The following is a 104,425-nucleotide window of genomic DNA, read 5'->3' on the forward strand; positions in this document are numbered from 1 at the left end:
TGCATCGCCTCGGACGCCTCTGGTGGGTGAGTGTTTGAGTGAGATATTTGCGTTAGCCGTTATGGTTCGGGTTGTTTTTTTTCTCTTCTCAAGTGATGACTTATATTTTTATTGACTCGCGTAAAAGCAGCAAATGAGGGCATAATGTGTGTGTGGTGCTTTTTGAATATTAAAAACACTGGTAAACTGTTGGTGAACTGGTAAAAAAAATGTTTATAATATGTGGGATGCTTACCAAACATGTGTTTTTTTTTTATAGATAGCATCATAAAGATATTATTTTGTGCAAAAAAAGGTTAAAAAACCACAACCCATCATGACCTACCAAGCGTCTCCGTTGTCAATGAAGTACCAGGCGTCTCCATCGACAGTGTAGTACCAGACGTCTCCATTGAAAAAGCTGTTACCAAACACATGGCGCTGCTGTAAAAATATAAAATATGCTATAAAAGACTCAAACAATATTTTTGAATGAAGTTTAATAGCATAATAAAATGAAACACCCGCATGTGTACATCAAAACCACATTTATTTACTGTTTTTGTGTTTTCCATAGGCAACAGATGCTTCTCCACCGTGTATTTTTTTTTACTGTGTAAGTCAATCAATATCAGTTTTCCGTATACAAACGCTAGAACAGTGTTCGGGAGTATAATAACTATTACGTTTAACAATTTTCCACGTTTGACGCTACGGTCGATGCTTCCCGCCGTGTGTGTGCGCTTTTCGGGCTTTGTTCTTTTCCACCACTAAACTAATTGCCCTACGTACTTGTGCAGAGCTGGAAAATGGAGTCTACTCTACGATAGGTAACACGTTTCGGGGCAGTTTAAAATACGCAACAAAATAAAATCTAAAAGTGTTAAAAATGAGTCCAATTTGGTGGGGTGGATTTTCTTTCTTTTTCCTCTTCTTGATAGCTTCAAGTTTCCAGCTCTGCGTCTCGGTGTGTGTGTGTGTGCATGGGGCATTCACTAATCCACTACTCAACTGCATGACCACACGCAAACGTTTCGCCCTGTCCGAAAAGCTCGTAACAAACAACATATACTTGAAGCTCCTCTGTGTTGGCTACGCTCGGGGCAGTTAATTTGATTTTCCACTCGACATCGGGGGATCGGGTTTTTTTTCTCCAAGCTCAGCACCCATTTTTCTTGGACTCAAATAGTTTTTGGGCTACCGGGGGGGTTCGATATTTTTCTCTCTTTTTCTGTAGTACACTTTCAAATAAATAGACATTCAGCTACACTTTCTCGTTTCAGTTTTCCGATAAAGTTTCTCTTTGTTTATTTGCGTGTTATGGATTTGTGTGCAGTATTTGAGCGCCACCCGAGGCGAACGAGTTTCTGTTATTGATCGGGATTCGGATCGTGTTTGGTAGTGTAACGTGCAGCTGCTCGCTCTCTCCCTGTTTCTAATAGACCGTGTGTGTATGTGTGAAAGCTCATTCAATGCATATTTTCTAGAGTGTTTCTAGTGATAGACAGCAGACTATGGTAACTGACGGTCCAACCCATTAACCGGGCGTAAATAAACGCTTTCTGTTGCCTTTTTCCCGTAGCCCTTTTGATCAATTCTTTTATTCCTTCGTTGAACTTTACTTAAGCTGCTGTAAATATCTTTTCCTACTACCTCGGAAATCAGCGTACCGGTGTGACATCGAAACGGAAGTAGTTATTAAACGTTCCCCATTGGCCGCAGGGCCAAACTAAGGAACGAAGAAGGCAGGTGTGCACATTCCTATACAGTAGAAGCTAACGGTTTGTTAAATCGTTTCCTTTTTTCCCCCTTTTACGCTATACACTACTTATCACTACGAAGAAACGATGACTGTGAAGCCCAAAACCCAAAGGTAAAGAATACAAATCAAACTAACACTCACTTGTACGTGTACATCGAGTTTACTTTAACGATCTCCTTCTAATCAATTCCCACGCACACCTCACATTTTAGCCAATGCCATCAAACGTCACTGGCAAGCGGCGCGTCGACATCATGTGATTATATCCTTATTTTTACTTTTCCCGAATTCTCCCCAAAACATGTCGGTTAGGCGTGTGTGTTCTTCGCACTTCGGTTGCGTTGTGTGGGTTTGGAGGATTGTTTTTCCGTTTTACCAGGAAACCACCAGAACTCGGGATACTTTTCCTAACCCAAAAAAGTGTGTGGGTTAGTTTATGCCCGAGCCAATTTGCACACACGCTCGACCCATATGAAAGTTTTCGCTTTGTTTTGGCTTACTTTCTCGCTTGCCGCAAGTTTTTCTTTGAAACTTTTTCTGGGTTTTTCGTGGAAGTTTTCTTTTTGGCGTCCGGAGTCTTCTTTCTTGGAAACCCGCATTTGACATTGGCTTGCGATTGACCTCCCCACCAGGGTTTCGTTCCTGGTCCTGTTTCGTTTCGTGGTGTTTATTTCGCCTCCTTTCTTTCTGTTTTGCTGCTTGAGCGTAAACATTCGTTAGATATTGAGTTTAGCGCTGGTTTTTTGGTGGTCGTTTTTTTCACTTCTCTTACTTCATTGTGGAGCTGTTGTCGGGTTCGATCCCACGGTACAAATTCAACCGTAGCCAGCTTGGCTAGAGATACCAATTTCGATTACACTTCATGCTGGTGCGGTTTTACCCAATCGTATCGGTTGTGGCTCGATAGCTTTGAAGTGAAATTTCGTGCTGGGTGGCATTGTTTCGTTTTTCAGATGGTTAGTGAGAGCGCTGGTGTAAAGGAACGATGCGGTTTTGCATAACACTTGATACCTAGGTTAGAAATTTAGAAAAAAGCACGCTGGTGCTAGTGCGAAGTGATGGGTTTTTTTTTGCTTCAAATAATTGACTTTGGTGAGTGCTCCTTTGGGAAAATGGAATTTAGATTCGACCCAAGGAAGGAAAAAATTATTCAAATAATAGCTAGAGAAAAAATAACTAAAATAACTCTTTTTCCTACAATCATCTAAACCGAAACGAGAGATTGAATTTCTAGTTTTTGCACTGAAATATGATAGCTAAGCATCAGTCCCTCAGGACAAGCAAACGATGATGGGTAGCTCTTCTGCTAACCACACAAATTAACTCACTTACCAAATGGGTGACCTCGGTGGTTTGAAAGTTTGACAAAAGCTACTACGTCGTATAACCCAACTGGACGGGAAAGTTCACGCACGAGTGATCTGTCCCAACGGAACATATTAAAACTTTTGCCTAGGAGCTTTGTTTGAGCGAGAGAATGAGAGCGAAAGGCAGTCGCTATCATTATTTCCATCTGCCGGGAAATATTTTTTATCATCCTTTGGTCGTTAGTTAGAAGAAGCTTTAGGGACAAAAAAAAACCCTTAACGGTAGCAAAAGCTTGACCTCGATTTGACCAAACACCGTGAAACTATTGTATGCTTTCGATACGAACCGGTAGATATGGTGGTTGTAAGTTAGTTAGTTGTTTCCCGCCCATAAATCTTGACCAAAATCGCTTCACATCCGTACCGGCATTCATGGTCAGCATTTCAAACTGTCTTGAACAAATCGGGAAGATTTTCCTTTTGCTTCACCTTCGGACCACGATAAGACCGTCGCACATGATGGATGATTCATGACGAACAAAGAAAAGCGTTCGAAACTTTACCAAAAGCTTCTGTCGCTGTTATCACAAAGCACTTTCGTCATTGGCACTATGTCAAGCGTGATGCTGGTGATTGGAATAGCACAACTGTTTGGTGGTTGTGATGAGATGGTGCATTTGCGGGGTTCGGTTTGAGTTATAGCAGATGGAGAAGTTTTTGTCGGTAACGTTAGTGTCATTATGAGCTTGAACTAGTTAGTCAGAACCGGTTTCATATCATTCCAAAATATCTTGTTGTTTCTTTGGATTGAACTACAATCTTTAACTCAATTCTTTGACTAGGTGTTACCCGTAGCTGTACAATGAGCCAGGTATAGCTCTGCTAGAAATCAAACCATTTGCCAAACCGGGGCTCAAACGTGAGGGTATGTGGCACTCATCAAAAGCATACTTGAGTTCACTATATGTTCTACAGTGCTCCGTTTTTCTGGGACCGATAGTCCTTGTCATGATCGTCCATCTCATTCCTTGGCAAATTGACCACCTTGGAAACGCTTCTTCGAATGGAAGTTGAGGATTCGTACCACGTTAAATATACTGACCAGAGGAGTGCTCATTCAGGTTTAAAATTCAGGACATCATACATTAAATTGTAGTGAATAGCTTCTAGTAAACAAAAGACCCAGTTTACAACTGCATCTTTGGGCACATAATAGAAGCATAAATAATATCTACTTTTACCAGTACCTCCTAACAGATCATTACAACTGCCATCGTTGAGCAAAAAAAAAGTCATTTTACAAGAAAGTTTAAATCGATTTTACGCTCCAAGCTAACACAGCGAACCCGTTTGATGTGTCTCTAATCGCGAAAAATGGGTTCCCGGGGCACCAGCACCACCAAATTGAAATTCCAGGCACATCCTTTTACGTGTAATGGAAAAATGCACCACCAAAACGGCATCACTGTCAGCACAAGCATTCCATGTGTCACGAGAAAAAAGAAACCACGCTGCAGCACACAACCCTTGTAACTATCGACCAAAATAGGAAAACTGCTCCCGGCAACGAATCCATGATCTTGCTGGTTTCATTTTCTTACCTAACAACCCACCTCTAGGGAGTGCGCTCAGAAACATCCTGCTATGATGCAATTGACTCTATCGGGCACCCGACCCGACGGGACATCATCAGGGCTCCCTGTACTCCGCAGAGGGAGTAACTGCATTCGACAGAAATGAACGTTTTCCTTTTTTACTGACCTACCTCTTTAAGGTCTTTGGCTTCAGCGAACCGGATAAGGTAGCGTAAAGGCTGCTAACTGACGTTGAAAGCTACTTTTCAACACTTCGATCGAGTTCCGTTCGAAGGGGCAACCACTCGAACTCCCCGACCCCCGGTCAACCGCAATGCCGAGCCATTGGCTTTATTGTAAGTCTTTGCTCGTCGAGTCCTTTAGCGCAGCATCTTCCAAATCGTCGGCTATCGTCGAGTGGCTGTTAGTCACCATTTGTTCCCCTTCCACCGACCGCTCGTTGGTGTTTGTAATGGGGTTTTCTTCACCGGCACACTCATCCTGTTTTTCTGGTGCGTCCTTAATGTCGGACTCCTGCTGCGACGGTGCTTCCACTGCAGCACTATTGCTTACGGGCGCCGGCGATATATCCGCCACGACGCTAATCACGTTCGAGCCCATCTTCCGGTATTCACCCTCAATCGAGCCGGACGTTGCGAGATATGGCGTACCGTCGCTACCCTCGCCCGTCCCGTCCTGCGCTCCCGTTGGGCTGGTGGAAAATTTGCTAAAGTTTTTGCTGCGCCGCTCGTGTATGACCTCGATCGAATCGTAATGGTCGTCGTCGGCCGGACGCGTCCGATGCTGGAAATTGGGATAACGATTGTTTCCGGTCGCATTTCCGATGGCCGCACCGGACGCACCCGCACTAATTACATAGATCTGGTCGTACTCGTTGCTAAGCTTTTTACTCGCCACCTTTGGCTTTGGTTTGCGGAAGCTTTTGCTCGAGTTGCTCCGGTACAGGGGCTGCTGTCGGTTCGATTGTTGGCGCGTTGCCGCTGCCGGTTGTTCTCCTGGCGCATCCGAATCTTTCGAGCCGAGCACGAGCGTATCCGGCCGTAGGGGTGGATTTGCAACGGAAAGTGGTTCGGTGGATGTTGTTGGGGTGGGCTGATTTTTCTTACTCCCTTCTTCGTTGCCCTCTTCCCCGGGTTGCTCGTACTCGGGTGAACTTTCCTCCTCGGGTACGCACGGTTCCAGGCTCGATTGACAGGAAAGATTGCGCTGACTGATCGCCGCCGGTTCGGAGCAAATTGACAGTTGACTCCTGGTGAAAATGGAAAATCAAACGAAACAGAAGATGATTATTCACTTGCTCCACCATTCTGTTGGGGTCAGTCAAATAAAGGGGAAATGCTAAAGGACGCGAGTGAAACAAAGAGCACCCAAGAGTAGCTGGGAGAGTAATAATAATTCGGTCATTAGCATCGTTGCGTGACGGAACGGAATTTAGCGTGTCGTGTCGTGTGGACGAAGTGGAAATAGGAAGAAAAAAAAACATACAAAACCAAGACCACCATTGGTCAGTCGAAAAAAACAAAACCAACCGCCATTATTCAACGCAATCGAAAGCACGAGAGTACAAATGGACTTCACCGCTGTCAATCCTGTTGCGCGTCGCTTTTGAAGGGCTTCGTTGCGATCCTTTCGTTGCTATGGTGACCTCACGCTGGTGTTGGTCGGCAGGAAGCAATATAAATCTGAAAGTGATTTTGCTACCACTCTACAATGTGTTGGCAAGTTTCGGAGAGCCCCAAAGGTGCCGACGAAGACCACACAAAGCACACCAGAGCGAAAAAGGCAAAAAATGCCGGGTCAGTCAACTACGAAACTTGATTTCGGGCTCTGTTTGTCTTTTGCCCGAGCGCTGGAATGTTTTCCACGGTACGCATCTGGTGCGCTCGAGGGAGAGACGGGGGAAAGATGCGTGCCGAACAAAAACCAAACAAACCAAAACACATTGGGAACAAACCTAAATGTCAGGCTTGTAATCGATATGCCTGGAAAGAAAAATGCTAACCACAGTTTCGAAGACATTGAACTTAGCTGGAACCTGTTTTTGGGGCATGTGGCACGGGTAGAAAATCGAAAGCAAGGACTCTTTGTTTCGAAGGAAAAGGAGTAAGAGTAGGAAAAAGGAATTCGAAACAACGCAAGGTGGTTTCTATTTAAATGTTGGTGGTGCTGTTCAACAGATGATGACGGTGTGGTTGTTCTTTTAGATCCGTTGATAGCGATGACCTATGATTAGTACCATGCATGGTTGATGGGTTCACGTTCTATTAATTTTAGTACCCGGTTGCTGCGTTCATTGCTGTGAGGAAAATGGCCCCTCAAAAAAAAAAACTTTTTCTTCAAATTGATATTTTGATTACAGTTATTATAGCGGCAGTCAACTCACGAATTTGAAATTCTTCTCTCAAGTAATTGTGGTTAGATTACAAATTCACGTCAGTAAGCAGCCTCAAAAAGACTCGTTTCATTAGTTCAACAGTTTTTCTTGGACGTTTTCATGCCCTCAATTTCAAACGTAAAAGATGTTGATCATTTTTTTTACCTTTTTCACGGTTTTTTTTTTGTTCTGCTAAGAAAAAAATACTGTAGGAAAGTTAAGCACATAAAAGTACAGCAGCATCTGTTGATTGCAGATTGTATTCGCATTCTTAACAAAAATCTCAGACGAAAAATTTTAGAACAAAAAATGCAGGTAAGTATATGGTTAGTTAAGTACTGCCCTCAAACTGCTGCACCGACCGTATGAAATGATGTGCTACATTTGTAATATCATCTGGTAAAGTTGTCTCAAATGAGATATAGTTTGGAAATAAATTGATGATGGGATTTTGTTACGTGCTGCCGTTGAATAGAATTTTATTCCTCTTGTGACATCATCCTTGCTACTTTTTATGCATAGTCCAATATTTCTGGATTTTAATATTTTCAGAAATATAAGTACGATAATATTTATGATCGGGACGTGTTTAAGCACTGTTCCAGATGAAGTAAATCCTTTACAAGTAGAACTGGATTTTGTCTCACTTTCTCGCAACCGGCCCAGAATGAACTAGACGTTTTGTTTGTAAATTTAACAATGTTTGAAACATTTCCAGACAGTAGTATCAGTGATGATATTACTGAATTATTTCTTTGTAGTTATATCTATAAATTGCTCAGTTTATTGTAAGAGGTGTCAAATTCGACATAGTTCATTCATATAGGTTAATTTTCAATCAAAAGTGTCCAGAAATTTTTCAAACATAAGGTAGTTCTTGTCAGATTCTTTTAAATCCAAAAAATATTTATGAACGTATTCTATTTTCAAGAAGAACAGTCTTGCTGATTTTGTGCATTAATAAGTATTTAAAAATTAGTCAACACAATACTAAAATAATACAAAGTGAAAACACAAACAGAAACATATAAACAGGCACTCCGAAACTACCGAAACTATTGAACCCACATCCATTGGCGTCTATGGGCGGTAAAAATAAACTTCAACTAGCCAGCAAAAAAGCAATATCGAGCAAAATGGGACCACCGCACGAATGACACGTGCTACAGCTATATAAATAATACTACCACCACCACTACTTCCACCTACCTGCACTCCTTCTCGACCGACGGTGTCGAAATGGGTCCGAACGCTGTCTCCGTCGTGCCCTTGCGCGGTGGCGTCAGACCAAGCAGCAGCGATCGGTCCGGACTGTTGATTTCGATGGTGGATGCTGCCCCACGCGAATCGACACTTGGTGTTTTGGAGATGGTGGAGGCACGTCGGCTGCCACGGTTCAGCTTCGACGACACGGACGTGTTCGACACGGTCGAGGCACGTCGGCTGATGTGGCCATGTTTGGGGCTGCCCAGCGATTCGTCCTTCTCGATTTTGGTCTGGCGCGACAGAACGTGCCGGCGGGCGGTATCCGAACGCTTGTTGCGATCGCGCAGCTTGTGCACCGGGACGATCTCACCCCCGTACCCGTACTGCACTGAACCGTGCGAACCGGCTTGATTGAGTGTCCTAGCAATCGTCGTCATCGTCGTCGTCGAGTGACCAAAAAGAGAGAAACAAAACGAGAGACAGTAAGTTGATTGCATTTTTAATGACGAGTCAGCAGTTTTGCAAGCTTACAATAAGCCGTGAGTAATTGCAGAGTCTGATTGAATTTTGCAAACTTCCATTAGTTCTTTCTCAACTCGATTCGTATTCAAATTCGAATCGGTGAAGATTAGGCTCTTAAACAATTTTTTTTTTAAATGAATTTTGTTATTTTTTTGCAACGTTCATTGACACATTTCAATATTGAAGGTATTTTTTGAAATATTTGTATTCAGCACTCAGTCAGTCCCTAACAAAACAAGACGACCGTCTGTATCAATCAATTTTGGAAAAAATACAACCTATTGTATTCGCCTCCCAGTAGCTCAATTATGACTGCGCAGATCATCCTAATTAGGGTAGAACTACCTTATGGGGGCAGATCTTTAAAATGAAGGAAGAGTTACTTTGAGAAGACCGAGCTTCGAACTGGAGACAAAGCTGCTTTGTGAGGGCATGGCTTCAAAAGCAGGGAAGGGCTTCAAACAGGGGGCATAGTTTGAATGTAATGACTGAGATATCTAGTGAGAACTTACTTTTATTATTTAAGGAAAATCTACAAAGAGAGATACATTTTAAAAACAGAAGAGTGCACTGACACCTCTCATTTTATTGATGTGATCTCTCAGTGTAGTTCATGTGGTTACTGCCCTAGACAGACTGCACTTTAGTTATTATAATATTTTCCACAAATGCTATCATTTAAAATAATTAATTTGTTCTCACACTTCCTCTGTGGTCCAGTGAAAAAACGTAAACAATATTCCGGATGCCCTCTATATGTCAATGTACAAAACACTAAAGCACATCGAAGAGATTCTCAACAAGACATCAAAGATGATTGATTTAATAAAATAAAAAGGTTAGCAAATTCAATATATTTATATTTTTCATTGACTTTAAGGCCTAATAACATTATTTAAACGACCGAAAAGACATAACACAGACTTTTGGCTAATTATATTATTTCCTTACCGTCTGAAAGCTCCATCTAATTCAATATTTACTTCACAAGAGGCACGACACTGTAACTGCCTTTCTTATAAAACACTGCCACATCCTTCATTCTTAGTGTGTCCACCCCTATATCTACATACCTTGCCAACGGTTCCGGTTCATCGACCGACAGGGCGTGTCGGTGAAACTGTAGCATCCCCGGATGCAACAGCCCACTGGCAGCTGGGTCTCGCGTCGACCGCTGTACCATGCTGCTCACCCGCGTACCCCGATGGTGCCGATGATGGTGGCCACCGCCGGCCTCGGACCGAATGTTGGCGGGCGAGCCGGACGCAAGCAACGGTACGCTCAGCTTTTCGGCGTACAAATTGGGTACCGAACCGCTTCGCGATACACGCCGACTTTGGCTTTCGCTCGGTCGCCGATGGGGTGACGTTTTCGGTGTCCTGCCGAGAGAGAGAGAGTAAAAGTGTGACGGAAAAAGGAAAGAAAAGAGCGAAAGAAATGTTGATGATACAAAGTGTGAACCATGTAAGAAGCGCCGCACTAGTGTACGGGGCTTGGCGTAACGGCGAGTGAAACGATTCATCATAACGGCTCAACGGATAGTATATCCTTTCACGGGGTTTATTGGCCCGTGTTTCTGCGGTTCGTCCATATCTGTCTAGTGCCACCGTTTGGTGATGGCGTCGATGGGACCACCGCTCGAGTGTTTTATGATAAATGGTTACAGTAATTTTGTCGTTTTTTTTCCCTTCCCAAGCAGTTTTCTGACTCTAGTGACGGTTACGCGAGAACTTGAGCTGGTGGCTCGGGTGGCTTAGGGATGCTTATTTTGTTATTGCAGCCCGCATTATTATTATCATTATGATTAGCTGACATAAATTCACCTTTATTAGTCGACAGCTGGCGTTGAGGAGGAAAAGCTTTCTATTTGGTTAGGAACTAGTTTACTTAACGCTAAAATAAATAAATCAAACAGTTTTTATTATGAAGGCGTTTGCTGGAGTAGTTTTAAGTGGTTCTCACATGAATATAAATTATATTTATTTATGAGAGTACTTTATTGCCTTATTAAAGCATAAATTCGGTTCATATAATTTTTAGCAATTTATAACAACAATAGAACAATTTGCTACATCATTATAACCTTGAAAAGGTTCGACCCTTTCCCTGTCTGCTTCCACAAAGATTTTCTTGATTACAGCACATCGGCCGGTGCTTAATCAATGCAATCAAAAACTGTACCTTGCCCAATTTGCTTCATCCACTTAACACATGTGTGCGTTCGCTTGAAAGCAACTGACCGGAAATGGACAAACAAACCTCACCGGTTTGCATCATGGTCGGATGCTCACATGCTGCCGACGTTTATTGTGCAGTTTAATTGATGTTGAAAGAAAAACGAGGCTGCTGGGAAAATGTAGCTTTGTGTTGATTGTTCTGAAGCTATTCAGTGTAGGAATGCAGCAAGGAAACGATTTCTACCGGAAACTCCATCTTGCGAAATCATCATCCGGATCTCAAGCTTTGGGAATTGTTTGCTGCTGTGGTAATGAATATAAGCACACATACGCGCACACACACACACTAACCATCCTTTCTTCATCATCCTTCCGCACGTCGGAATGCCAGATGTAAGTCGAAGAAATTTAATTAACACCAAAAACCGGAAGCAACTGTCGCCAGTTGGCATTACAGTCCGGAGAGTCAACGTCATGTACGCAGAGATTGGGTTTAATTTCTTGCAACAGTGTAACGTGATTGTGCTTTCTTACACACTATACATTGCATTAAAAATAAATTGCATCCCAGGGAAATGTAGCGTTTATGGAGAACATGATTTCTTGGGTTTTCTTGTCACAATTTTCCAAACTGTATTCGAGGAGCTAGAAAAGTCATAAATACTCTTGAAAATATTTTAGTAAAAATAAAAAATCTGTTACTTAAATTAAATAACAAAATTTAGATTCTTTTCTACGATCTTTTGTATTCAAAAATATACAAAGAACTAAGAAGAAAGATTAAAAAAAACAAAATCGTTAGACAAAGTGTGCAATACAACAAATAGATAACCAAACAATAAAATAAACAAATGAAAAAGCGATAAAAATCTCTGGCTATCATTAAACTTCTTCAAAGTGTATCATCAAACAAATCAGAAAGAACAAACATCTTCCTTAAAAGACTTGCGATACAAAACCCCTCTCATCAAATGAAAGAAACATTAGCCCAACAACAGTCGAGACGACAAAACAGTATCACACGCCTGCTGCTAAACTGCTTCGCCAACATCCCCTTTTTGATTGGCTTTCCAGTAATCCAGCTTCGCATAACACGAAACAAAGTTTCCCTTCACGAGCAAACTGACGGCGAATGGTCCGGTTGGTCCATTCTTTGCCACCCAAGGAAAAGTGGCCCGGTAACCTGATTTCATTGTCGCCGCCATTGTCTTCGTTAGGGAGGAAGTCACAGCAGGGCAAGTTGGCACAGCAGTAAGGTGAAATAGCCAACCCTAGCAAAGCGTTAAGAAACACAGGGAAATTACTAGTTGGCGAGTACGGCAAAGCGGACCGTACCGTGTCTGGTACCCTCGGTTCTTGAAGCCCCTTGAACGAGAGCACAAATTACATTGCATGGCATCGTTCCGTGGAGCGTCGGTTGAAATCGGACCCAGCTCAACTCCAATAGGTGTATTGCATTCTCCCATAGAAAAGAACATGGAACACCGATTCTGCACTCAGTTTGTCCATTAACTGCTGAACGGTGAAATCGGTAAGCGTAGTTGAACCTGGCGCGAAATGTTGTGATTTCTTGTCATTTGTACTGGACTTTGGGCGATGGACGATAGGATCCGGATAAGGGACAGGAAAAGCAAGTGATGAAGGATAAGAACTGTGTGAGTGTGTGTTGTGGTCGATAGACATATAACAAATGATTTTCATGCTTGCACGCTATAACACCACGAAGCATCTAGCCATGTAAGATGTCTCTCTGGGGAGCGTTGAAAGTAGGACATTCGACGTTGGGGGTTTGTTAACGGTTTTTGATGATAATGCATTAGATAATCGCGTTGATGACTGTGTAGCGATTATGATGAGTTTTTCCGTCGAACCTTCTAGGTCGATAGGGGAAAGAAAACTTTTTCCGGAGAAAAATATCTTTTCTTTGCCTTTAATCATCCATCATCTGTCGGCTGACTTGTGCAATTTTCCCGAACATGAATTACGCTTCCCTTGAATAGCTCAGTATAAAGTCAGCTACGAACGATTCAGGTAAGGCCAAATAATCGAGATCCTTTTTCTTTTCCGAAAAAAACCTCTTTTGTCTTATGCTTGAAACGCTTCATTTTGCGTATTGGAAACGCAATTTGGTTATTTGGTTACGCGCGGCTTTTTCTCTCTCTCTCTCTTTGTCTTCTCTCGTTAAGTAGCAAGACACTTGCATCAGTCTTCACGCGGGAGCGGATGAAAGTAATATCGATTTGCGTCCAAAAATAGCCAAAACCCATCTTTCGTACGGCATTGAGTGAAGTTTATCTTACGGTTGGGTAAGTTTTTTTGTGTCTTTGTGGTAAATTCATCCACATCGAAGGCAATTCGGCGGGCTACAGAACGGCCGCAGACGTAGCCGAAATGTGAGTTGTGTGGTTGAGAGGTTTCATTTGGAAGAAGCCTTATTTTTTCGCATAATTCCTGGAAAAAAACGGTTAAAGGGAAGGTGAATTCATAAGAAGAAACATATTTTATGTCACGGTTTCTCTGAAAGGCTTCGTTCTTTGTTGGTAAATCGATTATATTCTGGATGAAAACAGATAAAGAGATTAAATATGATGTACTTGAAGGATTATTTGTCCAAAAGTATATGAGGTATGGATTAAGAACAAAATTGAAAAAATACCCTTCACAAACAAGCTTTTTTGAAGATTTTGAAACTCCTTTCACATAAAAGAACTTAAAGAAATAAAATAAAATACAGCTGTAACTCAACATTTACGTAGACAAAAAAGCACTGAGCTCAGATGCAAATGACAACTCGCCACAAAGCAGCTTCTTCCTTCTCTAATGCTGCCAAATACCAGAATGTCCCAATCAGTCGTGACTTCGTAGGGTGAAGCTGGTCTGATCCTTCGTGACCCTAGCCATTGCATTTCGAGCGCAGATGCAACTATCTTCGCTATTTGCATCCTGTAGGACCGAGTCAACCGCACTGGAATTCGTGAGCTAGCATGATGGGATTGAGTTACTTGCATATTATGCGCATCCAATTCGCATAAATGTGTGTCACTGCGGACATGGGTTGACTTTTTGATGAGGATCACCAACAAGTACTAGAGTATGCAAATTGCTATACATCTCAGCAGATGGTCATGCAGAGTTTGAGAGAAGGCCCAATTTTTCTTCGCTTGAAGTGAACTAATATTTTGACTCTTTGATAATTTATGCGAATAATAGAACCTTGCCATTTCTTATCTAATACTTGCAATTAACATTCATTAACATTTCTGTTACACTACAAACGTTCCAGAATGATGTATGCAGCAAGGACTGCAGAAGTATACTTATCAGTACGAACGGCAAACAGCGCTGGCTACCTACCCTAAGGCTTTGGAGAAGTGTACGAGAGCTGCCGTAAGTGCTTTGCGGTCTGGGACCTGTTCCGTGGCGGGCGAAGTTCGAAACACGCCCAAGTGCTGCTCCCAGCGGGCAGTCTGCGAGCCCATGATTGCTGTCGGACCGTTCGAGACACCTGCAATGGAAGAGGTCGGGAAAGAAAACATTAGAAGCGGTGGCTAGAGAAAAGTTTACTGCGAACTTCTGCTTGAAGGTTACTTCTCTTGACAGCTTAAGAGCAACAAGTTGTGAAGCTGTCCTCAAACATATAAACATAGCTTAGGCTTTCAACACAATACACTTGGTGGCGGTCGCCAGTAAGAGTGAACATGTAATCACTCGATAGCTCAATTACATTTATCATTTGTAAGAATGGAATTTAAATATTCAAAAAGGAAAGGGAACATACAAGCTGCAGGCAAAGGACCAGTCAAAGTTTCGTTACAACTCGCAGCAAAAGTCTTCATGCAAATCGATGTCTAGAAGTCGTACCCAGAACTACACTGGATAGCAAACCCGCTTGGGAACTTGTATTGCCCAACTTTTGCGTTAAGTGTGTACATACTGTGCACGTACCAGTGCCTCTCCGTGGGCAGCTACGCCTGAAGATGAGAACATCCACAGAAAGTTTTAAGGACGCACCATGCTCGTCTTATCCGAGGATGCAACCAAACCGTATTGCGCTTTATTTCTTACTGGCGTGAGACGACGGTGCAAACCAACCTCAGCGCGGAACGAGAATGCCTTTTTATCTCATTTTCGGTTAATGTGGGATGGAAGTTTTGGGTGCCTCAAGTCGGGTAACTGCACCACCAAACAAGAAAACTTTAATTGAGAAAATATGGTGTGTTGGGAAGTGTTGGAGCGGTGTTGAATAGATGGTTTTGCGTCGTAATGTGGTGTTGAAGTTGCATTGGCATTATGAATCCAACTCAAATAGATTGGATGCGTTTATCTTTAAGTTGAAGTGAAGTTTGCAAAAGTTATTGTATTGCCTTGGGCGAGTATAAAGAACAGATGGATATTTTGATATGATGGCATATTTGTAACAATTCTAACCATTTTATAGGAGATTTTCTTCGCTTAATGACTTGAATCTTATTCACTGTTGATGTGCAGCAAGAATAATACATAATTCTCCTCACATTCTTGAAAATGTTCTTGTTTGGCCACTATAATTCATTTTGGAATGCAAATAATAAAAAAATTAAGCAGAGACTGAAAAAAAAGTAACCTAAAGCAAGGCCTATCAACAGGATGACAATAACTCTTTCCTGGAATGCAACAACCCTTTCCATAGCTTGAGGTATGTTTTGCCCCATCCAGAATACCCTTCATTTGCTGCATGTTGCTCGCCAGCTGTCATGTTACGAGCCATTTTTTTTAGTCAGCACTTACGACCTACGTTATGAGCTCTAGTTTACCATTCTCACTGGAATACCCGATGGCAGAATGTTTCACAAAGGGAAGCCTGTGATTTTTAGAAGGAATTCACTACCGCAAGCTCTAGATGGATGATATCCATTAGCGTAAAAGAAAATCTGTGCCAAAAACAGTTTCATTATCGATTATCGAATATTTTCCCCATAGTTTGGGGAGGAAAGAAAGCGGTAAACTGTCATTTTTTATAAAGCAATTTTTTTCTAAGAACTCATTCCTTAAAAAACGAAGTTCTTCAAGGTAAAAAGTGATCAAACTATAGCTCTATTATTTCGAAAACTTTGGATAGTGGTGCTTACATAATTTACGGTGATCTTTTATATTGATTTTCTATTCATGCATGTTGGCTAAAACACAATAGAATCAGCAAAAATAAATTAGTTTTTGAAAGAAAACATGCATGAAATGTATCGCTTTTTAGATTTGAATATAATTTGCGCCTCAAGTACTGGGCGCCTCCATTTCATGGAAATTGTCTTTGTCTACTTTAAAAGTCTATGAAAACCTTTATCGTATTTTGTCAGCTGCTGTGTAATATTCAAGCATTTGAGCAATACAAAAATAAGTATATTCTTTTCAAAACGAATGACTTAAGATCTTTTCACAAAGAGGTCGTTGAACAAATTACAAACAGGCAACAACTTTTGAAGATTGGATGTGCTAAACCGTAAACGAATAAATGGCGAACGCTTATAACTGCGTCAAAAACATGTTGTGGAGATAGAAACTTATTAAGGCGATAATTTAAAAAAACCAATAAAGTTTGAGAAAGGTTCCAAAAATAGCTGAATAACTATTAAATGCTTTCATCGGGAGTTTATTCCGCCTTTCTATTGGCGTCTATTGAGTGATTCACTACAGTATTTGGATCCTATTTGGATTTATTTAAGAATCTCTTTAAGAAATGGTTGTACGTAAGATATGAATAAGGTTACTTTTCTTTACGTGGACATCTTATATTAAATTAAACACTATACAGAAACGATTTTATTTTAAGTGTATTTTGATCTAAACATAAAGTACTGGGCGTCTCCATCGCAATACATTTCCTTCATTGATGAAACTTGTACATTCCTTATAAGTGTTATTTTGTTGTTGTAATGAAACTTGAAGAGATAAATCAGAACGATGTTTGAGTAATGTTTAATCGTCCATGAGCTACAGAACTACTAGCAAACGAAATACGAAAAACAATCGTATTCAGGCTCTAAAAAGGGCAAGTCAATTGTTCATGTGAAAATCAAATAGTTTAAAACTCATCGTCATTTGCGTGTGTTTGAAAATATATTTCTCATAAGAGATAAGAAAACGGATCGTCATCTTTCTATCGCACCACTTGCAACGCTAGCCAAGAAAATAGGATAAGAATAATTTGCATAAACAAAGCTAAATCACATCGTTAAGGTGATCCCTGCCCACCTTAACGTTTGTGTCTTGCCAGATAAGAACAGCTCCTTCCATCATAGCTAAACAAACACACCTGCTCACCCGAAAGGTTAACCTTTCCGATGACGATTGATTTGTTTCTTTAAACCCTTCTCAAGATGACGAGGATAGTGGGCCCTCGTCATAATCTCACCCCTGCTTAAGATGATACATTTCGCGATTTTTCGACAGCGGCAAATTAAGCAATCGTTTCTAGGGCCTCCCCTGACCATCCCCTGGCTTACCTGTGGATCGTCTCGAGTTATTGTTGCGGCCAGGGTTCCGGGCCGATCCTTGTGCATTCAGCTTAAACCGTGCCGGGACCACTTTTGCCGCTGAGTCGCGCGCTTCGAACGTCATCACGCATGAGGCCACCACGATGAAACCTAGAAGAAATGCCGCAAATGATGTTACAATAAGACAAAGACATATTTTAAGTAAAATGGTGAATTACGAAGAAACCCTTCTGTCTAGCACTTTACATGAGAAAGCACCAAGACATGAAAGAAACCAAGCCACGTTTTCTGCATTTCGCGCATTAACAATTCAATTCTGTCTAAATGTCTGACACATCTTTTCCATTTGTCAGTCAGTATTTTCTTCCCAGCGTGTTTGGGTTTTCTCTTTTCATCCCTTTACTTTTGTGCCAAAACACTCCCTTCTTGCTAAGGATTTGTTTTGGAAGGGATTTCGTGCGAGGTCATGGTCGACTAAGTTTTTTTTTTGCCAGCACAAAAAGTCTTTTCACTCAAAAACTGTTAGAAATTTCACAAGAACGAAACGCGAAAAAGCTTCCATATTATAGCGAACCAGGGTATAACACCGTCATTTAAACCCCATCCCGGTTCTTGCTTTACCCATCGTTAGGATGGTGGAAAAATGTTACACGCAAAATGACAACAAAATCGCCGAGATGTAAAAAGAACGCGTAATTAGTAAACGTAAACAGACAAGCAGAATGTGAAACCGGATGGGGAGGGGGAAAGAAACATGGAACATGAAACAAGCCTTTTTTCTCCCCATTTTGTGTGTGTTTTTTTTTCCTGCAACATGCAGGCTTACCGAGATGAACGTATCATTTAGATAAGCGTTGGACTGTTTGCCAGCCAGTGAACAGACATGAGTGACATGATGTTCGCTCCGAAAACAAGAACAGCTTATGGAATTAAATTTTAAAAGTTTCAATCGCACATACTGAGCGATGCTGGGCTCTCTTATCTATCTGTGCAACCTGTTTTCTGATGTGATTTGTAAAAGGTATGAATACAAGTTAATTATGGAAGATTGTGTTTTTGGCCTTTGATTTCAATGTTATCTTTGTCATGAAATTTAATTTATACATTAATTCTATATTTATACGCACTTATAATAAAGTGCTCTATTCGTCCTTTAAAATACTACAATGCCGCTAGAAGCATAGAATAAGCCAAAGAAAATGGTTTTTCTACAGTTGGTAATTGTTGGCGAAACAAAAATACACCTTTTACATTTTTTAAATCAATTTAATCTTTAAAGACATGCTAAGTAATTTGGCCATGGAAAATCGATTTCTGTAAGTCCTGGAGACTTATTTTATCCTGGGTCCAGGTCCAGGGTTTTTATTTTATTTATTTTAACCCTCCTATGAGTCGACATCTGCTTGATTGCCGATTGGAAAATAAACATGCAACCTAACATGTCACGTACGAGTGCTAAACAAAGCAGCAAAATTTGACAACAAGAGAGCATAATTTTTCCCGCATCGATGAATTTATCACATCCCGAGAATACAATTGTCGATCGTTCACAAATTTGCATTCCGATGGAGCTTTAGCCCTTCGCCAGATTGACAGATGCAGATGACAAGTGGAACCAATTTGCATACGTATGTCACGCTAGGAGGAGTGGTTTTTTTGCGGTGTGTGTTACGCTTTTCGTCCTGTACGCTTCCTCAAAAAATGGATCAAATGGATCCTTCACCGTACGAAAACATTCCCGGATACGCTAAACAGTGTACGTTATCGCAACTCTCTCCCGATTTTTTCTTTGCACTGGACGAGACAGCACACAGCCAGCATCTTCTCACCCAAAAGCCGGATATTTTCAATTCAAATATATTATTTTCCATTCAATGCCGTGCGTTTCATGTTTTTCTCGGCAAACGAAAAAAAAATCTCCAGTCTCCATCTTTCGTTCGTTTTTTTTTTTCTGTGGCGCTTACTCTCCTTTCATTTTGGGCAAATGGTAACCTTCCCGCTGTGATGAAAAACGGATCGTGAAGTGGAATTTTCATCTCATCCTAAATGGTGTGAGAATGCCTGCTGGCAGTCCCGGGGTTCGGATTTGCCGTCGGTATCGTTATCTTGTTTGAGGCCAAAACTTGAAATAACACCAAACCAACGGGACAGCTCTTTTGTACGTAAGAATGTGTTTGTGTGTGTGTGTGTTTGAAATATGCTTCCCGCTGTGGTGAAGTGGATCAGATGGAATCGTTTTTCCGGTAAAGCTTTTAACGATGATTCGATGAAATTTTCGGGGAACGGGATGTGAAAAGGGAACGCTGAAAAATGAACCGGACTGGATTTTGGGGCACATGTGCAAATACTACCTTTAATTGGTGATGATTATTCATTGCGCTGTAAGGGTGGACCATTTGTTAAATGATAAGCATAACTGGGTGGAAATGGGTTGAAAATCGTTTGGAAATCGGTTTAATGTAAGCTTCCATGCGTTTGGGAGCAGAAGATTTTTGATGTTCCAAGCTCAACAAGGAGTACTGAGCTTCATCCGAAGCCTAATTCACCGATCAAGTTGAACAGAATAAGAGAAAAAACGAAGGCAAGGAAGAAATAATATATTCTTCTCTTTTCCTTTAGCACAGCAGCAAAACGTCTAGGATTACCAATACTGGTGTCCTTGATTTGATTAAGCCAATAAAATAACCACCTTAAGATGGCATTCATCTGCAAAGTTTTATCATATGTAGGAGCGAGAGTTGAATGTGTTCTGAACATGTCTTACATACTATACAGCGTTAGTAAATGGTCTAGAACTCTCCAGAATATGGTTTTCTGGTTTTACGCCTTTTTCTGGTTTTCTTGACTTTAGCTTAGCTGTTGGTAAATATACTGATATAAGAGCCAGTATTGCCACTATCACCGTAGCCTACAGATCCTCAGAAATTACTTATCCATATGAGATAGTTCACATAAAGTCTAATAAATAGCAGAGCTTTGAGCACAGCCGAAAAAACAATATCTAGAAAGAGTTTATCATTAACCTCGATTTTATTTTGAATCACGCCTAATAATCTCTGAATTACTTTTAGAATTCTAATGTCCTAGATCAAGCTAGGTCTCCACGTTTTTATCAGATTTTTTTTGGGTTGTGACGGTTACAATGTCACTCAATCCTGTTATAGGGTGCCATTTTGATCCTCATAAATGTTGGCCTTCGCCAGTCTTCGCACGGCCAGACAGGGGTTCAAATCCCATCCAGACCGCCTTCCGGTACTTAGAGCTGACTACTCTGCTACGGATAAAATCTATTCAAAAAAAGCCAGAAATGACAGGCCGAGACCTCTCGAGGTTGTAGTGCCAAGGAAAAAGCTCATGATCCCTTTTAAAAATCGCTACAAATACTTCAATATTCATTTAACAACAGCATCAATACAAAACAAACGCCATTATAACACTGTTGAAGGACTCCAAGGAAATCCTCTTGATACTAGACTTCAAACATCCACTTCCCCTTCTTCCACTTCCTTTGGTTTGGTCTCAATCATCACCAACTTTGTCTCGTGGTATGAAGAGAAGTGTGCAACTATTGGTGACACCATCGATATTGAACAACTTTTCGTCGAAAAACAGGATTTTCATTTTTTTGCCCCCCAAAAATCTAAGTCCCTTCTTCGAAAGAGACAGGGGCTGTTCTTTCACACGTTCTTGAATCATGTGACTCTTCAGTTCAACCCTGGAAGTTCCGTTTAAGTCTGTTTTCCAATCCTCCGTCAATATTGTTAGAGAATATACCCCAGGCTTCCTTAGCAAATTTCTTGATCAAACGTACCGGGTCTGCTTTCGAAAGTTTAAGACCTTTAAAAATGACAACATACACGTATGGATGTGTTCTGGGCTAGCAGCTTACTCTTAACCACTTTTTCAGAGAAAAAATAGGAAATTTTTTCTATGGAATCATTAAAATCATCTAGTCCTAACAAGTATACTTACAAAATAAGCTGTCAAGCATATAAATTTGCATTTAAAGAATCAACCTACTTAAATACAAATTTGAACAAATTTAAACATTCAACTCATCCATCTTCTACCACACACAGGCGTCCTTACAGCGCCTTAATGCATGTTTACCAAACGGAACGTTTCACACCCGGGTGCAAAGTAACAAACGATGACTAGCTCCTATATCCGGCTGTCCAAACCAACCTGCACCACGAACACCGAAAATGTATGTTTTCCTTTGATAAAACCGTCATGGAAAGCTTCCCACCAGCCGCACTTGCCATGAAGGCGAGGTCTACAAAGCATGGTCGTTCGCGTTGGTTCGCAAAGGAAGGATGCAAAAGTATGTGATTCTTCTTCATGTAAACCTCATCAACACGATGCTTTCCCTGCTACTGGACTGCGAGACAGTAGCAGCGCGAATCGGACACAAGACACAGACACAGTACCGGTCCTGTTCAGTCATCACTTCATTAAACATGAATATTTCTTACCGTTTCGCGCATCGCTCGTGCGGGGCTCGTTTTGCATTGAGAAATTATGAAGATGGAACATGCGACTGGGGCGAACCGTGAACCGTTCTTCTTGCCGCTTGGTGTATCCCCAAATGACATTAATCATCGAAAAGATGTGTTGTGATGAAGTCGCAATCGTTTGAAAGCAAACGGACTTTACCTCGGACGTGCTTAGAGGGACGGGAGGACAGAACGGAATTACTGCTGAGTGGAATTTTAATGCAAATGGGATGGTGTTCATAAAATAAGATGTAGCTAAGATGGTCTTCTTTGAAGGTTGAGAATACAATTCGAAAAGTCCTGCATTTTAAGTCTCTCTGCCTTAACTTGAAGTAATATGTTTAAAACTCGCAATACCCTTATAAATACAATAACTCTAACATATATTTTAACCATCGCTACATCATGATCGCTTGTTTCAGGTCATAATCCAACGATGGTTCCAAAAACTTAAGCTTTCCAGCCACGACTTACCGCCAACGCCCATTATGATGGGTCCGACATAGGATAGATTGTTCAGGTGTAATCCTCGGTGCTCGTTCTTAACGCGTATCGTCGATGTGCTGTTGCTCCGCACGTCCGACAGCGATGGGAAGTTGTTTGCGTAATATCCTGTCGGATAGAGGTGAACACGGCGATAAAGGATCAAGATGGACTGTTAGTACCAATCCAATACTTACCTACAGTGGCCATCCCACCGCCGACGAACATCAGCACCATGCCGAGCACGAGGGCGCGACAGGCGTGCCACAGACAGCGGGAAGTCATTTTCCCCCGCACCACCTGCACGTTCCATGTCGCACCGGATGCCGGATGGGCCCGTCGGAGCGGTCCGAGCGATGCTTTGCGACGGCTCTGCCATTGCGAACCGCCACGAGCGTGCATAGCATAGCCAAGGCCAAGGTGGCGCCGGAGTTTCTGTCGCGCTAATTCCGTCCGCTTACCAACACGCGCACCACCGCCATTGGAAACGTGCCACAGACGGTCGGGTGGCGTACATTCGGCCGCGCTCTGTCATTCACCGGGTTGGCAAGGAAACGGAAACTGTAATCTACGGGGCGATGATTTATCACTGGATGCTGCGAACGAGAACGAGAGTGTGTGTAGATCATTAGCTATTGAAACGTAAAACTTCGCTTCCTGCTCCAGCTAGCTAGCTGGAGTACATGAAGCAGAATAATGATGGTGCAAATGCGTTAAACAGTGTGACAAAAGACAGAATGCATTAAGTTGGGAGTTAATAATGAGTGAGTTCGATTGTTACGTTCGCTCGAAGAAGGTTCGCTCTCTTCAATTGATTGCTTTTTACAAGAAAATTGATAAAAATGTAGCGCTGACTACTGTAATAGTCTGATAAAGTGTTCATTGTACATAATTCGTCAATTATTATAGTAAATGAAAAACACAGTGTACTGGACTTTTTGATAGGCTTTTTACCCCTTTCAAAGCTTCTTCTACAACTAGTAACTTAAGAGTAGTACGAGTAAAACGATTTTCTCAAATATTGCTCTGGGACGTTAGATCATTTACAGTAACGGACAAAAGAATAATACACCTTTTAAATCAACATATTGTCATCAGGATGACAAACAAAATAGGATAAAAACGCTATTATGATTGATATAATGATATGAAAGATTTGCTAGAAAGAGAAAAAAAACAAAGATGCTTAGTCAATATGGCGTTGAGCCGTCGTACTAGAAATATAAATAACATAAAAAAGTTGAAAATCGGCATTAAAGATTTTAAAAAAGATGTGCTCTCGTACAGATAGGTGACCGCACCTTCGAAGTCGTTCAAAACTTCACCTATCTGGGGTCAAAAGTCAGCACCGGCAACAATATTGATGTTGAGTTACTCATACGACGGTCATACTACAGCCTGAGAAATCTTTTCCATTCTAAATACCTGTCGCGACGGAAGAAGCTGGGACTGTACAGACCACTTATAGACCAAGTACTCACATACGCCTCTGTTACATGGACTCTGTCCAAAAGTGACGAAGCCCTCTTAGCCGCGTTCGAGAGGAAAATGCTCAGAAGGATTTTTGGCCCTGTTTTTTTGGAAGGACAATGGAGAAGCCACTGCAATGACGAGCTCTACGAGCTGTTCGATGATCTCACCATCGTGCAGCGAATTAGACTCGCCAGGCTCCGCTAGGCTGGTCTCGTCATGAGAATGACACCGGAAAACCCAGCCCGTAAAGTTTTTTTAGGCCGTCCACACGGACAGAGGAGGCGTGGTAGGCGGTTTTAGTATTCGTTAGTATTCGTTAGTTCTATGTGAATATTAATTTTCAATCAATTTATAAAAAAGATTAAATTTTGTACTTATGTTGGTAAATGTGTAAAAATCTTGGTTGAAACACGATAATTCTAAACCTTAAGATAAGACTTAACCGAATCGAATAAAAAACATTACATTTTAGTTTGTTAGTAATGCAAACTCCTGTAGCCTTCCTTAATAGTCACATGTTGTCTTTCTTCTCAAATGGTAATAAAATAAAATTATTTAATGATGAAGGATACAGCTGGAAAAAACGGTCTCAAAATATCTGGCAGCACCAGATATCAACAACACAATGGCAGCCACCAGTCAAAACTGAATTTTCTTTTTTCTTTTTAAGCCTCCTTTTTACTCGATATTTTACTATTTAGACGCCTGTGATGCAAACGCTTGTAGCATTTATTGTTGAAAGACACGAGTTTCTAGAGTCACAAGGTTATCGTTAGAAAATTCAAAACAAAAACTTAATATAGTTTGGTATAACATCATACCTAGGCATAAAAAAGTTTGTTCCATCCATGGGTTTTAATCAAAAGATTTATATACAATTTTAACCGGGCGGATGGCAAAGTTAATGTGATTTCGACTGTTGAAAGGGCAAGTCTTCGAGTCTGGACCATCTTCTCGTACGCAGGATTTTCTAGTAACGGATCTACCAACTGACAAACTAGAATTGGCAGGTTAAAACCTCACGACTTTGTTGTGCAAAAGAAAAAAGAAGGAAGAAACTGTCAAAAAGCGGGAAGAACAGTCTAAATAGAATAATATTGAGGAAAAACCCAACAATGGAGCGTGTTCTGTATCCATTTGTTTTACTCAACTTTTAATGCAGTTAAAGGGATATAACGCAAACTTTTACGAATTGAAACCATGGTTCTCTATCAGCATAGCAAGCCGCACATAACTATCCTCAAACTTTGCTCCTTATAGACTGGACCTTCCATGGCTCCATGGAGGATAAAGTTTTCCACACCGAACATCCAGAATCACTTTCAAAATCAGTATATTGTTTAAAATGCTGTCACCAAATAATGTTTGCGAAACTGAACAAAATGTTTACTCGGAAACTGATTCAAATACACATGACCCCTCACAAAAAGGGGATTTTATGACACATATGTGACACATATGTGATCATTTTCATTTGTAACAAAGCCAATTACAATGGCAGAATATGTAATACAGAGAGTAAGTGTCAAACAAGTCAACAGTAAACGACAAGATATATCTTAAGTCATTTTCCCAGTGAATAACAATCATAAAAAAATAAATTAATTTTAAATATGATGAGCAGAAAAAATATTCCTCTAGGACGGACATTTTGTTAAAAAAGGGTTATTAAGCTCACAGTTTGCTCCGAAAATAAGGATAAATGGTTAATGTTTTGATTTTGATATGGAAAAGGGGTCATATAGAATAATAAAGAGAGCTGAAATAAAAGAGCACAAAAAAAACTCATTGCCAAACACAAAAAGCAAGAATGGGCCCTGAGTAAGAACTTCAACATGTAATAAAAAAAAAACAAGAAACTACATAATTAGAATCAATTACTGTAACAAACAAAACAACGACTGCACCGAACTGTAACCGACCCCAAGCACAATCGAAACCACCAATAAGCTGTGGCTTTGTGGAACGCATCCAAAAGCTGCCTTTCATGAATATTCTGCGGAAAATGGGAAAAGTTTATCACTTTGACCGCTGTGGAAGCAAGCACATTCCACCACAAGCAAGCCAATCCACGGTGCCTTTTTCTCCCACCGTTTGTTACGGTTGTGACTGTGGCTCGGCACGCTGGTCATACGATGGTGCTGGTGCCACATCAATTGAAAACCCCTGGACCATAAAAATCCCTATCGCTCATAACCCACTGAGCGGCCGAGTTGTGAATGTGCGGTTGGTGTTGTTTTTTTTTTTTTGGGTGGTGTTGTGGTTCGTCCGAACGATCAGGGACGAGATTTAGATGTTTTACAATCATCGTACCGCTATCGGATGGCAGAGATTTTTGACACCCGAACGCTTAATCGGGCAGCGTGGCTGAGCGGGGTGTGAGTGTGATTTATATAAATGATATGGCTGAAGAGAAAACTAATTGGATTGCTTATTTTATTGAAAAGAATTGCCTTGGATTGATTTTGAACGATTTTAAAAAATAATTTTCTAGCCTTAAAAATCGTTTCAGACAATTTATTAAGGTAGCACCCGTAATGTTTAACCTCAACGAGGGCAGAGACAGTCCAGGGAAGTTTATGGTGGACCGTTTTGTTTTCGAGGTAAAAAACACATCGGACTTTTCCAGTTTTGCGATCCTTCGCAGAATGGGTTTCCCCAGGTTGTTGGTTTTGTGACAGTTGGTGGCCGGGCTCGAAAGAAATTTGAATGTTAATACAAATGCTATGATTGGTGTGGGACCACCAAAAGGGAAATAAGTTGTGAAATGTATTCGTTGTTTTTCCTTGCTGTATTTTTCATCTCAGCACCGATACGATACACAACATTGATCTTTATTTCCACGGGGAATAGAATTTTCAGAACCGATGGTATGGTAAATGGTGGATCAAATTTGTAACCCTGACGCTGTATTTTAAATGTGTTGAGTTATTTTGTTTGTTGTAGTTGTGGGTGAAACAAATATTAAATGAAATTCCAACTACATCTACTTATAATCATTGCCAACAGCTTTATCGGCTGTTGACACAAGCTGTTGAACGTGTCTTTGGGTACCAGAATCAGAACCAGAATCTGAGAAATGCGAAAAAGCGTTTGTAATCTGCAAGCTCTTCTACTTAAATATTCCTGGCACGCAAACAAACCGCGTGAGACAGCGATGCGTGCTTGCGGGGAGGGATGAGAAGCACCACTTAAGAGACCGTAGTGCCCTATCGTCTCAAAAGATGCTCTTAAAAGTCAATGATTTCAAGATGAAATTGGTACGCTATTCGAATACCGAAAAACCACAATGCTTGACCTGGTAAGAGAAGTCCTGGAGGAGCTCAAGTCCAGCCGTCGTCCTTACAACTAAATGGGATATTCCGATTTTTCTCTGGTATCGCTTTTTATAGCAATATTATAGATTCTCCCTCACAATGAACAGCCAACAGTATGTAGCAAGAGATTAAATCCCAAAAATCCCGCAAATAAATTGATGGGAATCACTGGCGTGTTTTGATCACTGTCGGACGGTGCGGCCGAATTAATTAAACTATAACAGTTTTTAAAGTTGCAAGATGCTTTCGCCTGTGTGCGCCGGTACGACGGCTTTTGCATGAACGGTATAAAATATTAATTGCAACTAAATGTGGTTGGCTCCTTCGTTCCCGAACCCTCTCGCTCTGTGAAAGTTTTACCAGCCGAGGATTAGATGGTACAGTCGAAACGATGAAAATTAGCCCACCGAGCGGTGGTACGCTAATAGAGCAATAGAGATAATGGGGCGATAATGAGCACAATGGTTGGAAGAGGACCGAACAGCACAAAGGGCCCGATGGGTCCGGGATGGGTGTCGAGCCGCGCCACCTTTTCATTACTGCCACGAATGTGATCCTGTGTGGGACTGTGGAAGCGAGAGCGGGAGTGGGTTGTTGTAGATAAATCTGTACGTCGCCTGGTGGGCGTGAAAAAGGTGATGGTGGTTTGGTGTTATGGATGAATTTGAAATGTGTTACAGGGGGATGATTTAATCGCTGCAAACGGAAGACATCTTCCCTGGATACTAATAGAACTAGCTGAATTTATGTATCATATAGAAGCATATAAATTTGATGATTTAAAATAAAAATTAAAAAAACATCTACCAGCCTAATTTTCATCCATATCACATATAAAGCAACTGAACCATCAAAGTCCAAAAGCTTTAAAATTCAGCTTAATGGTAATGATTTAACATCTTCTCAGGTCAATAAGCAAGAGTCCTCATGTTTAAACTAATTAGCTGTTTGAATAATTCAATTCGGTTATACAGTCAAGGGCAGACTTAAGCCAAAGAAACCAGAAATGATAGGTTCACGTCTGGAGGTTCTATAGCCAAAAATGGATAAGAGGATTTACCTGCACAAAGAACTATTTTGCATTCAGTTTAATCTTGCAATTAATCCTCTGATATATGATTCAGAAGATGCATTCAATTTGAGTCCTGGGTGCCCTAGACATGGAGAAGATAATTACACTGACAATCAGACTAATTATGGCAAATAAACAGCCTAGCAAAAGCGTGGATATCCTCATGCAGTTGTCATGCATTGATTGAATCGACCTGAATGTACCAAATATCGTTTTATCTTGTGATGAGAGCCTTTAGAAAAGCGATAAAGAGGTAAATTGCTGCGAGATCTCTCGTCTTTGGGGCAGTCTGGTGGTCGATGCGATAACGACGCTGGTCTTCACACGACAGGACTGGGGTTCAAATCCTATTCAGACCGCCTCCCCCCTCGTACATAGGCCTGACTACTTTACTACGGGTAAAATTAAGTTACAGAAAGCCAGAAATGACAGGCCGAGACCTCTCTAGGTTGTGTAGTGCCTAGGAAGAAGAAGAAGAAGAAGATCTATCGTCCTACCGAAAGCTTCATGTTATTTCTACTACAATAACGAATTTTACTTATGTTGGGCATGTGCATATAACTTATCACTTAAGGACTCTTCCTCAAGAAGAACGCTCGTTTTTACTCTTTTGCTATATACCACGTGTATGGGTCTGTCATCGGGACATCTTGCTCTGAGGAATTTAGAAAGATACACTCAGACCCTACATCGCACACCTTTGGGACAATCCTCTTTAAATCAATCCAAATCCAGTGGCGAAAAGACATTCAGCCACAAAATGGATTTCAGCTGCCAGGATTCGATCGACGCGGCACTCACTTTTAACCCACGTACCTTCGGTACGGACAGACATCTCTGACCGTAGTGCTGATTTACCTCGGCGTGAGACAAAACTATACATTAAATTTTGTCCGATGAAGAAGGGATGGTAGAAAAACTGATTTTGTGGTGAACATGCTTCGTATTCCTTGGTGTGAAATAATTTGTAAACGGATCCGGGTACCTTATTATACGAACGTTACTGTTAGTAGAGATAGTCCCACAGTCGCTGATTTACTCATTTTTTTATTCTTTTAACCTCGGAAAATTCTCAGTCTGCCATTGCTGGCTTTCTGTGACCAGCAAAGTAGTCAGTTTCGGATGCTGGGAGGTAGTCCGAATATGATTTGAGCTCCGGTTCCGCTATCGCTTCGGCCAACGGACCGTCCGCCCCCACGCCTTAGTAAGCTACAAATAAATTATTTTATCTTCCAGTCCGAACATAACATTTCCTATCAGAGGCTTTCCTATCAGAAGAAGAATTCATAGTTCAAGATCTCACACGTCTTTCCAAAAGAAGGAGTCTATCGAAGAATAGTGATTGAGAAGAGGATCGGCAAAGACGAGTTCTATGATATATTTGTTGATCTCGCTTTTATTCAGTCAATAGGATTTGTTAGGCTCGCTGTAGATAGTTCAATAGCAATGAAATGGATAAAGTATCAATTTTCTTAATATTGCTTCTGCTTCATGTTTCTGGATATTGCAGACCGTAGAAGAACATATTTGGACTTGAAGATGTCTGAAACTTTATTATACTATTCACCAGTTTTGCTGCAGAATCATGAAATTTATAGTAAAAATATTGTTTTGAAACATAATTTAAATAGCTCTTCATATGCTTGACTATACGGCGTCTAGCCGTCATACTTTGATTATAAATAAATAAGCTCTCGATTTACATAAAATCGTATAACTTTAATCCCCTTTCTAAACATTCATATTTTGTGTACAGTTTTTTGTTTCAAACCTCATTCAACGTCCCGCTTTAATGCATTAATAGCGAATCCTAACGAATGCAAAATTACTCCCTAGCCAAATTAAACGACCCAGCCACACCCCCACCACTAGGTTGTAGCAAAACAAAATTTAATGCAATGCGATAAAAATGGAAATAAATTACCCTCGCCGGTAGCAAATTTGTGAGCGTCTTTTTTTTTAAAGCATTCGCCTAACGAATTTCGCTCCGAGGATAGATATGTTGTTCTCGAGGCACCACGTGGCCTGTGTTCGTACCGTACAGAAAATCAAATGCTAGATTCGTTACCTTTCGACTGCTCTCGGCGGAACCGGGAGTTCGAGTTCACGGAATGTCACCACAGAATCGCAGAAAAGGTCATCCCTGGAAGATAAAATGGTACGCTCCTTCCCGAGCCGGATGGGCTCGATGACAATCTCAAGAGGGATAGGATGGTTGGATACGCGACGATTGTCGTAAAGCATTTGTCGCGCAAACACACAAACAAGCGAGGTTCACCATGACCGTTCAATTAGTCCGAATGGTGTCGTCTCCCTCCGTTGGGTGGGACATGCATTGATTTGATCAGTTTCTTAGCCTTAAGTGGGATGGGAGTTACGCCCCAATATTCTCCCACAAACATTTTATGGACACACGTTTTTTGGACATAAAATCAAATTGACAGATAAACGGTAATTGAGTTAGTACGGGAGAGTTTGAGAAATTTTTATATTGAGTTGTTCCCCAAAAAAATCTTTTTATTACAACATTGAAGCACGTATTTTTGTTAGTAAAAATACAAACAAAATTGTTATTTGCCTTATGTTTTAATTAGATCTCAACTTCGAAACAACTTCATAAATAGCTTGTTTGACGATGGGACAAATGGCACACAACAAACCAAAAACTTCCCGGTTTAATCATACCGCACCCAAGGAAAGAGACCTATCCTGGGCTCAGGAAAGGGACAGGAATTGTAGTCGAAGAGAAGCTGAAGCTGATGAGCAAAGTTAAGCGCAAAAGGTGAAACCAACCAACAACAAAAAAACAGCCAAACAAAACATAACCCACTTTCACAGTACTCCAACAGGCACAGAACCGTCAGGTGTCATTTTCAGGGATCCCGTTGCCAGCCTGCCAGCCAGCCAGCCAGCCACCCAGAAACTCCTCAGACTGCTGATGAAGAGCATCAGAGCACCCCCCGGGGCGGTCGGTTGGTCTGTAACGGATTTTTCATCTTTTCCCTTTTCCCCTTCCCACCTCTCGACTTCCTCGCGCTTTGGCGGGACTCCATGATTTCCCTTAAGCGCTAGAGCCGTTTCGGCCGTGTATGCGTGTAGCGCGTGTCGTTAATGTTTTCCCAGGGTTTTTTTTCCTTTTGCGAGAGAGATCTCTCTTTGGTGAAGCTAAAAATTGCACCCACCTGAACAAAGTTAACATTTTCCGATGAACTTAAATGTGTGTGTGTGCCTGGACTGAAATTACTTGAGCGCAAAATGCGCGACATAATGAACCTCGGGAGCCGTGAGCATGATGGATGCTGGAAATGTCTTAAATTTATTTTTGCTCCCTTGGAATAGGAATTTAAGAAGGTGTAAGTGTTAATGTACGGGATGCCAACAGCAGGAGTGAACTCGTGACGAAGCGCCATAAAATTGAACAGGGAAATGGGTTTGCGGTTCGAGTGGTTTCCGATTTACGTTTGATGTGTGAAGTTTTATGTTGGTTCGGTATAATTAAAGCTAGTGTGAGGAGTTCGGATTTACCTATCGGTATGGGATGATTTTTTGACTCAGTTTTCACCAATTTTTGCCACTGATATAAGTACTCACTCTGCTTTCTAATTATTTAAGCCATCACTTGTTTCTTATTTAAATTCTTCCAATACGCATTGCTTCACATTTTTCTGCACATCCTTCAGGCACACATTCGACTGAAAATCACGATGTTTAATGCTTCAATAATCGCACTAAATAAAACATAAATTATACACTCCATTAACTCGCCAAACAACGGCCATTAGCTTAACTTTAAAAGCTATTATATGTTAACGAGAATTTCACATGAAACAGGAACCACATGCCTCTCCTTCTTGAGATCCTTTTGGGCGGTTATTCACTTCACTTCACTGGGAAATCAAATTGATATTTATTTGCTACTTAATCTATTTATTTAGCCCCAAACCTATCACTTTTCTGGAAATTCTCACTCCAACAAATTCACACAGCACATTTAACTATTTCTTTGAATATTATTTAACGGAATTTACTCTAGCAAATTTTTATATCACAAAAAAGAACATTTACGCATCACTTACACACACCCGCTTCAGAAGCACAAAGAAAAGCTTCCCTTTTTTGCTCCATTTGCATCACGCTCCATGGTGAGTGATTAGAGGATAGAAAGCTCGAAGCATTACACCTATTAATAGCGATAAATCACCCCCGGGGATTGTTGATGTGGGCTGCTGCTATCGCTGCTGAAAAACCAATTTTCACTTATCCTGAAGTCACCAACCCATTCACCATTCGGCATGCTATTATACAAACGATCCAGAAACTATGTCACATTTTCTTACTCCCCCACAAAAAAAAACCCACACAAACCTCACAAACTCCTTCAATGTGTATAAATTTCCCTTTTTTGTGTCGAAAAACAGATGAACAACGGATGAGCGTCTCACAGCTCGCAGCAACCGTTCGCGACCGTCGGAGATTGATAACTGAATATGGGAACTGATAACTTCCAGTGCTCCAGCACAACTTTTCAGGTATTGGCGAGTTAGGTGTTGCTCAAGAGCGGAGCGTGCATTGCATCCTGATAACGTGATGAAGCACGAAAGAGCGAGCGTGCACGTACAGCATCCCTGTCCAGCGCCTAAATGTATGCTCTCCGGTGCTCTCCGGCGTTCTCCCGCAGGTTGTGGTGAGAAGCTGTAGTAAGTATTTTGTTTTGATAAACCACTTGTAACCAGTGCGATGGGAATAGCTTGGAGCTGATGCAAACGTACAAAAAAAGGGCGCCTTTTTGTATTTATTTCACTTGCATAACTTGTGCAAGTTTAGATGGACCGATTATCTATTGCAGTTTTCATTTAAGCGATCAAAGAGCGTCTTCCTTATTTTAGTAGTGTAATGTGGAAAAATTCTATAATATGTGACGATATAATTAGAAAAGTTTATAAACAGCTTCTTTTATTGCAATTTCATCTCCTTGCCATGATAAATACTAAATTAATTAAATGCTTATTCAAAACAACCCATCCGATTCTCGAACATGACATTTAACTTTTGGCAACATCTTTATTGGCCCCGACCGAATAAATCACCCAGAATCCTTCTAGATGTTTGAGACGTACATCATCTCTCATCCTGTATCAACTCTGCGGTGAACGGAGAGCATCAAAAGAGAGAGAGAGAGCAACGCAACGCAGCTCAACTCTTTATCAGCGAAAGGAAAAGTTTATCCGTTAACAGGTTTCCGTCGCTCGCAACAGGTGCCATGCGCGCATCCTGTCCGGACATCGCACTCGCTTCGACTGACGCTGTTTTGCCATTCTTCGTTCTTGCTGGGGCTTTCATTTTTATTTTTTGCTTTCTGTTTTATTTTTTACGCCCAACGGAATCTCCATTGTTAATGTTGTTGCTACGGCTCTCGCGGCTTGGTGGATAGTGCGCCACCGACAGCTTCCACCGTTCCACTAGCAACATCCGTTGATATCAACAGTCGTATCCTGTGTGTGTGTGTGTTGGGAGATCCGGTCCATCTGGGACGACAGGCGACGACTGTTTTGTATTTGTTTTGTGGAGCAAATTCGGGAAACGGGGGCCATTGGGATGGTGCGTGGGCAGGTATTGGGAACCGACGCACCTGATGCTCGAAGGAGGAGGGCGTCACGTTGGGGATGCAGAGGGAGGGGGGAGGGAGGGGGGTAGGAGAGCAGGAAGAACAAAAGCTTCGGTATACAATCCAAAACGGCACAAACAGTGGCATTCGGTGGATGTTGCTTTCCCTATCACAGAGCGATAGGGAAATGTTGAAGATGAGATAGCTCGCGGCTGGCTAGGGTGTAGCTCACGCGGTTTTAACCCTTCAGTGATGATGGAAAACATGTTAAGCTATTATCAAGCACAACGCAGCAATTGTTAGGGAGGAGATTATTTTATGCACTTTCATTTCAAAACATTACATTTATTAAAACAAAAAAAAACGAACAAAGCGATTCAAATGAGTAGGTTACAAATCACACTCTGGAGATGTAATTTAATTAGTTGCTTCTTTTTTCGATTAATTAAAGAGTTATTTATTAAGCAAACAAGCTCAAGAAGATTTGGTTTTCCGTTACAGACTGGTGATTGAGACCAACATGCAACAACCCTTTCTGTCAAAAAAATCAAATCTATTGCATACTTTTAGGCGCTTCCAAAACTTAGTTAGGACCAATAATGCCTTAATCTAGTCCAACATTTTATTCGTGCACGTTTGTTACTATTTTATAATAATTCACGACATATTGATGTGTCTAAAGTAGGATTGCTAGATAATTGTGGGTAAATCGGTGACTTTAAACGTTAATTGCATACTAGCAGGCGCACTCAAATTGCCCTTAAACAATACCCTTGCACAAAGGACTTCAACTGCATGAATCTCTCTCTCTCTCTCTCTAACCCGACAAAAAGTTGGCCGGTCCACACCACTTTTCAATGAAATCGATCACACCGGGAATGTCCGTCTGGGGAGCCATCCGCGCCGCAACCGTCAGTTTGCTCCATGCATCCCGATTAGCCAACCGATGCGTACGCTGAAAGACAACTGGCTGACGTCCCATCACCGGGTAGCCGCTCACCAGACACGGCTGATCCGACAACCCAAGGCTAGCTTCGTACAGGTTCCGATCGTCCGTCGGCAGCGCTTGATCAACCTTCTGATCCATACTGACTGCGAGCACCCACTCACGGATCTCCTCGTGCAGCTGTAGCTCATTCTTCAGATGCAGTTCGGCAGGTATCGGTACCGAGCTGGGGAAGTCAGTGGACGACAGGTCCGAATGGTCAACCAAATTGCCCGAACCTTCCTCAATCGCCTCGCATACATCCAGATAGTGGTTGAGAATAACAAACGCTTCCGATTCACGACTCAATCCACGCAGATCCATGCCTGCCTCGTAGTAGCCCTTGTCGCACGGGATCAAATCCGTGTAGCGCAACAGTGCCACGGATATCTTCACAGCGATTGACTGTAAAGCGGGAGCCTGACGGCAAGCGGCCCTTGTTGCGTAGTAGTGTGCGATCACTAGCAGCTGCTCGAAACGATCGATAACTTCTGCTTCGCCCTGATCCGAGCCACGCAACGCTTGCACTAGGTTGAGCAGAAAGGTACGAACGTTCTTCCACACGGCAACTGCATCAGGTTCGCGCAGCGCGAAACACTCTAACGCGATACGATTGTAGATGTTAAAGTTGGCGCTAACCGGAGGAACACCATGCTCGAGATAAAGGTTCAGCGCAGCCACACAATCCCCATCCCGGATCAGTTGGGCCGCATACTGTGCCATGTACTTCTGCAGCACCGGTACACTGTGCTGTTTGGCCTTCTCGATGCAGCGCATCCATTGGCCCTGTTCGGCGAGTAGATCAAGCGCACCTACCATATCGATATCGGCCAGCTGCTCCACGTTGCCTTGATTCCGGAGGCGTGCCTTCTGTTGGGCCTCCACATACACCACCAGCTGTGGATCAATTTCTTTCGCAAGACGTCGTGCCTTGGCCCAGTTGTCGGTACGTATAAACACATCGACCGCTTCCTGAGGAAGCTCCGCGGCTAGGTACAGTTGAGCCGCCGGCCCTACCTGACTGATGTCGATCAGACGTGGTCCCAGTTCGCGAGCTATTTCCATCGCTTCCGGCCCTTCGAGGAATTGGTTGCATATCTCAGCTGCACGTAGCAGTGCCCGTGCCACCGTCGGTTCATCCGCATTTCCTTCGTTTATCTGCAGCAGACACTCGGTCGCTCGACGGAACTCTTCATTCCTGGCGTGCTCTGAGGCTTTCTGTAAAAGATATCGCGAATCGGTCGATTCCCCAGTGCCTCGATTCATGCGGGCGTACAGCTTCTGCAACTCAGCCACCGCCCCTGGCACGTATTCCTTAGCGATACGCAACGCATCCGCCACCATGTTGTATTCTTTGTAGTGCTCCAGAATCAGATCAGGTCGATCGGCACGAATCATAAGTGCTTCGTACTCCGGATAGTTGCGACTTTCGAGCGCACTGTTTGCCTGACTCAGTAACACCTCGTGCACCGCTTCGGGGAGATACTTTTCCGCCACACGAAGAGCCGACTTCCAGTCACCACCGTGCGTGTGCATCATGATCGCTTCCCGAGGTTTGTTTGCCAGCAGAAACTCAGCTTCCGCTTCGGTAAATTTGCCATCATCCTCCAGGGCCATCGCAATTTTAAGGTGCACATCATCAGCCGAACGCCCGCTCACCTTGCACAGTTCGAGTGCAACATCAAACTGGCCCGCCTCGCAGGCGTACGCTATGCAGCTATCGAGCAGATTCATCTTGGTGAGCAACCGAGCGGCTCCTTCGATGGGAAGTGATTTGGCCCACATAAACGCCACCTGTTCCGAAGCTGGTTGACCACCTTTTTGCTTGGCCACCCGATGAGCTTCCTCCCATTTGCTAGCTGTACAGTACATGTGGACAGCAGCCTTCCAATCACCGGCCGCCAGGAAATGGACCTCAGCATTCTTAAACCGTCCTTTCGATTCTAGCTGACGGCCCAGGTTCAGGTGCGTCTGTTCCAGGAGACTCTTGTGATAGCGCTCCACCAGCCGAATCATCGAGTCGTACAGCTCCAGCTCTTTGTACATGTTGATGGCTAGGTCCGGTTCATTAACCGTAAGCAGGACCCGTTCCGCATCCCTATACTTTCCTTCCTGCTCGAGCCCTTTCGCCAGCTCGACAAACATCTCCCGTACGTCCGCACCGGGCAGGAATCGGTCCGCAATGTCGAACGCTTTCTCCCATTGGCCATGCTTGTTCAGTAGCTGCACCGCTTCACGGTAGAGTTCGGCACGCACCAACAGCTCTTCGGCCGTCTTAACGTCTCCTATCTGGCACAGATGTTCAGCTAGCTCGACCGCGTACTTTTGGATTTCTTCCGCATCATCGACGACTTTCGCGATTTGCACCGCTTTGCGCCACTGCTTAGCACCGACTGCCGCTTCCAGTGCTTTCACTGTGCAGCCAGCCTCGATGTAGTGACTGATGGAGGCATCCAGCTGCCGTTTACCCACCAACCAATCACCCCATTCTTCCTCCAGGCTGGTGACATCATCCGGCGTAACGTACCGGGCAAGTTCGATCGCTCTCGCGTAGGCACCACCCTTCCGGTACAGGGCAATGGCGGTTTGCTGTTGTCCGGTGCGGTTCGCCAGTTCTGCCGCGAGCTCAAAAAGTTCTTAAAGCGAAAGAGTTAATCATTATAGAGTTAGTGACATTTCAAATATAATATGGCCAGCTTCATCTAACCTGCTTTGATCAACGATGCAGACACTCTTGTGACAAGATTCTCGTTCGAAAGTAAATGAGGCGTTTTCAGTGCCAGCTTTGCCGCTTTGACCGGTTTGTTGGCCTTCATGTACAGTGTCATGGCTTTATCCTTTTCGCCACGCTCCTCGAGCACTTCGCCCGCTTTCTCCTCCTGGCTGGTGGACAGCAGAAACTCCATCTGTGCTTCCTTTAGCTCAACGAGCCCATGGTATCCGCGACGTTCTGCCAGTTTGATGGCGTCGTCCCAGCGACGCAGCTTGGTGTACATGGCCAGGGCAGCCTCAATATCGCCTTGCTCGATGTAGATACGTTCCGCAGTTCTGGTGGCAGTTTCAAAGGCATCATTACTTAGACTTCTTTCCCCGAATACGATTCCAGAAATGCTCACCTTAAATCCCCACCAAGAAGAGCCATCATGGCACGCACCTCCGGGCACGTCATGCCGGGTCCCGTTGTTTCCTCGTACCGTTCCGCAATCTTGATCATCTCCCCTATGTAGAACGTTTTCGAGGCATTCCCCAGCGCAGCAAAGCAACGCTGTGCAACTCGCAAGTTTTGCTGCGCCAGTGCTATGTTGGCCAGATTGTGCCACATAGCTTTAGCCGCCGGTCGATCACCAAGAGATTCGAGATAAAATATGGCACGCCCGAAGTCACTATCATTCACAGCGGTGCCGAACTCTACCAAACCTTCGTCCAGTGGATACACGTGCTCCGATGCGGCCTCACGTGTGATGATCTCCGTTCGACCGTCCTCTCGCAGCACGTCCACCACGTCGCCCCGTACCGGCATCATCGTCACATGTTCCGGCAGATCAATGTTGTACCAAACGGCCAGATTGGTATCGCTCTGGGCAACGGCCACATCACTCGAAGGGACCCACTGTACGAAAGCGACCTTCGCGAGCAAGGTTTGCTTCTGCCCAGTACCCACATCAACCAGCACGAGACGCATCTTGCGATCGCGAAACAGCAGCTTGTGCCCAGTTTCGCTCAGCTCCAACCAATCGATCTTGGAATCGTGGGAAATCTGTGCGATCGTCGACTGGAGCATCAGATCCACCACGCAAACCGTCTTCATGTCGAGCAGATAGGCCAGCTTTTTGTTGTTCCGCGTGTTGCCTCGCTCGTTCAACCGTACCGAGATTACGTGCGGGTTTACGAATTCCGTCCTTACCGAGCCTAGGATGTAGTGCTCGCCGTACTCCACAAGCGACAGTTCGCCCGCGTTGAAGATCAGTGCGACGGTTGGATTTTCGAAGTAAAACCGTTCGTGACGGCCTGTAGCTATCCAAGGAATTTCACTCGTCAGCGAGCGGGTAAGATCACACAAGATCAGTGAATCCTCGGTCCGGCCGACCAGATAGCTATCCTTTCCCATGATCCTTATGTCGTCGATTTCGAGCCCCAGCTGCGATTCAACCAACATCGTAGTGATCGGTTCGTGCAGCGATCGCAACAACACCTGACTCGGTGCCACAAACGTTAGCTCAAACTTGTCCTGCCAGATGGTGCGTCTCAGCACCGATTCGTATGCCAGCACGGCTCCACACAACGATCCAACGGCCAGCCGTGAGCCATCCTTTCGCCAGCAAATCGCCGTTACGCTGTAAAGGTTAGGGATCGTCTTGCACAGGGACTCCGTCCAGGCATTCTGTCGTGGGCTCCAGCTGAAGATGCGTAGCCGATCGAAACTTCCCACCGCAACGGCTTGTCCATTCGGGCTGGCGGCGGCTACGGTAAACTCCCGCTCCACTTCATCCCGTCCATAATCGAACGTACGCATAGCACGACCCTGAAGATCGTAGAAGCAGATCTTCTTATCACATCCAGCCACAACGATTCCGCCCTGCGGCCAGGCTAGTGCTACCGGAGCAACCGGATGTTGCAACAATCGTCCCGTTGGTTCACCGGGTTCTTCCACCAACAGAAAGCGCACAACTGAGCCATCTTCGTGGCCGGACAGGACACCGGTTCCTTTAGTGTTTTGTGCCAGCGTTACCACCATACTGTCCGTACCGTACAGTGTTTTTGATTTGTTGTTTTTGCAGTACAGAGAACGGACCTTGCCATCCTCCAGGCCGGCCACGATTAAACCACCGACAAGCCAGGAGATACAGGTGACGGCCGAACCTTGCGGGAATTTGTTGCAAATCACCTTCTTCTCGTTCCACTGCTCGCCGAGCTTGTACACGTACACGATACTGTCGCTCTGAGCTACCGCCAGCCGACTCGAATCCGGACTGAACGTGATGCCACGAATTACGTAGGAATTCTTCATGGCATTCGGATCGGCCGCTTTGGTGGAAAACTTATCCCGGCGTTCGCCATTTTCGTCGAACAGTAGAATGACTCGGTCGGCTGTGGCTACCGCTAGCTTCTGGTTGTTTGCTGACCAGCACAAACCAGCCACACGGTACAGGTGGTCCTGGGGATACGAACTGGTGTGGAATATTTCTCAAACTGAGGACTCCAACGGACGGGACCTTACCTGTGCTTCGACGATAGTTTTCATAAACTTTAACTGCATTTTCTTGCACTCCGAAGATGGACAGTGTTATAGAAGTAAACCAGCGAGCATTCTGCTCGTGCAATACGTTTGTAAGTGAATCAATCGATTTTGCACCGTAGCGGTGTTTGTTTGTTGTTTTCGGTTGCCTAGAAACGGGCGTCCTTGGAAACTGTTGAAGGGTTTTTTGAAAAAGCAACACGTGGTTGAGGTCCGCCATCACCAACGCATGAAGTTGCATCCCCGCAACAGGTTGCTATCGGTAGGAGCGCATGTGCTTTTGATTTAATAAATTGTTGCCTGTTTGTGCGCATGTTTGTTGCCGTTTTTGTTTGTTTAACGATAATTAACATTATTTAATAATAAGTTAACATTTTAGAAATCACTTGAAAAGCAGCAATTGTTAAATGCTAAAAATATGATATTCTTGCCAATTACTTAAAAGATTTAAATATATTTAACTTTTGACTAAAACAGTCGTATATTTGCATTTGTTTTTCGACTTCCGGGACAAACACACACATATCCCGCACAAAGGATACAATTGCAACAACGCATTACAAAGCAAACTGTTTGTCGCAGTGCGTTTCGATTCTTCAGCGGGACACCATTCGATTCGGCTACATATTATTATTTGGTCTGTTGAGTGTTGTTCTTATGTTCAATATTTTGCGCCGAGCCCATCCCGATCAGGGGGTAGGATAACTTCCGGTACGAGAGGTAAAGAATTGCTTATTCGGGGGCATTTGAAAATTCGAAAGCTTATGCTGTTCTTCAGACACTCGCGTACGACCGTACGTACCACACGCGGGAGCTTTAGTGGTTAAAGGTACGCATTTTACGTCCATTACGTGCGTTCCTGTTTGCGTAGAATTTTCCCTTTACCGCACAATGCTCCCGGTGGCTTCAGAACGTAGTGTAAAATTGTCAGATCATCGAATATTCGCTGTCCTAGTGATGGTGTGCGTTGAACAGATCGCCGGCCGATGGCAGCGGTGCCAAACCGCCGGTCACATCCGGCAGCGAGGTCAAGTCGGGTAGATTGTTCATATGGTTTCGCACTTCCTTTTGTACTTCTTTGATTTTTGATAATTTGTTCTGATACTCCTAAAACCAAGCAAGCAGTGGGTCGTATCGGTTAGTATGATGTTTGCATTCAATTTGTTTTTGAAGACAATACTTACCACTAGACGGTTTTCCACTTGTTGTTGAAGTTCCTGCTGCTCGCGCAGGAAATCTCGCAGCATCGTCGTCAGCTTCTTACGGTCATCCATCTCCACCGCCAACCGTGCGTTGTAATCGTTTAGAATCTTTATGGCATCGTTCACCTGAAATGAAGGGAAATCGGTTTTAGCACTTTTAATCCTACAACAGCTAACTTACATATAAAACCTTACATCTGCGGCCAGTTTCATAGCTGCCTCCTTGTCTTCCAGCTTGTCCAGTGCAGCTAGTTCGGATACTTCCGGCTTAAGGCTGGCTATTCTTTCCCGTACCACCGCATCACTCGACGCAGAGTTCTCCAGCTCCAGAATAACCTTAATCAGATCCTCCGGCTCGGGAGGATCACCGTCCGGCTGATGGGGACTGAGCGTAATGTGCGTTTCTACCTTTCCATTCACCTCGACCACTTCACTCTTGGCTGCCTTCTTTTCCGTACTAGCCGTCGTGCGCGGCTTTTTCGCCGGTTCACCTTCGCTGGCATTCGTCTCCACTTTCCGCTTCTTCTCACTCCCGCCATTCACCTCCACCCGGGGGATAGTTTCGGTACCGTTCAGGGCGGTTGAGAATTCCTTTATCTTCGGTTCCTCGTACACGGCCCGATCGCACCAGATGCCGAGAATCCTGTTCAGGCTGTTGATTGTTTTCGGTTCCGGTGTTGATTGGGCCACGTTTTTGAACGCTTTCACAAGCACGTGCTCAAACTCGCGCCCAAACTCGGGGCCCTTCTTCTTGCTGTTCTGTATCACATCGTTCGCCAGGTACATGAAGGTAAGCTTCTTCGCTGATGGTGCTGCAACAGAGAGAACGGATGCATCGAATGGGCAACTTGCGACCCGGTGACACCCACGGCCCTTTGCTTACCTCGCTGCAGTTCTTTCAGCCATGTTTTAACGATTATTGAGTGATGCTTTCGGTGATGGATCAGCCACAGCGAGAGGGTTTGTATGCTTTGCTGACTTTGGTTGAGATCGAACAGTTTCTTCACCAACCCCGTTTCGGTGAACGAGGACATTCTTACGAAATACCTGCACTTTACGCTGCGTCCAGGCCTTTATACACCAAACGGGATCGGATTTTACCGTACTGCCGCTTTGCTTTGGCTGGTGTGCACGGGTAATGGTCAAGAATTTAGTTTAAAGCTAACTGAATCGGCGAAATACGTGAAATTAGTCGAGCGTCGCACGGTATCGTTCTTTCCAGACTTTTTTTTATCAAAACAAACGCACTGTGTTATTCCCCGAATAATCGGGACGGAAGATGACGGGCGGTGTTTATACGCCCGGGTTCAGCGGTTCGTTTGAAGTGCCAGAAGGGGGAATTTGACAACCGGCGAAAATAGCGGCAAAGCATGCGTACAGTGCACGGCATTTAAGTATGTATAAATTCTTTAATGAAATAAATTATCTGAATTTGGACTTAATCATGTTGCAAAATATCGCAAAAGGTGTATGAACACTGAAATGCGAAGCTCATGGGATTGGATTGAGGATCAATGAGGCGAAGACAAAGTGCCTTCTTGCAGGGTGCTCAGTTGACGGTGACGATATCGAGGTAGTCAGAGGAGATCTGATACCTTAGCATAATCGTAATTTCAGAAAATAACGCATAAGACTATCTTTGGCGGTGTGTGCGAGCAGGGTATGTGAAGAAGAAGAATGAACCACGAGGTAGGAAAGCCGTTTTGCGGTGCTAACAACCTGACGTTGGTCAAAGCCGGAAGAATTCGATTTCTGGGGTACGTGATAAAGATGCCGGACTCATGCCCCACCAGGAAGATGCTCGTCAGCAATCCGTTCATCACGAGGCGTAGAGCAGCACAGCGAGCTCGTGTGGTGGAGTTTCGAGTGTCGCAGATCAGATGTAGCCGTGGTTGAAGGAGTGTAGCCCAAGACCGATTTTCCTGTAAACGGTCTGGCGACCTGATCTGTCTCATACACGTGCACTAGTAGATTTATTCTAAACTGTAACTGTGGCAGCGCATGTCTAATATATGGCAGGCGCGGATATCATGATTGTCTGAATAAAATATAATATATTAACTGCGTGTAAAATCATGATAAAAAGGCCAGAAAACGCAGGCAAAGATCTATAGAGTATCAGAGCTATATAAAAAGTTACTGCACATCAATCCTTAATTTGAATCACCAACGATTTTTGCAATTCTTGAACATGCTTATTTATACTTCTTCTGCTTGATTTCTTTTTTTATTTTCTCCTTCTTCTTCTTTATTTTCCTCTCACTTTGTAATTTCAGGCGATCCCATTTCTGGCTTCCCTGAATTGATTTTACCCATAGCTTTTTTAAGTAAGGCACGATTTGTATGAGTTCCTATACTTAGTCCTGTCAAGAAATGTTAATTATCGCTCAAAATTGAAAATTGTTCCAAGCCATGATTTTATGGAGTCAATGCTTTCCATTCTTGCATTCGCTTAAACAAAGACTTCCCAAATTAAATGGTATGATCCAGAAAATGGATTACATACGGTTGCCACCTGATCTGCCACACGTGTAGGCGTCTCTCGGTACCGGAACACTCGTCTAGCTCTTTTCTTAAGCATCCCGTTTCCCGCTATTGAAAGGTTTAAGTGTGTGTGTATGAGGGTGCGTTTGAATTTCATTCACATTCACAACGATCTCAGCTTCCCAGTGACACTAGGGGTTGAAAGCTAAAGCTGCCTGCTGTTGAGCTGAAGTAGACAAAAAGCAACAACAGCAACGGCAGTTTCAACCTTAAAAAAACTGGTAAAACAAGCCTCCCCGAGCCAATGTGGCGAACAACTTCTGCTGCTGCTGCTGCTGCACGTGAAGCGTAACGGACGGGGTGTGCGCACGGAACACCACGGCGTCTCCTTCAGTCGGTCTTTCGCGATCAACGGGCGCTGGATCACTGCAAGCAGCCTCCCAACAATCCTCATTTATCTCACACGCGCGGTCGTACATGTACGAGCAACGTGTGTGTTTGTGGTTGAAAAATCGAAAGTGATTCAAATCACCGGTCGCTATCCAGCAGTCTCGATTCGACCTTCTTCAGTGCAGCATCGCACGCGACTTACTGGAGCCCAGCTTGAAGGAGGTTCGTGTGGTCTCGTACATGTGTGTGCCAAGATCCTGACCGTCGTCGGTGCAACGGTTTGGTGGTGATGCCGGCGTGTGTGTGTGTCGTTGTGCAACGGTGTGCCCGGTTTGACAGAAGGCAATGGCTGGCAAGATGCAAACAGCACCAGCATCCGATCGCTCGGGTGTGGGGTGGTGGGTGGTGCCAGTCTTGGGGGTTACTTCACCGAAAACCGGTGCACACACCACCCCCCCCAGACACAATCGCCACCCTCGTGTTTCGATCGTGTCGGCTCTGTGTGTGGTAGTGCGGGATTGTTTCTGGGCGCTCGAACGTTCGACAGATCGATCTCCGTGTGCCGAACGCTCGTGCTCATAGTTGCTCGCTAGCGCCGTCGAGAAGCTGTTGTGTGTGGAGTGTGTGTGGCGAGATCCGTGTTCGTGATTCGGGGTGAATTTTACACAAATTTAAATGCACCGTCGTTTCCGGTGCACGTGTCGCGTCAACCGCCCTGCAAGGACATGCACGCGTCGAATTTAGGGCAAGGGTTTTGGGCCGGAGTGATTATCCTTCGAAAGCTTCTCTCCATGAACTTGACAGGTTTCAAACCGTTGGAAGCGTTTTGATTAGCTTTGCTCGATTAATTAGTAGCAGCAGTTAATTTTTTTTACGGCAAATCTCTTCCGTTTTCGTGAAAAAACAGGTCTTATTAGCATCAAATTCATAATTTAAATTAAATAGCATAATGTGCTAGATCACGACCGTGATCGTGCCTGCCGTTAATGAATCGGCAATCGAAAGTGGTCTGCTTGGGCTGGTTTAACGTTGGGATTTTCCAGTGCGAGCCCGAGGGGCATTAAGTGTAGAAGCGAACCTTCAGTAACATTCAATTGAAAACTTACCATAATGCAACACAATCTTGGCAGTGATGTCTAGGTGTTATTAAGTGATCGTACAGTGTGATTTCTTTGAATAATTTTTGGTCAAATTTTCTCAGAAATTGGTGGACTAAAGTGTTCTCTTTCTTTGCTTGTATTATTCCCCTATGTAGGCCTTAAAAACGAGTTCTTTAGCTTCCGATTGCAAGTGTACTCCGTTCTGCTTTAGAGCTTAGTATAGATTCCAACGTGATTCAAAGGACCAAAAAAGCGTGTAACTCGTGAAGAAACGAATACAAACATAGTTAACCAAAACAACATGGTACGTTTAGTGGTTCTTTTGCTGTGCGTGTCGATGGCGACAACGCAAAAACCGGGCAATTTTAACTTCAAAGAGAAAGGTGAGTGCTCGGTTTTTGTATTCCACCTTCACCCCCATTTTACCGCCCTCCCAACCCTGCCTAGCCCTCCCCTCGCTAGCTCAGGGAGGCCAAAGTCTTATTTACATCCAGCTTTGCACAGAATACGTCCCGCTGGCTCTAACTTGCCTTCTGGCTTTAGCTTAGTACCCTGTCTGTAGTGGTCTGTACGGTGCGCATTTAGTGCTTCCCCCTTGCGACTAGCGCCCAAGTTCCCCCCCCCCCCCCCTTCCCCTATTCGTAATGCATTGCATAATGTTTGTCCTCGTTCGGTAGATCCAGCTGGTTGACTAGGGTTAGTTGGGGCACTTCTTGTCGGTGCGTGGCTTTGTCTGTAGTAACTACACGCACTAATGGATATAGGAAAGAAGATAAATTAAATTATCGTTTTGTAGACGTAGATATTGATTTGTGGTAGAAATTGGAGTACGGAAAAAGTAGATAATACATCCTTAATCTTAAAGGGCGGCTTGTTGTGTCCCTGTAGTCGATGTCAATGCTTCTGCTAATCGCTGTCCCATTAACCATGAAACAACAGCCAAAATAAAATCCTTTTCCTCGCCCAAAAGCCACGACCCTGCCACACGAAACCAAAAAAAAAAAACCGAAAGCAACGGCTAAAATAGCACCACCACAGCATAAGCCTTCGATGACCCCAATCATATGGCAAGGTGGTCGGCGGGTGCGATTTCTCGCGCACCCGTTATGCATCCCGGGGCACCGGAGCACCTACCCGGTCCTGTGGTTTTTAGTTCTTCTTGACGCTCTTGCCCGCTCGGCTCTGTTTACATAATCGTGTCTGCGGAGACAGCGGTGCCACCCTCTTTGGGGACACGAGCTTCGTAGGACGATGCAGAAAATGTGATGACGACGGCAAGCGGTGATAATTGGAACCGAAAGGAAACGGTACTACGATATAATTCCATCATCAGGAATATTCACATCATCACTCTCACTCTGTTTGACCTTCCCGATTTTTGTTGTTGTTGTTGTTGTCCGCTGATCGTCCTCCCTGTTTTTTTTTCTGCACACGTTCGCACAAATAATACATTTCATAATACACCATCACCGATCAGGCTTGGAGGTTGATTTGGTGATTCGTTCCAGTCAAAGTTGAAAGGTTCCCCCGAAAGCTGGTGAAAACAAGTCGCAAAAAAATCCATTTTTCATCCGCACCGAATGGCGTAGGTCGGGGTTCGCGTGTTGTTTGGTGGTATGCAAATTTTATTGGCCCATTTCTGCCGCCCAACTCGCCCCGGCTCCCGGCTGGCCGGTCGTTAGACAGTGTGGTTGGCACGCTTCAAACGAGCATTATCACGGCATGGGACAGTTTAATTGCTGCAAATTGATGATTAAGTTAATTTTAATCGCATTTGCGGAGAATTCCTCGGAGGCTGTATTGCGTGGAACGATAAGGACAGGCGTGACAACTCAATCGGTGTATAAAGAGATGTTTAAGTGCGGTGTTCCGTGTAGTGAAAAAACCCAAGAAATCGAAGTTTTGAAGTATTTTACGTCTAGATTCACTGTTTTGCAAGCGGAGTTTCAGTGACGTAGTCAAAAACCCCAAAGCAGAGCGGTCCTGAAATGTCAATGTCAAACGCTAAACTCCGTTATACGGCACCAGTTCCAATATTAGAATGAAAAAACCATTTATTCGTGCAAAAATTATGCTGTTATGGAAATCAAGTTTGTTTGGAAGCGATTTGTTTCACAACAAGCAGCAAAGAAATACGATTTTTTTAGAGTATTCAAACTCATCTAAAATTAGTCCAAACGAGGATTAGTTCCACGCTATCTTTTAATCTGCTTTCTAGAAATTTAATCAGTCTGTGCTACCTCGTTGCTTAACACACAGCCTCTCGTCAATTTGTCAACCAGGAATGTTTCTATGTTTGGGAAGCATAAACATCGATCGTAACACCTTTACCGTTATGGACACAAGAATTAACAGCACGCATGATCGATAAGGTGATCTTCCATTCGGTGTTACGATCCAGATGCAGCAGCGTTATCTAAACGCGGTGCGCTCTGCATATGCGCAATCACACCTTTCATCACACCCTTTTTTTATTCGCACCATCTCTCACCAACTATCTCTCACCCTGTGTGGGGAGCACATTCTATTGGTTCGATGCATCGACTGCATGCGTGCGTGTTCGTGGCGTCATCAGAAATGCCCCGCGAGAGTTCCAGCTGTTCCAGCTATCAGTGGCGATGGCGCAATACGGTTAAGGGGGCAAAAAAAAGGGAAACCGGTTGCCCGTTGTTTGTGTGCTTTGATAGGGTAAAGAGAGGTGTAATTTAAAGTGGGAACGTTATTGTTTAACATACGCTCTCTTTGATTTGATTAAACACGTACACACATCGACAGTTTCAGATCAGAAATGTGCTCGTCTTTTGCTCGCAGCGCTCGCACCCAAAACGAAAGACTTGAGCCCTAACCGTAAAGGCGACGAACCCCATCTTGACGTAATCGATTTTATATAAAACACACAATACGCACATACCGAACGCACGCGGTAGGTGACCTAAATACTCCGAGCGGGGGGTTCGGATTGAATGTGGAGTACCCCTATTGGGGGAGCTATGGCTAATGGAGGGTCGCTGGAGGGTCTGGTCGCGACCTACCAGCGGGATGCAAGCGTGATCAGGTGAGAGTGATGAACCGGTTTTTTGGACCATTGGGGATGATGATGATGACGATGGTGACGATCGTCTTGCTATCTGCATGGGTGCTACTTTCCCTTGGTAGAGTGATTTGACCGGTTCGTAGTGAAATGGAATAAAAGCGAAAGGAGTTGATATGAGACTCTACGGGCTAACCATAACAGGGAACGTAACCTTGAGTGCGATGTTGTGATATTTTTGTAGAAAAATAAAATACTTTTCTTAGAACTTTAATTATATTAATTATATGTAAGAGTCAAATGAACCTTCCTCAACTTTACGATAGGATAGGGTTCTCATGTATACCTCCACCAAAATCTAACTGTAAAATGTTGCCAAAGAATGTGCCACATTGTCCCCTTATCAGACTCCACCGATCGGAGATGCAATCTCAACAATCACTGAGAATGCTTTGTACCCCTTTCGGCAAACCAACGAGACATTCTTTTCTAAGCATAATAAGGAAGCAAAATCTTTCATTATAAACTCTTTGGGATCCGCCCACACGGGTATTCTATTATTAGCCCATCCGAGATCGCTACCGTCGGTGGCCGTTTTGAACCCGCGAGCTTTTATCATTAGCATAACACACCATTGTTCTCTGTAGCGAAGCGGTTCGAAGAGCCACAGCTCTTGTTTCTATCATCGGCTCCCGGGAGGGGGAGGCCAAAAGAATGTGGTTGTTGATCCGAGAAGCATCCGACAGTGTTTCGTCATCGAGTAACATATCGCCCGAAGAATCGCACGCGCCCACTGAAGCTGAAGCTGGTGCCGTCCACTAGCCATGAGGGTTCATGGTACATTCGAGACCTTTTCACGGAAACCTGATCGCGCCGCTCGTCGGTAGTCGGCGTGAAAAGTAGGCAAAAAAAGGCGCACACATTTTTCTTCACGGCAAACATCCGCCACCGCAGGCTTCATGTTGCGGGAGAATTTTGAATATCAATTAATTCATTCCGGGTGATTAATTGCACCGTCGTTCGTTTCGACTGACTCGGCATCGAAGCAGTACGACCGGTGGTCATCATTGGAAGATGGGGTCAGATAGGATGGGGTGTCTGCGTCACCCCGATAGAACGATGTGGCGGGGTAGAAAAGCAGATTCTACGGAGGCCATCCAACCACAAGCAGCAACGGTCTGTCGCGTTTTTAAGATTTTTTTTTGTTGCTGTGCTGATCGTTCCCTGTCCAGTCGAGTGTTTAACACGGCAGCAGAATTCCACGATCTGCGTCTGTGATCCTGTGCGATTCGTGGCGTAACGCCGCGCACAGCATGAATCGAAACGAAACATGATCGTGCTGACCGTGCAGCCGGCCAAAAAAAACCTTCGGAGGTAGCCAAAAGCGTTGAGCAACCGTTTGAGCGCGGCTGACGGTCGATCCGCATTTTATGCATTGAGAAGATGCTTCGGTTGGTTGACGAAATGCATTGGGGAGGAGGGGTTGTTTTCTTGTTGGAAAACGCGAGACATCAACATTCACGAATGCTGTTTGAGTGCGAATTTGGTGCATGTTCGACAACGGTGAAGAATGTGACTTCCCAAGAGCAATAGCGACGGTCGATTAATCAAATCGGAAACCAATTCGAATGAAGGCAATGAAGGTGAATCTGATGATCACGAATGTTTATATGTTTTATTATGTTTTATACTTATGTTTAAACATTATTTGACTGCGAATTATATGACGAAAACGCATGAAGTATACAGCCATCTTATGGGCTTAAAGCACACTAGTATAACACTACCTAATTTCAAAATTACTCTACGGTAAAGTTACTTGCTTGGAGTACTGTTATGTCCAACAATTACCCAATTCCTTTGAAACAAATTTAAACTACATAAATTATTATTGGCCTAACGACCCCTTTAAAGGTCATGCCTGCTAAATCAGGCTTACTAGACTTAATGATACCACGTAGTTGAATAGTCGTAGTCGTCACTACGGGGTACTGCCGTATGAATACGGGCACAGATGTCGCCTCTTCCACCGGGCCGACAGTTAATCATTGTAAAAGTTAGTGGTAGTTAAAAATAAATAATCGGCAAAGATAAACATTCTACAGATTTTTTTACATTTTATTTAATCTAATGTTCAGCATTTACATAAGAAACTGGCCACACAAGGAAAATTGTTATGAAAATCAAATAAAGCATTAAAAAATTAAATTTTTAATTAAATCAAAACCATTGAATATTGTTGATTATCATTCGCTGAGTAAAGTCATTCTATGAGCCATTCTTTATGCTTCGGTTATACAGTGTTAGCAATTGATACCACAAATGACTTCATATTATAAGCAATAAGAGCTGTTGACAAAAAATAAAATCTGATCGAATATACTGTGACGGACATTAGAATATGATCGCTTTTATATCCGCTTTCTAAACCGCTACCGAAACCTCTATTTTTGGACACTAGTGTAGTAGTGTATTTTGTAAATTATTTTCACGATTGCTCAATGGAACTATTACTTAATAACTTTATGGTTTGCCCATATTTAAAATTGTCAGCCCTGCATATGGCGCTCTGAATGGGATTTGAGTCCCAGTTCTGCCTTGTGAAAACAGATGCGCTTATCACCTCGTCTATTGGACAGCTCCAATGCGTCCAGGTCGTTTTTTTTTTTTTGAGTAAAAAAAATCTAACTTAAACTTATCAAAAGTTTTCTCAACACCTTCAATCAATTTTTTTTCGAAAAAAATAGCAATTAGCAATACGGACTAAATTAATAAAAATAGCAAATTATTGAGAAAGAATAAAGAACGTAAATAAAGATGTAGATAATTATTACAACAAAATCTAACTTTTTACAATACGGCGTCAAGCCGTAATCCTAAAAATATAAATAAATAAAATCTAACTTTTTGAATATTAAAGCTAGGCTGTAATAAAGTTGAAAAAAGAACGAGGCGATGACCAACACTATACACAAAACCAAACATGGAAATTGTAATTTTATTATAAAATATGTGATATAATTTCAAAGGAAAAAATCGTTCGTTTAAAAATCTGTCGTTCCATGTTTACAGCAAAACGGCCAAGCCGTCCTACATGAATGAATAATCATAAAAAACACATTTTTATGCTTTTAAAACCATAGACTGTCTTATTCTATTGTCCGTCACTGTACATCTTAGGTTGTTTTTTTTTAGTCCTCTAGTTATATATTATTTTAGGCATGTAAACAATTGTTTACTATTTAACTAACAGCTCTCTTAATTATTTTGAAATTATAGAAAAAGAGTTTTTTCAATGTTTGTTATCTGCTCGGTTACTGAAAATTTGTCACACAATATTTTTGATTAATTAGTTTATGTATTTTTTACCTTTCATTGGAACAAACAAAGAAAAATTATCTAAAATTGATAGTAAAAAAACAAATGTGTCAAAGGCAATATTTTTATCACTAGCACACTTCACCTGTCCTTTAGCTTGTCTAAGCTTAACTTGTCGATTAAACATATGAGATCGCATCCAGTGTGTGGGAGGATACCCAAGCAAAGAACACTGCTGTGCCCTTAATTCTGCAACCGTTTGTCTTAATCTGCAGAAGCACATGAACACCTTTTAACTGCACTTTATAGTGGCAGTCTTGCAAAACGTCGATCAAAGCTGGTGGTTGGTTGGCGTTTGCAAAACACATCAACACAGTCTGCCAGCTGGTCCACAACAATGCTTAGCCTGGCCGGTTCAAGGTTCCCAATAATTATCGTCACGTTTCGCGAGCATTTCGAAGCTCAGCTGCCTTCCACGACCCCGTCGGTGGAAGGAAGAAAAGCTTCCATCTCACACCGTCAACAATCACGGCACGGTTCATCAATTAGCTACCAGACCAAGCATCCGAGCATGCTACGGGTCGGTAGACGCGTTGAAACCCGTTCTCTACCGAAAACTTTGACAATTACCACTTACACAATTTGACAACAGACGTCGACAGCGGGTCGTACTCGAAGATGAAACCATTTATGCTACCGACCAGCTGACTGGATGAATGCAGGTGCATTTGTTTGCCGGATTGTTTGCCAGATTTGTGGTACGAACATCCATTGCTCGTTCCTTTTTTGCCAGTGCTTTATTGGCGTATTGTTGTGGTACGAAACAAGCACACATACGGCGCTAAGCAGAAGCTTGTTGCTTAAAGAAAACGCGCTGTACGAAACCCACACACGCTCTTGTGAACATGAATTTGCGATTGGCAACTAATTTGTGCGAAGTAACGAGAAGCCGTCTGTTCGATTGGTGGTGGGTAAGGCAGCAAATTGACTGCGGCAGACTCTACCGTGTTGGGTAAATAACGTTTTTCACACGTGAATCAATTCAGCATAGATCCGCCACACTTTAAGCACATTAATTCCGTCGCATACCCTCTTACTTGCACGCTCGCCACCTTGAACATCGCGTGCCGTCGGTAACGTCAGGCGGAATAAGATTTTGATAGTGCTAATGGTTGCGACTGCGCATCGTACAGCAATTACAGTGTTACGGTGTGCGCTTCACAGCGTGGCATAAACGACTGAGCATTAATGATCGTAGATAAGTTATTGATTTGAGACATTGGGGGATTGGAAGAGGTTAACATCTTCTAATGTTTTTTTTTTCCTGTGTAGATTAAACGCATGGGAAATGAATGTTGATTGTATGACATTTAAAGATAGGAATGTGATTTGTCTTAATCATAGACATTGAGCTGTTCAGGTTCAAATTAAGAGTTGTGTCTATTGCTCCAGTTGACTAGAATTATTATCAAACATTTAAATTAACTGCTCGACTTTAGGTCTTAAATATCGCGATACAGCAGCTTTATAGAATTATTATCATGCTTTAGAAAATTATAATTACCCTACGTTACTTCAACGGTCTAAAGGTTACCCTAGGTCTTAACACGAGAGAACTTCATAGGAATTGAATGCTCTGAATGCATTCTTCAAAACATTTCAACTACTTTTATCTTACAATTATCTTACCATGTGCTCTTGTAGTTATATCAAACACATACTGTTAGAGTGTGCTAAGCTTTTAGCTTAAATAAACATGAATAACAATCTTTTGGTGGCCATCCAGTGACCATGCTGCTAGTGTCGTCGATCTTCCTCGACATTAACGGATTTCAAATTCCATTCAGAGCACGTGTGAGTGACTTAACAGACCCGGGAATAATCGTGTAAAGGAAGCCAGGAATGGCTAGCCAAAGACTTTTCATGGTTGTACATCAGTCTAAATTTTGGAACTCAATAAAACACTTGTGGTTAGGTCGGTAATAGATTATCGTGTGACCTCTTATTTTCTTTGTCCCGGGAGTACAAGGGATGGTGTGCTCATTAATGCAAGGGATGGCAGAACACTACGGCTGTTCACTTACTATGCTCACTAAACAGATGGAGACATTATTGATCCTGATCAGATTTAGTGCCTATCGCTTAGACAACATAATTTTTCACCAATATTTTAGAGTTCGTGAGTTGAAATTTACTGAAATAGATTCTTTCTTTTAAGCGATTAAATGATTGATTGAACCTATATTGAAAGCTAATATACACCGGAGACTTCTCCATTTTAGTTCCACTCATCAACTTGGGCCTTCGTCTTCTTTGGGCTAACGACCTCTTGGGTCATGCCTGCTATTTTTGACTTACTAAACTAAATGATACCACGTAGTAGGATAGTCGGTCCAGATAGGATTTGAACTCCAGTCCTGTCGTATAAATACCGGAGCCGTTGTCGCCTCATCACTGGGCCGTCCCAACCGGAGACTATTATTTGCTATAATATCTACCCTTATCATTAGGACTTGATACGTGGTGATTTATTTTATAAATTGTCCCCTTAGGAGCACCCAGGACTCACACACCATGGGCTTCCGTATCGTAAAGTAATTATTTTGAAATACATAAAACAATCTAAGATTCAAAATTCAGAGAGGTTCAGGACTAAATAAGCTGCCGATTTTTGATAAAAATCCCTATCAAGGATTTTACTCTAATTTCTGCAAAGATTAAAGCACATAAGAAAGATATAATTTATCGTAAATAGCGACGATTTGCAAGCCTATCCAAAGCTCCAATTTAGCTTAGATGACTAAAACCGGTGATGATATTACTGGTGCTGGCTTCAGTTTCAAGAAATAAAGCTAGACATGATCCACGTAACAGACCTAGCTCAAAGCTGTAGAGCTAACTATCATCAGGAATGTCTGTAATGTCGATTAAAACATGACAAACAGCTTGAAACGGCAACGTGTTACGCGAACGACGCAATGTATAGGACGACGAAACGTACCAAGATCATAAGGATCGTTAAACGCGCGTCGTTTAAAAGATGTCGAATTAGATAATAGATCCATAAACAATGATCGCCCCGGGGTAGAAGTAGATCTCATTTCCGGCTGGTCACGAAAAGGGTATTAGAATCACTTTTACAAAAGCATTCCCCGATAACCTGCTTACAAGATCTCCCGGTCAGCAATTACTCTCAGCGCCATTATCTACGTCATCGTTATTCCGTACTCTACAATAAGACAAGCTCCGCCAAAATCGGACTATCGCATTGGAAGTGCAATGAGCTGATACTTACGGTACGCGTTAAAACTGAAACAATAGTGAAAGGAAGGTAACACAAATTTTACCCCCTTGTTGGGCACTGAAGCTCACCGAAGAACAGTTTGGCATGTTTCGCGTGGTGCAAAATCCTGTCTCGCATCACCTGGAACAACCTGGAGCCCGGGTCGGTGTTCGTTAAGTAACCGATCGTTTAATTCCGGCAAAACAGCGTTGTGCAATGGTGCCGGTTTTATGGTCGTATTTGGCGGCGCAATACAAAGGCAGCTCTGTATGCAGCTTGGAACGATCAGGACCGCCAGCGGGTGGTATAGTTTTAGATTTGCTAGATCCAGCGTTAAGCGAGAGCTATGCCGAAAGAAAGCGCTACCAGCCGGTTTCCCTCTGGGTGTAAGGATCGAGCAGTCTTTCCTTGGAACCCCTAAAAATCATACCAGCTGACAAAAGACGCTTTCCGTACACTTTCCCACTGCAGCCGATGGAATGTGAGTCGTGCGAAATGTGTTCCAGGGCACCACAAAAAGTGAAGGTACTTCACCGAGAAACAGAGAGAGTCCAAATCTGCGCACGATGCAATTGCACCTTTTTTACACTGGCCGTCGTGGAGGCTAGCATTGGGTTGGAGGAATGTCTTGGGGGACCGATCCTCAACTTGCCAGGTTTCGAGTAGCTGACATCGAGACACCTCGATGGTAGCGGTGAAAGTAAAAACGAAAAATTGGAATTGGCTTTGTAGTTGCATTGAAGTGCAGCAAGAAGGAAACACAACCCGAAAGAGGATTTATTTTAATATGTTGAACTGGAAAGGAAATATTAATCAAATGATCATCAATGTTCATATCATGTTTCTTGGGGATAAAACATTTTCCATTCATCATTGTTGTGCGATCTTTACATCCGTGTATCAACGTACAAAAACCTAGACTCTGCAGGAGCTTCTATAGTCACGGAAATTGAAAAAAATGTCTTTTTAAATTTATTTTCCCATCTCGCGTACAATCTCGAACTCCACAAAGAAGCTCGCTATTCACTACCATCTGAGGCTAGGCGATCACTATACCGCCCAATGTTTCGATGCGAAAGGATCATCATCGTCGACCCGCTCCTTTGGGTCTCTGCTGGCGGCAAAAGAATGTTGCTCTGACCGGTGTCCGTTTTTGTCCGGAAGACCGGTCGACCTTCTACGCCTCGAAGCCGGTCCTTCTGGCCTTTCGTTCCAATCAACCTGCGTTCCAACCATCAACTGCGCCGCGCCATTCGGGCTTGTGCTCGGATAGTCCCGAAAATAAAGCAAAACAGAAGGCAGTGAACGGAAAGATGACTTACCTGTTTCTGTTCAGAGAGGTTGATGACGCGGCCAGTTTTTTTGCAAACAAATTCCAGCTTCCAGCCTGGACAAAGAAGTATCCTGCTTGCTGGTCTAGCTCTAGGGCTAGAGAAGCCAGCGACTGGCTAGATCCGGAGCTGGAATTGATTTACAAATCGCGATCGCCGCGGTACTTGATCCACAGGCAGATCGGTCCGTTACGACAGCTCAATGACCATCGGGACTGCTAGGCATGGTGGCAAAAGATCGATGCAAGGTCAACATGATCAACCGCTGAAAGGAGGCATGTTATAGTTATAGTCTCTCTCTGTGAATGTTTTTGCACCGAACTGCCTGATTTAACGTCGCAGTCAACGACGGTGTTGGAATGCTTTTTTTTGTGCTCCACTCACACACCTTAAAACCGAACTGTGGCCAGCATGTGGGCAGCAAAGTTCGTTCGCTGTGCGCGGAAAAACTCGTTCCCTCGCTTTGCCGAGCGACGTTAGAGCGAATGTGCAAGCATTCAAGCACTCAAGCGTCCCACACGCCCGCTATGTAATGGCCGACACATAGCCGGTCGGTGAAAAAGAAATTTGAGTCTAACCCAACCGGACAACTGACCGAACTGCGGAAGGATTTTCTTACACACAACTTTTCCACCCACTTGCCCACCCAATCCGACCCACCGTCGACCGTCCGTCTTTTGCTTGGAGGGACAAATTTTGAGGAGAAAGTGTGTTGCACCTACGTTGCACCATTTCATCGAAACGGCTGCACGCTTGGTGCAACAATGGTCGGGTGAAAATCGGTCGCTACGATCGGTCGCTCTATGATCCGGAAATCATGTCGTCCGCTACTCGTGGGGGGGGGGGGGAAATAAAATCTGGTCGTAAAGAAAGCGATATTATTTATCTCGCTTTATAGGGACGGGGGCGAACTGTTTAGCAAAATGAACTTTCTTGCATCTAGAGGAGGGATTTATAAACGGTTATTAGTGGACGATCCGAAAAGGCGGAAGTTGATGCAGGTCTGGCTGCATGTTGCGTTGGAATTGTGCACTCCCGAGGGAAAGCTTACGTGCGCTTGGATATTGCTTGGTTCCGCAAGCTTTGCTACTACTTCTGTCGGGAGAAAGTGACCAACTAACGAAAGAATCAAAAAGTTTTATGAGCAATAGCCATGCAAGCATACTGTTCCGTAGTTCAATTACAGTTCAAGGTTTTAGGCAATTCAAATTGTTAAATTGAAGCTGTTGCTCTCTTTTAAAAACGGTTTTTAATCGACTGTAGATACAAATATTGTATTGGAAGGATTTGTGGATAGAACAACCGATATTCCTATCTATAATTAGGAAACACTTATTCAAAATCCGTTAATTGTTGGGGGTTATCTCCTTCTTCTTGGCTTAATGATTTGCTAGGTCAAGCTTCTCTAGTCAGGCTTCACTGTAAGGGAAGTGCTTTCGGTCCTATCATGTGAAGACTGACTTATCGATCACCAGTACCACGGGATGGCCCTTTATTGGTTGAAAGTCAGTTAATAAATATGCTAAAATCATTTAGAAAATAAAACTAGAGAAGGATAAGTTGATAGGAGCTGGTCGCGGAATATTGCTAGAAAGAAATATCTCTGCCGTGTGAAGATCGGCGCCGTTATCACCTCGGCCACCGGACCGCCCCAGAAATAGTTCCATGATTCGCTAAAAAGCTGCAAGGGTCTTCAGCAGGATAAGGTCCCAGCACTTGACGATATGCTGGCACAACAACTGCTCAACCGGATCATCTCCCTCGGATTATCCGTCAAAGTTTACCAGACCACCATCGAAGCTGTGACGTTTGTGTGATGGTTCGAAAAGCTCTGGGTGGAATAAACGGAGCACGTACACAAATACGTGTTCTTCAGTGCTCCTCATCTCAATCTCAGTGCTACTGTTTTTTTTCTTCTTATTAGGAAGGATTAGAGGAAGACTCGTGGAAGCTTGAGGAACTCTTCTGTAAGAAGCTGATGCGAACAAATACTGGAGCTATCAAAGCTCATCAAGACTAATTGCCTGATGCAGATCATCGATGTGCTACAGTCGATCAAATCATCAAAGATCACATCACTAGCGAGAGTGTACAGAAGCCTCTCTTGCAGTTGAGATCGAACTACTCAGATTAATCATCCTAAACAAGCAGGACAAGAAATGTTTTGGGTGTTTGACCATTGACCATTGACTCAAAGTGGCTGTATTCTGGACTTTGTGTCCATAACAATCAATTACATTTACATCAAATTAGGAAAAGTTGAGAAGGACAAATAGTCTAGTATGTCAGGTATGAGGATATAAGCTACTGCTACTTATGATTTTCTTTCAAATTTTCTCTTTGATATCGTTAGATAAAAGCTATAAAATCAATCATTTATGAAGGCTTCACCATGATTAAGATATTCTATATAAATATAAATATAAAACATTAAAATATTTTTTTAACTCATTTTTTTTTAATTAAAAATGCCTTACGGAGGTTAATTAAATAAAATCCAAAATCGATTTTTAACAACAAGCTGTGCGATTGCAAGAGACACACAACGAGAAAAATGACATTGTGCATTGTACAAAAAAAGAGCCCCCGGTGTGTCAATAAACATGTTCTCGAAATGTTTGCCATCAAATACTATTGCAACAAACCTGCAACAGGCACTCACGATCATCACATACATGCTCCGTATGTCTGCGATTGCACAATCTCAAGGTCAATGCCAAACATCTTCCCCCATATCGCCATCCTCCATGCATGCATGCTTCATTCCCCCCCAAACGGTAGTCAAATAGCAAATAATTTTCTTGTCATTATCGCACACGGTTGCGGCGTAACTTTTAACACCAACGCGAACCACCTGACCATGTCCCACAAAAATTGAAATCTTAATAGCGAAAAAAAACACACACACACAACGCGCCATCGGACCGACCGCGGGGTGAAATTATTGGCAACTTGACCCGCAAATCAAGCTCTTCGGCTTTGACTGGACGTGAGCACGCGCGACCGCTTGGTGTTGGTGTTTGGGTGGGGCCGCTTCTTGTCTGTGCCGTAAAAACTGTGAGGCTGTAAGCTTTTACCATTACTGTTGCTGGCGAAAGAATGCGTTTCGTCATTTTCCGCCTGCTTGTTGTTTGTTTTTTTTCTCTCTCGCTTCTGCTAACCACCGCCCGAAATATGCTTTTAATGCCGCGCCCCGTGCATGCGGATTTGAACTGGATGGTAATGAAAATCTCGTTGTCTTGTTTCGTTGTTTGCAGGTTTCAAAAGCAGCCAAAGCTACGGTGAGTTATAATTGTTTTGTGTATCGCGGAGCAGCAACAAGCATGCGCTCTTATGTGCGGGATTCGTATGAAATCGAAGCCTTACGGTGGCTGTAGATGATGAAACAATTCCTTGACATTGTTTGACTTGTGTTGGATGTGAAGACTTATTATTTTAGGTATTTTTGGGAATACTATACAGGGTGGATATAGATTTTTGGCAAGATTTTTATATAGTTCAAACTATGGTTTGCTCATCGAGAGACCATAAGGAAAGCTCTCGTAACGACACATGTAACATGACCGAAGGCGTGATCAGTTTTGGGGCTTGGCTCGAACACCGTTTCCTTTTAATAGGAAACACATGCTCACCATTAACCTCATTGTTGCGCTCAGGAAATCTTCCCTTGAACCAACAAAATCCCACCGGCAAGCGCGTATCCAAACAATAATCAATTCATTCATCGCTTATTTATGAAACCATCTCACTCTCCATTTGCATCCCTAAAAACCGACGTTCGATCTCGCCTTGGTTTGTGCAATGTTACGCAGATCAGTCGTATCTCGAGAGGAAGCGCCACCATCGCAACACCGATCGAGGGCCACTCCTAACACCCATTCAATAGGCGTTAGATAAACCACCCTTAAACGCAGGCAGGAATCCATATTTAGGATGTAAACGTTGGGAGGTCGTTTGCCTAGTGCCTAGTGGCCTAGTCGTTACACAACGCTAGTGATTCCAGAGCTCTCACACACCATCTCTCTCTCTCTCTTTTTCCCTCTATTTCCGTATGTTTTCTCTGTCTCTCTTTATTTCTCGTTTTTGTCTCTTTTTTCTTTAAATCGCATTGGTTTCGTTCGTCTGCTGCTACTTGCTTGTCCAACTTCAAAATTTTTACAACCGAACCGTTATTGGCCGAATACCCGAATACGCCTCTGCCACCGTGGACCCGCAAAACGCAACCATTCCTACTTCCTGCTTGCACACACACACACCCCCATAAACCCACACACATGCGCGTGTCCAAACAAAACAAAAAACCCCTCAACAGACATAGATCCACAGGTGTTGGAAATCCAGCGACAGAACCTGATAACCCAGAAGATCCTCCAGCGTTACCTGGAACGGCGGTTACATCCGGGCCGCAAGCCACAGATCCGCGTGCCATCGGTGGAGGAAATACTTCCGAAGCCCTTCTCACCACTCGCCTCCGTCCGCGATGTGAGACAGCAAAATCAAACGGGCGCGAACGATAATGGTGGCTCCCGGTACGATCTGTTCAATGTACGGAATGGGCGACAGTACAACAGGACACAGCTGGAGGAGGATGGCAGTGGGGCGGACGAGGCGTACCATGATGAGGAGTTGCCGGGTGGTGAAGATTATCGGGAGGAGCGTGAGCTGGACCAGTACGATGATTTGGGCGAATCGTTCGATAATGATCGGTACGATATCGAGTCACTGCAGTCGGGCGAATCCGAGCACGTGGATTCGTTCTATCGCGACAAGTACTACAGCAGACAGAGAGGTAATTATCCTATGGGCAGGCATGCGGCAATCCTCCAAAGCTATTCCTTTCCCTCCCTCCCTTTGTTGATACCCAACCCCCGTGTCCGTGTTGCGTGCTTGGCAAGTCTAACCTGGAGTCATTCTAACAAAATAACAACTCACCCTACGAGTTCTCGAATGTCCGGAAGGCATTGTGGCGGGGTCTGTGGTTATGGTTCTGGTGGTGTGTGTGTTGTGGCAAAGTTACCTGTTCGCTCCGATCTTGACCCATAATGGTTGTCGCTTCGAAGGAGCTAAACGCATAAACAATATTTGCTGAGCAATGGCGTTTCGAAGCGATCGTGATAGGATCGGTAGGCGGCAGTGACAGCTGCATGCTCGCGCGAAGGACACGGTGACACGGTGGTGTTGGGCTACACAAAACACTTTTCATTTCCACTTAGAACTAAGCCCAGAGAGAAAGAGAGGGAGAGAAAGAGAGAAAGAGCTAGTGTGTGTGTGTGTGTATGTTGATGGTTTGTAAAGGGATACAGCTGTCGATAGGAGAGACCTTCAATGTCTAGGCTACCGATGAAATCGGCTATCAGCTGGTTCAGCGTTACGATCGTAATCGTGCTGATTGATTACTATTCAAACAAGGCCGTTGCTTTACCCACAAACTGTATCACACTGGCACTCGCCATTGACGGCAACCAATGTCCTCCAGTGCAACAGGAAATCATGATCAACCTGATACGTAATGGTGGTAAATCTGGGCTTTTAGCTTGTTTGTTACTTTCGTCCAAGAGATTCAAGTGACACCTGCGTCGATAAGATAAAGATGCGAAATTGGATGTCTGGCCCACGATCATGATGTGAGAAGCTTCACGCAAAATTGGATTGCAACGCTTGTTATGCAAAGACCACGTCTTCACCCGGTCGAATCGAAACCTGGACCAAGAGATTGTCCGGTCCAGCTACGGACCGGAATAACGACAACCCGATAACAACAGCACCGCATGATGATGGTGTGTTGTGAAAGTTTCACCGTGATGTTGAACCTTTTTTTTCCCCCGATTCGCAAATGATCATCAAGACACGATTTGAATGGAACCGTCTGTCGGTCCACAATGGGTCCAATCTTTCTCTGGCCAGCTATGGCTGGACATCACAACACATGGTGGTGCTACAGGGTGTCCACCGAGTGAATTAAAACATCAACAGGAAATGAAACGATCTTGGGTCTAACGATCGGTTACGTCTCTAGTGTCACCGGGAAGAAACCTCAAACGGGGACCTGTTTATTTCGGACTCGGGATTTTCAACTACTCGGGGCCCGAGCCGGAAGACATGGCAGGTGGTTGAGGACGATTATTAAGTGAGCTGTTTGCTTATGTTGGTCCTAGTTTTGTTTGCGGATTTGCATGGCAAATTGCTGCCATTACCACAGCTCGAAATTAATTAATTCATTCCAGTATAATGCATGCTAGGAAATGAAGTTGCTTTTAAATGAATAAATATTACGGAATGGGTGTCTTTTCAATTTAAATTGTTTATCTCGTGTCCGTAATGTTGGAATTGCTATAAATAATCTTGTAGTAATTATCAATTATAGTCACCACTATGGAAGCAATTCAACTTAAAATATAAACCACCGTTTCAAACCATTTGTCTAACGACTGGAATCCCATTTACTTGGAGAGCCTAAATAGATTATCTTAACCACAATCAGGAAGTACTGTGCTGTCCTCCAATGCTCCTTAAAGGAGCACGCCACACGGCACACGGGAGAAAGCTTCGTGACGTTTTTTGTTTCGCAAACCATTACCCAATGTGCTCCTGTCGTTAAGCTTTTTCGATTAGACTTAATTTATCGACACCGTAAGGCAAAGGTCTTGTAATGCTCTTGCGCTATCGTTACCCGGTTCCCGGTCGCTTTCGTTCGTTCCTTCCAATGATCGATCGATCGATCGTTCGGAGGTAATTATAGCTATTTTTTGCACTGTTGCTACCATTACGGCTGTGGCTTAGTCTCGCACAGTCTCCAGTAGCCGTCCATCGTTTGTCAATTGCACTAACCACGAAACCGATAGCCATGATTTGTCCGAGGAGAGTGCCAAGGAGAGCTTAGCAAATTCTTTTCAATTTAGGACATAATGTAGCGCACGAGGTGTTTCGAGTGTCGGCAAGGGACCGTTTCTGTTCCCTGCGTTCCAGTGGCACCTTAATTTGATGGATGAAATGTTTGACAACTAATCAATGCTAACATGGCGCTGGTGCTGGTTGGGTGAAACAGTTTTCGAACCGCACCGGGCGCAGACACATCGCAGATAAGTGGTGACTGATAGGGATTAATGAGCGGTTACGCAAACTGGTGGCTCCAATACTTTGTTGGCACAGGTCGATGCAACCAGGGTGCAATGGACTAATGCATTTTTTGGAATCTACGATCGGTGGTTTGGTTACTTTGTAGAGTTTTGTTGGAAGGCTTAAGGTAGTGTTTTTAAAATGGAAGCATGAATTGCTATTCAATTAAGCACGTCGATGGACAATCGATTAAAAAATCTCCAAGAAGCTAATAATTAAAAAGAGATAATTATATATCTTTTCCCTTCAATTTTCTACCCTCTTTCAACTGATAAGTTCTGTAATTTAGAGTCTAATGGTTTGTCTTACTCTTGTCTCGTTACAGCATCTCAGCTCTCGGGTACGTACCAACCAAAATCTTCTGTAGCCAATATGATGCAATTATGTGTTTAATTTTACTGAATTTTAAATATTATTCAGTATTTCAATTAAGTGATGTTATCTTGTTTTTTCCACAGCTTTTCATGAATTTATTTTAAAAAAAAATTAAGAGCATAAAAATATTTCATAAAAAAACTTAATATAGAAGATAGCTTTTCTGCGCGTTATTTTGAAGTACAAGACAACTACTTCAGACACATCTCTTAATCTCTCTTAACCTTTTACGATCGGTTTTATTTTCCGCCCCAAAATTCCAATCAAAAACCAATATCTGGCTCAAGATTGGTCAAGCATCCTCATCGAATCTTCAAAGGATAGCCGTTATGTCGTTGAGTATGCCATAAAGCGGCATTAAGTGTAGCTTACCCACTCGACTGTTGTAGTGCTGCTGCTGCTGTGCGCGACATTTCATTTAATTTTTCCAAGAGACACTCATGCGTAGTCATGCTGAATTCACTCGAAAAGATCAAGTGCCACTCGAGACCAGCAGTGTAACCCATCATTTGGTCGCATCAATCGCACCGTAATAGTAGTTGTCGTCAACAAAAATATCCAAATTACTACTTTCTACCCATACACCCTGATGCGACCGACCGTCTCTTGGTTGGATGGGTTTTTAATTTTGATATTTTTCTTTCACTCACCTTGCTTATTATTTTCCGTTTACGGTAGATGACTTCAGCTTTTACATAACATAAATTTGTCCTTGTGTAGAGGACCTTTGCAAGCTTGTCCACCTTTTTTGGAGAACGAGCAAAGAAAGTCCGATGTAACCTTTCCGAGGGCTTCATTTTTATGATCGTTCCCCAAACGACCGATCAAACCATAAGGAAGCATTCAGTGTCTTTTCCTCACCAACCTCAAGAAAGATGGCTTCTACATACGATCTACTTCTACTTCGCTTTTATGCATATCGCTTTCATGTGATCATCGTAATGTGCTTTTGCGCCGAGCAATGTTTCGAAAATGGCTATCGCGATCGTGAGTGCTGTGCAACATCGAATTATGAGATCGCTTCTGTTCGCACCCACGCGGACCGGAGATGTTCGGGGAGCAAAAGACGGAATCACGGCACACGCATACGGTACGAAACATCAGCCACAGAACCGTAATTAACCTTTAAGCCATCGTCTCGTTGGCAGTTGAACCAACCACCATCGGCACGGTACACAATCCATGAGCCGTCGTACGTTGGGCCATCGTTTGAATGCTTCTCGGTGCAATCGAAGCGAGCAGAAACGAAGCCAAGGCTGAGGCTGCAATCGTCTTCGTGGCCCAAGGTAATTGGGCATTGATCTACTGTGCAGCTTCCTTGCACATTGCTCGAGCGCCCTGATAATGGTCCGCCACTGTTGTTTATTGTTATGATTGGGGCATCTAGTTGTTAGGTGGCACAAGTGAACGGACCGCAGCTGGCAGATTGGACCAGGGAGCACAGTGAGCTTACCGGTGAGAATGATCTGGCAGCGAGATAACAATGGGGCTTCTAGTTAGATGCTGCCACCTGTAGAAGGCGTGATTTTCTCAATATTTTGAAGCCTAACGTGCTAGTTTCTTTAAACGGTGCCAATTTTCTACTTAAGCTAATAACACTTTGTTGTAATGGAACACTTCTAATCGGGTGGCATAAATTATGTAAGAAAGTGTGCTCCGTTTGAAAGCAGCTATCAATTTGGATAATCAAGCGGTCAAGATTTTACATTCACTTGACCGAATCGTCTTAATAATGGGGCGCCATATTAGAAGCTGACCATCATAACCGTACTTAAGATAGGGTTTAAAGTGTTTCAAGAGTTACTTGTTATCTTCACCACAACTTATAATTTGCAAAAGATCCGGGTAATAAAATAGTTTCTAGTGATTATCCCATAAAGCTTAATGTTAATAAGGTCTTATTAGCTTGTGTAATCGTTTGAAAGAGTAAAGCGAAGGGTATTTTGTAATAAAATTCACCAACAGAAAAATTTTTGCTCTACGTTTATTAAACGTTGTTTTTTTTTTAAATTTGAATTTCAAATTTATAACGGTCAACGTTATTCAAAATCTTTAAAGTATTCCACTCTCTTATATACTATGTGTTTATCTGTAGCGAAATGTCATCGATGTTTAATTTTGATCGTCAAGAGCATACACGATCATGTTTCCCATGAGGCTATTTGTTCAAGGATGACTTCATTACGAACCTTTACAACGCTGTGTTTTTAACAGCATTTCTAGCCGGAAATACCACATTCAAACAATGGCTCCTCTTGAAAACACTACTCAACTAGCAATGTCCAATGCCATGGACAGAGTGTCTTCGCAGAAGCTATCACAGAAGGTAACCTACCTACCGGAGTGATGCGCGAAGACAATCTAATTCGATTCTAAAGACAAACACACATCTTCCGCACATCTCTCATCTCCCGCCCCGGTGGGCAGTAAATCAAACAGAAAATTCGTCCTTGACATTTTGTGTCAAATTAGTCGGCCGGGAGAGGAAAGGGAAGACGGACCTTTCCTGCCGTTCGATCCGGCTCAGTGGACCACACGCTGCTGCTGCTGCTGATGAGACATCTGCACCCCGCGTGTTGACGCCTTCTGCTGTACTGTGCCGAGATGATCCATTTGCAAGAGAGCACTGGGCGAGCGATAAAAGAGCACAATTATCATTCCGTGCCAATTAGCCCCCAGGGCACACGGAGGTGTAGTGCGTGGTGGACCCACCGTGAGATGTTTGGAATCTGACGCGCGTAAAGGTCGTCCGGACTGGAACCGGCGAACCGGACCTGAGAAGCTCTCGGCTTACGCCGTTTAATGCCGAGTGGACGGTGGGAAAGCAATCGTCTTGACCGGTGTGAAGTACGGCTGGGGTATTAACGGGTACCATTCCTTTGACTCGTTTAACACACAAGCCCTTACGGCGCCGGTTTGAGTACCAGTTTTTTACAGCGTATATTTAAGTGGGCGAGTTTCCTCTTCCGTTTCTGGTCCGTTTGGTGCGAACGGTTGGGCCATCAGGAAGGAAACTCGGTAAGTCGTCAAGTTCAAGGACGGAGCTAAAACTGGGCGGACGGAACTTAATGGGGTCTGATGGGTACTGTGCCAGGCCTGTGAGTTGTCTGTGTGGTCTGTGATAAAATAAACTAGTGGAGAGACTCTCTCGATCACCTCGTGATAATGTGGGTCTTTATCGGACACCGATTATCGAATTATACTCATTTGTATGATATCAATTTACGAATAAAAATTAAGGACTATTCGCAGTGTCTTCATATAATTACATAGGCCACGAGTTGGTTCGGTGCCGTCATTTTAATTTGAATAATTCTTCTGGAGGTTTACAAAAGCTTGGCGATTATAGCGATATGAATTTTTATCAAACTTTTATGCTTATCTAGTACATCAACGAGTGTTTTAAAGTCTGTTTTATAGAATTTATAAATCAAATAATAATTTATGGTTCAACAATTTCTACCTTACATATTGGGTGAATATTTCTATGAAGATTTTAAGATATTCTCCGCCACCAATCCTACAATTGGTATATGCAGTGTGAAGAACAGAAGATCTCTCAGAATTTCGAAGAATAATTGGTCCTCATATCCACTTAGTATCGAAGCTCTGTTCTTATACGATTCAACTTTTAATTTAAAAAAAAAACATACTTAAACTAGAGAAATCTTCACTAAAAGTTACATTAAAAGAAAGTAAAAACAGTTATAATTTTCCTATCAATATTAAACAATTTTAGTAATCGGTAGCCTAGTATATGTAGAATCTGTTATACGTTTGTAGGACACTTGTCTATAGAGCTACCAGTTGTCTTAGCACTCTTGCCTAACTTAACTGATGTCCTCTCATAGTCTTAGAAACACCCTTATTTGTGTATAATAGTCCAACAGATATGTACGCATGTCGATAAATTCCCTTACATTATTGTCCTCTCCATTCCTTTTACCTGTATGTTATAAAATGGTTATTCACTCACACACACAAACACTACCCTAACACATTACTCTACACCCTTCATCCCCACAACCACCACCTTCTTTCTTCCTGTACGTGCAAACGGAATTAACCTACTCATCTGTACAGTCACCTGGACACGGGGGCAAGCATTTATGTTTGGGAGTTTTGTTATTAATACTGGTTGTTATGAATTTTCCCTACCTTCCAAAACCCCGACCGGAGGAAGACGGCTGTTATACATGTTGTTTTAAAAGGTGTATTGACCGAACCCTACTGACCCTGTAACACTGACTGCAATTTGTCTGCATCACCTTCCCAATAGCGCCTGCACGGACACACGGACTTGACCGCAAAAAAAAACCATCCAACGCCCACTACACAACATACACAACCTGCACTGTAGCCTGCCGGGTGGTCGTCATCGCTAGCCTAATTATGTGTTTCTTTTCTCTTTTTTCTCTTCTTCTCTTCTCTCTCCATCTCTTCTGTACTACCATTTTGCACTACGAAATTGTGTAAAACGTGCTGATATTCGTCTATATGCCGATGCCAGCACGCGATTCGGGCGAGTTGCTTGATTTGAACGCGCTGGATGAAGATTTCGAGGACGATCCGGAGCTGAGTGTGCTGAGCGAAATTACGAACGAAATACGGTTGCGCCAGGAAGCGGTTAAAGCATCCGCGGAACAGTCCGAAGAAGACGGTGCTGGGCGAGTGAAGCGTCAAGCGATCAATAACCGCACGTCACGCCGTGGTCGGGTGACGTACCGGGACACACCCACGATCACCAATCGGGTAGATGCACGGTACTACACGTCGGACGATTATGTCGACTATCCGACAACGCCCCGGTTGAACAAAAACCTGCGCGACAACTACTCCGAGTATCGGTTGCTGTCGAAGAGTCGCATCGCCGCGAACGAACCGGTCAAACCGAGCAGGCCGCGTGCCACCACGACCCAAACGACACTTGCCCGGAATGCGGCACGATCGCGCAATCGTAATACGCTCAAATCGCTGGCCTACAAACCCAACGTTTACAATGCCAACAGTCGCCGGCCAACGTTTACGCTGTCCGCGTACAATAAGGCTCCTACGCGACCGAGCAGCAACTCACGCCGGGGAGGAACGTCACGGGGCGCGTACAAGGATGAGGAGCCGGGTCGGAACTGGAATCGGTTTGGGCAGGCTACTCCCTCGACACAGGATTGGCGTCGGAAGACGGTCAGTCTCGGTAGCTCCAACATTCAACCGAGTACGGCCGCCCTGACGGTAACGTTCTTCCTGCCGACGGACACAACCGTATCGGTGGTTGCCAACTCCAAGACGGAGATCAGCTTGATCAAGACGACCACAACGAGCATTGAGGAGATCTGTACGTCCTGCTTCTCGCTCACGCAAGGTCCCAACGGACTGCCCGTGCACGTGCTCAACAAGGAGATAACGTCCTTCAACAACGATGGTCTGTTCGAGATCACCAAGTTCATTCTCAGCTCGACACCTACCACCACGATCTCGGTGTCGCAGAACACCTTCCGCGGCCGCTCCACCGCATATTCGGCCACCATTTCGACCACCATCTACGAGGCGACGCCGTTCGTACAAACCAAGGGCAAACCGGCCGATCCTAACTCGGTACTGTCGAACGCTCCGTTGGCCAATATCTTGCTTTCCCAGCTGCTGCTCGGAAATCTGGGCGTACCGCAAGAGCCTAACTTTATCCCGCGACCGACCGAATTCCTGCCCGACCCGAACCGCTACCAGGTCGTGGTGACGACGGCCACCGATTACAAGACGCACGTGAAGGAGGTGGTCGAAACGATCACGCAGACGAAATCGATCGTACTGCCGGTTACGTTCCAGGGACGCGAAATCTTAACGACTGTGTACGAAAGTGACGTCACCAGCACGGTGATAACATCGTTCATTACCGAAACACTTACCATTCCGACGACTTCAACGATTCGCATTCAGCCCACCACGAACCCGGCAGATGATTTGTCCAACAAGTTGAGTCTGCTGCTGCCACTGCTGGAAGAGCGAGAACGACAGAACCGTCTACTGTCCGCCATTGAGCCAACGCTGCCCGTCGTTGCACCGGTACCACCAACGATTGCACCCTCGCCTACGGCCACTAGTGCCGTGTCGAAGGTGTACGTGTCCGGACAACATCCCGGCGAGTTTAGCGTGTCGTTTACCACCATCTTCAACACGTAAGGCAGGCGAGCGGTGGACCTTTTCGTTCGGGGAGTCAACCATTGGCGGAGGTCTCGTTTTCTGGAGTGCGCCATCCCGAAGCTGAGCTAAATGGGGGATGGGACTTGCTACCGGACACTGCAATACTCAGCTTGATTTTAGGGTAACTATACGCTGCATTTACACGACGAACTTCGTGACGAGCCTGTTGGTTGATTAATGTGTTTCTTCCAGTTTAAATTAGTGTAGCGTTGAGTCACCTGATCCCGACTGCGATTTTTTTATTTTGAGTCATCGTAAGAAGCAGACAAACACAGCTGAAGAAAACCCCGGATTCATCCGGACGGGAATCGTCGGGACTGTAGGAAATAATTTTTGCCCCAAATGCAATCTCTCAAACGATCGCGAGAGATCGCGAGAGCTTAGGAAACAAACCATGTCAGAGATTTGAAGCGAATGTGACAGTATCTGCACCGTTGATTGAATCGTTTGCATCATCAATAAATTGTACTAAAGCTGTGAAGATATAGACAGAATTGTTGCCATTTTTTAGTAGCCTTGTTTAGTTGGGCGCTTGGGAGACTCTTGCTGGAAAGGATTGTCGAGGTAAGAAGGTTCCATCTATTGGTAAGTAATATGTCTTCTTCTGCCAAGATCTACTAAAAACCCAAACTGAAAAAGGTAATATATACTTTTAATAATACACTATTACTATTGGAAGCTGTGAAGGTAATTAACTAGTTTAGTAGTTAACTAGTTTTTAAATAACTTGTGCTAACATATTTGCTTCACTAACCTTACTGTTTCCTCCGGTCGGTTCTTTCTCGGTGCCTGGGACTTGTATTTAATTTTTTCCCATAAGCTCAACTATTTTTATTGCTTTTTTACCTTCCTTTGTGCGTCTTTAACCTTTCTCTCCTCTACCATATAAACTTTTTAATTGCTTTGTGGGATTCCTTCTAGATCCAATCACACAAATGTCAAATGCTAAAATAACAGACTTTGCTAACATGTACTGCATTCTTCCTCCATCTATCGGATCTCCCAAGCACTTTGACATTAGGTCTTTTGCTCTAAAAAAAAAACTTCTTTGCTTTCTATAAACTCCCGTTCGGTTGAAGTTTTACGGTTTTAACCGGAAAACGTTGCAATCGCGCTCTAAGTCATTCTAAGCTGCCCATAAATTCACGTCCACGGCACCCTCTGCTCCACAATCAACCGAATATGCTAATGAACCATATGCTTGGTTGGTGAGGATTCTTTCGCGAGCAATCTCGCAGCCGGAAACATGAATCCCGAACGCTGGATAGCGCTAAATGTCATCGGAACACAATGACCTCCCAAGCCGGCAAATGGCTAGCGATGAAGGGAAACAACCATGGTGATCTAGAATTACCAAGAATCAGAACGAGTTCTGGCTCAATTACTGGCGCAGCGAAGGTCTGGGGGGGGGGGGGAACTATTTTTAAATCCACCATCGAAACCGATCCCATGTTTTCATCGCCAGCTTCGATACCTGAAGATCGAACAGAACATTTGTACGTGCGTTGTGGTTTGTGGAATCGGATCCCAATCACGGTGCTAGGTCTCCACGGACGGTTCAGAACAATCAGAGTACTTCAAGCTCCAAACATGCTTGTCGTGACGTGTGGAGAGAGTAAGTCGTGTCAAGCCCTTCAATATGATTGGTTCATAAATAATCAATGTTTTGCTAATTGTTGTTATTACTTAGCACCCTGCAGGCGACGGCGCATACCACCGCGGTAGCAATATTATTCTAATTCGCTGTAAGCCGGAATGTGCCCCGAGGAATGGTGCAGCTTATGTAACGCGCCCGTAAGAATGGACCAATTTAATTGGAATTTATTAACAATCACGCCGACAGTTGCCAGTAATGTTTGTTTACATCAGCTACTACTGTGTCACTACTACCGCCACTACTACACTAGCTCTGTCAGCATTCAATTTGTCTGTGGATCAATAAAGAAAAGGGCAAAACGTTGCTGGGGGCAACCCATTTTAATGGCTTGTTAATTTTAATTAACACACCCTAGCTGTGTTGGTTGATGGGAAGCAAACTGACCTGATTGTTTTTTCGACTGAAAATATTGAAATGGAGTTAGCGAAGAAACGACCAAAAAAAAAAACACACAGCTCCAGCTGTTCGAGTAATTAGCACAATAATGGCTGACATTACCATTCCCTTCGCAGCCATTGTGAAGTGAGTTGAACGTGTTAAGAATGTGGTTTATCTGACCCGAAGTTGCGCCGTCCAGTAGCGGTACTACGCCAGAAGAAAGTGTAATAATCCTTGAGCTGTCTCTTTCGCCTGGGTTTCGGGTAAAGTTGTCGTTGAAAATTAAGGAAAATGTTCAAACTTCCCATTCACCTGTCGTTCAAGGTCTCGCGTGGTCCGCGATACCCTTTAATACGATGGACCACGACATTGGAACACCATTTCAATCAGGACACTCACATACGGTTGTGGCGTTGGCCCTAGTGAGTAGGTGACCCGGAGATCAAGCTTCGAACGGTTCGAGCTCAAGGATGGTCGTCTGATTTAATCGGGTCGGGTCCATGTTGTGGACCGAAGACAGGACTGCTTACCAAAACTTTACTTTCGCTTCACGCTCATGGTGCTATTTCGCCTTATCGCGGAACCATTTTTCACGTGACTTTCGGGGGTTTTGAATTGCTGAGGTAAAGATGGCCGGTTGGTAAATATTGACCGGTGAACCGTGAGTGATTTATGCGCCGTGTCGTTCGAGGGTAAACGGTACGCATGTCACGTTTAGTTTGTTAAAGCGCTTCAACAAACTTGAAATGGTATGGAGATGAATTTAAATCAGATGAGTACATCTCTTTACAGGGTTGTCAGCTCACTGATGTTTAAATTTTTTTTTTGTGTTTAAGACGATTTTCCTTTGTTTTTTTGGTATATTTTAAATATACTTTTAAAAATCCTGCCTTGTCCTCCTTTTAAATTTACTAAACTAGATCAACTATAGCACAAAACTATAGCTATAGATATTTTCAGGATTTTTTAAATATATTTATTCAAAATCCCATCCCAAGTTGGCAAGTTTTTAGTCTTCAAGAGTTCAAAAGTCTGTGAGGAAGAAAAATTCTTGATGGAGGTCCGTGGCTACCCACGATTCAAAGATAAAAACGAGTCCTCGGACATGCTTATCCCTCTCTTCCGAAACTCATGGATTATAACTCCATTTACTCCAAGATTTATTTAAAACCATTCATCTAAAACTATTTATTCAATATTTGAAGTCAGTCTGATCTACGTCTACTCAGCTAATCTACGAGTTTGTGCAAAGACTTTGACGCGTTTTGATGAGTACAAATTAGGAGAGTTGGTTTATACATCCAATCCAGCAGGTCCACAGTGAATAAGACCATCTGGTCTGGTTGGTACGCCTTCGATTGGGGAAAAATTTTATTTATATTTTGTGGTCAACATAGGAAAAAATGATCAAAGAATTCTTGTTAGTTTAGGAAGTTAAAGAAAACTGATTAGAAGAAAAAGAAATCTTGATGCAGTATTATGTACAAATTTCTAAAATTTGGAGTGCATTTTAGTGAAAGTATCAAGTGCAATTCTAGTACACATTTTACTAAAAGCAGGTATAGAATACTGATAAACCCCTCCAAATATGTCTTTTTATTCATTAGAGACGGCCCCTATTGCTTATTCTGTCCCCTGATAGTATGCCAAACAAGAGACTCTTACGAGCTTTATCTTCCGTAACACCGATCGGTGACATGTACGCATGTAAAATGTATTACATATTACTTTTACTCCCTTTTTGTAGAGCGCTTCTTTGCGAAACCGTCTTTAAAACGCGCACGTAACGATACTTACCACAGTCCCAACCAACACCACCAAAACACAACAGCAACAACAAAAACCAGCTCCCACTGATATGGCCAAAATTTCCTGCTGCATGTACAAAAAATGGTCCCACATCCTATAAATGGAGAGCAAATGAAACGAAACGAAAAAAAAAAAAACAGTAAATACCGCCACACTTGTGTAACACATTTTGTTTACACCGGTTTGCCCCTTTCCGATGCTGCACCGGAGTTGACAGATAAATACAAAGTAACGGTGCGGAGTCTGTTAGATATGTTTTTTTTGGGATATTTTTGGACGTACGTCTACCGGTCGTCGTGAGTATTTGATCAAGACATCCCTCAATTCCGTGACGATCGAAAAGCGGAAAACCCATCTCTGTTTCTCACCACCAGCTCCCGGGTCCGGATGATGTAAAGATATCGATCGTCCGGTTCGTTGTGGTGGCAGTCCAAGGCAGTCTCGTGTAAACTGTGTTCAATGAAAGCAAAAACCACTGTACCATCCACCACCATCGTGATCCATTCGAAACCTTACCGACTCATCTCTCCTAAGCATGGACAAAAACAAAACCGGTTAACCGATCAGCTAGATTGACCTGCTTAAAGCCCACAGTACCGACAGTGACCGACCCACCACTGTGTAAAGCAAAACCCTTTCAGATGGCACTAGAATTTACGCACGCCGAGCGCACCATAATGTCGAAATGGAGCTGCATTCCGATGGTGTGTTCGGCGTTGGGTATGTTATATGCGTCTGTGTGTGCTCGTGTCTCTTCTTTTTCGCAACACAAAACCACACCGAACAGAACCACCTTGCGGATTAGCGGGTGGCTCACACAAAACACACCTCCCAAGGCCAATGGGTCGGTTTTGAAGCATTTTGTTTTTGTTCGTACCTTCAAACCAAACCTCACTATTAGCATAACGGAGAGCAATGTGTTGCGGTTGCGGTTTTCGGATCACCTTCTCGCTCGATTCAATTTCGTGCCCGCGACCTGTCTCTGTCGTGTAGTTGTCCTCGCCGAAACCGTTCGTCCTTCCATGCCGATCGGCGGGCGGGCTGGAATGAAAAGACTTGCGCCTCGTCAGACAGGCGACGAACCTCGCCGCGGTGAAGACGCTAGTGCTCGTGCTGCATCCATTTGTCGATCGTTTCCTCGGTTGATTCGTTCGCCGTTCGGACGATCGTTTGCATCGTGTGAGCCTCGGGAAGGGGGGGATGGCTTTTGTCCATCGTGGTAGTAGTAGTGGTAGTAGTAGTAGTAGGGGGAGGTCCACCGGCTCTCGCATGCAGCGCGTCTTTGTCGTCTTTTTTCGAGCGCGTGCGTGTTTAGTTGCGGTTTGGCAGTCGTTGATCACAAAGCTCGCGTTCGCTGTCGTGCGTCTCGATCTTCTCGCGTGTGTGAGAGTGTGTGTGTTTCCCGTGCGTGCTGGAGCTTTAAAGTGCATCCAAAGTCTTGTGGATTATTCGCTCGAAAAGTGGATTATTTGTGCTTTATTAAAGTGCAAACCCGTTTAAGCTTACTGCACAAATACCAAAGCGCCATCATGCAACCACAAAAGCTTGTGCTCGATTGTGTCCGATGGAACCGGATGGGATTCGTCCTGGCCGTGTTGGTCGTGCTGCTCAGTGAAAGTGTAATCCAGTGTGCAACGCCAAAGGCTCTAGCGGGCAACTCACACGGTACCAGTAATTATAATTCCCTAATATTCCCTCCCCAATCTATCTGGTGGTGATCGGTCGGGTGTGTGTGAGTGTTTTCTTGTGTGTCTGTGTGCTTCCTCTGTTAAGTGTGGTAATGAAAAAAAAGGTTCCACTCGTACGCTTCTCCCCTTTTATGACATCACAATGATAAAAGCAGGCAGTGTTCGTCGTCCCACCGGGGAATGGTGGGCTCGCGAACTAACGATTAACATAATTATGCCGAAGAAAGTGACCCTTCGCCACAACCGGTTCGTATCCGCACACGCGCCCCACGTTATCCGGCCATTTCTGGTGCGATGGAATAGGGCCAGGATTACGCCGATCGCCGTGGATTACGTTACCGTCATTGGTGACGAGTTTGATTCACTCTCGGCCTCTCTCTCTCTCCCGTCAGTCAGCTGTCGATGTTGGGAACAGTTGACGTGTGTAACATTGATTCAATGTTACGCTGCTAACATGTCCTTTCGCAATAATGACCTTAATTACAGGCAAATGGTTCAGAGTGTGTGCCAGATCGGATCGCTGTTTTTGTAACTTGATCTCGCAACCGTGCGTTGTTACACTTCCCAGCTCCACATTGTCATTCTCGATTTCTATTGAAAAACGGTGGGGGGGGGGGGGGTGCGTGAGACGGGGGTTATGGTTACGGTGCGTGAGGTAAAACATCGATGTCGTCGATGGCGCAAGCTTCCGGTTGGGTATTAGGTGAATCGAATACTATTTTGATGAAGGTTTACACGCCCAAAAAGGGCCGCCTTTGCCATGCCTGCACGCGTCTGCATGGTGAGAATAGACAATCGGGTATAATTTCACACATTGAAGGCTGTTGTTCTAGGCTGTTGGTAGGTTTGAGTTTCTTGGAGAGCATGGTCAACATCTGTTCAGCGGCCACCATTGTCTAGGTTTCGCCTGGTTTTAATTTCGTTTTCAATGCAATCAATTCGATCAACCGAATTATTGTTTAGCTTTTCACACGTTCTTTCGAGTTTTAGCTGGTTTGTCGAAGATCAGGAATATTACGTACATTAGGAAGAATTGTATGGAATTATCCACCAACTTTAATTTGTTTAATTCTTGTAGACCTCTATAAGAAGCAGATTTTCGAGGCCATATCTATTAGACTACACATGTCATAATGATAAATTCCCCGGAAAGAAGTTTAAGCAGGAAATGAAATCTTTTCGATTCTTAACGCTCGTGATCTCATGAAGCTCTTATGAAACTAGTTTATTAATTTGTAAATTAAATGAGAAAATCAAAGAATTAACAGTGCTATTGTAATAAATTTCAATTAGAGTTAAATACACACTACCAAATCGTTTGTGTCGTTCTACAGTGGAATGGAGCTAACCCTAGTCATTGGAAGTGACTTGACTGATGAATATGACTGCGACATCGAGTGAATACCTCGGTTGATTTATTACGTGGTTTGGAGGACTTGGTTTCAATTCGGCAGAAGACACTGTAATGTGAGATGGAGATAAATTATTGCTAGAGCAGCTCAACAAGTTTGTTTGTTGAAATTAATGATATCTTCCCTTTGCTATATTCTGCTTGACCTTCATAAGCAAATCATTTAAATTAATACAGTGAAAAAAGTCAAAATCTCTTTAAAATGAGCTACTCTTGACGAACAAAATGGCAGAAAAACTCCCTTTAAATATTTCAAGATAACTCTGGCTTCTCTGGTTCTTGACAAACGTTATTGATAGTTTTCTACTGAAGCTCCCTAAAATTCTCCCTTTGGACCATCTTTTATCTATTTCATCTATTGTCTTTCAGCCCGGGAATTGCATGCTAAAATTTTGCCTGGACCAGATTTTGAAACATCCTTATAAACCATCGAGCATTAAGCATTTTCCATTTCTTGTTTAATAAAACTTGAATGGCTTCAAAGGACAATGATGATGATAGCAAATTGAGTCCATGCAATAAACCTTGCTCTGTAATATAAATTTTAAACCCAAAAAGGCAACATTGCCCTCTAATTCCATTATTCAGGTTCCTCGATGAACTCTTCTCGATTTTTCGAATCGAAAATAAATAGCAAATTTGATGAATTTAACTAATGATGCTTACCTTCTGAACCTCATTCGAAACTAACCCCCATCAAATCAAATGAAACCTGAAGCTTCGATTTCGCTTGTTAGCTCGCGCTGTTGTTTAGTGGTAATAAATTGGCTTAACCTTTCCCCGTCCAAAAATCCATCCATCTTCCGAGCGGCACGCAGAGACGGGCGGGTGATTCGAGTTTCAATCAAAACATATGCTCAATCCACCGGTCCAGCCGGTAGATGCGGTAATGAGCTATCCATCCATTACCGGCAAAAACGAGCCAAACGCACCGCAACCATTCCAAGACAGGCATGGAGTTTGATCGGGCAAAGAATTTTAAGCTCGCCGTTGAGCTCGTGCATTCCTGCATAATGTAACCACGTGTCCTAACCACTTTCGGACTGAACTGGGACCATTTCACAACATTTGTAGGAAAACCAGCTGCGAACGATTCGTATCAATCATGGTGCGTACACTTTGTCACTATTGAGACACCTTCCGCGAGCGTTCACGTGCGTGTGGTGGGCCACCATTGCGCACCGAGCAGAGTGCAGTTTGAAATTTGTACAAAGAATTGTATTTAAATTATGGGCACCGCACGCACCACAGTTTGCGGCCTAGCCTGGCAGTGCTCGAGTCGAGTGTGACGCATGTTGATATTGCAGCCTTGGTGTCGTTTCTGATGGCACCATCCATTTAACGCACCGCATTGCCTCACGCCCAGTCAAATGGCCCCTGCTCTGTTGGCTCGCGATCATAATACAGTTTTAAGCTGTCCGAAATAATTGTTTCATAGAGATTATGGTACCTTCAGGCGAGGCCATATGTGTGGCTCAACACATATTCCGAATGTAGCGTGTGGTGTAAGAGATCGAAGAAGCATGTGGATCGATTGTTTTGCACACAGCTGCACCGATCGGACCAAACAGACTCTTGGTGTGCTGCTTCCTTGGTGCGCGATCGTTTCATAATCCAGCACTAACCTGGCTCAGGGACGCTATCATTGACGTCGTCTTGTTCGCCCTAAAAGACGATCAATGCATTCATCGCCCAAACGGCCCGACGCCATGTGAATTTAATGACATTTGGATCGCGTCAATTCAACGCGTTTTTCCCGCGCTGCTCAAATTCCGGCCAGGATTTTCGAGGGCCACGCACCTTAATGCACATTCTTCGCTGAGATGAACGATTGTTAGCAGAAGCTTCACCGCATCGCAATCTGAATGGAATGAACTGGTATGTTGGAGTAAAAGGCATCCAGCAAGCCTCCGGTGCCCTGTGCTTGACCCCTGTGTGGCTGGTCACTCTTTGGGAGGGTTTAGGTGCCACGCGTTATGGGCACGATCTTTTATGGTAGTAGCATGGTTAATACGTAAAATGAAGATAAAAGCCGGACGGGAATTGCTCGGTCGTTGGTGCTTTGGTTGATTGGGCTTTCAGGGCCGTATTTCATTTCCCACCCCGGGGGCGCGAAAAGGTTGATCACGAGGAAGATATGAGCGGATTGATGAGGGAATCTTTTAGTATTTCCTGTGACAATGACAAAGTGATGCTTTGTAGGTTGTAAGTAAGATGGTTTTGTCACTATTTATTTTTTACTTTTGATTTGCTATTAACTTTTACTGGAATCCTCAAATTTATGAGTGACTTTCTATTATAACTAAAACACTAAATAAATTGTATAGACGGTTTCCGCGATCAACTACTAGTGTAAGAGCAATATCATGAGTTTTCTCAATATTATTTGGACCATCCACCTGTAAAACTGGACAGTGTTAGAAATATTCTAAAAAAAATTTGTTTAAGTAATCACAGGGTTGAAGTATCTTCTTGAGCAGAGTCCAGCAATAGCTTGCACATTACTAATTGTAATTTTAGAAATTTTGAGCGAATCGTTGATAGTTTATTATGAATTAGGATGTGTGTAGTCGTGTCCTCGTAACTCTCAATAGCTTAAGGTTTTTTCTACAGGTTATTCTTCTATCAATTCATTTGTTATAGACTTTTCTTCTATCTTTATTGTACATTGGGCGATTTTTAAGCTTAAATTTTGCAGCTGGTTTCAACACCAATGCTATCGAATTTTTGAAGTCAATATTTAACACCAAGATCATGACATCATGAAGATCATGATAAACTCAATATATTCATTGAGGCGGTTTGGTGGCCGATGACAAATAAGCGCCGGTCTTCCCACGACAGGGCCGAAGTTCAAACCCCATGCAAACCGGCTCACCGTACGAAGGACTTGACGATCAGGCAACGGGTAAAACCAAGTCACAATAGGCCAGAAATGGCAGGCCTGGACCTCTCGCGGTTATAGAACCGAAGAAGAAGTATGCTGACTGGTGTTGTTGCATCCTGAATAACAGGGAGTGCGTGATTTAAATATTTGTGATTTGACACTCTCTTCTGTTCGACAACTCTGTGGCAATTAGTAACTCCCTAGGAGTGATTTTCTGTGAATTGAATCTCAAAAGAGCATTTAAGCGATTTCCTACTAAAATTCAAATATATTTTTCAATTTAATTAAAACGGTCCGACAGTATTTTTGGGAACTTCAATTTAAAATTCAATAGGAAAGACGAAAGCTGTATTTTCGTCATGTTTTATTTAAGTCGTGTGAAATATTAAAGGAGATTATGAAGGAGAGAGTTTTGAATTTATGAAAGCATCCTTGATAGTTTCCCCCAAATCCAAGGAAATATTCAAAGAGATCACGACGATCTCACTTGCTGTTTGAACAAGTCTGTATGACAAGGGAACAAACAAAAGACTCTTAATACCCCAAAAAGTTGACCTTAAGCGCTGCTTCTCTTCACAGCAAACATACGGATGCGTGTACCGATGTGCCAAGCATCGAACGTGTGCCATCATCCAGATGGACCCCCCCGAAAAGTTCATCCTTCAATTTGGCACACGTAATATGCATGTGTAAGCCCGATGGTACCCGATGTGTAGTAAGTGGTTTCATCGACGACAACGACAAGCTACGCACAAGGTGCATGCCATTAGCGCTGGCTACCCAACCAGCAACATCAAAGATGCGTCGTCGCGTGAAAACCCGTGAAATAAATGTCAAGGCGTCACCGTACAATTAATCTCACATTAACCTCCCGAAAAAAAAAACTGCGCTGATGTTGCGGATGCGCTGGTGCCTATTGAACCTTGGTATTACTGAGGGACCAACGGAGCAAAACAGAAAAGCGACAGCTACATCTCATTCGGGTGTTTTGAGTACCGAGACGAAAACGGATCGGCGATCCGTACGTCCTACCGCACGGTTCCGTCTTCGCACGGGAATGTCAAAATTGAATTATCTCCATACTTGCGCCGCCATTACGCAATGGACAGTCGAGCAACTGGGCCCGGCACGGTGACGCTGTTTTCGTCCAATTCGACCAACTACAGCACCGCTTACATAAGCATGCGCCAGGCTTTTAATGGACCGAGATCACGAATCCAGCGCCGCTGAGCACCAAGCTCAGGGAAGTAGTCCCTGAGTGAGGTTCACGTGGGTATGCACGACACGGTATGATCGTCGGTAGAAAGGTTGAGAAATGCGATCATATTTCCATGAGGCTGATTCGTCCTCGAAGCTTAAGCACACCTTCGACTTGGGGGGACTGTTGGTCACTTTAGGTAGGTTCGTTTAGAATTTCCAGATCAAAAGTGGATAATAATGCACGACAATAAAGCGAATGGATTAGCTAGAGGATAGTTTATGACTATGAGATTCTTGATAGATTTGTGCAATGGTACTTGGAAATTAAATTGAATTTTGAATTGATCATCAGCAATGAAGACATAATCGATCATCCCAACCGCGAACGCTTCTACATTGTTTGCCGACTCTCACACAAGCGAAGCAACAACCAGAAGCTTGAAATCCCATCCGATCAGAGAAGAGCCATCGTGGTCAAACTCCTTTCACTTCAAGTAATAATATTCCTTTTAATATTTCACATTGTTAAACTGCTTTGGCTGCTTCAGTGCTTGAGAAACCTTGGCACGTTGTTCGCTCGCAAGAGCTACACCGTTTGTGGAAGGAATTTAATTAATGCACAGCCGCAAGCAGATCCTCCCGGTCGCAGCCAGCATCGAATGACCTTAACCTTAATGCACCTGTCCTGTGGCTGTCAGTTGCTGTACTGCTGCCTATCGGCTGCTACCAGCGTGCTTCAGGATAAATTCTTGTCCCGACCGACAAACGCTAATCGATCATGTCTAGCGCGTTCGGTATGGGTACCTTGTCATGATGCATCTAATTTGTGTCCGTTCGTGTTGAGTTGCAGCGCCACATACTCATCCCCCCCAAAGACACACTCCCCGTGTCAAGATAATGCCACTTTATCGGAATTCTATTCAAATGAATTCCTCCCCAAAACGGGTCCGTTTTGGCAAGATGGGGGATTTTTTTTTTGCCGACCGATGTATTCGTGTGATTTAGTTATTCAACTCGATAAGCAACGAACCACCTACCTTGGCCTTCTTAACGGCATCTTCAAAATATCGGTGGTATCGGTGGTTATCGGAGCACCGTCTGTGGGAAGGATAGTAATTTTTCTTGAATTAGCTGGTGAAAAAAGAGCGGAAAGAGTATAATTAGAAATGAGGAGCAATTAATACACTCAATGTATTGTGCAGCGGGAGGCTATTTCAGATAAAGCATTATCATTTCCTGCTCTTTCGAAATGGAGCGATGGGCACAGTGGACAAAAGTGCACATTAAAGTTAATCGCAGTCCGTCTCTAGCCAACGGCAGGAAATGGGTTCCAGAAATCAGCTCGAATGTTTAGCTGAATTCCATTAACTCTGATTATTTTAAATGTCTTTATTGGAAGCAAGCAAAATAGGCTGGATGGTATGAATTTATATAATTACCTGTTTAGTGTTTTTCATGTATCCTGAGGAAGTAAACTTGAAAATCAGAAACGATCTCACGGTAGTTCAAACAGAGTTTTTGATTTAAAATTTGAAGTTATATATCAAATAATTCAACAAGTCTGAACAAGCCTGTTTACGTTTCAAGAGATCTATAGAGTATAGTGGGGCGAAATGCGAAATTCTCCCATTGGGTGAATATTATGGTTAAGATTTGTTTTAAATTGTGTGCGAATGTGGGAATCGGTGTGTTAGAGCTTTTCATTCAATTATTGAAGGATGCATCTAATTATAAATCGAAGTAAATAAAAAAAATACAATTCTATGTATAAAAATTGCCTCTATACAATTCTATGTATAAAATAAAGTTAAACCTTCAAATTAAGTAACTCTTGGACGCTTTATAAATAAGCACTAGTATTCAAGGAACCATTCTTTCCCTAATATATATTAACGGATAATAATGTTATTCAAAATCGAGCATCTACCTAAAATTCGAGACATATTGCTTATTTTTATGTGTCCTAGGCTTACTCCCCTGTGAAGTGATTTCATTCAATAAGTTGATGTTTTTTGTGTTATTGATTTAACAACAGCCTATTATTTATCACAGGCTTTTTTAAACAAATGTAATGCCAAAATGGGGTGGTCCGGTGGTCGAGGCGACAGCGGCGCCGGTCTTCACACGACAGGACCGAGGTCCAAATCCGTAGGGCTGACTGCGAATAAAATCAAGTCACCGGAAGCCATAAATGGCCGAGATCTTTCGAGGTTGTACTGCCACCGAAGAAGAAGAAGAATGCCAAAATATTTTATAAAGGCTAAAGGCAGAATAAAGATTTTTTGTTCATTTAACAAATAATTCTAAACATCAACGACCTATGTGAGCAAAATGAGTATAAATTTATGATGCTCGTTACGTTGCATATGGTTAGGCTGTTCCTAAGGAATACAATTTTTATAACGAACAAGCATGAAGTATTTACTTTATTTTTCGTATTTTGGCGAAAGGTGCATGGGTTTAAGTCTTTTTTACACGTTTAGCAGCTAAAAAGACAATTATCCGATATGGAGTTCCTTAATTATAAAGTTTAAGCCTGATGCATCAGCTAATTTACCTTCTAATAGTTTTCTTCTTTTAGTATGCCTTATTTTGCTTGACTTTATACCAGAGGTTTTCAATTGTTCTGTTGTTTTTTACAACTAAATTCACAGATTGTCCGAATTGCGTTGAAGAATCTACTGCCCCACCACGATGGACTATGCCGTTGCTGAAGCTGGGAGAGAAGCGTTACTACCTCAGCATCTTCTTCAAGGTACGTATTAAATGCTAAGCAAGATGAATCTGGATTGAAGAATACTTATTTTTCTTTTCTTTCCCACAGGCTAACTGGTTCAAAGCGCTGCAGTACTGTCGGTTCCATGGAATGCAACTTGCCAGCATACAGACACAGGAAGAGAACGATCGGTTGGAGAAATACGTTAAAGATTATGGTGAGCTTAATATAAACAAAAACACTCTTAATCTTTTCGTGTTACTAACATTTCTTGTCCATTCACAGGTCTCGCAACGGAACACTTCTGGACCTCGGGTACCGATCTGGCCGAGGAGGGTAGCTTCTTCTGGGTGTCGAACGGACGACCGCTTTCCTTCACGAACTGGAACGCCGGTGAACCGAACAACTTCCGCTACGAAAACGGCGAGGAGGAACACTGTCTCGAGCTGTGGAACCGTGATGGCAAGGGGCTGAAGTGGAACGATACACCCTGCAGCTTCGAAACGTACTTCATCTGCGAGGTTTAAACAAACCCGGGACTGACTTTGTGTGCCTTTTCCACCCATATCCAGCTGCGAGAAGTAAACGGGGAAATGATCATACCGCCGGGTCTTTGTCGTTGAATCCTTCAAGTAATCTCTCATACTCAACCGCTATTGTTCGAATGGCTGGCCTCCCATTTCCGGGGCCCGGCCTTTTGCTGTATGTGTTCAAATGAAAGTGTGTCATTACAAAAAACCCCCGCGAGCAAGTGAGCCGATGTCTGATGGATGTTCGAATGACATTCCGGGGGATGATCGTCTTACTCGCTGCTAGCTTCTCACCTCGGTGTCGCTCCTCCTCTATACTCTATCGTGTAGTATTTATATAGCTGATATATACGAGCTCGATGCAATTATCACGAGGGCCGTACGGAACAAAGTGTAGTTTATTTAAGTAAGCTCTTGCACATTTTTCTTCCTTTCGGATCAAATTCGAGCGTTTTATACGCACTTTTATCATTCTTTTTTCCGATTTTGGCTTTTGCTAAGATTTGGTTTCTTCTTCTACTTGTTTCATCAACCTTGGATCATTTTTATCTCGCGATAGGTCTCCTTTGTCCTTTTGTCCCGTTTTTTCCCCACGGCATCGTGTTCGTTTAGACGTTTGTGTTTTTCGCTCTCCCTCACGTGTTTAAGTGTATGTACATAAGGTTTCGCATTACTGGCCAGAAATGTGTAGTGTAATTGATAAATAATAAAAAAAAACAACATATTTGCCAAATATAACACTCTAGAAGGTTGATTTATTTGATGAATTTGAAAGAAAATCAACTACAAGAGAGTCGATTCGCTCGAAGAGTACAATTTGATGAATTCCTAGTCCTAGCTTCTGCAAGTTTGTAACTGTTTTTTATCACTTTCAACTAATTGAACAAAATGTATGGAACATTGAACATTACATTGAATGTATTTTACATTGAACAAATGTAACAATTATTCACCAAATGAATTTCTTAGGACAGTTCTTTTGGGCTGTGTCGATCTAATGGCGATTTAAATAAAAACCCAAATTGCATACATTCAGGCGCTTGTACTTCAAATGCAACCCAACAGTGGGCTATGTAATTAAATTAGTTAAACAGCTAGAAAACCGGGTTTTTTTTAATTTTAAGACAAATTCCTGATACACCTGACCGTCACAACACAAAAAACAAATTCAGGCTCAATCGGAGGCATAGAATCGGAAATATAAGTAATTAAAATCCGGTGTTGGTATCCTGGTATACGGATGTCCCGAATCCGGTAAAATAAATAACTACATTGCATACATTCAGGCGTTTGCAGTTCAAAGTCTGTTGGGTTGAATGCAAATGATTAAATTTTATTAAACATCTAGAACGAGAGTTTTTTAACATTATTTCATCATGATTACTTTTTCGAAAATAAAAACTAATAAATTTGAAATCGATGTAATTCGTAAAATGAAAAATAAACTCTTCAATTTCAACCGTTCTTCTGTGAATGATTTTAACACTGTTCTTCGCTTTCTGAACTTCGGTAAGATTATTTTAATGATTCACAGACTACAGTATGGGGAATTCCCACTCTTATCATTTGGAAGCTGACCTGTAGTGAGCCTTCTCCGGGCGCTTCTTATCTCCGACACCATGCCATGCTTTGCAGGAGATTTTTACGCTCCGAGATCTCGTACACAGAAGTACACACTGTGCCAGTACAATTAACAGCTCTATTTATTTTGTGGCAGCTTCGTTATTTTTTTCGCAAAAGGAATGGCTTTTAAACAAATCGGTACAAAGAGTTCGTTCGTGTTATTTTTCCTGATTACCTGGCTGTCGGTAGCGAGTAGCAATATTTCTGGTGCAAATAATGTTGATGGTAAGAACCTAGAAAACTCGCTTTTATTCATTCATCGATTGTGATACAACCTCTTTCTATTGGCTTCTACAGACGTCCTTCGACAAAATGGGTGCCTTTGTCCGTGCAAGCCATCCGAGGAGAAAGAGTACTACATTCCCATCAGACGGGTATAGTTTTCGGAAAACAGTGTATGATGTGAGACATTTCAGCCAACTTTTTATCTCCTTCACAGACAAGTAATTGGTATGGGGCGGTTGCGTTTTGCAACAGTGTCGGAATGGAGATGGCCGAGGTGCTAAATGAGGACGAAGCTAGTGCGTTGCGTCAAGTGTTGCAGGAGGAAGAATCCGATCTCGATATGGAGTTCTTCTGGATTGGTGCAAATGATTTGGGCACACTGGGCACCCATCGTTGGGGACTTAGCGGACGTCCGGTGACGTACAGCAACTGGACAGAAGGTGAACCAAACCACGCTCTTTCCGACGATGGGCAGACGGAGCGATGTGTTGCCATTGCAAAGGATACGTTCGTGTGGAACGATTTCCAATGCACCGGACGTAAAAAATTCGTCTGTCAACAGTTTCGCGATGAATGAAGAGAATCATTAATTCGAAATCGGAAATTATAGTGTATTGCTGCGTTATGCTCTTAAGCTCACTAATATTCACAAATAAATTGTCTCGATTCATTATCACAAGGAGCCCGAATCCATCGCATAGTATCACCCTGTATGTAAACGCAAAACGGTTCCGAAAGCTGATTACCGGTCGGTGCTGATGCTGGGTTCCACTCCGGTTGATTCACCTCTTGGTCAGTTAAACCCCACCGAATACCACTTCCTGCAAGAGTGTTCGCTCCAATCCAGTACGGTATCTGACTGCGGGACTGTGACCGTAGGTTGCGTCGCGTTTGCTCCAAATGCAGCTGCAGCAGTCGTCGATCGTTTGCATCCTTTATCGTCACAATAGACATACCGATCGAATTACAGTACGCCACCGCATCAAACCAATTGAGCTGGAGTTTGGCGCAAGACAAGACCATGAAAAATGCTTCAAAGGTAACGATGTACTGATCTACATACCCTTTCACTTGACACGGTGTAAAGTTTTCCGCCACGGGGATTTCCGCATGGGCAAACGCAAAGCTTCTGAAGGATTATATCTGAAAGATCGTAGGCGTATTTTTATTCGTTTTCGCAATTTTTGATTACTTCACAAGTGTTTTCGTTTTACCGAGAGCTGATGGTGATGTGGAACAATTTGTAGCAATAATCAAGCTCAGTATAACAACTGTAGCTCCCAAGATGCTGGTCTTTCGGAACATCATGATGCACTTTTAATATCGATCAAAGCAATAACGACTGTTGATAGCAGTTTCTTAGCGAGGTACAAAGGTATGGGAAAGATTTCAATGGATTAAAGGTTAATTGTGCAGCATCTCGCCACTCTCTGAAGTGTTGACTGTGTAATGCGTGAAGCCAGAAAGTACAGAGAGTGAGTAATTAATTTCAAAATCTTTACCTCTTATCAATCCCCCTAGGGAATTCAATTTTGAAAATGGTAACGTTAGTTACGAATTTAATAGGCTTTTTTCAGACTAGAATGATTGATTTAAGTGTAATAAAATGTTCATTTTGCAAACAGGAGGTAATTTTGCTGATTTATAGCATATGCTATTTCACCACGGTAGTTGTTCAAGTACAATGCAAAACCAATCCAACGGTTCAATTTGAATTTCAAATGAATTTGAGTTATTTCTATCCGACCCGGCAGCCGGAGCTAACGTTCCCGCACCATCACCACAACACCTTCTGTCAAATGTGTCACAGCTGTCAAAAGTGTTTGATGTCGCTTTGGCTTGGCTTTGTTTTTTCCTGCACGAAGAAAACGATTGTAAAATAATACAAATTGTTTGATAATTCTACTCTGCAAAGCATTTCATCATGTCGCAACGGTTTCCGGCGGCTAACGTGAATGCTGGTCCGGGTTCGCAGCGTTATCCGGCGTCGCCGGGCCCAAACAATCAACCCCCGGTGATGCGTCCGTACGGACCGGGAAACAATTTTTCGGTAAGCTGCTTGTACTTGTACAGTAAAGTTTCCAAAATAGACAAAGTACAGTAGCTGAAGTTTACGAACAAAGTACGTGTTTATAACTCGTCTTTCTGTTTTTGATTTCAGCCGCGAGCATACACGCCACCACCCCAGATGGGAGGAGGCGGTGGACCAGCTCAGAATCAACATCAACGCCCGATGCAACCCGGCTTTCAGGGTGGAAGCATGAGGGGTTCGCCTATGTCTGGCTCTTCCGGGAGCAAGCGTAGTTCCGAAAGTCGCGCCGCTATGAATCAAGTTCAGCAGAAAAAGTAAGTGATTGAAATAAGATGATTCCAGAGGAGTTAATTGCTCATAATACCGGTCCCCCAATTTTCAGTGATTACTCGGTAAAAAAGAAGAAAAAGCTGGCCGATAAAATACTCCCGCAGAAAGTGCGCGATCTCGTACCCGAATCCCAAGCCTACATGGATTTGCTTGCGTTCGAGCGCAAGCTGGATGCCACCATAATGCGCAAACGGTTGGACATTCAGGAAGCGTTGAAGCGTCCGATGAAGCAGAAGCGCAAGCTACGCATCTTCATCTCCAACACGTTCTATCCTAGCAAGGACGGTAGCGAGGGTGACGCGAACCCGGACGGTTCCGTGGCATCGTGGGAGCTGCGCGTTGAGGGTCGCCTGCTGGAGGACAACAAATCGGACCCGACCAAGATAAAGCGTAAATTTTCCAGCTTCTTCAAATCGCTCGTCATCGAGCTGGACAAGGATCTGTACGGGCCGGACAATCATCTGGTCGAGTGGCACCGTACACACTCCACGCAGGAAACGGACGGGTTTCAGGTAAAGCGCCCTGGGGATCGGAACGTACGCTGCACCATCTTGCTGCTGCTCGACTACCAGCCGTTGCAGTTTAAGCTTGACCCGCGTCTTGCCCGTCTGCTCGGCGTGCACACACAAACGCGCCCGGTCATCATTTCCGCGCTGTGGCAGTACATCAAAACGCACAAGCTGCAGGACGCACACGAGCGGGAGTACATTGCGTGTGACAAATATTTGGAACAAATCTTCGGCTGTCCACGCATGAAGTTTGCGGAAATCCCGCAACGACTAAACCCGCTGCTGCACCCACCGGATCCGATCGTGATCAATCACGTGATTACGGTGGAGGGTGGGCTGGAGAACAAACAGACGGCCTGCTACGACATAGACGTCGAGGTGGACGACACGCTCAAGAACCAGATGAACACGTTCCTGCTCAGCACGGCGAGCCAGCAGGAAATACAGACGCTCGACGGTAAGATCCACGACACGGTCGAGACGATCAATCAGCTGAAAACGAATCGCGAGTTCTTCCTAAGCTTCGCCAAGGATCCGCAAACGTTCATACAGAAGTGGATCGTGTCGCAAACGCGCGACCTCAAGGCAATGACCGACATCGTCGGCAATCCGGAGGAAGAGCGGCGGGCCGAATTCTACCACCAGCCCTGGACACAGGAAGCGGTTTCGCGATACTTCTTCACCAAGGTAAACCAGAAACGGGCCGAACTGGAACAGGCGCTCGGCATTCGCAATTCATAACGCGATCGAGAAGTTCCAAGCAATCGGCAAGCCGCTACAATCGTATGCCCGTGATTTCCAAGTTTTGTATTGTCCTCCAATATTCAATTTTATTACTACACTAAGACGCGCTAACAGAGCCAGGCCAACACATCCGTGCTTGCGGAGGTGTCTCAACTAGCTGCAATCAGTTTGACGCTAATTTTACGAATCGCGCTCGTAATTTAATGAAAATAAATACTCTAGGAGTGTGTAACCATTCCGCAGATACGCGTGTTGGGCAGATATTGCCACGGTGAAAGAAAGTCGAAAAAGGTGGGACCTTCTGGTGCTTTTAGGTCCGAGTCGAGTAGTCGAGTATATCCAATCCAAGAGCTTGAAGAGCTTTAAAATGCACGGTTCTCTCGATGGATTTTTCGGATAGCATTTAAACAAAACCTCTCCGTTGATCATTGGCGGGCTAAGCAAAGGCTGGTTCTATAGGCTCCAAGCAGGAAGACGAACAAGAGCATATGCCCTAATGATTCCATAGGCAAATTACGTTATAACTCTGAATCCCTGATGAACGATTCCGGATCTCGATCGCCCGATTAAAAGAGACTGATTCCAGATTTGAGAGTCTTAACTGCATGTTTAGGAATTTGCTTCGCTGTACTAGGATCACGGACTCCTGATTAAAACTCGTATAATATCCCAGATCTCTGATTAAGATTTGGAAATTTCTGATCACAAAACCTGGGCTACTGGGCCCTATCCGCTTAGCGTTAGAGGCACTTCTATCCTGACGCTGTCAATATTTTCCAAAGGTGGACATTGAGGCTTGTACGGGATCAGGACTTAGAGAACCTTTGGCCATGGACGTCTCCAATGAATGGTCAGCACCGTTGCCCAGGTCTTTAAATAGCTACGGGTTATTGAATAAACGTTCCCCAACATGAGATCCGCCAGCTAAGATTTGACCTTGAATTTCTTCTTTAATCTGTTCTGTATCGTCTGAGTTGAATGCGCCACATCACATTTAATCCATGGCGAACCGAATAAAGTAGCTCGTGTGTGTGTGCTGCTTCCAATTGGAGCACATTTGGTTTGCACAGATGCTACAGGTACGGGAGCACTACACACCAACAATATTTATCCACCTTTGTGCAAAATTACACAGGAAGAGTAAAACATGCAGATGTTTCTTTGTTGATACAGATACATAGAAGCAGCAGGTTTAAGCTAGCTTTGAGGTTGTCTGGAGAGGTAAAATTGTTATGCCGTCGATTTAGAATAATTTTCAAAACAATTGAAGGTTGTGCTATGAAGTGAAACGAGAACTATTCCCAATGCGATGGTTTTGCTTTAGTATATCTCGAGACTACTAGATTCACATGTTTGAGTGCGATGAATAACACCATCTATTGCCATATTCATTCAGCGATTTCTTCTCCTTAATCGACTAGAAGCGGCGTTCCAAGACCTTTTTTATTTTGCTTCCGGCCAAATCACTGGACATATATTGAGTTAGAATTCACCAGCTGAACCACCTTCTTACGCCACCTTCTTTCTATTCAACTTTCTTGGAACGAGTCGAAAATTTTAGCGTTTCATGCGCAATTGACCTTCTAAAATCTTACGAATCGTTTCGAGTGATTAACTTATGTCATAAGCTATATAAACCAAATAATGGTTTTACTATCGTTTTGATCTTCTTAACACGTTCATTGCTTGAAGACGTGGATGTTCGTGCTGGGACAAATCTTTGAAGACTTCTCTTCCATCTGCAAATGTTTTATACTGGAGTTTTTGATGAGCGTACCATTGAATCTTGAAGCATTAATAAACTCCCTTCAAAACGAAGAATTTTGGACAAATTCTTTGCTCCATTTGTTTTTCTAGATAATGAACATCGTCAAGGACACTGAATAAAGATGGTTGCAACTGCATGTCAAATACATAGCAATTGGCTGGTAAGGTAAAAAATATGCATAACAATGGATGACTATAATGTTAACAACCTAGAGTAGAAAAATATGATAAACATATGAGATTTGCTTTTCATTTGACCCATTTATGGTGCTTTTGTAATAAAGTTTACAACAAAAGTAGTTAATATACCAAAGCTGAAGAGTATGAACATGAAAGACCAGGCGTCTCCATAAAGAACGTTTGGAGAAGAGATTTCTAAGTTTGAGGAAACATTCCCAATTTCAACTCTGATCAGGAGTGTGATTGATTTTAACGCTACCCTTAAAATAACTCGTTAAAGACATGTATTTACAGTTAACGAACAAATTGAAATATCCTTTATTGCATCGCCCTAGCAGCATCTTAGCATCTAACATTGTAGGGCCAATCGCAGGTCACGTAGTCCTCGTTAAAGTACAGACCCGTCGGACAGTTGAAGGAATACTTATACCCGGAGTAGCACCGGTAGTACTTGTTGCAGTCATACGGATCTCGGAAGTATCCGTCCCGGGTGCAAACGAACGAACCAGAGCCGGAAGCGGCCGCTTTGGTCGTAGTGGTCGGAGCCCTCGTTGTCGGTGCAGCAGTCGCGCGCGTGGTAGTGGTAGCGGGCGCGGGACCATTATTGTTCACGCACCGGTTCAGGGTGCTCAGCAGCGTAAACTTGGGACCGCAAATGCCCCGGAAGTCATCCTGCTCAATCGACCACACCATGCCTCCGCCGAGTCCGTACTTCGCGATCACGTTGCACTTCTGGTTGACGACATCCACACTGTCGTAGCTGACCCACTCACCGTTGCCGGAAGCGTACGCCGCAATCTGGGCCGAGTCGAAATACTTTCGCGGGAATGCAGCTTCACATATTTCGTTGTATCCCAGCGAGCCGGCCTCTTGCGTGTATCGGCCAGGAGAGCCAACGCCGCTGACAGGCGCACCAACGCCATCGAAGCTCGGGTTGGACAGCCTGAACGTGCGACCGTACAGCGGAATGCCCAAGGTGAGCTTGCTGGCCGGAGCACCCCGGCTCAGCCAGTACTTCACCACAGCTTCCACGTTGAGCTGTTGCTTGTAACTCGAGTCATCGATCGAGGACGGTCCTTGATTGATCGGGGCCTGATGTCTGGTCACGCCATAGTTGCCATGCATATCGTACGTCATCAGGTTAATGTAGTTGACGATGCCCGAGATAGCCGAAATGTCGTACGCCTCGTTGGCCGCTGACTCGGAAGCCGCCACCGCAATCGTTAGCAGATAGTTGTACGGTGCGAACGCGTTCGCCAGCTCCCGGAGAAACAGCACAAAGTTCGACTTGTCCTCGGGTCTCGGATACTCCCAGTCAATGTCCATACCGTCGAATCGATGCTGCTGCAGGAACGAGACTGCGTTTCTCGCGAAGGTAGCACGCAGCTGAGGATTGGCGGCCACCGTCTTGAAGTTGGCAGTACCGGCGTTCCAGCCACCAATCGCGGCAATCGTCTTCAGGGCCGGGTTTCGCTGCTTCAGCTCGTAGAACTTGCCGATTGCGTTAAGCCCGGACGGGAGGGCGAGATAGTCGTCCGTAATGCTGATCGAACCGTCCGGCTTGATGTCGAAGAAGGCGTAGTTGAGCTGGGTGCACAGGAACGGATCAATGTCCTCGGTGGCGAACTTTCCATTGCCCTGGCGATAGGTGGCCCACGTACCGTAGTAACAGACAACTTCCTCTGAAAGGTGGCAAAGGGCAGTTGGGTGGTCAGTTGGGAGTCTTCGAGAGGAGAACCAGGGCGAAAATACTTACTGCTTTCAACCGCTGCCATGAGCGAACAGACGGCCACGAGTACCACGCTCCAGAGCGATATGGAGTGAACCATTTTGACAGAGCTTGAACACCAACCCAACCCGATGTAGAGGCACCTTCGCGGTGTCGATGGCGCTTTTGGTAATGATGAACGAACTGTAAGCTTCTTTTATACGTTGCCAAAAAACTGAGAAGATGCAGCAACTGAAGCACACACATGAGTGCCAGCTGTACAAACGATCCGTGTGTCAAATGTAGGCAACATTGGTGGGCATCTCTGTACACTGCGCGACAGTTGGGGTGTGTAGAAAGCGAAACAGATGGGTTGAATATGGCAATCGATGGTGTGGTTCATTGTACTCAAACTTTCAACAATTGCTCTCAAGAAGAATATCTCAGTCAAAGGCATTCTAACCACTATTTGAAAACAAGTCTTGGTCATATGATAGCAGTGAGTAGTGATATATGCCTCTGGATTTTAAGATATGTATAAGGTACTATTTTTAGGTTATAAGCTTTATAAGTTTTGAAAATACTTTATTAAGTTGTATTAAGCTAATTATTGGATTGCAGTATTTGCCACAAGGACTGCACAATTTACCGCTCAGACTTAAGTTAAGCCTAACCATAACCCCAAAACCCCTAGAATTTGGGACAAGAGTCTTAGGAATCATAGTAATAATGCATTTCATAATAAGTCATCAAATCGTTGCTTGATGGCCTCAACAGTAAAACATATTTCAGCCCAAAACTGAATCAACAGAAAAATATCTGCAACACAAGCTGCATTCGTAGGTCCATCTGAATATTTCAGAGTGATTTGGCTATAATGTTGACACACATTTTATTGATCAGCATCTGTTTAAACCGCAAGTGTTCCTAATCGGGGATACTGCATGTGTAGCGCGCTACTTGGTTGGCAATGGATGAGATGATATGAGGTGGTACATTAGTTGCCAGCCAGACAAACCTGGACCAACGCGCTTAATCACGTGTGTTTTTCAAGGTTCTGTTAAAATTTTAAGATAATGGTAAACAGTGACCTCATTATTTTTAAATGCCATCCAATATTTGCTAATGCGTTCAACGATGGTTGGGCAGATTCGACATTTGGAGGACGTGCAAATTTGAGACAGAATTTGGCTCGACTTTTGGAAATATTGGACGAACAAGTACAAGGCGTCATCTATGCTTATAAGGACTAGGATAACAGGAGAAGAAGCCTAGGATGATTGTTCTGTGTTGGTCTTCACAATGCTTCATCTCGATTATCACGGATAGATATAATGCACCAGTTCAGGACTAGCACAAACCTTCAAACGATTAGTCCTTGAGGTCGAGTGAGAGTTCCTTAAAGGTTCGTCAAAGTCTCGTATGGACTAAAAGAATCTTATCAATTTTAAGAGAATAATTTAACTTTATCAGAAAAAAATCGTAAATTTGGCAATGAAATGCCTCTCCTGCCCAAATTAGTCCAGAAATTCTCGATCCGGGAGACCTGGTGCACGTTAAGAGTTTAGATATGCTTGAGCATCACAAGAATACCCAACCGGTGCATTTCTTCCAACACTTGCTTCGAGTAGAAGGATGTAGCTTAATCCGGCCCACGTTGCTGTTTTTTTCCCTCAAAACTCTCTGACCCGTTTATCAGCAAATCGGGGGAGCGTCTTGAGTCCTTTGTTGTTTTCTCTTTTCATCTTTCCGACTGCATCAGATCCCCAACCCCCAAATGGTTGTCTGTTGTACGCCGATGATGTTAAGTTTTATCTTCAATCCTACGCCGATGCTTTTGCAGACTGGTTCATCTCGAACGGTACGTAATCCACCTTTGCATATCCCTTTGCCTCGTACGCGGTTTTCCCAGGGCGATCCTTCGGTTGCTTCGGACGGCCAGAACCATGCTTCCATTCGATGGAATCGCTTTTCTGCAACAGGGCTAGAATCTTTAAAAAATTGCCCGATCATATCCGACCGACACGAAGACACGATTTAAGCGCGGATTGAGCAGTTGGTACACACAAACCACTCTTCTTGCCCTTGCTACCGTGAACAAATCGGAGAAACTATAAACTGATATCTTATTACTGCTCGACTTAGTGTTTTTAGCAATTCTCATGCCGATACAGTACACAGGAACACAAGGTATTTTCTCCTTGTTTTATGCCTTATCCCGGGCATGCTTGGTTTAAATTTTTTTTTTATTCATAAAGAACGGGCTGGCCGTATTGGTGCTTGGTTTCAATTAGTATTGTTAAATAGAACAGATGGCAAGCAAGATGGATCAGCATTGCCGCTAAAGGGAAGACAAATGATTGGAAATTATAATAGTTAAGAGTTTGTCTCCAACTTACAGATAGAAATGAGGAAATGCATGCAGAATATCGATGAGCCATTTTGTTCGCGCCTATTGATAGGCAACCCGAAATGCATGCGCTAAACGATTCCCACTATGATCAGTAAAGCAACTGGTACAGCTCATGGAACAGAACGTACGTTCTATCTAGCATATGATTGAAAAAGGCTTATTAGCTCTTTGCTTTTTAACACGTTCTTTACTCTTAAAAAAATACTCATATACAGCTCGAACGAAGACATCCATGTGGTCTGTCTGTTGATGTATTAACGAAGGAGGATTTTAATGGCTGGGACGTGAACGTTGAGCTTAACGCTGTTGCGAGGCACGTCGCTACGTCCATTGCGCGTGCGCCAAACAGACCAACGCAACGAACCTTAGTTAGGGCAACGGAAAGGTGTTCAACAGAACCACCTTCTGCACCAAATTCAGGTCCCTCGCGCGATGAAACCCCAGTGATCCCAAGTTAGGACTTATATTGTTGGAGAACAAAATTCCAAGAATCCGAAGCCTCTCTTCCGTCCGAAGCCATGGGACTCCGATGCTCGTGGTTGGTGCGGTGCATCCAACTTTGATCACGATGGATTTCTCGACGTTAAGACGGGTACCGGAGATGATTCCAAACGCCTCGAAAGCTTCTCGCACCCGCCTGATTTTTAGCGACGAGCTAGTCATCACGGAGATGTCGTCATTGACCAAGTCATCCTGGTTGCAACATATGCCTTCTAATCTCGTGATGAGGGAACGACGAACGCCGGATGGGAAAAGAGGGTGAAAAGATCCACAAGCCCAGCATTGAAGCCCAAGGAAACAATGTTGTTAAATAAGAATATGCTATCGATACGATCGAAAGCGTTTTCAAGGTCGAACGAGACCACACTCGCGTTTCATCTTCAAACTAACCACCCGCTCCTTATTTGCATCTTTGCGGAAAGCAAAAATTAGGGAGATGTTTAGCATCTATCATACAGATGCTGAATTTATGACAACGAACTAATTAATTCCTCAGAATGATATACATTCTCTTATGCCAGATGACCCTTAGGATAATGGAGACGCCTGGTAGTTCACGATGCATGGTGATTGATAAGAAGACATAAGAACCCACCTTAAAGAAAGGACATAAAACGAGCAAAGATTACGCAAAATGTTGATTTATTTTATTTTAATCACATTTATTTACTCTCTAAGCTTATATTTACATTTCTGTACCTTTTAACGACGTTATCCAGCTATTAAAGAGCTACAACACTTCATACAATTTACCGCATTATCAACTGGAACTAGTGAATGTATAAACTACAACCTGATAGGATGCTTTCATTTTACTACGACTTCGTAGTCGCATATTTTCCTCCTCGCACTTAAATGCTACTACTACATCATGCAAAGACAAACCTAAATCTGACACGGGCCGGCTACCGGCGAACGATGTGTTTACACTGCGCCAACCGTCCAAAAATTCGCACCTTGATGCGATTTTCGCGCCAGCCCCGTTTAGCCACACACACAAACACACACACGCTTAGAACAGGCAACAATGTTCTTAGCGCTGAAATAAAGCTACCCTTTTTGATGGGCTAGCTTCCGTACCGTAGAACCATAAACAGCTCTATTAAAAACCTTACTTGTTTATTACACTCACAGAGCGTGTTCGCACGACTCGCGGGGTTTACTTGCGAAAAGATGCGGCAAAGGGGAACAGGAAGGGGATGGTCAGGCTGTGGATGAGTAATTTACAGATGAACACACTAGAGCTAATGCACAAACACGACGACTGGGTGTGTTTGGAAGGTTGTTACTGCGAAGGTGCAACATTGACACCCCCGGTCAGCGTTCTCACTCGTCGCCGTTCCGTGTACTGGGATTTGTATCGAAACACTGGCCGAAAGAGATGCGTTTCGGCAGTCTCCAGGTCGGATGGACCGTCATCGATTGCATCGCCTTGTGCTTCCGGATGTTCCGGCTGGACCACTGCCGACTCGCGCTTCTGTCGCAGCTGTTCTGTATGAGCCGAATGTGCTACCTCGTGGTGTACCGGGGCCTGATCGCTCGCATCATCATCCTCATCCTCTTCGTCCGTGTCCGGCACGGTTGCTTCCTCACTGTCGACGGGATGCTCATCGCAATCATCTTCCTCGTAATGAGAGTGGCCCGCTTTCACCGACTCCTCGTACCGTCGATCGTCCTCGATCATCTCCGCAATGCTTTCCTCATCCCAAACATCCATACACTCGATGGCATAGCTGCTGCAGACCGTTCCGAACAGCAGCACGGCAAGAACGACCGACACCTAGGAGTACAGAACAGTCAGCACACACGCTAAGTCATACAATCACTTGCATTAAATCACAACTCGCCAACCCCGGTACAATACTTACAAGCTTCATTTTAATTTTTCCTCCCCACAATCTGATAATACAATTCTGGCTCAAATTTACCACACTTCCACGAACGCAAATGACACGCTTCAGCAGTAAAGATATCACGCTCGCGAAACACAGTCTACACCGGTTCACTCTTCACACCGTTCTGCTGGTCGGCGATTGATAAACGCGGCCATTTATATGAGCCGTTCGTCCGTTGCTAATTGAGACACACCGATACCCGGTACTCACCGTTGGGTGCAAGCAACGCAAATACAGCCCTATCGCCCTACACCACCGAAGCTCGGACGTCTCAATCCATGACGTGCGAGCGATACCTCGGGATCGGTGAGGCGCTCACACGCCTCGCTACGTCCATAGGAGAGTAAACATTACCGCGATAAAGCCGCACACAACGATCGATTGACGGTACGATTCCGTACTGGCCGGAACTGGTTTGCGGTGACAGTAGTGAACCATTCGCCACCGGACCACGAGCAGCGCCATTGCAGTCACACTGAAGATGTTGAGCTTGGGCGGTGTGCGAAAGCGGTTGGCATAGGTCAGGCTCATTTAGAGGCTTTTTTTCTGCTGGACGGTGACCGATGGTAATGAACGATTTGCGCACTCGCGCGCTTTTGTAGGATGCGTTTCGTGTTTGCCAACGCAATTGAGGCGTTCTGAGTAATGCACGGGGGTTGGCTTTCTGAAGAAACTTTAATCATTAAAAGCGACAAACTGTGATTAAATTTGTTCCGGGGGATGAACGGCATTTGGGTTGGTCATATGGTAAATATGCATACCCGTCTGTTTGCAGTATGCACTGGGCATGCAGTTAGTATAATGACGCTCTGCGCTGTTGACTTGGAGCGAGTTAACTTTACTCTAATTCGAAGAATGAAACTAAATGAAGTGAATCAAGACAGGATTTAGGAATGATAGTGCGAACCCCTGTCGGGACCCGGAAGAATTTTATTATTTAAATCAATTGTCAGGAGAAAAAGCTAAAGTTGGAGTCTGCTGAAGTTGAAGATGTGAAAATGCCATCAACCAGAAATACGAACATGAACAGCGTCATAAATCAGCTGTCTTCTGTGGGCGAAAACATGGGAAACGACTTGGGTACTGTATTTCGAGCGGTCTGCACGGTCTACTCTATCATACGATACAGCTTAAAGAGGGCTAATAAGAAGGAAAAGGATAGGACATAACATAGGCCCATGCATACAATCTAGAGATAAGCAAATTTTTCTGGAAAATTAAGCGGCCACTCTAGGTATCGTCTAGATTAAGCAGCTCAAAAAGTTGAAGACCAGACTGGGTTTGTACGAGGTACAACAAACCTGGTGAAAGTTTTCTGCACCCGTTAGATAAGATTCATATCGGTTCTAGCCGTAGGAGACCAGATCAGTGAGCGGTACTCAAAAAAAAAAAAAAAACGATCAGCAAACAGATCTATATTTCAAAACGATGGTGGATCGGAAAAATCTCGAGCAATAAATTAAAAGACACCAAGCATTTTCCAAGCCCTGACCAACCATTTAGATTATGTGAAGCATTAGAGGAAGATCACTTTTAGCCATACTCCTGAGTCCCTAACAAGCAATTCACAATTGATCAGGACCAGATCCAGGAGCTTTGGGAGAATGCTTAAACGCCATGCTACTGTCCCATGACTGTTTGCCGAACATGTCAGGACTGTTTGCTCCCCTATTACTTCCAACATGCTCAATTTTGTTTGCACCCGTGACGTGACTTGACAAGCGCAAGAATCGACCCTCTACATTCCTACCCTTTCTTCTTTTCGTTCTCCATCTACCTTAGCTTACCCATTCCCACCAAATGGGTTATTCCCCCCCCCCCCCCCCCCATTGCCATTTTTTTTTTCAAAAGATGTCAATCTTTTCCAAAAACTCGGCACACATCATATCCATGCATCTGGCGTTGAATAGTCGAGTCAGCTCACTTTCCTTATCGCTATCACCACCGATCGGTACTGTGGCGCCTTATCGATGACCGATGACCCATTCTGCACCAAACACACATTTTCACCCAAACAACCACTTTCACACTGCTCGAAGATCATGCCCGATTTGGCACACTCAAATGTGTGTTGTTCTACGTAGCATTGATTCATGGTAAAACATGGACAAGATTAGGGATGGTCCGGTCATTCCTTCTTCCGAAAAAAACCCTCTCGTTTCTTTTAATCTTCTTGGCTGACCGAAAAACCAAAATGAGCCATACATTAAATCGTATTTATCTATATCTCTGCAATGAGTAATTCCATGTCGATGAAATATATTCTAGTGAACGCAAAAAGGTTGACGGTTTATGCTTCGAGATCTATTTGGAATCAGCTGTTGCAATAAAATTTGTTGTCTTAGAAGATACTATATGACCAGCTGGTTTTAAATGTATTTTAAAACGTCAATAAATTTTTGAAATGCCTAATGTTTTCGCCCATAAATTATCGATAAAGCTTTTTCTATTTAAAAAATTTAAACCATAAAGCCAAGGCTAAGTATGGGTACTATAAAAAAATCCTATAGACTGTTCTGTATTCAATACTTTAACGGATATGTAATTTAACAAAAAAAAAAACACTTGCTACACAATTTTTCATAGTATGTGATAACGATTTGTCTGTTTTAAAGCTAAAAAATTAATAAGCCATTCAAATAAACGTATCATCAGCTATTAGAATATTGATCCTAAAAATCATCGCTTCACAGTAAAGCAGGGGTAACACAAAAATGAACTGAGTGTGGCTTGGGTATTGATTTGGCCATTGAAGCAGAAAACCCACAGCAAAATTGCCAAACATTTTGAAATTCTACACACCATGAAACAAAAAAAAAACATCGTCTCATGTAGTGCGCGTGAGTGGACAAGTGGTCCTGCAACCTCAACTCATCGAGGCCTATGATGAACGACTAGCTGAGCTTAACAGTCAACCGCTGGTATGAGCAATGTAGCACCACCTCGGTCCGCATTGCATACGGATTGATTCACGCTGCGCCTCGCCTCTGGATAAGACCCTTGATGCATGCAGTGTGTACTAACACAAAGTTAGGATAAGGCTTACTTGTGATAAGCCGGCCAAAGCTGCCGGTCGACACGTGTCAGCCAAAAAAAAAATCACATGCAAGAAAAAAAGATTCTTGAAAAAAACCGAACCAACGTTTAACGGCAAGGTTCAAATGGGACCGAACTAAATAGCTAAACAAACGCGCGCTCAGCCAAACGCGCGCCTGCCGGACATAAACAATTCCAAATTTGCCCACATTTTCGTGAACCGGTTGAACGAAACCCTGCTCACAGCATGCAAATCAAGGTGAGAATTTTGGGTGGCAGATGTCTGGATATGTTTGTGTGTCCACGACCCACCGGGTGTTTTGTTGACACCGGTCAAATACCCCACCCGCCGGGGAAAAAAGATGTCGGTAGGTTTAAAAATACTTCCATTAACGCTGTGATAACGTAGCAGTACAATGCTGCACAACCGAAAGCTGCTAAGCGAAGCGAACAATTTAACACCATGGCGCAGAAATTTGGGACAGATGGAATTCGGGAAGGAATTTCATTAATACCACTTTACAATTAAAATGATTCGCATCGCTTCTTATTATATCTTATTAGCTAACAAATTAAAGTACTAATTCCTGCTTCTCATCACGTGCAGCGCACGCAACTAGCAGTACGCCATGGTGCAAACATTAAACTAACTGCCTTCGCTGGAATGGCGCCTGACCACTGCACATCCAAACACTATCAATCGACCGGGTGGAAAACCCGTACACCAGCGTACCGATTAATTCGCAGCTACATTCTAAATGGTACGCCACGAGCGTTGTTTCGCCACGATCGCGTGTGACACGGCGCTTATGATGCATTTTGCGCACGTATCCGTTTGCTCGATTGTTTCTTCTTGTAGCGAAACACCGGTATGAATATTTTGCGCCCGAGTGCATCGGTACCGGGCGGTGCATCGGGTTTGCGGTCGACCGTTGTAGGATGTGGTGCATTCGGCAAGGACGATGAGAGGGTTTCGGTGAGTGCGGCAGGATAGAGCAGGGACACCAGTACAGTAAGAAGAAAGATGTATGATGATAGCTAGAATGAACAAGAATATAAGTTACTTTAAGTGAAAATGTTTCTGCATTTAGTAAAATATGCTTACCGTAATCATTTTAAGATGAGTCTAGTTTACACTAACTTAATCAACAGCTCGACTCGAGGTGGTTCAGGTTAACAGATGTCTGATCGCGATTGTTCGCCGATGGTTGGTTTTATCCCAAACTGATCTGTTACCCCTCCATGGAAAAAACATTCACCAATAAAATCGAGGTCTTTGCTGGCAGTATAGTGTGATTTGCAATATTACATTATGTAAAATGGATAGCATTCCATCACCGATGTTAATGACGTTATGTGAAGCAGCGTCGCAGTGCCAGATGTTGTTCGCATAACGTTACACCCTAATCTGTGACCTTGGTATCTTTAGATAGGTAATGTAAACTTTGCTGTTGTTGTTGTTGTTTAATATCGGTCGCCTCGCGGGCTCTCCAGTAGCGTGAGATACAATAAAATTAAAAAAATATGTATATAAATAAAATGACTAGTGCTGTGACCAGGTCTGCCGTTCCTTGGATTACTGCAGTCACTCACCGCTGACAATCCTGCCAGCGTGTTGATGTGTTTGTGAGAGCGGTAGGCCTGGGAACCGTTGCCAGGGGCAATGAACGGGAGCCTGGCGTGCAACAAGGATTCTGTTCTCTAACGGTCCTCGGGACAAGCGGTCCGCGTTTTCACTTTGTAATTTCGTAGTAGAATGTATTGTGTCTTATCGGCCTAACTAATGTTTTAATAGTAGCGTGTTAGTACCAGTTCCATTTTTTTATGTTATATCACGACTATTGGCTACCGGAAACCAAAGACACAAAAACTAGGAAAGGGACGAGACACATTAGGATACGCCTCTCGGGTGAGGGATTTGGTTTGATCTCTGGACAAGATTGAACAGGCAGTAACCAGCAAGCTTTTTTTGTGTGTTGCATGCCCCAGGACTATCGAGAAAAGCAACTAAAGCTCTAAACTACGCAAGTTATCCAAGTGAATGTTGCAAGATCTCTCCCATCATCTGCTAAGGTTTTCAATGGCTTCTAGGTCATGCTAGAGATGACTCTTCTGCCTGCCAACTGCTACTTGCTGTACGCTGATGATGTAAAACTATTTATGCCTGTAAAAAAGTCTAATGACTGTGCTAAACTACAGCAAGCTGTTTCAGTGTTCAACAACTGGTGCGTCCTAAACTGTTTGTCTATATGTACCGAAAAGTGTTACGTCCTTTGCGCGTGCGAGATCTGTAATAACATATGACTATAACATCAATGGTGTAAACGTTTCAAGAACCACACAAATGCGCGACCTAGGTGTTTTACTTCACCAAAAATTGCAATTGGACTCCATTATGACAACGTTATTAACCGCGCCCATAGAACTCTAGGATTATTATTCAAGCTGACTCGTGATTTTGACGACGCCCGATGTTTGAAAGCTTTGTATTGCTCAATAGTAAGGTCGATTCTAGAGTACTGCTCTCCTGTGTGCTGCCCATACACAAACGAATGGATCGATGGGCTTGAGGCCATTTCAAAGAAAGTTTACGCGCTACGCAATCCGCAAGCTAGGTTGGGCCGATAGTACCTTGCTCCCATGCTACACAGAACGTTGTGAACTGTTAGGCCTCGAGTCACTGGAATATCGGCGCCTATATAAGCCAGACCACATTTTTAGCTGGACTCCTGTTAGGCAGCATTGACGGTCCGTATTTGTTAGGTGAACTAAATTTGTGACACCTAGACTACCGGCTAGACATCAGCAACTTTTACATATTCCTCGTTCGCGCACTGAGTACGGTTTCAATGCTCCACTTACAGCTTTGTCACGCCACTTTAACACGCACTCGCACCTGTTCGATTTTAATATGTCCGTGTCCACTTAGTACTTAAGAAAATCAATGTATCAATGTATCAATCAATTAATGTATTGTAACTAGATTCGGCATCATTAAGCCGTGAACGGCGGACGATTAAATAAATAATAATAATAGAGATATTCTGGCAACAGACTGGGGTGGTTAATGAGCTTCCATATCGAACTTTTGTCAACCATGTGTAGAAGCATGTGTAGCCAGTTGAATGCAACAACGACAACGATCAACAGCTGTGTTGGAAAGTTCCTGTGATGACTTGAAGTAAAAAGAAATATTATGTGTCGTAAGCAACTTTGCAATAATTCGAAAGTTAAACGTGTTGAGGAATCCACCTATCAATATGAATCTCTTCTAACATACATAGATACTATAGAACGGACTG

General features: G+C 43.6%; 9 protein-coding genes across 22 annotated transcripts; 3 read left to right on the forward strand and 6 right to left on the reverse strand.

Annotated features, from left to right (window-relative positions):
* Nucleotides 1-510: 510 nt before the first annotated feature.
* Nucleotides 511-32,705, reverse strand: LOC118509369. 6 transcript variants are annotated; one of them, XM_036049899.1, is made up of 10 exons: nucleotides 32,599-32,698; nucleotides 32,310-32,528; nucleotides 31,759-31,925; nucleotides 22,569-22,967; nucleotides 22,363-22,500; nucleotides 17,402-17,542; nucleotides 14,277-14,427; nucleotides 9,819-10,124; nucleotides 8,227-8,643; nucleotides 511-5,892 (listed from the first exon to the last, which is right to left on the reverse strand). In XM_036049899.1, the coding sequence occupies exons 4-10, from the start codon at nucleotides 22,771-22,773 to the stop codon at nucleotides 4,974-4,976; spliced, it is 2,277 nt and encodes a 758-aa protein (XP_035905792.1). In that variant the 5' UTR covers nucleotides 22,774-22,967; nucleotides 31,759-31,925; nucleotides 32,310-32,528; nucleotides 32,599-32,698; the 3' UTR covers nucleotides 511-4,973. The 6 variants fall into 6 exon arrangements, with proteins under 6 accessions (XP_035905792.1, XP_035905793.1, XP_035905788.1 ...); XM_036049900.1 differs by lacking the exon at nucleotides 32,310-32,528 and having other exon boundaries at nucleotides 31,825-31,961; nucleotides 32,599-32,705; XM_036049895.1 differs by lacking the exon at nucleotides 32,310-32,528 and having other exon boundaries at nucleotides 31,759-31,961; nucleotides 32,599-32,705.
* A 1,556-nt stretch (nucleotides 32,706-34,261) lies between these two features.
* LOC118509370 (intraflagellar transport protein 172 homolog) lies at nucleotides 34,262-40,157 on the reverse strand. The gene is made up of 4 exons (XM_036049902.1): nucleotides 40,042-40,157; nucleotides 37,940-39,978; nucleotides 37,531-37,871; nucleotides 34,262-37,459 (listed from the first exon to the last, which is right to left on the reverse strand). Exons 1-4 carry the CDS (start codon nucleotides 40,078-40,080, stop codon nucleotides 34,656-34,658), a joined length of 5,223 nt encoding a protein of 1,740 aa, XP_035905795.1. The 5' UTR covers nucleotides 40,081-40,157; the 3' UTR covers nucleotides 34,262-34,655.
* A 354-nt stretch (nucleotides 40,158-40,511) lies between these two features.
* On the reverse strand, nucleotides 40,512-42,514 carry LOC118509371 (regulation of nuclear pre-mRNA domain-containing protein 1B). The gene is made up of 4 exons (XM_036049903.1): nucleotides 42,145-42,514; nucleotides 41,457-42,073; nucleotides 41,244-41,387; nucleotides 40,512-41,166 (listed from the first exon to the last, which is right to left on the reverse strand). The coding sequence occupies exons 1-4, from the start codon at nucleotides 42,293-42,295 to the stop codon at nucleotides 41,011-41,013; spliced, it is 1,068 nt and encodes a 355-aa protein (XP_035905796.1). The 5' UTR covers nucleotides 42,296-42,514; the 3' UTR covers nucleotides 40,512-41,010.
* Nucleotides 42,515-44,129: 1,615 nt separating this feature from the next.
* LOC118509372 (location of vulva defective 1-like) lies at nucleotides 44,130-84,898 on the forward strand. 9 transcript variants are annotated; one of them, XM_036049913.1, is made up of 8 exons: nucleotides 44,688-44,789; nucleotides 45,391-45,618; nucleotides 59,456-59,479; nucleotides 60,511-60,987; nucleotides 63,640-63,654; nucleotides 83,569-83,669; nucleotides 83,739-83,847; nucleotides 83,916-84,898. In XM_036049913.1, the coding sequence occupies exons 2-8, from the start codon at nucleotides 45,537-45,539 to the stop codon at nucleotides 84,155-84,157; spliced, it is 1,050 nt and encodes a 349-aa protein (XP_035905806.1). In that variant the 5' UTR covers nucleotides 44,688-44,789; nucleotides 45,391-45,536; the 3' UTR covers nucleotides 84,158-84,898. The 9 variants fall into 9 exon arrangements, with proteins under 9 accessions (XP_035905798.1, XP_035905802.1, XP_035905803.1 ...); XM_036049905.1 differs by lacking the exons at nucleotides 44,688-44,789; nucleotides 83,569-83,669; nucleotides 83,739-83,847; nucleotides 83,916-84,898 and adding exons at nucleotides 44,130-44,357; nucleotides 68,200-70,005; nucleotides 70,077-70,371; XM_036049909.1 differs by lacking the exons at nucleotides 44,688-44,789; nucleotides 83,569-83,669; nucleotides 83,739-83,847; nucleotides 83,916-84,898 and adding exons at nucleotides 44,359-44,377; nucleotides 68,200-70,005; nucleotides 70,077-70,371.
* An 866-nt stretch (nucleotides 84,899-85,764) lies between these two features.
* On the forward strand, nucleotides 85,765-86,598 carry LOC118509374 (C-type lectin 37Db-like). The gene is made up of 3 exons (XM_036049915.1): nucleotides 85,765-86,008; nucleotides 86,081-86,157; nucleotides 86,223-86,598. Exons 1-3 carry the CDS (start codon nucleotides 85,903-85,905, stop codon nucleotides 86,583-86,585), a joined length of 546 nt encoding a protein of 181 aa, XP_035905808.1. The 5' UTR covers nucleotides 85,765-85,902; the 3' UTR covers nucleotides 86,586-86,598.
* LOC118509375 lies at nucleotides 86,595-87,498 on the reverse strand. The gene is made up of 3 exons (XM_036049916.1): nucleotides 87,223-87,498; nucleotides 87,072-87,151; nucleotides 86,595-87,004 (listed from the first exon to the last, which is right to left on the reverse strand). The coding sequence occupies exons 1-3, from the start codon at nucleotides 87,314-87,316 to the stop codon at nucleotides 86,648-86,650; spliced, it is 531 nt and encodes a 176-aa protein (XP_035905809.1). The 5' UTR covers nucleotides 87,317-87,498; the 3' UTR covers nucleotides 86,595-86,647.
* A 325-nt stretch (nucleotides 87,499-87,823) lies between these two features.
* LOC118509376 (brahma-associated protein of 60 kDa-like) lies at nucleotides 87,824-89,869 on the forward strand. Its single transcript, XM_036049917.1, has 3 exons — nucleotides 87,824-88,058; nucleotides 88,170-88,354; nucleotides 88,423-89,869. Exons 1-3 carry the CDS (start codon nucleotides 87,933-87,935, stop codon nucleotides 89,618-89,620), a joined length of 1,509 nt encoding a protein of 502 aa, XP_035905810.1. The 5' UTR covers nucleotides 87,824-87,932; the 3' UTR covers nucleotides 89,621-89,869.
* Nucleotides 89,870-91,863: 1,994 nt separating this feature from the next.
* Nucleotides 91,864-93,456, reverse strand: LOC118509377 (chitinase-3-like protein 1). Its single transcript, XM_036049918.1, has 2 exons — nucleotides 93,327-93,456; nucleotides 91,864-93,252 (listed from the first exon to the last, which is right to left on the reverse strand). Exons 1-2 carry the CDS (start codon nucleotides 93,397-93,399, stop codon nucleotides 91,913-91,915), a joined length of 1,413 nt encoding a protein of 470 aa, XP_035905811.1. The 5' UTR covers nucleotides 93,400-93,456; the 3' UTR covers nucleotides 91,864-91,912.
* A 3,377-nt stretch (nucleotides 93,457-96,833) lies between these two features.
* LOC118509378 lies at nucleotides 96,834-98,221 on the reverse strand. Its single transcript, XM_036049919.1, has 2 exons — nucleotides 98,061-98,221; nucleotides 96,834-97,972 (listed from the first exon to the last, which is right to left on the reverse strand). Exons 1-2 carry the CDS (start codon nucleotides 98,067-98,069, stop codon nucleotides 97,478-97,480), a joined length of 504 nt encoding a protein of 167 aa, XP_035905812.1. The 5' UTR covers nucleotides 98,070-98,221; the 3' UTR covers nucleotides 96,834-97,477.
* Nucleotides 98,222-104,425: the final 6,204 nt, after the last annotated feature.

Source organism: Anopheles stephensi, chromosome 3 (assembly GCF_013141755.1).
Source record: "Anopheles stephensi strain Indian chromosome 3, UCI_ANSTEP_V1.0, whole genome shotgun sequence".
Classification (NCBI taxonomy): Eukaryota; Metazoa; Arthropoda; class Insecta; order Diptera; family Culicidae; genus Anopheles; species Anopheles stephensi.

Excerpts from the sequence above, each read along its gene's own strand:
- LOC118509369 (XM_036049900.1), bottom strand. The coding sequence starts at position 22,773 with ATGCACGCTCGTGGCGGTTCGCAATGGCAGAGCCGTCGCAAAGCATCG. Across the intron at positions 10,125-14,276 it reads CACTTCTCCAAAGCCTTAGG|GACACCGAAAACGTCACCCC; the intron begins GTAGGTAGCCAG and ends CTCTCTCGGCAG. Across the intron at positions 5,893-8,226 it reads TCGGTCGAGAAGGAGTGCAG|GAGTCAACTGTCAATTTGCT; the intron begins GTAGGTGGAAGT and ends CATTTTCACCAG.
- LOC118509370 (XM_036049902.1), bottom strand. The coding sequence starts at position 40,080 with ATGCAGTTAAAGTTTATGAAAACTATCGTCGAAGCACAG. Across the intron at positions 37,872-37,939 it reads CTTCTTGGTGGGGATTTAAG|AACTGCGGAACGTATCTACA; the intron begins GTGAGCATTTCT and ends AACTGCCACCAG. Across the intron at positions 37,460-37,530 it reads TGCATCGTTGATCAAAGCAG|AACTTTTTGAGCTCGCGGCA; the intron begins GTTAGATGAAGC and ends TTTCGCTTTAAG.
- LOC118509371 (XM_036049903.1), bottom strand. The coding sequence starts at position 42,295 with ATGTCCTCGTTCACCGAAACGGGGTTGGTGAAGAAACTGTTCGATCTC. Across the intron at positions 42,074-42,144 it reads GCTGAAAGAACTGCAGCGAG|CACCATCAGCGAAGAAGCTT; the intron begins GTAAGCAAAGGG and ends TCTCTGTTGCAG. Across the intron at positions 41,388-41,456 it reads CTATGAAACTGGCCGCAGAT|GTGAACGATGCCATAAAGAT; the intron begins GTAAGGTTTTAT and ends CCTTCATTTCAG.
- LOC118509372 (XM_036049905.1), top strand. The coding sequence starts at position 45,537 with ATGGTACGTTTAGTGGTTCTTTTGCTGTGCGTGTCGATGGCGACAACG. Across the intron at positions 45,619-59,455 it reads TTTTAACTTCAAAGAGAAAG|GTTTCAAAAGCAGCCAAAGC; the intron begins GTGAGTGCTCGG and ends CGTTGTTTGCAG. Across the intron at positions 59,480-60,510 it reads CAAAAGCAGCCAAAGCTACG|ACATAGATCCACAGGTGTTG; the intron begins GTGAGTTATAAT and ends ACCCCTCAACAG.
- LOC118509374 (XM_036049915.1), top strand. The coding sequence starts at position 85,903 with ATGGCTTTTAAACAAATCGGTACAAAGAGTTCGTTCGTGTTATTTTTC. Across the intron at positions 86,009-86,080 it reads TGGTGCAAATAATGTTGATG|ACGTCCTTCGACAAAATGGG; the intron begins GTAAGAACCTAG and ends TGGCTTCTACAG. Across the intron at positions 86,158-86,222 it reads ACTACATTCCCATCAGACGG|ACAAGTAATTGGTATGGGGC; the intron begins GTATAGTTTTCG and ends TCTCCTTCACAG.
- LOC118509375 (XM_036049916.1), bottom strand. The coding sequence starts at position 87,316 with ATGATGTTCCGAAAGACCAGCATCTTGGGAGCTACAGTTGTTATACTG. Across the intron at positions 87,152-87,222 it reads CACATCACCATCAGCTCTCG|ATATAATCCTTCAGAAGCTT; the intron begins GTAAAACGAAAA and ends ACGATCTTTCAG. Across the intron at positions 87,005-87,071 it reads ACACCGTGTCAAGTGAAAGG|CTCAATTGGTTTGATGCGGT; the intron begins GTATGTAGATCA and ends GCCAAACTCCAG.
- LOC118509376 (XM_036049917.1), top strand. The coding sequence starts at position 87,933 with ATGTCGCAACGGTTTCCGGCGGCTAACGTGAATGCTGGTCCGGGTTCG. Across the intron at positions 88,059-88,169 it reads GACCGGGAAACAATTTTTCG|CCGCGAGCATACACGCCACC; the intron begins GTAAGCTGCTTG and ends TTTTGATTTCAG. Across the intron at positions 88,355-88,422 it reads AATCAAGTTCAGCAGAAAAA|TGATTACTCGGTAAAAAAGA; the intron begins GTAAGTGATTGA and ends CCCAATTTTCAG.
- LOC118509377 (XM_036049918.1), bottom strand. The coding sequence starts at position 93,399 with ATGGTTCACTCCATATCGCTCTGGAGCGTGGTACTCGTGGCCGTCTGT. Across the intron at positions 93,253-93,326 it reads CATGGCAGCGGTTGAAAGCA|AGGAAGTTGTCTGTTACTAC; the intron begins GTAAGTATTTTC and ends GCCACCTTTCAG.